The 102598-nt window shown below is 41.0% G+C and overlaps 1 pseudogene; it reads right to left on the bottom strand.

The window, feature by feature from the left end:
• Positions 1-9115: 9115 nt before the first annotated feature.
• On the bottom strand, positions 9116-84093 carry LOC138930709 (actin-related protein 2/3 complex subunit 5 pseudogene; annotated as a pseudogene).
• Positions 84094-102598: the final 18505 nt, after the last annotated feature.

The following is a 102598-nucleotide window of genomic DNA, read 5'->3' as shown; positions in this document are numbered from 1 at the left end:
AGTTTGCAATCTAATCATTAAATTGATATGTGCTTAGTCACTCAGTCACATCAAACTCTTTGCAACCACATAGACTGTAGCCTGCGAGGCTCCTCTGTCCATGAGGATTCTCCAGGCAGGAATACTAGAGTGGATTGCCATGTCCTCCTCTAGGGGATCTTTCCAGCCCAGGGATCAAACTCAGGTCTCCTGCATTGCAGGCAGATTCTTTACCACCTGAGCCACCAAGGAATCACAACAATAATTGAATCTGAGATAAATACTATGAAAGAATAAGGGAGGATTCTGTGATAGTGATACACAAAAGGAATTTCCTAGTCTGGAAGGTTAGAGGGAGTCTTCCAGGGCCAGCACCATCTGAACCTGAAGAAGGAGTGAATCAGATGACATGTAAAGAGGAGAATATGGTAATGATCTTGGATCACTCAAAGATCAGAAAATGGTCAGCATGGCTGGATTGTGGTAAGAAAGGGAATGAGCAACAGGAAGTAGGATTGGAAAGCCTGGAAAAGGCCAGATTATGTAGGGGTTTGTGGACCATGGTAAAAAATTTGTCTTGTGGTCCTCATGTGGTAGGAAAATACTGGAGGCTTTTGAGCAGGGTAAAGACATAATCTATGTTTTACAAATATTCTTCTGGGCTCCTTGTGGAGAATGAGTTGTAGGGGGCAAGGATGGAAACAAGGAGACCTGTTAGGATTCTAGGGCAGCTGTCCAGGTGAGAGGTGATTGGGACTAAGGTCCGACAGTTGGAAGTAAATGAGGAGAGAGATAGATATATTAGGGATATATTCTGACTATAACAAGACTTGCTGATAGACTGGATAATGAGGGGTGATAGAGAAAGAGGAGGCCAAAATAACTTAAGTTTCTGATTTGTCACGTGGGTATATAGTGATGCCATTTTTTGATAGGAACGGGTTTTGAGGTGGAAGGAAGCAGTTCTGGTTCAGTTGTCTTAGGTTTACCAGCAAGACATCCAAATGGAGATATTAAACATGAGCCTGGAGCCCAAGAGAGAGGCTGGACATCTTTTTCTTTTTTGAATTAATTTATCTATTTTAATTGGAGTATAATTACTTTACAATACTGTGATAGTTTCTGCCATACATCAACATGAATCAGCCATAGGTATACATGTGTCCCCCATCCTCCTGAACCCCCTCCCATATCCCTTTCCACCATATCCCTCTAGGTTGTTCCAGAGCACTGGCTTTGAATGCCCTGCTTCATGCATCGAACTTGCACTGGTCATCTATTTTACATATGGTAATGCATTTGTTTCAATGCTACTCTCTCAAATCCTCCCACCCTCACCTTCTCCCACTGAGTCCAAAAATCTATTCTTTAAATCTGTGTCTCCTTTGCTGCCCTTCACGTAGGATCATCGGTATCATCTTTCTAAGTTCCATATATATATGTGTTAATATACAGTATTTGTCTTTCTCTTTCTGACTTACTTCACTCTGTATAATAGGCTTGAGGTTCATCCATCTCATTAGAACTAATTCAAATGCATTCCTCTTTATAGTTGAGTAACATTCCATTGTGTATATGTACTACAACTTCTTTATCCATTCATCTGTCATTGGACATCTAGGTTGCTTCCATGTTCTAGCTATTGTAAATAGTGCTTCAATGAACATTGGGATACATAGGTCTCTTTCACTTCTGGTTTCCTTAAGGTATATGCCCAACAGTGGGCTTGCTGTGTCATATAGTGTTCTATTCCCAGTTTTTTTAAGGAATCTCCACACTGTTCTCCATAATGGCTGTACCAGTTTGCATTCCCGCACCACCCCCCCCCCAAGCAGTGCACCCCTCCAGCATTTATTGTTTGTAGACTTTTGTTTAACTCAACAGTGACAATTTATTTCCTGAAGATTATCACTTTTACAAAACAAAACAAAAAGCAGGTATCAAAAAGAGCAGACATTTCTGTTACATACAGAATCACTGCATCAGTTTTCACACAAGTCAGTACTTATGAAACTGGCATTGAATGTAAATATGAGATATAGTTTGATTTCCTACTTGGTCATAAGCATCCAGTGGTTTGTTTCAGAGCTACTGAATAATAACTTTTCATAAGCACTGGTTATTATTTTTTTTTTTTGAGAAGCCATTTGGTTTGTCCAACAAAGTAAACACTTTTTGATGTGTGGCATTTTCTTTAAAAAACAAACAAATAAACAAAACTCTGAGCTAAAATACAGAATATGTATGTATTTGGATCTGGACCAAATATTTTGAGGTCCCATTTACTCTGAAGAACAATGAAAGCATTTATCAGTTCAGTTCAGTTTGGTCACTCAGTCGTGTCCGACTCTTTGTGACCCCATGAACCTCAGCACAGCAGGCTTCCCTGTCCATCACCAACTCCTGGAGCTCACCAAACCCATGTCTATTGAGTTGGTGATGCCATCCAACCATCTCATCCTCTGTCGCCCCCTTTTCCTCCTGTCTTCAATCTTTCCCAGCATCAGGATCTTTTCAAATGAGTCAGCTCTTCACAGCAGGTGGCCAAAGTATTGGAGTTTTGGCTTCAACATCAGTCCTACAAATGAACACCCAGGACTGATCTCCTTTAGGATGGGCTGGTTGGATCTCCTTGCAGTCCAAGGGACTCTCAAGAGTCTTCTCCAACACATTTCAAAAGCATAAATTCCTCAGCATTCAGTTTTCTTTCTTTTTTTAAAAAATGGCAGTCACATTTTTAAAATTTTTTAATATAAATTTATTCATTTTAATTGGAGGCTAATTACTTTACAATATTTTGTTGGTTTTCCATAGATCAATATGAATCCACCATGGGTGTACACGTGTTTCCCATCCTGAACCCCCCTCCCACCTTCTTCCCCATACCATCCTTCTGGATCATCCCAGTGCTCCAGCCCTGAGCATCCTGTATCATGCATCAAACCTGGACTGGCAATTCATTTCACATATGATAATATACATGTTTCAATGCCATTCTCCCAAATCATCCCACCTTCACCCTCTCCCACAGAGTCCAAAAGACTGTTCTATACATCTGTGTCTCTTTTGTTGTCTTGCATACAGGGTTATCATTACCATCTTTCTAAATTCCATATATATGGATTAGTATACTGTATTGGTGTTTTTCCTTCTGGCTTACTTCACTCTGTATAATCAGCTCCAGTTTCATTCACCTCATTAGAACTGAATCAAAGGTATTCTTTTTAATGGCTGAGTAATACTCCATTGTGTATATGTACCACTGCTTTTTTTATCCATTCGTCTGCTGATGGACATCTAGGTTGCTTCCATGTCCTGGCTATTGTAAACCGTGCTGCAGTGAACATTGGAGTACACGTGTCTCTTTCAACTCTGGTTTCCTCAATGTGTATGCCCAGAAGTGGGATTGCTGGGTTGTATGGCAGTCCTATTTCCAGTTTTTTAAGGAATCTCCACACTGTTCTCCATAGTGGCTGTACTAGTTTGCATTCCCACCAACAGTGTAAGAGGGTTCCCCTTTCTCCACACCCTCTCCAGCATTTATTGCTTGTAGATTTTTGGATAGCAGCCATTCTGACTGGCATGAAATGGTACCTTATGGTGGTTTTGATTTGCATTTCTCTGATAATGAGTGATGTTGAGCATCTTTTCGTGTGTTCGTTAGCCATCTGTATGTCTTCTTTGAAGAAATGTCTCTTTAGTTCTTTGGTCCATTTTTTGATTGAGTCATTTATTTTTCTGAAATTGAGCTGCAGGAGTTGCTTGTATATTTTTGAGATTAATTCCTTGTCAGTTGCTTTGTTTGCTATTGTTTTCTCCCATTCTGAAGGCTGTCTTTTCACCTTGCTTATAGTTTCTTTTGTTGTGCAGAAGCTTTTAATTTAATTTTTTTAAAATATTTTATTTTATTTTATTTTTATTTTATTTAGGTCTATTTTTTTTAAATTTTAAAATCTTTAATTCTTACATGCGTTCCCAAACATGACCCCCCCTCCCACCTCCCTCCCCACAACATCTCTCTGGGTCATCCCCATGCACCAGCCCCAAGCATGCTGCACCCTATGTCAGACATGGACTGGCGATTCAATTCTTACATGATAGTTTACATGTTAGAATTCCCATTATCCCAAATCATCCCACCCTCTCCCTCTCCCTCTGAGTCCAAAAGTCCGTTATACACATCTGTGTCTTTTTTCCTGTCTTGCATACAGGGTAGTCATTGCCATCTTCCTAAATTCCATATATATGTGTTAGTATACTGTATTGGTGTTTTTCTTTCTGGCTTACTTCACTCTGTATAATTGGCTCCAGTTTTATCCATCTCATCAGAACTGATTCAAATGAATTCTTTTTAACAGCTGAGTAATACTCCATTGTGTATATGTACCACAGCTTTCTTATCCATTCTTCTGCTGATGGACATCTAGGTTGTTTCCATGTCCTGGCTATTATAAACAGTGCTGCGATGAACATTGGGGTACATGTGTCTCTTTCAATCCTGGTTTCCTCGGTGTGTATGCCCAGCAGTGGGATTGCTGGGTCATAAGGTAGTTCTATTTGCAATTTTTTAAGGAATCTCCACACTGTTCTCCATAGTGGCTGTACTAGTTTGCATTCCCACCAACAGTGTAGGAGGGTTCCCTTTTCTCCACAGCCTCTCCAGCATTTATTGCTTGCAGATTTTTGGATTGCAGCCATTCTGACTGGTGTGAAGTGGTACCTCATTGTGGTTTTGATTTGCATTTCTCTAATAATGAGTGATGTTGAGCATCTTTTCATGTGTTTGTTAGCCATCCGTATGTCTTCTTTGGAGAAATGTCTATTTAGTTCTTTGGCCCATTTTTTGATTGGGTCGTTTATTTTTCTGGAATTGAGCTGCAGAAGTTGCTTGTATATTTTTGAGATTAGTTGTTTGTCAGTTGCTTCATTTGCTATTATTTTCTCCCATTCAGAAGGCTGTCTTTTCACCTTGCTTATATTTTCCTTTGTTGTGCAGAAGCATTTCCCCTAAAGTCAGGAACAAGACAAGAGTGTCCACTTTCACCGCTACTATTCAACATAGTTCTGGAAGTTTTGGCCACAGCAATCAGAACAGAAAAAGAAATAAAAGGAATCCAAATTGGAAAAGAAGAAGTAAAACTCTCACTGTTTGCAGATGACATGATCCTCTACATGGAAAACCCTAAAGACTCCACCAGAAAATTACTAGAGCTCATCAATGAATATAGTAAAGTTGCAGGATATAAAATCAACACACAGAAATCCCTTGCATTCCTATACACGAATAATGAGAAAGTAGAAAAAGAAATTAAGGAAACAATTCCATTCACCATTGCAACGAAAAGAATAAAATACTTAGGAATATATCTACCTAAAGAAACTAAAGACCTATATATAGAAAACTATAAAACACTGGTGAAAGAAATAAAAGAGGACACTAATAGATGGAGAAATATACCATGTTCATGGATTGGAAGAATCAATATAGTGAAAATGAGTATACTACCCAAAGCAATTTACAAATTCAATGCAATCCCTGTCAAGCTACCAGCCACATTTTTCACAGAACTAGAACAAATAATTTCAAGATTTGTATGGAAATACAAAAAACGTCGAATAGCCAAAGCAATCTTGAGAAAGAAGAATGGAACTGAAGGAATCAACTTGCCTGACTTCAGGCTCTACTACAAAGCCACAGTCATCAAGACAGTATGGTACTGGCACAAACACAGACACATAGATCAATGGAACAAAATAGAAAGCCCAGAGATAAATCCACACACATATGGACACCTTATCTTTGACAAAGGAGGCAAGAATATACAATGGAGTAAAGACAATCTCTTTAACAAGTGGTGCTGGGAAAACTGGTCAACCACTTGTAAAAGAATGAAACTAGATCACTTTCTAACACCGTACACAAAAATAAACTCAAAATGGATTAAAGATCTAAATGTAAGATCAGAAACTATAAAACTCCTAGAGGAGAATATAGGCAAAACACTCTCAGAAATAAATCACAGCAGGATCCTCTATGATCCACCTCCCAGAATTCTGGAAATAAAAGCAAAAATAAACAAATGGGATCTAATTAAAATTAAAAGCTTTTAATTTTAAATAGGTCCTATTTGATTATTTTTGCTTTTATTTCCAATATTCTGGGAGGTGGATCATAGAGGATCCTGCTGTTATTTATGTCGGAGAGTGTTTTGCCTATGTTCTCCTCTAAGAGATTTATAGTTTCTGGTCTTACGTTTAGATCTTTAATTTATTTTGAGTTTATTTTTGTGAATGGTGTTAGAAAGTGTTCTAGTTTCATTCTTTTACAAGTGGTTGACCAGTTTTCCCAGCACCACTTGTTAAAGAGATTGTCTTTTCTCCATTTTATATTCTTGCCTCCTTTATCAAAGATAAGTTGTCCATGGGTGTGTGGATTTATCTCTGGGTTTTTATTTTGTTCCATTGGTCTATATTTCTGTCTTTGTAGCACTCAGTTTATTTGTAGTCCAACTCTCACATCCATACATGGCCAATGGAAAAACCATAGCCTTGACTAGACAGACCTTTGTTGACAAAGTAATGTCTCTGCTTTTGCATATGCTGTCTAGGTTGGTCATAACTTTCCTTACAAGGAGTAAATGTCTTTCAATTTCATGGCTGCAATCACCATCTGCAGTGATTTTGGAGCCCAGAAAAATAAAGTCTGACACTGTCCACTGTTTCCCCATCTATTTCCCATGAAGTGATGGGACTGGATGCCATGATCTTAGTTTTCTGAAGGTTGAGCTTTAAGCCAACTTTTTCACTCTACTCTTTCGCTTTCATCAAGAGGCTCTTTAGTTCTTCTTCACTTTCTTCCATAAGGGTGGTATCATCTGCATATCTGAGGTTATTGATATTTCTCCTGGCAATCTTGATTCCAGCTTATGCTTTATCTAGCCCTGCAGTTCTCATGATTTTAAACATATAAATTAAATAAGCAGGGTGACAATATACAGCCTTGACGTACTCCTTGTCCTATTTGGAGCCAGTCTGTTGTTCCATGTCCAGTTCTAACTGTTGCTTCCTGACCTGCATATATGTTTCTCAAGAGGCAGGTCAGGTGGTCTGGTATCCTCATCTCTTTCAGAATTTTCCACAGTTTATTGTGATCCACACAGTCAAAGGTTTTGGCCTAGTCAATAAAGCAGAAATAGATGTTTTTCTGGAACTCTTTTGCTTTTTCCATGATCCAGTGGATGTTGGCAATTTGATCTCTGGTTCCTCTGCCTTTTCTAAAACCAGCTTGAACATCTGGGAGTTCATGGTTCACATATCGCTGAAGCCTGGCTTGAAGATTTTTAAGCATTACTTTACTAGTGTGTGAGATGAGTGCAATTGTGTGGTAGTTTGAGCATTCTTTGGCATTGCCTTTCTTGGGATTGGAATGAAAACTGATGGTTTTTCAGTCCTGTGGCCACTGCTGAGGTTTCCAAATTTGCTGGCATATTGAGTGCAGCACTTTCACAGCATCATCTTTGAGGATTTAAAGTAGCTCAACTGGAATTGCATCACTTCCACTAGCTTTGTTCATAGTGATGCTTCCTAAGGCCCACTTGACTTCACATTTCAGGATGTCTGGCTATAGGAGAGTGATCACACCATCGTGATATTCTGCATCATGAAGATCTTTTTTGTTCAGTTCTTCTATGTATTCTTGCCACCTCTTCTTAATATCTTCTGCTTCTGTTAGATCCCTACTATTTCTGTCCTTTGTCAAGCTCTATACATTCAGAAAAAAACAAGATCAGGAGCTGACTGTGGCTCAGATAATGAACTCCTTATTGCCAAATTGAGACTGAAATTGAAGAAAGTGGAGAGAACCTCTAGACCATTCAGATATGACCTAAATCAATTCCCTTTTGACTATACAGTGAAAGTGAAAAATAGATTTAAGGGACTAGATCTGATAGACAGAGTGCCTGATGAACTATGGATGGAGGTTCGTGACATTTTACAGGAGACCAGAATCAAGACCATCCTCAAGAAAAAGTAATGGAAAAAAGCAAAATGGCTGTCTGAGGTGGCCTTACAAATAGCTGTGAAAAGAAGGGAAGTTAAACGCAAGGGAGAAAAGGAAAGATATACCCATTTGAATGCAGAGTTCCAAAGAATAGCAAGGAGAGATAAGACAGCCTTCCTCAGTGATCAATGCAAAGCAATAGAGGAAAACAGTAGAATGGGAAAGACTAGAGATCTCTCCAAGAAAATTAGAGATACCAAGGGAAAATGTCATGCAAAGATGGGCTTGATAAAGAAGGCATTTATAGAATATACTAAATACAAGTTATATACCTCATGAAGTCAAAGGCAGCTACTGCAATTCTAAAGAAAATATTTCTTCATTCATAGGCTGTCCAGAGTTTGAACTACATCATAGTTTCTACATCTTTCCTGATTTGGAGTAGTTTCCCAAAATAGGTCATATTATTCAAAAACAAATTTATCCTTATGCAAGACAAGTTCTAGCATTTTATAGATACATTTGTGTACAGCAAGAATCCTTGCTCTGTACCCTAGGTGACCACAGAGAAATCAAGAAGCCATGATTACTGTTGTTGAGAGGAAGAAGCATACTTAAAGCTCACATAATCTGGAGGCAGGCAGAAACAGAGATGGACTTGGTTGTGGTTTTCAGCCACCATTTGTTCCAGAAACACATTTCGTTTAAATAAGGAAAGTTTGGTCCAGTTTTGCAATGTTAATAGCTGCCAGTCTCTCAAACTTTTTTTTTTTTTTGATAAAGATCTTTTCCTGGCTAGCAATGAGTTAAGAAGCTGCCCTCCAATTCTGATCGAATTTCTCACCATTAGTCAAAAACAAACAAACAAACAAAACTCCCCCAAACAAACAACAAACAAAAAAACCCCACGCAGGCCAATAGAAGTTAGCAATTGCACAATTAAAGTTGAATGCAAATTATGCTATTTACAGACTGGTATACCCATCACTGAAATCATTCTGAGATTGTGATTCATTTTTGTTGAAACATTTCCTCTATTTTATACCAATTTTCATTAAAGGAAAACTAATATGTAATTTTCTTCTTTATAGATATGAAAAGGAAGCAGGAAGGCAAAGATGAGAGAAACGGATGCTACTCGAATAGCAGCGGTGCCATTTGCTTGTTTTGGTCTTTCCACCAGCAACTCCCACACCATGGGGGAAATCCAGTTCCCGCCCGAATACACGGTTTCCTTGCAGTCAAGACTCACACAATGTATCCCACTCCTTTTCATGCCACTGCAATAACACAGACTGCTATTGTCAGGGGGGGCTTTCAAAGCCTATATAAATATATTTCATTAGGAGATCCATACCATTCTTATCCAAGGATTGGACTGCCTTTTCAATATCATTAGCTCTAAATGAGAGGAGCACCTTCAAGACAATGTTGCCTGCTGGATCCTTCACTGCCTGACTCTTGGTGTTGATGTGTGTGTGGGGCGGAGGAGGGGGGGGAGGGCGGTGGGTGGGTTTCAGAAATGCCTGTGGGGCTGCTGTCATTTTTCTTTGCTGCAGGAAGGAATCTACCTTGTCCTGATTGGGCTTGGCCTGCCCATTATCCCTGTCTTCCTCATCTTGGAACTTCTTCTCATTGTACTCATCCAAGTCCACCTTCTGGAAGCAGGCTGAAGACACTGTTCTTTGACATCCCCCATCTGGACCGATAGTGAAGGCCTCCTCTCGATTATACCTCTACCTTAGCAAGCCCAGCCCAGCTGGAATCCGCAGATTTGTGCCTCCCTGTTTGTAGACATTTTGATGATGTCCATTCTGACAGGCATGAGATGATTCTTTACTGTGGTTTTGATTTGCATTTCTCTACTAATGAGTGATATTGAGCATCTTTCCATGTGTTTATTAGCCATCTGTATATCTTCTTTGGAGAAAAGTCTGTTTAGGTCTTTTGGCCATTTTTTTATTGGGTTGTTTGTTTTTCTAGTATCAAACTTCATGGGCTGCTGTATATTTTGGAGATTAATCCTTTGTCAGTCGTTTCATTTGCTAGTATTTTCTCCCATTCTGAGGATTGCCTTTTCACCTTCCTTAGAGTTTCCTTCACTGTGCTAAAGCTTTTAAGTTTAATTGGATCCTATTTGTTATTTTTGTTTTTATTTCCATTACTCTGGGAGATGGGTCATAGAGGATCTTGCTGTGATTTATGTCAGAGAGTGTTCTCCTTATGTTTTCCTCTAATAGTTTTATAGTTTCTGGTCTTACATTTAAGTCTTTAATCCATTTTGAGTTTATTTTTGTGTATGGTGTTAGAAAGTGTTCTAATTTCATTCTTTTACATGTAGCTGGCCAGTTTTCCCAGCACCACTTGTTGAAGGGACTATCTTTTACCCATTGTATATTTCTGCCTCCTTTGTCAAAGATGAGGTGTCCATAGGTGTGTGGATTTATCTCTGGACTTTCTATTTTGTTGGGTTGATCTATATTTCTGCCTTTGTGCCGGTACCATACTGCCTTGCTAATTATAGCTTTGTAGTGTAGTCTGAACTCAAGCAGGTTGATTCCTCCAGTTCCATTCTTCTTTCTCAAGATTGCTTTGGCTATTTAGGGTCTTCTGTGTGCTGGGCAACTTTAACAGAATTATAAATCCTGGGTGTGAGTGGGAGCCATGGGGCAGTTGTGAGCAGAGCAGCAATATGAACTAACTTTTGTTTTAACATGACCATTCTGGATCCTCGGTTGAGAACTGATTGTAAGGGCTGACTGTAAGAACCAACTATAAGTAAGACCAAGAAGGAGGCTATTTTAGTCTTATGGGAAAAAAAAAGTAATGGTAGCTTAGACAAGGGAAATGGAGATGAGGGCAAGTGGTCAAGTTCAGAATTTTGGAAAAAGAGCCAACAGACCTTGATAATAGATTGGATATGATAGGTGAGGGAGATGGAAAAGTCAAAGATGACCCCCAGCTTTTTGATTTGCATGATTTGCAAAAAGTTGTGTTCATGATGGAGCCATAGTCTGAGCTAGAGACCACTGGTTAAGCATAGGTTTGGGGGGAAGACATTCATGCTGGGGGAACCCAGAGAAGATTTGCCTCACAGGGGAAAATGTTAAGTTTCTTGTTTCTTTATTTATTTATTTATTTATTTATTTTTGTCTATCTGCAACAAGCTTCAAAAGTTCATACATTCTACATCAAATTCCACTGTCAGGGAATCTCTCCTTCATGTTGATGCATCGTATTTTCTGGCCTTTGTTAATAGTACAAATTATACCTGGGAAATCACATCTACTCCTCTAACTTCAATTACCATTATTATTCTGAAGACTTTCAATGTTCTATCTATAGCTCTGCACACTTCTCTGAGCTCCAGACCCACATGGTCAACCATCTACTGGATATCTTCCCCTGGACATCTTACATGCATCACAACCCTGTTATGAACCAAACCAAAGTCTTCATATTGCACCCTGTACATTTGTTCCTCTGCCCCAGTGTTCCCTAGGTGCATGTGTCCTACTGGATACCCAGAGTTCCCTGACCCCCCAAAAAAAAATGTAATTCATCTTTGATTGAGATGAGTCCTCACATCTCACCCAACACTGAGTCCACAGAAACTATCATCTTCTGCACAATATAGAGTGGTGGCTAAGATCGGGTTCTAACACTGGCTTTTCTTAGCTTATATCCTGGCTCTGTAACTTACTAGTTACTTAAATTTTCTGTTCCTCAGTGCCTTCACCTGAAAAATGTTGATGATAACAGTACTTATATCTACTTTATCAGGTTGTGAACTAATCTACATAGAGCACTTAGAACAGTTCCTTCTCACATAGGAAGTATTTAATGCCTGTTGGCTATCTATGATAATGGCTATTACAATGATTTCTCAAATATCCCTCCTGACTATGACTGCCATAGTATAGACCTCCTTCTTGCCTGAATCACGAGATCCTCCTAACTTCGCTGAATTTGAACTTAATATATGTGCCATGATCCAAGTTTATTAAATATGATTCCTATTCTTCTAGAGTCTGGAGAAGCTACCATGTTCTCTGTCCAACATGGTAGCCACTAGTTTCAAGTGGCTATTAAACTTTAACTTTAGATTTATTAATATAAAGTTAATAAATATTAAAATAAATGTACTTTAATATAACATCAAAAATTTAATTCCTTCTGCTCAATGGTATGTGGCAGCCTGGATGGGAGGGGGGTATGGGGGAGAATGGATATATGTATATGCATGGCTGAGTCCCTTTGCCATTCACTCAAAGCTATTACAACATTGTTTATTGGCTATGTGTGTTAGATGTTCAGATGTATCTGACTCTTTGTGACTCCATGGACTGTACTCCGTTAGGCTCTTCTGTCCATGGAATTCTCCAGGCAAGAATATTTCAGTGAGTTGCCATTCCCTTCTCCAGGGGGTCTTCCTGGCCCAGGGGTTGAATCTGGGTCTCCTGCATTGCAGGCAGATTCTTTACCTCCCGAGCCACCAGAGAAACCTGCTATACACCAATACAAAATAAAAGAAAAATTAAAAAATTAAATTCCTTAGTAAGAGTAACCACATTTTAAGTGCTCATCAACTTGAAGTCAGGTTACTTGAAATCAAGTGCTCATCAACTTGAAGTCACGTAATAGGCTACTATTTACATCCCAGACCTGTCATTTCTAGCACTGTAACCTTGGGCAAATTATACAACCCATCAGAGCCTATCTTTTCATCTATTAAATGGGTCTAATAATATTAGTACCTACCTCAAAGGGTTATTGTAAGGGTGAAATGAGTTGATACTTATAAAGTGTTCATAATAATGCTTGATAAAGTTATTATTGTAGTTTAGCAGTAGTGATACTACACAAACACACACACATTAATACACACATCATCTCAGAGTAAACAAGTATTACAGTTGATTAATCTTAAGGGGTAAGGGTTTAGTCTAGCAGTTGGTGTTGTATAAATTCAGCAAGGTGCGCTGGAACCATTGTTAAGCTAGGATTTTGGAGAATCCAAGTTTTAGTTCTAGTAGTGGTTTTAGCCATGATTATAGAATTTGTTTTCTATATAACCTTGGGCACATTGTTTCCCCCTCACTGGCCTCAGTGGAGTGATTGGACAGCTCTAGGTGGTATTTCTGCTCTACAAGTTGAAACAGGCTTAAAGAGAAAGGATCCTGTTTCAGATGGCATAAAGAAGCTAGATAGATTAAAAGAAAAATTGGTATATCTGTCCATCAGCAGATGATTGGATAAGGAACTCGTGGTACATATGTGCAATGGAATATTACTCAGCTATTAAAATCAACACATTTGAGTCAGTTCTAATGAGGTGAATGAAACTGGAACATATTGTACAGAGTGAAGTAAGTCAGAAAGAGAAACACCAATACAGTATATTAACACATATTTATGGAATTTAGAAAGACAGTAACAATGATCCTATATGCAAGGCAGCAAAAGAGATATAGATGTAAAAAACAGTCTTTTGGACTCTGTGGGAGAAGGTGAGGGTGGGATGATTTGAGAGAATAACATTGAAACATGTATATTACCATGTGTAAAATAGATGACCAGTGCAAGTTCAGTGCATGAAGCTGGACACTCAAAGCCAGTGCTCTGGGACAACCCAGAGGGATAGGGTAGGGAAGGAGTTGGGAGAGGGGTTCAGGATAGGGGGCACATGTGCACTGGTGGCTAATTCGTGTTGATGTATGGCAAAAACCACCACAATATTGTAAAGTAATTATTCTCCGATTAAAATAAATTTTAAAAACTTGGTATATCTGAGAGATAGTAATTAAAATCACCATTTATCAAGTGTTGACTCTGCGCTGGACACCATATAAGCCATACATTACCTCATTTAATTCTCAGAACATCCCTGTGCATTAGTTTTTATCCTCATTCAGCTAATGAAGAAACTGAGGCTAGAGAAGAAAGGGTTTGGAAAAGCAAAGCCACTGTTCACTTTCAAATAGCCAGTGGTGAGTGATAAGGTAGACATTCAAACTCAGGTCTGCCTGGCACCAAGACCACAGAATGGCCCTAGCTATTGCAAACAGTGCTGCAAATGAACATTAGGGTACACACGTCTCTTTCAATTCTGGTTTCCTTGGGGTGTATGCTCAGTAGTGGGATTGCTGGTCCTATGGCAGTTCTATTTCCAGTTTTTTAAGGAATCTCCACACTGTTCTCCATAGTGGGTGTACTAGACAGAAAGAACCACTCTGTCATACTGCCTAGGAGCTTGAAGAAAGTGAGGGGGGCTAGAGAAGTGGGACAGAGTCACTTTAGTATAAGGCATGGGAGGGGAAAAGAAGGGAAATAGAGACCAGTTAAAAGACTGTTGCATTACTGATTGACTCTTCTTTATTTCTTCGCTCAGTCATGTCTGACTCTTTGTGACCCCATGGACTGTATAGACTTTATCCTGCCAGGATTCTCTGTCCATGGAATTCTCCAGGCAAGAATACTGGAGTGGGCTGCCATTTCCTTCTCCAGGGGATCTTCCTGACCCAGGGATCAAACCCAGGTCTCCTGCATTCTAGGCAGATTCTTTACCGTCTGAACCACCAGGGAATTTCTTCTATGTCCTTGTTAAACATTTCTTGCATTTTCTCAGTCCTTGTCTCTAGTCTATTTATCTGTGATTCTATTTTGTTTTCAAGATTTTGGATCATTTTTACTATCATTATTCTGAATTCTTTTTCAGGTAGACTCCCTGTCTCCTCTGGAGAGAGTGTGGAGAAAAGGGAACCCTCTTACACTGTTGGTGGGAATGCAAACTAGTACAGCCACTATGGAGAACAGTGTGGAGATTCCTTAAAAAACTGGAAATAAAACTGCCATAGGACCAGCAATCCCACTACTGAGCATACACCCCAAGGAAACCAGAATTGAAAGAGACACGTGTACCCTAATGTTCATTTGCAGCACTGTTTGCAATAGCTAGGACATGGAAGCAACCTAGATGTCCATCAGCAGATAAATAGATAAAGAAGTCGTGATACATATACACAATGGAATATTACTCAGTTATTTAAAAAAATACATTATAGTCAGTTTTGATGAGGTGGATGAAACTGGAGTGAAGTAACTGAAGTATGTCCACTCCATATACAGAGTGAAATAAGTCAGAGAGAGAAACACCAATACAGTATATTAATGCATATATATGGAATTTAAAAAGACATTAATGATGACCCTATACACAAGACAGCAAAAGGGACACAGATGTAAGGAACAGACTTTTGGATTCTGTGGGAGAAGGCAAGGGTGGGATGATTTGAGAGAATAGCATTGAAACATGTATATTACCATATGTAAAATACATGACCAGTGCAAGATCGATGTATGAAGCAGGGCACTCAAAGCCAGTGCTCTGGGACAACCAGAGGGATGGGGTGGGGATGGAAGTGGGAGGGGGTTCAGAATGGGGGGACACATGTACACCTGTGGCTGATTGATGTCCATGTATGGCAAAACCCACCATAATATTGTAAAGTAATTAGCCTCCAATTATCTAATTAAAATAAATAAATTGATTAAAAAATACTGCTGCATAAAGGTGGAAAGTGATAGGGTCCCTGAGCTGGTGGAAAAACCTGAGGGATGAAAGAACAAAATAGATGGAGGAAATCCCACTGCCACTATATGACTCTATCATCAGTTGTTGAGGGTAAAAACTGTCTTTTCCATCATTATATCCCATATAGACACACACACAGCATAGCACAGCACTTAGCACACAAATTCGCTGTTGATTAAATGGATTCAATTCAGTTGAATTCATAAGACTTGGTGATTGATTTGATCTAAGAAGACCAAGATGGCTTCCAAGTTTATAACTTAAGTCCTAGGAAGAATTCTGAAGTTGTTCTCTGTGGAGTTGCAGAGCACTCAGAGCATATATTCTAACTGCCTTGCTTCCTCTCCTAAGGTCTGTGCTTGGCAGGGCCCCAGCTAGAGTAATTCTTGCCTTCTCTCCCAATCATCTAGCCCTCTGGTCTGGGAAGGAGGCTGTTTCTTCTGAGGTCCTCCCTTCCGCTTTTTCTGGCCTGGTCAGTGAGTCCTTCTTCATAGTATTTGAATCAGAGGAAACAGATAGACTGAGGAAGTGAAGAAAAAACAGGCTGCCTGGGCTCTACAAGCCAATGTAAACACTCAGTGGTTTCCTGTTGTTGCAGCCCAAAGCGTCCTATGACATCATTCCTGTCCTTTCCAGAACACACTGGCTTGGCCCAGTCTGCCAATCTGCCCAGAGCTGAGTGGTAGTTGCCCCCCTCACCCACCAGGATTATATCCTCCGGAACTGGATAACTTCTCTGGTCCAATCATTCCCCACCTTCCCAGCCAGTCATTTACGTCTTTCTAGCCCTATAAGGTTTTGGAGGCTACAGAGGCCCAGTGACTTTTGGGTCAGAGTAAGATTTCCTAAACTGGAAAAGTTATTTCACTTCTTTTAATAGAGACTTGGAGTCAGGAGAAGGGGGAAGGGTATAACACAGAGATACAGGCCCTAATTGCTTCCTCCCTTCTCTACTTCACCAAAGAGCATACAAGTTTCTGTTCTCAGTGTTGGTCACAGATTCTTAGGAACAGAATTGTAAAGGCCCATTTAAGACCTCATAGTCTAATCTTTCCATGGTAAAGATGAGAGCACTAAGGCCCAGAGAAGGAAAAGGAACCGGTCCCAGTCACATCATTGGTCAGTGCAGCATAAGCCATTCACTCTAGAGGTCTGAACCTGAGCTATCCTAATCCTGAGCAGCATAATATGGTTATAAGAGCTCTTAACAGGAAATTCAGAAACCAGGGTTTGAGTTCTCATTCCTTTATGAGAGCTTAGATAAATTTCATTTTTTTTTTCTTTGAGCCTTGGCTTATTTCAACTCAAGGCAACACAAACCTATTGACAACTTACTCGGCTTGGTGGAACTGATGACTCCTGGGGATGAGAACAAAGCATGATGAGAAGACTCCCCATTTCACAGGTTGAAATAAAAAGAGAATGAAGTGGATGATCTAAACTCTAAGTGACCTAAAGCCTGTGGACTCCATGCTTCTGTCTTGAGGCATAATCAAACCATAATCAGGGATCTGGAGTCCTTCAGGGCTGCAGCCCCCTCCTCACTTCATTCAAGGCATCAGAGTGCTCTCATTGAGCTGGAGTTCCATTTGCAAAAAAAAATCTCCCAGATATGGTCTCATTTAGCTGGATACATTTGCATAGATGAGTAGTAAGGCCCTGAATTCTTGCCTGGAAATTAAGCCAAACACATTATGGTAGTTCCTACAGCCAGCAGTAATTTGATTTCAAGTTGTAGCTATGCCATGAAGCTCAGGCAATTTGAAATAGCTGTTTTAATCAATCAAGTTCATTAGAGTCTATATTGACAAGTAGAATACAGAAGCACATATAGGGAAAACGATGACTATTCCTGCACCCCAAATTGCATAAAACATTGTTAAGTCACTCTGTTAGTCAACAATTTAACCACAGCATGGATTAGACAAAACACACAGAAAATATAGACTCACTTAGATGACTGGAGACACACATCCATACACAGATGCAGGAAACTGCACAGGCATATTGGGAAACACAAAGTAACACACATACACACACTCTCAGAGTAATAGACACACACACAAAAGACACACGTATATATGTGCATGTGCAAGCTTGCACTCCAGTGGGAAGCTATGAAAAAAGACATCTGTCTGGAAGTTCTGGGGGGCTACTTCCTGAATCTCTACTCATCTATCTCCTTCCACTCAACAACAATTGTCCTAATTCAAATCCTATAAGAGTATTTTTTTCCAAAGAAGCCTTAAAAGCCATTGTCTCATTACCACATCCATAGCCACTTGCACTCTACTGCATCAGACTCTCATTACTCGTCTATTATTGGACAACAGCAAAGATTTTTTGCCAGGGTTCCCTGAGGCCAGTATCTTTCCACTAATACATCTTCTCCGAGATTGCTTGCCAGAGGGAATCTTACTATAGCTCAGCCCTTTTCTTATCTCTGCTCAAAAATCCTTCCTTTTCTCCGCACTGTCAGCACAAGCCAACCCAGGCACCTGACATTCATGGAGTGAACAAAACCTGGAGCTTCTTTTCTCTGTTCATGCCCTCTGCCCTTCAGAAAGCAGATGGCACCTTGCCCAGCTCCTTACCCATGCCCACAGTAAGCTGTCCTGCCCTTTGTGTTATTCACTTGAACTAGAACCACTCTCTCTGCACTTATTAAAATCTTACTCACATTAGATTTTCCTGGGTTGTTTGAATTTTTCAAAAGGATGAATCCAATTTTGCCATTACATTTTTTTTTATGTTTTCATCCTTAAAGGTCCAACCATCAAGTAACCTTTTTTCATGAAGTCTGCCTTCAAAATCACCCAAAAGCACTGTGTAAGAGAACTTACCCCATTTGGCTTTCACAGGTATGTATGTTTTAGTCCTCAGAGGAAAGTTGATGGGGGAAAAAGACAAAATTCCCTTATGCTTGTGCCTCCTCTGTGGCAAATGATGTGCTGGCACTCTTCTTGTGTTGCTGCATTGCCCATAGTCCAGCAAAGACAGACTGACAAAGCCCAGGCCTCTGGAGTATCATTTCAGTCTCTTTTTGAATAGCTTTAACTCAAAAAGACTCATGGGTTTGCTTCTTGACACTGCCACTAGCTTACTGTGTGACTATATGCCTTGGGCTTAGTCACTCAGTTGTGTCCGACTCTTTGCGACCCCCCATGGACTGTAGCCCACAAGGCTCCTCTGTCCATGGAGATTCTCCAGGCAAGCATACTGGGGCGGGTTGCCATACCCTCCTCCAGGGGATCTTCCCAACCCAGGGATCAAACCTAGGTCTCCTGCATTGCAGGCAGATTCTTTACTGTCTGAGCTGCCAGGGAAGCCCATGAATAATGGAGTGGGTAGCCTACCCTTTTCCATGGGAACTTCTCAACCCAGGAATCGAACCTGGGTCTCCTGTATTGCAGGCAGATTCTTTACCCGCTGAGCTACCAAGGAAGCCCAGTCGCAAGCCCTCTCCAGTCTCATTTACTTCAAGGATACTTCCAGTTTTGGACTCCATTATTGCAAGATGCAGGATTTTATCCAGCTACTCTCATAAAGATATCAGGGACTAAGTATGTACTGTATCATTATCATTCTCTCTTTCTCTGCAACCTCCCTCTATCCCCATTGCTGCCTGTCTCTCTCTCCTCTCTGTTCCCCGTTTCCCTTTCTCCTTTCTGTTCCTCTCTCTTCTCTTTTTGTCTCTTTCTCTTTGGCTTTCTCTCTCCTTCCCTTTCCCTCTCTCTCCCCTTCAATCTTTGTCTCTTTTTATTCTTGTCTTCCTCTCCCCGCCCCCCGTCCTTCTTTCTCCTCCCTCTTTGTTTCTCTTCTTCTCCCTTTCCACCCCTCTTTCTTCTGTCTCTCTGTTTCTGATTCTCTCTCTATCTCTGTCACACCGCTGATCCCAGAGAGTGAATCTGGCTGAATAGCTTCTAACTCAAAACAGCTCTGATACTTCTTGAGTGTTGCTGGTGAGTACAGGTAGAAATGAGATCCCTCCAAGGGCTCAGGATACTCATATCCCTCACCTCTCCCCTCAGAAAGTTCTCACAGAGCTAAGGAGGGCAGCAGGATGAAGGGTCTCGTTGCAAAATCAGCTGACTCCTACCCTCCAACTTTTCACCCAAACAGAGGGCATTGCCCGTGGACCACAAAGGATCCCCATCTCCTAGACAATCTGAGCCAGAGGTTCTTCACACCCAAATTCTCCATATTCCCATTTCCCAGCCCTATCACTTTTAAAAATTTGTTTATTTTTTAATTGAAGGATAATTGCTTTACAGAATTTTGTTGGTTTCTACCAAACAGCAACATGAATCAGCCACAGGTATACATATGTCCTCTCCCTTTAGAACCTTCCTCCCATCTCCCTCTCCATCCCATCCCTCTAGGTTGTTACAGAGCCCCTGTTGGAGTTCCCTGAGTCATACAGCAAATTCTTATTGGAAAAATACTGGAGTGGGTTGTCATGCCCTCCTCCAAGGGATCTTCCAGACCCAGGGATTGAAACTGCATCTCTTATGTCTCCTGCTTTGGCAGGTGGGTTCTTTACCACTAGTGCCACCTGGGAAGCCCCTATCATTTTACAGATGTGAAAATGAAGGCCCACAGAAAACAGGGAAAGAATGGCCCAGCACTCCACAGTAAAGTAATGAAATGACTGACACTAGAATGCTGGTCTCCTGACTCCTAATCAAGTGCCCTGAAAAAATTATAAAATTGATTCAACACCATCAGTTCAAAGGCACGTTTCAGAGCATTTTGCTAGGAAAAGTGAAGGCTGAGGATAATGATGGGTGGACTTGAGACTTGATAGATATTCAGATTGTGAATATTCAAAGACAGGGTCCAGATCTTCTTCATCTCCAATGAAAGTTCAATACAGTGTCTGATACTGATGAATAAGTGAGGAAGGTAACTGCCATCAGGGAAGTTGGGGGCTGCTTCTTCTGGGGCTCTGGGTATTTATGTGGAAAACTCCAGAAACTTGGAAATCAAAGAACCAAAGGATTTAGTCTCAGTCTATTCTAAACATGTTCAATCAAGAGTTCCCCCCACAAAAATCCTCATAAATCAGTTTCTCTTTGTAAAAGGAGTAATGATATCTGCCTCATCTGGCTCCCTGGGGCTTGGAGCAGTTACAGTAAAAGAAAAAAGATAAGAACCTTGACAAAAACAAGACAGCACCGTACAAATGTGATGGCTGGGTGCTATGGTGATATCCTAGCTAGCAATTATGTTCTAAGTGGGGGCAACTGTGGGTGCCAAATGAATCATCCTCTCACTCTTAAAGCCAGAGGGCTTGAAAGGGGAGAAATGAAGTGAGCCTTTCATTAAGGTTTTTTTTTTTCCCCCCAAGAAGAGAAGCTGGAACAAAGATGGACAGAGCCCACACCCCTCCAACACACAAATATACTGTGCCCCAGATTCCAGCCTTCTAGGAACTAAATGTCCAGCTGAAGCAGGTATCTGCTATATAATTCAGAGATACCAAGTCCCCAAGCCACTGGGGCTTCTGAGAGACTACAAGTCAGAATCCTCAAATTCTCTTCAATCTCTATCCTACAGCTAGCCTTGGACTCTAGTTCTGATTGTAATTAATTTATTCTGTGACATTAGGAAGATTGCATTCCCTTTCTGAGCCCTTTTCATCTATAACATACAGGATAATCTAGATGCTTAACATCTTTCAAGGGTCCCAAATTAGAATTTAGAATATCTGCTTTGTAGTCCTCACTCTGTCACAACAACTGTATGACTTTAGACAAGTTCTTTCCTGGACCTCAGTTTCTGCAACTATAAAATGAGGCATTTGGTTTAAAGGCTCAGTTTTGTATTTCAAGAGTTCTGGAAAGAGATTCAGAAAATCTGAGTTCTAATTCTAATTGCCAGACTGGATCATTGTCTGAGTTTAAACTTGTCTCATCCCTTCATTGAAACTGAATTTCCCCTATCTATATCATAAAATGATTCAAATATAAGTTATCTAAACACACTCTGATTTTTTTTTTTATCTTAGTTCCTCCACCAGGGATCAAACCCTTGCCCCCTGCAGTGGTAACACCAAGTCTTAACCACTGAACTACAAGAGAAGTCTCATACACTCTGATTATAATAACCTAACAGTGGTTTTAGAATTTTACAAATGCTAAAAATGAATTGAAGGGAGGAGGAGAAGACCACGCCCTGAATAATTTCTCATAAATTAGTAGTGGCTGCCCTCTACAGGTCAGACTTGAAAGCATAGGCCCAGCCATTTCTTGACCTGCTATGGCTAACTGCCAAAGAGTTGAGGCAGGAGTGGGACACAAAAGAAAACCAGACGCTTCACTAACAAAAGCCAGACACATAAACTAGGGTTGGCCAGCAGACTTTCTAGCCTCACCCTAATGAGAGGGATCCAGACAGAAGTGTGTGCTGGGAGATTGTACCTTCCTTGATAGCTGTACAGAGGCCATGGCCAGTGGGATCTCTGCCATGGATAAAGATTTGAGAGAATGTGGCTCATGTGTTTGGGGGTAGATTGTGACTGTGCAGTAAGGATGAGTAGAAGTTAATTCTGTGACTGAGTCAGCAAAGAACTCTTCTTAACATATGATAGGAGCTGCTGAAATTAAAATGTTTAGCATCCACATCTACTTCTTTCTCTCCTCGGAGTAGAAGCATTTCATACCTTTGAAGAAAACCCAGTATGACCTTAGTACATAAGTGAGACTCTAAATAATAAGAAGGAGAAAAAATACTGGAAAATTCTCAGTATTGAGGGGAAGGCCCTAAGGTTCAAAGAATTTATGGTCTTAGTTTTAGAGTTTCGCTACATTTGGGACAATCTGTGGACTCGTTCTTGCAGGGCATTATGTACTAGAGGCTTAGGATAAATTCAGATATGATTCTGTTACAGAAATAGGCACATGCTAAATCTTTTATTGCTGTCATTCTATGTTCCATTATAGAAGTACTAGGCAAGTCACAAAACCTTATACTCTTTTCCCCCTATCTTGGTTAAAAATTCTGACCATCCAATGTAAATGCAAGAGTGAAAATGAAGCCAGTGTTCGTGAAAGAGGTGATTGCAGCTCTAGTTCTGCTCTTGACTCATGATATAAGTCAGGTCAAGTTCCACTCCCTCTCTCTGGGTCTCAGCTTATCCATCTGAAGCAGGAGGAGGTTGGACTTGATGAGCCCTAGTCTTCTCCCAGCTCTGACATTTTATTTGCTCTTTTTATAATGTTCTGTGACATTTTCTTAGCCAAATAGAATCCAGCCAGTCCCTAAGATCTTCCAAAGTTCTTTATAACATTTTAGAAAGTTGTTAACCCCACCTCAATCCCTTCATCCCATTTCTACCACTGTTGCTGCCTATAACGGGATATAGTCTTCTCTACTTTTAGTTGGAAATTCTAATCATCCACTTCTGATGCTGGTGAGTTAACAAAGATTGATACTGTATTCCTCTAAAGTGACAGAACTCTCAGCTCTGCCACTACTTCTGCATGCCTTTGGGAAAATCCCCTCCCTTTGCTGCACCTCATTTTTCCCATTCTTAACTTAAGGGCAGTGGACTAGAATGGTCTCTGAAAGCAGTTAACTGGTCTAAAAATCTTTCACTTCTAGGTGGTGAGAAGATGGAGATCGTCTTTGATTGTTTTGTCATACTCTTGATCCTTTTTTTAATGCTCATTTTAAAAATTAATTTATTTATTTGAACTGGAGGCTAATTACTTTACAATATTGTAGCGGGTTTTGCCAAACATCGACATGTTAAATAGAAACCTCTCCCCCATCAACTTCATATCTACGATAACAGTTTCCACCACCATGCCCTAAACAGGAAAGTCAGAGTTCCATTGTTATGTTGTGTGTGCGTGCTCAGTCATGTCCGACTATTTGCAACCCCATGGGCTGCAGCACAATAGGCTTCCTTGTCCATCAACAATTCCCAGAGCTTGCTCAAACTCATGTCCGAGTCAGTGATTCCATCCACCATCTTATTTTCTGTCGTCCCCTTCTCCTCTCACCTTCAATCTTTCCCAGCATCAGGGTCTTTTCAAATGAGTCAGTTCTTTGCATCAGGTGGCCAAAGGATTGGAGTTTCAGCTTCAGCATCAGTCCTTCCAATGAATAGTCAGTACTGATTTCCTTTAGGGTGGACTGGTTGGATTGCCTTGCAGTCCAAGGGACTCTCAAGAGTCTTCTCCAACACCACAGTTCAAAAGCATCAATTCTTCGGCGTTCAGTTTTCTTTATAGTCCAACTCTCACATCCATACACGACTATTGGAAAAACCATAGCTTTGACTAGACAGACCTTTGTTGGCAAAGTAATTTCTCTGCTTTTCAATATGCTGCCTAGGTTGTTCATACCTTTTCTTCCAAAGAGCAAGCGACTTTTAATTTCATGGCTACAGTCACCATCTACAGTGATTTTGGAGTCCAAAAAAATATAGTCTTCCACTGTTTCCATTGTTTCCCATCTATTTGCCTTGAAGTGATGGGACCAGATGCCATGATCTTAGTTTTCTGAATGTTGAGTTTTAAGCCACATTTTCACTCTCCTCTTCCACTTTCATCAAGAGGGTCTTTAGTTCTTCTTTTCTTTCTGCCATAAGGGTGGTGTCTTCTGCATATCTGAGGTTATCGATATTTCTCCTGGCAATCTTGATTCCAGCTTGTGCTTCATCCAGTCCCGTATTTCTCATGATGTACTCTTCATATAAGTAAAATAAGCAGCCTTCCATTACACTAACTCAATTCCTGGACCTGTCTCCTTCCCTTCCCAGCCCTGTTCCCACCACAAACAAAAAGTTCTTTCCTAGTCAAGGTGTCTGTAAGTGATAATACTTTATTGTGTGGAACACTGCAATGAAGATACAAAATTAATTTTTATCTTACCAAACGATTTGCCCACACATCTTGTCAATTAGTTTAGTACACCACCCCTATCCCTGTCGATACCCATAATATACTGTCAGAAAAACAGCAGATGGACCCTGGAATGGGGAATTCAAAGGATATTTTATTTAAAAGCTTTGTATAAACAGAATTATGCTCACAGCTTCTGCAACTGTGAAAATTCAATTCAACTTCCCAGCTTAGCCTAGTTGCCTGGGGCACTTCCTTAGACACCTCTGCGGCTTCACTTGAAATCAGACCTAAGGATGTCCCTTCTCTCCTTCCTGGAAGACTGTTCTAACAAAAGTGTGTACTTGTGGGCATCACAGAAAAAGCTAGGAGGGAAGAGCATGCAATAGTAGAAGAAGGAGGGAGGAATGAGAAGGAGAAGAAGAAAAGATAGGAAGGTGGGAATATTCAGTAGTAGCAAGGATTGAAGGCAGACCCATTGTCAGTACTGAAAAGTGTTTGGAAGAAATAAAAACAAAGAGAATTGTAAGTGAGTAAAAATCCAAAAATATGTAAAAACTATTGAAGTGGAAATCACTTGCCTATTCTTATAAACTCCTTCATAGATCACAGTATGCCATGATGAAGGGGTTGCATAACTCAGCAAAGATATGTGCCATGCTGTGCAGGGCCACCAAAGACAGATGGGCCACAGTAAAGAGTTCTGACAAAATATGGTCCACTGGAGAAGGAAATGGCAGAACCCCACAGATAGTATCAAAAGGGAAAAAGATGGTGCCAGAATATGAGCCCTCCAGGTCAGAAGGTATCCAACATGCTGCTGGGGAAGAGTGGAGGGCAATTATTAATAGCTCCAGGAAGAATGAAGCAGTTGGGCCAAAGTAGAAATGACACTCAGCTGTGGATGTGTCTGGTGGTGAAAGTAAAGTTCGATGCTGTAAAAAAGTAATATTGCATAGGAACCTGGAATGTTAGGTCCATAAATCAAGGTAAACAGGACATGGTCAAGCAAGAGATGGCAAGACTGTACATCAACATCTTAGGAATCAGTGAACTAAAATGGATGGGAATGGGAGAATTTAATTCAGATTACCATTATATCTACTACTGTGGGCAAAAATCCCTTAGAAGAAATAGAGAAACCCCTCATAGTCAACAAAGAGTCAGAAATGCAGTACTTGGGTGCAATCTCAAAAACAACAGTATGATCTCCATTCATTTCCAAGGCAAACCATTAAATATCACAATAATCCAACTCTATGCCCCAACCACTGATGCTGAAGAAGTTGAAGGTGAACAATTCTATGAAGACCTACAAGATATTCTAGAACTAGCACCAAAAAAAAAAATGTCTTTTTCATCATAGAGGATTGGAATGAAAAAGTAGGAAGTCAGGAGAATCTAGCATAGGCAAGTTTGGCCTTGGAGTACAAAGTGAAGCAGTGCATGTGCTAAGTCACTTCAGTCATGTCTGATTGCTTGCAACTCTATCAACCATAGCCTGCCAGGCTCCCCTATCCACAGGGATACTCCACACAAGAACACTGGAGTGGGTTGCCATGCCCTCCTCCAGGAGATCTTCCTCACCCAGGGATCAAAACTGACTCTCTTACATCTCTTCCACTGACAGGTGGTTTCTTTGCCACTAGTGACACCTGGGAAGCCCCAAAATGAAGCAGGGCAGAGACTAACAGTTTTATCAGGAGAACATGCTTGTCATAGTAAACACCCTTTTCCAACAACCCAAAAAAATGACTACACATGGACATGGCCAGGTGGTCAATACTGAAATCGGATTGATTATATTCTTTGCAGCAAAAGATGGAAAAGTTCTATATAGTCAGTAAGAATGAAAGTTGGAGCTAACTGTGGTTCAGATCATGAATTTCTTATTGCAAAATTCAGACTTAAATTGAAGAAAGTAGGGAAAACCACTAAGCCATTCAGGTATGACCTAAATAAAATCCCTTCTAATTATACAAGGGAAGTGATGAGTAGATTCAAAGGATTAGATCTGGTACACACAGTGCCTGAAGGACTATGGACCAAGATTCAGGAGGCAGTGACCAAAACTATCCTAAAGAAAAAGAAATGAGAGGCAAAATTGTTCTCTGAGGAAGCTTTACAAATAGTTGAGGAAAGAAGACATGTGAAAGGCAAGGGAGAAAGGGAAAGATATACCCAACTGAATTCAGAGTTCCAGAGAATAGCAAAGGGAGATAAGAAGGCCTTCTTAAGAACAATGAAAACAAATGAAGGAAAACAATAGAATCAGAAAAACTAGAGATCTTTTCAAGAAGATTGGAGATATCAAAGGAATATTTCATACACAGACAGGCAAAAACAGTAAAGACCTAACAGAAGCAGAAGAGATTAAGAAGAGGTGGTAAGAAACAAAGAACTATACAAGTGAAGAGGAGCTAAAAAGCCTCTTGATGAAAGTGAAAGAGGAGAGTGAAAAAGTTGGCTTAAAGCTCAACATTCAGAAAATGAGGATCATGGCATCTGGTCCCATCACTTCATGGGAAATAGATGGGGAAACAGTGGAAACAGTGTCAGACTTTATTTTTGGGGGCTCCAGAATCACCGCAGATGGTGACTGCAGCCATGAAATTAAAAGACGCTTACTCCTTGGGAGAAAAGTTATGACCAACTCAGCATATTCAAAAGCAGAGACATTACTTTGCCGACTAAGGCCCGTCTAGTCAAGGCTATGGTTTTTCCTGTGGTCATGTATGGATGTGAGAGTTGGACTGTGAAGAAGGCTGAGCGCCAAAGAATTGATGCTTTTGAACTGTGGTGCTGGAGAAGACTCTTAAGAGTCCCTTGGACTGCAAGGAGATCCAACCAGTCCATTCTGAAGGAGATCAACCCTGGGATTTCTTTGGAAGGAATGATGCTGAAGCTGAAACTCCAGTACTTTGGCTACCTCATGAGAAGAGTTGACTCATTGGAAAAAACTCTGATGCAGGGAGGGATTGGGGGCAGGAGGAGAAGGGGACGACAGAGGATGAGATGGCTGGATGGCATCACTGACTCAATGGTCGTGAGTCTGAGTGAACTCTGGGAGATGGTGATGAACAGAGAGGCCTGGCGTTCTGTGATTCATGGGGTCACAAAGAGTCGGACATGACTGAGCGATTGAAATGAACTGAACTGATACAAGAAAGGTCTTAATGACCTGGATAACCACGATGGTGTGGTCACTCATCTAGAGCCAGATATCTTGGAGTGCAAAGTCAAGTGAGCCTTAGGAAGCATTACTACCAACAAAGCTAGTGGAGGTGATGGAATTCCAGCTAGTTATTTCAAATCCTAAAGAATGATGTTGTTAAAGTGCTGCACTCAGTATGTTAGCAAATTTGGAAAACTCAACAGTGGCCACAGGACTGGAAAAAGTCAGTTTTCATATCAATCCCAAAGAAAGGCAATGCTAAAGTGTGTTCAAACTATCATACAATTGCACTCATTTCACATGCTTAAGACTTCCCTGGTGGCTCAGACGGTAAAGCGTCTCTCTACAATGCAGGAGACCCGGGTTCGAGCCCTGCATTGGGAAGATCCCCTGGAGAAGGAAATGGCAGTCCACTCCAGCACTATTGCCTCGAAAATCCTATGGACAGAGGAGCCTGGTAGGCTACAGTCTATGGGGTCGCAAAGAGTCAGACCCAACTGAGCAACTTCACTTTCACTTTCACATGGTAACAAGGTTATCCACAGAATCCTTCAAGCTAGGCTTCAACAGTGCAGAAACTGAAAACTTCTAGATGTACAAGCTGGGTTTTGAAGAGGCAGAGGAATCAGAGATCAAATTGCCAACATCCACTGGATCATTGAAAAAGCAAGAGAGTTCCAGAAAAACATCTACTTCTGCTTCATTGACTCTGGTAAAGCCTTTGGCTGTGTGGATCACAACAAACTGTGGAAAATTCTTAAAGTGATGGGAATACCAGACCACCTTATCTCTCTCCTGAGAAACCTTTATGCAGGTCAAGAAGCAACAGTTAAAAACAGACATGGAACAACTGACTGTTTCAATTTGGGGAAGGAATACGAGATGGCTGCATATTGTCACTCTGCTTATTTAAGTTATATGCAGTGTACATTATGAGAAATGCCATGCCAGATGATTCACAAGCTGGAATCAAGGTTGCCAGGAGAAATATCAACAACCTTAGGTGTGCAGATGATACCACTCTAATGGCAGAAAGCAAAGAGGAACCAAAGAGTCTCTCGATGATGGTGAAAGATGAGAGTGAAAAAAAGCCAGCTTAAAACTCAACACTCAAACAACAAATGTTGTGGCATTTGGTCCCATTACATTTTGGTAGTTAGAAGGTGAAAAAGTGGAAGCAGTGAAATATTTTATTTTCTTGGACACAAAAATCACTACAGACAGTGACTGCAGCCATGCAATTAAAAGATGCTTGAAGGGAGGTCCTAAGATGGTGGAGGAATAGGACTGGGAGACCACTTTCTCCCCCACAAATTCATCAAAAGATTTAAACTCTGAGTAAATTCCACAAAACAACTTCTGAATGCCAGCAGAGGACATCAGGCACCTAGAAAAGAAGCCCACTGTCTTCAAAAGGAGGTAGGAAAAAATATAAAAGACAAAAAGAGAGACAAAAGAGGTAGGGACGGAGCTCCATCCTGAGAAGGGAGTCTTAAAAGGAGAGAAGTTTCCAAACACCAGGAAACACTCCCCATGCTGAGTCTGTGGCAAGCTTTGGAACCACAGAGGGCAACATAACTGGGAGGAAAAATAAATAATTAAAACCCACAGATTACGTGCCCAATGGTAACTCCCCTAATGGAGAAGCAGCACAGATGCTTGCACCTGTCACTAGCAAGTGGGGGCTGGGCAGGGAGGTGCGGGCAGCATTGCTTAGAGTAAGGACTGGGCCTGAATGCCCCAAGGGCAATCTGAGGGAACTAACTTGGGCTAGCAAACCAGACTGTGGGATAGCTACCATGTGAAAAGCCCTAACCTAAGACATGGCCAGGCCTACTCACAGAACAAAGGACTGAACAGAGCTAGCTGGCTGCAGACCATTCCCCTCCAGTGACAGGCAGCCAGAGCCAGAAGGGGGCAATCGCAGCCCCAGAGAGGCATTATCTACCAAACTGCAAGCAGGCTTCTTTGCTAACTAAGACTTCTTAGGGTTCTGGATGGTCAACATTCACCTGAGAAGCTGCCCCAAAGCTACACCCAGAAAATCAAGCAGCAGGGATGGGGGAGGTGATAAGTCAGAGCTACTGCACTCGCCAAACACCTCATCACCTGAGCTGCTCAGACCTGGGAAGGGCACAAAACACAAGCCCAATGCAGTCTGCACCTCTGAGGACTACCTGACTGCCTGAACCTGAGCGGCTTAGACCTGGGAGGTGCATGCAGTCCAGGGCAGGCCTCGGATGGTTTCCGGTGGAGCAACCTAGAGCCTGAGCAGTATGAGCAGGGAGGGCACATGCACCGTGAGCAGGGGCAGGCCCAGTGTGGCTGAGACACTGTGAGCACACACCAGTGTTATTTGTTTGCAGCGTCCCTCCCTCCCCACAGCAAGATGGAACAAGTGAGCCTTAAATAGTGTCCACCACCGCCCCCTTGTGTCAGGGTGGAAATCAGGCACTGAAGAGACCAGCAAACAAAAGAAGGTAAAACAGAGGGAACCACCTTGTAAGTGACAGGTGCAATAGATTAAAACCCTGTAGTTAGTATCAACTACATAGGAAGGGGCCTATAGATCTTGAGATATATAAGCCAGACCAAGGAACTATCCGAAAATGAACTGACCTCACACCACCCACGACAACACGAGAGAAAGTCCTAGATATATTTTTACTATCATTTTTAAAAATAGTTTTCAATTTTTAAGGCCTTTATTACCCTTTTAATTTTCATTTTTATAACCTACTATTACTTTGCAAAAAAAAAGAGAGACCCTATATTTTAAAGGAAACTTCATATATATATATATATATATATATATATATATATATATATATATATACACATTATGAAGGGTTAATAGGGTAGCAGAGATGTGCCTGCAAACGGGTCTCTCTGCTCAGGCTGAGCGTTCTTGCATACGAGGCATTCTGCCAAAGAGTCTGGATACAGCCTTGAGTTTAATGGTCCCTTGCAAAAGAGGGAGCATTCCCTTCTTGAGATAAGAGGGAGATGAGGGCTTTGTGCAGACTCTGCAGTAGACAGAGATTTCCCTCACCTTTGCTGTACGATAACATGTATGCACCTGCACTGTACTGAAAAGGCTTATTCTTACAGTCTGGAATTCTGCCTAAGGAGGGCTTTATAATAATAAACGGCAATTAGTTTGCCCAGTTCTGTTCCTCTGGCCAGAGTGGTGTCCTGTCTGTCTCTTGTGTGTCTTGTATGTTCTGTGTCATTTCACTCGTAGTAACCAACACATTATAATTTTTGTGACTTTGTTTTTCTTTTTCTTTAATATTATATTTTTGAAAATCAACCTCTACTCTAGATTTTTAATCTTTGCTTTTTGGTATTTAGTATCAATTTTGTACGATTAAGAACTCAATCTTCAGTGCCCATTTTTACTTGGGAACGAGATTACTGGCTTGACTGCTCTCTCCTCCTTTTCTCCACCAGGTCGCCTCTATGTCCTCCATCCCCCTTCTGTTCTCTACCCAACTCTGTGAATCCCTTTGTGTGTTCCAGATGGTGGAGAACACTTAGGGAACAGATTACTGGCTGGATCTGTCTCTCTCCTTTTGATTCCCCCTTTTATCCTCCTGGCCACCTCTGTCTCCTTCTTCCCTCTTCTCTTCTCTGTATAACTCTGTGAACATCTCTGAGCGGCCCAGACTGTGGAGTGCACATAAGGAAGTGATTACTGGCTAGCTTGCTCTGTCCTCTTTTGATTCCACCTCATCTCATTTGGTTCACCTCTAAATCCCTCCTGCCTCTTCTCTTCTCCATGTAACTCTGTGAACCTCTCTGGGTGTCCCTCACTGTGGAGAAACTTTTCATCTTTAACCTAGATGTTTTATCAATGGTGCTGCATACATGGAGAAGTCTTGAGGCTACTGTAAATGTAAGACTGAAAACCAGAAGCAAGAGGCTTAAGTCCAGATCCTGAGAACACCAGAGAACTCCTGATTCCAGGGAAAATTAATCAATAGGAGCTCATCAAACACCTCCATACCTACACTGAAACCAAGCACCACCCAAGGGCCAACAAGTTCCAGAACAAGACATACCATACAAATTCTCCAGCAACACAGGAACACAGCCCTGAGCTTCAATATACAGGCTGCCCAAAGAGACTCTAAACCCATTGACATCTCATAACTCATTACTGGACATGTCATTGCACTCCAGAGAGAAGAAATCCAGCTCCACACACCAGAACACCGACACAAGCTTACCTAACCAAGAAACCTTGACAAGCCACCCCTACAACCCCACCCAAAGTGAGGAAACTCCACAAAAAAGAGAACTCCACAAACTGCCAGAATACAGAAAGCCCATCCCAAACACAGCAATATAACAAGATGAAGAGACAGAGGAATACACAGCAGGTAAAGGAAAAGGATAAATGCCCACCAAACCAAACAAAAGAGGAAGAGATAGGGAATCTACCTGGTAAAGAATTCCAAATAATGATAGTGAAAATGATGCAAAATCTTGAAGTCAAAATGGAATCACAGATAAATAGCCTGGAGACAAGGATTGAGAAGATGAAAGAAAGGTTTAACAAGGAGCTAGAAGAAATAAAAAAAGAGTCAGTATATAAGGAATAATGCAGTAAATGAGATCAAAAACTCTCTGGAGGGAACAAATAGTAGAATAACCGAGTCAGAAGATAGGATTAGTGAACTGGAAGATAGAATGGTAGAAATAAATGAATCAGAGAGGAAACAAGAAAAATGAATTAAAAGAAATGAGGACAATCTCAGAGACTTCCAGGACAATGTTAAATGCCCCAACATTCGAATCATAGGAGTCCCAGAAGGAGATGACAAAAAGAAAGACCATGAGAAAATACTTGGGGAGATTATAGTTGAAAACGTCTCTAAAATGGGGAAAGAATTAATCACCCAAGTCCAAGAAACCCAGAGAGTCTCAAACAGGATGAACCCAAGGTGAAACACCCCAAGACACATATTAATCAAATTAACAAAGATCAAACACAAAGAACAAATATTAAAAGCAGCAAGGAAAAAAAAAAAAACAATAAATAACAAACAAGGGGATTCCCATAAGGATAACAGCTGGTCTTTCAAAAGAAACTCTTCAGGTCAGGAGGGAATGGGAGGACATACTGAAAGGGATGAAAGAAAATAAACTACAGCCCAGATTACTGTACCCAGCAAGGATTTCATTCAAATATGAAGGAGAAATCAAAAGCTTTACAGACAAGCAAAAGCTGAGAGAATTCAGTACCACCAAACCAGCTCTCCAAAAAATGCTAAAGGATCTTCTCTAGACAAGAAACACAAAAAGCGGGTATAAACTCGAACCCAAAACAATAAAGTAAGTGGCAACGCGATCAAACTTATCAATAATTACCTTAAACGTAAATGGGTTGAATGCCCCAACCAAAAGACAAAGACTGGCTGAATGGATAAAAAAAGCAAGACCCTTATATATGTTGTCTACAAGAGAACCACCTCAAAACAGGGGACACATACAGACTGAAAGTGAAGGGATGGAAAAAGATATTCTACACAAATACAGACCAAAGGAAAGCAGGAGTAGCAATACTCATATCAGATAAATAGACTTTAAAACAAAGGCCGTGAATAGAGACAAAGAAGGACATTACACAATGATCAAAGGGTCAATCCAAGAAGAAGATTGACTGTGTGGATCACAATAAACTGTGGAAAATTCTGAAAGAGATGGGAATACCATACCATCTGACCTGCCTCTTGAGAAATCTGTATGCAGGCCAGGAGGTAACAGTTAGAACTGGACATGGAATAACAGATTGGTTCCAAATAGGAAAAGGAGTACGTCAAGGCTGCATATTGTCACCCTGATTACTTAACTTATATGCAGAGTACATCATGAGAGATGCTGGACTGAAAGAAACACAAGCTGGAATCAAGATTGCCGGGAGAAATATCAGTAACCTCAGATATGCAGATGGCACCACCCTTATGGCAGAAAGTGAAGAGTAACTAAAAAGCCCCTTGATGAAAGTGAAAGAGGAGAGTGAAAAAGTTGGCTTGAAGCTCAACATTCAGAAAATGAAAATCATGGCATCTGGTCCCATCACTTCATGGGAAATAGATAGGGAAACAGTGGAAACAGTGTCAGAATTTATTTTGGGGGGCTCCAAAATCACTGCAGATGGTGACTGCAGCCATGAAATTAAAAGACGTATACTCCTTGGAAGAAAAGTTATAACCTAACTAGATAGCATATTCAAAAGCAGAGACATTACTTTGCCGACTAAGGTCTGTCTAGTCAAGGCTATGGTTTTTCCAGTAGTCCTGTATGGATGTGAGATTTGGACTGTGAAGAAGGCTGAGCGCCAAAGAATTGATGCTTTTGAACTGTGGTGCTGGAGAAGACTCTTGAGAGTCCCTTGGACTGCAAGGAGATCCAACCAGTCCATTCTGAAGGAGATCAACCCTGCAATTTCTTTGGAAGGAATGATGCTGAAGCTGAAACTCCAGTACTTTGGCCACCTCATGAGAAGAGTTGACTCATTGGAAAAGACTCTGAAGCTGGGAGGGATTGGGGGCAGGAGGAGAAGGGGATGACAGAGGATGAGATGGCTGGATGGCATCACTGACTTGATGGATGTAAGTCTGAGTGAACTCTGGGAGTTGGTGATAGACAGGGAGGCCTGGCGTTCTGCAGTTCATGGGGTCGCAAAGAATCAGACACAACTGAGTGACTGAACTAAACTGAAATGAAATATATACGCACCCAACATAGGAGCACCACAATATGTAAGAAAAATGCTAACAAGTATGAAAAGGGAATTAACAATAACAGAATAATAGTGAGAGATTTTAATACCCCACTCACACCTATGGATAGATCAACTAAACAGAAAATTAACAAGAAAACCCAAACTTTAAAGGATGCAATAGACCAGTTAGACCTAATTGATATCTACAGGACATTTCACCCCAAAACAATGAATTTCACCTTTTTCTGAAGTGCACATGGAATCTTCTCCAGGATAGAGCACATCCTACACCATAAAACTAGCCTTGGTGAATTCAAAAAAGTTGAAATCATTCCAAGCATCCTTTCTGACCACAGTGCAGTAAGATTAGACCTCCATTACAGGAGAAAAACTATTAAAAATTGCAACATATGGAGGCTGAAAAACACGCTGCTGAATATCCAACACATCATAGAAGAAATTAAAAAAAAAAAGAAATCAAAATATGCATAGAAACGAATGAAAAGGAAAACACAACAACCCAAAACCTGTGGGACACTGTAAAAGCAGTGCTAAGTGGAAGGTTAAAAGCAATACAGGCATATCTCAAGAAAGAAGAAAAAAGTCAAATAAATAACCTAATTCTACACATAAAGCAACTAGAAAAGGAAGAAATGAAGAACCTCAGGGTTAGTAAAAGGAAAGAAATCTTAAAAATTAGGGCAGAAATAAATAGAAAAGAAACAAAAGAGATCATAGCAAAAAAAAGACAAAGCCAAAAACTGGTTCTTTGAGAGGATTAATAAAATTGAGAAACCGTTAGCTAGACTCATCAAGAAACAAAGGGATAAAAATAAAATCAATAAAATTAGAAATGATAATGGAGAGATCACAACAGACAACACAGAAATACAAAGGATCATAAGAGACCACTATCAGCAATTATATGCCAATAAAATTGACAACTTGGAAGAAATGGACAAATTCTTTGAAAACTACAACTTTCCAAAACTGAACCAGGAAGAAATAAAAAATCATAACAGACCCATCACAAGCACAGAAATTGAAACTGTAATCAGGACTTTTCAGCAAACAAAAGCCCAGGTCCAGATGGCTTCACAGCTGAATTCTACCTAACACTTAGAGAAGAGCTAACACCTATCCTACTCAAATTCTTCCAGAAAATTACAGAGGAAGGTCAATTTCCAAACTCATTCTATGAGGCCACCATCACCCTAATATCAAAACCTGACAAAGATGCCACAAAAAAGGAAAACTACAGGCCAATATCACTGATGAATATAGATGCAAAAATCCTTAACAAAATTCTAGCAAACAGAATCCAACAACACATTAAAAGGATCATACACCATGACCAAGTGAGCTTTATCCCAGGGATGCAAGGATTCTTCAATATCCGCAAATCAATCAATGTAATACACCACATTAACAAATTGAAAAATAAAAGCCATATAATTATCTCAGTAGATGCAGAGAAAGCCTTTGACAAGATTCAACATCCATTTATGATAAAAACTCTCCAGAAAGCAGGAATAGAAGGAACATGCCTCAACATAATAAAAGCTATATATGACAAACCCACAGCAAACATTATCCTCAATGGTGAAAAACTGAAAGCATTTCCCCTAAAGTCAGGAACAAGACAAGGGTGCCCACTTTCACCACTACTATTCAACATAGTTCTGGAAGTTTTGGCCACAGCAGTCAGAGCAGAAAAAGGAATAAGAGGAATGCAAATTGGAAAGAAGAAGTAAAACTCTCACTGTTTGCAGATGACATGATCCTCTACATAGAAAATCCTAAAGACTCCACCAGAAAATTACTAGAACTAATCAATGAATATAGTAAAATTGCAAGATATAAAATCAACACACAGAAATCTCTTGCATTCCTATACACTAATGATGAGAAAATAGAAAGAGAAATTAAGGAAACAATTCCATTCACCATTGCAGCAAAAAAATAAAAGACTTAGGAATATATTTACTTAAAGAAACTAAAGACCTATATATAGAATATAAAACACTGGTGAAAGAAATCGAAGAGGACACTAATAGGTGGAGAAATACACCATGTTCATGAATTGAAAGAATTAATATAGTGAAAATGAATATACTACCCAAAGCAATCTATAGATTCAATGCAACCCCTATCAAGCTACCAACGGTATATTTCACAGAGCTAGAACAAATAATTTCACAATGTGTATGGAAATACAAAAAAAAACTCGAATAGCCAAAGCAATCTTGAGAAAGAAGAATCGGACTGGAGGAACCAACCTGCCTGACTTCAGGCTCTACTACAAAGCCAGTGTCATCAACACAATATGGTACTGGCACAAAGACAGAAATATAGATCAATGAAACAAAATAGAAAGCTCAGAGATAAATCCACACACCTATGGCCACCTTATCTTTGACAAAGAAGGCAAGAATATACAATGGATTAAAGACAATCTCTTTAACAAGTGGTGCTGGGAAAACTGGTCACCCACTTTTAAAAGAATGAAACTAGAACACTTTCTAACACCATACACAAAAATAAACTCAAAATGCATTAAAGATCTAAATGTAAGACCAGAAACTATAAAACTCTTAGAGGAGAACATAGGCAAAACACTCTCTGACATAAATCACAGTAGGATCCTCTGTGACCTACCTCCCAGAATAGCAAAAATAAACAAATTGGACCTAATTAAATTAAAAGCTTCTCCACAACAAAGGAAACTATAGCAAAGTGAAAAGACAGCCTTCAGAATGGGAGAAAATAATATCAAATGAAGCAACTGACAGAGGATTGATCTGCAAAATATGCAAGGAACTCCTGCAGCTCAATTTCAGAAAAATAAATGATTCAATCAAAAAATGGGCCAAAGAACTAAACAGACATTTCTCCAAAGAAGACATACAGATGGCTAACAAACACATGAAAAGATGCTCAACATCACTCATTATCAGAGAAATGCAAATCAAAACCACAGTGAGGTACCATTTCACACCAGTCAGAATGGCTGCTATCCAAAAGTCTACAAGCAGTAAGTGCTGGAGAGGGTGTGGAGAAAAGCGAAGCCTCTTACACTGTTGTTGGGAATGAAAACCAGTACAGCCACTAGGGAGAACAGTGTGGAGATTCCTAAAAAAACTGGAATTAGAACTGCCTTGTGACACAGCAATCCCACAGCTGGGCATACACACCAAGGAAACCAGAATTGAAAGAGACACGTGTACCCCAATGTTCATCGCAACACTGTTTGTAATAGCCAGGACATGGAAGCAACCTAGAGGTCCATCAGCAGACGAATGGATAAGAAAGCTGTGGTACATATACACAGTGGAGTATTACTCAGCCATTGAAAAAAATACATTTGAATCAGTTCTAATGAGGTGGATAAAACTGTAGCCTATTATACAGAGTGAAGTAAGCCAGAAAGAAAAACATCAATACAGTATACTAACGCATATATATGTAATTTAAAAAGATGGTAATGATAACCCTGTATGCAAGACAGCAAAAGAGGAACAGATATATAGAACATTCTGTTGGACTCTGTGGGAGAGGGAGAGGGTGGGATGATTTGGGAGAATGGCATTGAAACTTGTATAATATCATATATGAAACGAATCTCCAGTCCAGGCTTGATGCAGGATACATGATCCTTGGGGCTGGTGCACTGGGATGACCTTGAGGGATGGTACAGGGAGGGAGGTGGAAGGGGGGTTCAGGATGGGAAACACATGTATACCTGTGGCAGATTCATGTTGATCTATGACAAAACCAATAAAACATTGTAAAGTAATTAGCCTCCAATTAAAATAAACAAGTTTATATTAAAAAAAGATGCTTGATCCTTGGAAAGAAAGCTATGACAAACCTAGCCAACATATTAAAAAGCAGAGACATCTATTTGCAGAGAAGAAATGGAGACACAGATGTAGAGAATTCACTTGTGGACACAGTGAGGGAGGGATTTGGATGAATGGAGTAAGTAGCATGAATATGTATACACTGTCATGTGTAAAATAGGTAGCTGGTGAGAAGTTGCTATATGACAGCCTGTGTTGACTTAGAAGGTGGGCTGGGGGGAGGAGAGGGTGGCTCAAGAGGGAAAGGATATATGTATAAACATGACTGATGTGCATTGTTTTTACATTGTTGTAAGGCAGAAAACAACATAACATAAAGCAATTTTACTCCAATTAAAAAATAAATATATAAAAAAATTAAAAATATTAATTTTTTTAAAGTAGTAACATCACTTTGCAGACAAAGGTTCTTATATTCAAACTGTGGTTTTCCAATAGTCATGTATGGATGTGAGAGTTGGACATAAAGAAGGCTTGGCGCCAAGGAATTGATTCTTTTGAATTGTGGTGCTGGAGAAGCCCTCTTTGGGGTTCCTTGGACAGCAAGGAGATCAAGTCAGTCTATCCTTAAGGAACTTAAACCAGAATAGTCATTGGAAGAACTGATGTTAAAGTTGAAGTTCCAATACTTTGGCCATTTGCTGTGAAGAGCTGACTCATTGGAAATGACCCTGTTGCTGCGAAAGATTGAAGGAAAGAGGAGATGGGGGTGACAGAGGGTGAAATGTTTGGATGGCATCACTGACTCAATGGACATGAGTTTGAGCAAACTTCAGGAGATAGTGAAGGACAGGGAAGTTGGTGTGCTGCAGCCCATGGGGTTGCAAAGAATTGGACATGACTTAGCAAATAAACAACAACAACAACCCTTCTAGAGGGGGTTTTAATATCTGAAAAATAGCCTAAATATTCAAAGGCCCCTTTATGATTCTAAGGAGCATTTGTGCCAGGAGCAGTACAGGGAGCAATGGTATAATCTGGCTATGCCTGAGCACTGCTGGTACTGTTCACCCACAAGAAGTTAGAAATCCTTAGCCAATCACCACTGATATCCATAGGTGACTGATACTAATATTCTATTCCCAGCACCACTCCTAATTTCCCCATATAGACCACTGTATAGTTGGAACATTGGGATTAGATGATGGGAATGGAGAATTGTTTAGTGGGGGATATAACACCAATTTAGAAAGAACTATCCTCTATCTTTCCTGGTCACTCTAGAATTAAAAGAAAACCAAAAGCCTAGGGTGGGATGAGGGGAAGCAAAGGCTAGCTGACTTTGTCCCTAAGCTTCCTCTTTCAGGATGCCCCCTCATCCCCAATGATGGAGAGGAGTCTACCCTTCAGGCCATGGTTAGCTGATCCTGATTAGCAAGGATTGCCATGATCTGGGACTACTCTTGAAGGATTCTTTGCCACATCCAAAGCTAGAAACCCTTATCTGTAACCAAAAACTGACAAGAGGAAGGAAAGGAAAGTGGAGTACAACCTTCTAGACCACTGGACTATCACAGGTTCCCACTTGGTCTTGGTTTCTGTCAAGCCAGGGTTACAGCAGAATAGCTCTGAAAGTAAGTGAGGAGCACAGGCACCAGGAAGACACTGGTGCACATGCCAACAATGGCAGTGACAGCAGCACTGAGCTGTCCCAGAGCAAAGAGAGGGTCAACTTCTCCATAGACAACAGTGGTGAGAGTTATGACAGTCCACCAGAGACACAAAGATGTCTCCGAAGTGAGGCTTACACTGATCCAGGGTAGACATACACAAGAGCTCCCCATAGAGGAAAAGTAAGCCAAAGAATAAGATCTCAGCCACCCAAATCAGGAGAAAGGCACACATCTACCTCCAGGAGGAACAGAGCATATGAACCAGGAACCCAATGGCCAGGGATGTGTCAAGGAAGCCCAGGAGACAAACCAGCTTGAGGACATAGACAGAATGCACGGCCTCAAGCATTAGGCGGAGACAGGGTTGCCGTTCGGTTTTGTCATCCAGTATCCATTCCATCAAAACGGAACAGGCAGAAGATGTCAGCTAGATTTAGAAGACTACACAGGAAGCATACCTTATCAGGAGAGGAAATGACATAGGCAAAGAGCTCAGCTCCAAACCAAAGGGCACAGAGGAGTTTCAGGTAGAGCAAGTGGGGGGAATGATGATAAATGAGACCATTTTTCTACTGCTGCTGCTCCCATCCATGTCTCATAGGAGTGAAGTTGCCAGAGAAGTAATCCAGCTGGATCTGGACCCCTGTCTCCTTGAAGAAGATGACCAGAGGACACATGAGAAAGAGTGTGGAGATCATGAAAATGCAATGGGGAAAAACAAGCATGTTAGAAGTACCCCCATATACAAGCCATCCCACCTCTCCATCTAGACCCCCAACCTTCTTCCCTCTCAAATGTTTGTTTTGGGCGTCTTTTCAATTCAGGGCCCGAATACCAATGTGTAGCCTTTGTGGCAACTTGACAGGCTTCTTTAGGGGTACAAGAGTCTAGCATGGCACCACCCACTGAGTTACCTTGGCCCCTAGAGAAGAACGAGGTTGGTCAGGAAGCACCCAGAGCCATGGCTTCCAAACATTCCACAGTCTGGCCTGCAGTGGGGCTCTGCTGAAGGGGCTCATCCTTGTGGACATTCTCATAGGCCTCCCAAGGCAGGAAGTCCTGGTTTTGAGTGTCCTTGCCACTCAGCTTGAGCCAGCAGCAAGCTGCCAGCAGTGCTTCTGCTAGGCCTCAATAAGCCAGATCCTCCTCTGGTATACTCTGACAAATGTTAGCAGGGCAGCACAGCTGCTGAGTACAATAGTAGCCTAGCACATAGCCAAAGAGCTCAGGATTTTGGTCAAAGAGAAACTCTTGGACCAGTGGACCCTGAGTAGCTGAGGTGCCAGGTTGGGGTGGCTCAGTTGACTTGTACAGGCTGGTGCCTGGAAAAGCCTGCACAGTGCTATGTAGGTCTCGTGATGTTTGCCCACCACATTCAGTTTATCATCTGAGCCTTCCATGCAAGCCATGAGCCTCCTTCTTGACTGGCTCATATCTGCTAGCAAGAGGAGAGACGACAGGGATTAGGATGGGGTCCTCCTGCCTTCCTCTCCCCTCCCAGGCTTGGCCAGAGCAGGGAGGGGCCTGAGGGTCACAGGAATGATGTGGTAGCTCAGGCATCCAAGAGAAGCTACCCTAGGCAGGGAGCTGGGAGTGTCTTTTCCTCCTAGGTCTTTAGGAATCAGGAGGACAGCCAGATCTCAGGTGTGGTCACAGTGACTAACTAGAATCTCTCCTGGGCACAGCAATTCCAGGAGAAAAACCAGACTAGCATGGAAATAGATGTCTTTCAGATGCTCTTGGGGGATGCAGGGTAAATCATAGACTGGCAAATGCAGAGAAAATAGCCAAGATGGAGACAAAGATGTCTCTCAATCCTCTGTCCTTCACTTTGAAAACTTGGGACAGGAGTGGAGTGAGGGAGGGAATAAAAAGAGGAGCACTGAGGGAGGTTAAGTGCAGGGAATGTGGAATGAAGATGGGGGTGATAGGGGAAGCTGGAGGATCTTAGAAATCCCTTGACCTCCACAGAGAGTAGAAAGTGCCTGACTTGAGAAACTGGCTGGGGGCTAGGCAGGCTTAACAAGGATGATTTTTGACTCCAACTCCCCTGGTACCCAGTCCTGGGCATTCCTCAGCAGCACTACCAGTAATCACCAACACTAGCAGCAGACGCAGCAGCCTCTTTGGATCTCTACTGGGTGCCATAAAGTTGGTTTGAGGTTAATTAGTTCCTTGTCTGGGAACAGAAAAGAGTAAGAACAGAGTGAGGGGAGATGGGGAGAAGGGGTACAAAAGAGAGGTAGGAGGAGTACAGAAAGGCAAACCAGAGGAGTGAAAATACCTACAGAGATCAACATTACAGTGTTCCCTACCCTCTGACAGCTAGCCTTCTGGGGCCTCCTGTGTTTGTCACTGAGGGCATAAAAAAGGGCAAGGGCAGCCACCTCCAGTTTGGGAACCTCACACCCACTACCCCCTCCTTCCCTCACTCCTTGGTCAGGCTTTTCTCACTCACTTGGTTGTTTTATATGGCCCATGAACACTGGCAGTGAAGGCACTGGCAGCTGACTGGGCACTGGGGCCAGTGGTGCTGAGATGAGTGGTGTAGCCAGCATTGCCATCACCTCTGGAGTTTGTGACAGCTCCTGCATGGAGAGATAACAGGTCCCAGGACCAGAGTGTGCTCATGGAAGAGTTGGAGAGGGGCCTCTTGTTCCTGCTATGGCCAGAGGAGCAAGTACTGAGAGGTAATAATCTGGTTTAAGATTGTATGTATTACTGCCTGCTTGCTTAAGGAGGCTGTCCTGGCCCCCAACCTGCCAGAAAAGAGACAACAGACACAGTCCAACTTCCTGGTCTTCCTTCCCCCCCTAGGCTCAGTTCCAGTCCAGAGCAGAGGGAGGGTAGGAAGCAGTTGGAGGAAAAACGGGACGTTAGGTGGTCAGGCTCTAGCCGAAAGGCCACCTCACAAGACCAGTTAATATTTCAAACACCTCTGTCTCCTAATTCCAACCAACCCAGTCCCGTTTTAAGAGTTTTTACAACTTTGTCTTTTTCTCCTCCTCCCTCCACTTGTATTATAGTTCTCCTGTTCAGTTCAGTTCAGTTCAGTCTCTCAGTCATGTCCGACTCTTTGCAACCCCATGAATCACAGCACGCCAGGCCTCCCTGTCCATCACCAACTACCGGAGTTCACTCAGTCTCACATCCATCGAGTCAGTGATGCCATCCAGCCATTTCATCTTCTGCCGTCCCCTTCTCCTCCTGCCACCAACCCCTCCCAGCATCAGAGTCTTTTCCAATGAGTCCTCTTCTCATGAGGTGGCCAAAGTACTGGAGCTTCAGCTTTAGCATCATTCCTTCCAAAGAAATCCCAGGACTGATCTCCTTCACAATGGACTGGTTGGATCTCCTTGCATTCCAAGGGACTCTCAAGAGTCTTCTCCAACACCATAGTTCAAAAGCATCAATTCTTTGGCGCTCAGCCTTCTTCACAGTCCAACTCTCACACCCATACATGACCACGGGAAAAACCATAACCTCGACTAGACGGACCTTTGTTGGCAAAGTAATGTCTCTGCTTTTCAATATGCTAACTAGGTTGGTCATAACTTTTCTTCCAAGGAGTAAGCGTCTTTTAATTTCATGGCTACAGTCACCATCTGCAATGATTTTGTAGCCCCAAAAGATAAAGTCTGACACTGTTTCCACTGTTTCCCCATCTATTTCTCATGAAGTGATGGAACCGGATGCCATGATCTTCGTTTTCTGAATGTTGAGCTTTAAGCCAACTTTTTCACTCTCCACTTTCACTTTCATCAAGAGGCTTTTTAGTTCCTCTTCACTTTCTACCATAAAGGTGGTGTCATCTGCATATCTGAGGTTATTAATATTTCTCCCAACAATCTTGATTCCAGCGTGTGCTTCATCCAGCCCAGCAGTTCTCATGATTTTAAGCATATAAGTTAAATAAGCAGGGTGACAATATACAGCCTTGATGTACTCCTTGTCCTATTTGGAACGAGTCTCCTGTTCCATGTCCAGTTCTAACTGTTGCTTCCTGACCTGCATACAGATTTCTCAAGAGGCAGGTCAGGTGCTCTGTTATTCCCATCTCTCTCAGAATTTTCCACAGTTTGTTGTGATCCACACAGTCAAAGTCTTTAGCATAGTCAATAAAGCAGAAATAGATGTTTTTTTTCTGGAACTCTCTTGCTTTTTCCATGATCCAGTGGATGTTGGCAATTTGATCTCTGGTTCCTCTGCCTTTTCTAAAACCAGCTTGAACATCAGGAAGTTCACGGTTCACGTATTGCTGAAGCCTGGCTTGGAGAATTTTGAGCATTACTTTACTAGCATATGAGATGAGCTCAATTGTGCGGTAGTTTGAGCATTCTTTGGCATTGCCTTTCTTTGGGGTTGGAATGAAAACTGACCTTTTCCAGTCCTGTGGCCACTGCTGAGTTTTCCAAATTTGTTGGCATATTGAGTGCAGCACTTTCACAGCATCATCTTTCAGGATTTGAAATAGCTCAACTGGAATTCCATCACCTCCACTAGCTTTTAGTGCTAACACCCAAAAAAGATGTTCTTTTCATTATAGGGGACTGGAATGCAAAGGTAGGAAGTCAAGAAACACCTGGAGTAACAGGCAAATTTGGCCTTGGAATGCAGAATGAAGCAGGGCAAAGGCTAATAGAGTTATGCCAAGAAAATGCACTGGTCATAGCAAACACACTCTTCCAACAACACAAGAGAAGACTCTATACATGGACATCACCAGATGGTCAACACTGAAATCAGACTGATTATATTCTTTGCAGCCAAAGATGGAGAAGCTCTATACAGTCAACAAAAACAAGACCAGGAGCTGACTGTGGCTCAGATCATGAACTCCTTATTAGCAAATTCAGACTTAAATTGAAGAAAGTAGGGAAAACCGCTAGACCATTCAGGTATGACCTAAATCAAATTCCTTATAATTATACAGTGGAAGTGAGAAATAGATTTAAGGGCCTAGATCTGATAGAGTGCCTGATGAACTATGGAATGAGGTTTGTGACACTATACAGGAGACAGGGATCAAGACCATCCCCATGCAAAAGAAATGCAAAAACGCAAAATGGCTGTCTGGGGAGGCCTTACAAATAACTGTGAAAAGAAGAGAGGCGAAAGACAAAGGCAAAAAGGAAATATATAAGCATCTGAATGCAGACTTCCAAAGAATAGCAAGAAGAGATAAGAAAGCCTTCTTCAGCGATCAGTGCAAAGAAATAGAGGAAAAGAACAGAATTGGAAAGACTAGAGATTTCTTCAAGAAAATTAGAAATACCAAGGGAACATTTCATGCGAAGATGGGCTCAATAAAGGACAGAAATGGTATGGCCCTAACAGAAGCAGAAGATATTAAGAAGGGGTGGCAAGAATACATAGAAGAACTGTACAAAAAAAGATCTTCACTACCCTGGTAATCACGATGGTGTGATCACTCATCTAGAGCCAGACATCCTGAAATGTGAAGTCAAGTGGGCCTTACAAGGCATCACTATGAACAAAGTTTTCCTGTTAGAAGCTTGCAAAGGAGAAAGGGGTGTTGGAGGAGGGAGAAGTGAGAGCCAGAAGACAGGCTGGGAGGCCAAATGTGTTTCTGGATATATCAGCTGTTTCTGTCCACTCGTCTTTCTTCCCTTTTCTCCAGAGGTCCTGATTCCAAGAATGATGGTAGCAGTGGGAGAAGGGAAAGGGAACAGGAACAAGCCACTTTAGAGAGAAGCTTGATTGCCTCTGGCCTTTAGGATTCACAGAGGCTTCAGCCCCTTGGGACAAGCCCTGTCTCCCTGAATTCTCCCACAACCTCTGCCTCCAGGAACTGTCCCTGAGGATTGAAACAGTCTCCAATTTTGCTGCTTCTGAGTTTGCCAGTGGAGCCCTCAGATGATCCTAAGTTCTGAGATAGCCTTCATCCCCACTTCTTGACCCATCCTCCATGCCTCTCTCCCATCACCAGACCAGAAATTCCCAAGAGAAATGAAGATTCTTACCACAATCCAATACCCTCCTCAACTCTTCCTTTTCAGCCTAAGCCTCAAAAACAGGGTCTTTTTGAATTGAGAATTTCAAGATATGGCTTCTCTCCTCCCTCTTGGTCACTGTCTTGCTGTGGGGCTGCTATGAAGAGGGTCCCCTCAATAGATTTTCTGGTGAGGATGGAGAGAGGAGAGAGTGGTGGTTACAAACACAACTGTGTCAGGCCCTAGTTCTACAAAGCTGAATTCTTACCTCAGCCAAAGAGAGCAGAAAATAATTTGGGCATTTTCCAAGTGGGAAGGGTAGCAGCGGCAGCTTTCTTTCTCACTCTATCCATCTCTGCCCCTTTTCCTTCAAACATCCTGCCCTTCATCCACACTAGCCCATTTGCCTTTTGGTTCCCCAAACCAGCCAGTCCTGGGACTTCCCTGGCAGTCCAGTGACTAAGATTCTGTGCTTCCACTGCACAGGGCATGGGTTCAATCCCTGGTCAGGGAACTAACATCCCGCATGCCACAGGGTAACAACAACAAAAATATCTAAACCATCCAGTCTCTTAATGACTATCTTATCCTCTCCAACTATCTAGGAACAAGACCACTTATTCTTCCATAGTCATTTTCAATGACACTTATTTGGGGGAGCCTTCTGTGAATCATCCCTAACACGATGTCCTGCCCTCTGCATTCTCAAAACCTGCTTTGGGTTTTTTTTTCTAGAGCACTTTTCATACTAGAACATAATTATGTGTGTCTCCATTGCTCCATTGTATTAGTTTTCTAATTGCTGCTGTAACAAATTGCCACATACTTAGTGGTTTAAAACAATGTAAATGTATTATCTTTCAGTTCTATGTCAGAGATCTGACACTAGTCTCAGTGGACTAAAAATGAAGTGTTGGCAAGACTTCATTCTTTTCTGGAGGTTATAACAGAATCTGTTTCCTTGACTTTTCCAGTTTCTAGAGGCCACTTACATTTCTTGGCTCTTAGTCCCATTACTCTATATCTTCAAAGCCAACAACAGCAAATGGAGTCCTCAGACCTCATAATTCTGATCTCCTTTTCGGCTTCCTTTCTCCACTTACAAAGACCTTGTGATGACACTGGGCCCATGGGGATAATCCAGGAAAAGTCTTCCTATTGTAGGATCATCTGATTAGCAAACAATTTCATCTGCAACTTTAATTTCCCCTCGCCATGCAATATAACATATTCACAAGTTCAGGGATTAGGACATGAAAGTCTCTGGGGATCCTTTGTTCTACCTACCTTATCCATCTCAACTATGAATTTGCCAAGGGGTAAGCCATGTTTGATTTATCTTTGGAATCCCTGACCCTGCACTCCTCCCTACAGCCATGTCTCTTGCCCAAAGTGGGCACTCATCAGTAATTGAGCAAACATCTTTACCTGTCATGTTTACCAGATCTTTCATTTCTCAGAGACTAGAACCTTCTATAAGTCTAACCTAAATTTTACCTGCTTTACTATAATTGGACTAATGCTAAGTCTTGTGGTGCCTCAATCCTTTTGCCATTTGCCCATTTAGTGAGATCTAACTGGAAAAACAAACAAACAAACAAACAAACAACAACAACAAAAAACTGGCAACTAGCTCTGCCAATGTATCCAGAGCAGAGAACGGTAGCCAGGTTTCCTAGGATGGTTGTCCCATTCTTGAGACAAGGTTTTTTCCTGTTCCTCATAGGTTAGGTCTTTAGAGCCTCTGCCATCTGTGTTGCAGGGGAAAGTAGGAGAGTGAATATTCCCCACAGAAACACCATCCTCCTTGAGGGGCCCTCCCAGGCACCCCCTCCTTTGAGGCCTGCCTGCCTTTCACCCATCAGTTCCTTGGTAGCCTTCTATATGTGTGAGGGAGTAGGCCTTGTCTTTTCCAAACTAGAGAACTAGTACCATACCCACGTCTTGGGAGTCTGTCCCTTACACACTGTACAGAACTGGACATGTGAAAAATGCTCTATAAACCCAAAATCTGGCCCCAAACTAGTTTTTCAAATTCTATTTCTCCTATCACCTGAGACTACCCTCTATTTGCTTAAAATGGCATAAATGAACTCATCACCTTGTCTTTCCTTAAGCTATTTCTTCTGCTAAGAATGCCTGCCTTTCCCTCCCCATACTGCCCTCCCTTCCTCAAACTACATACACACCACCAACAACACATCTATTTATCTTTCAAAGCTCAGTCAAAATGGTTCCTTCTCTGTGTGATATTCCTTACCATTATGTTGAAATTTACCCCTCCTTCTTTTACATCCTCTCAGCAGTTCATATTTCTATTTACCATGGACTCCATTCTCCCTTGGTGCTAGTTGTTTGCTTACTCATCTACTTTCCTACTGGTTGGTGAATACTTTGGGGGTTTATTTACTTCAGTGTCCTGCCCACCACCCCAGCATTCCCTTCATCACATAGAGCCTGACACCAAATTTGTGGTCAGTCAGTGTTTACTCAGCAAATGAATGTCTGTCTCATCTTTTCCTTGGTACTATGGAAAGCTCAGGACAAGTGTTGGTCCATGTGTTGCAAAGTCCTCCTGCTTTCGTGGCCCCTGTCCTTCTCACTCCCAATTCCACACACATACTTTGGCCCTTGTGTTCTTTTCTATACTCATCTTCTGTTTGGTCCAAAATTACACCACTGAGATGACTATTGGAGATTACTCATATATGCCAAGTAATGAAGTTGGAAGAGACTTTAGGGAACCCCCCTTCTGCTTCCCAGTTCATAAAAGAAACTAAGAAAGTTAAACTCACAGAGAGCAAGGGATTTGCCTAAGCACCTTCATTGTATTAGTAACCAAGTTAGAAATAAATCCCTGAAAAGTTTTCAAATTTTTAAATTCAGTTTGCTTTGCACACAGCTGCTATCCCTTAGCCTTGCATGGAAAAGTGGGTAAATAGTGCCTCACAGTGGCTGAGAGGCTTTGCTTCATCTATCAGCCTTGTTCCTCAAAAGTGAAACTCTCAGCCACATTCTGCTCTTCTTTTCTCTCCTGAAGGATGAGAGGACAGAGAGGTCACCTTCCAGGGATAATTCACAGTATATCCACATAGCCTTACTTTCTTCAGGCAAGGGATAGGATCCAAACATAATTCCATATCTTTACCATGAAAGGTGGGGAAGTGGAGAAAGCAAGTAGCTTGGAAACTAGAAATAGGTCTTCCTGGAGGGGTTTGGAAGAGGGAATTCAGACCTTCCTTCCCTGGACCAGCTCTGAAAACTTATCCCAGAGCTTGTGCTGCTGGTCTGGTTGTTAACCAAATGTTTCTTTGCTACATGGCCTGCTAAAGATTGGCTTCATATTTTGGCACAGGACTCCCTATCCAGAATTCCAGAATTTGCAGATTTGAAGATTCAGGGCTGGAGAGGCGGACATTCCCAAATTGATCCTTTCTTTCTTTCTCTTTTCTTCTTCCTTTCTCTCTTTCTTTCATTGAAGTATAATTGACTTAAAATTTATATTACTTTCACGTGTACAACATAGTGACTTGATACTTTTATACTTTACAAAATGATCATCACAATAATCACAGTTATCATCTGTCAGCATACAAAGTTGTTATAATATTATTGACTATATTCCCAATCTTGATTTATGTATTTTATAAGTGAAAGTTTGTACCTGTTAATCTCCCCCATCTAGTTCACTTATATGCCCACACCCCTCCCCTCTGGCAACCATCAGCCTTTTCTGTATCTCTAAGTCTAGTTTATGATGTTTATTCATTTTTTTTGTATTTGAGATTTCCCCTATAAGTGAAATCATGTGGTATTTGCCTTTCTCTGACTTATTTCACTTAGCATTATACCCTTAACATATATTAATGTTGTCACAAATGGCAATGTTACATTTTCTTAATGACTAATAGTCCATCACACACACACACACACACACACACACACACACACACCCCACATCTTCTTTATCCATTTACCTATTGTTGGACACTTAGGTTGCTTCCATATCTTGGCTATTATAAATAATGCTGCTATCAATATAAGAGTAAATATATATATATATATATATATATATATATATATATCTTTTGGAATAAGTGAATACCCAGAGGTGAAATTGCTGGATTACATGGTAGTTCTATTTTTATTTTATGGAGGAAACTCCATGCTATTTTCCACAGTGGCTATACCAATCCATAACTCTTGAAACAGTGCACAAGGGCTCCCTTTTTCCCACATCCAGTACTTTTTGTTTGTGGTCTTTTTGAGGATAGTCATTCTGACAGGTGTGAGGTTGCATTTCACTGTGCATTTTACTTGTACTTACCTGATGTTTAGTGATGTTGAGCATTTTTTTTTTTTGTATGTTAGCCATCTGTATGTCTTTTTTTTGGGGGGAAATGTCTATTCAAGTCCTCTATTTTTTAATTAGGTTGTTCATTTTTCTGATGTTGAGTTACATGAGATTTTGTATATTTTGGATATTAACTTGTTTTCAGATATATTATTTATAAATATCTTTGCTTATTCATCAGGCTTCCCTGGTGGCTGAGGCAGTAAGGAATCAGTCTGGAATTCAGGAGACCCAGGTTCAATCCCCTGGAGAAGGGAATGGCTACCCACTCCAGTAATCTTGCCTGGAGAATTCCATGGACAGAAAAGACTGGCAGGCTACAGTCCACGGGGTTGCAAAAAGACAACTGAATGACTTTTACTTTCACTTTTTCCTATCCATTAAACTGCCTTTTTGTTTTGCTGATTATTTCCTTCACTGTGCAAAAGCTTTCTAACTTGATATAGTCCCACTAGTTTATTTTTGCTTTTGTTTCCCTTGCTTGAGGACACATAGGCAAAAAAAAATTCCTAAGACCAAAGTCTCCTTCTAGGACTTTTAAGGTTTCAGGTCTTACATTTAAGTCTAATTCATTTTGAGTTTCTGCTTGTATATGGTGTGAGAAAGTAGTCCCAGATTCTTTCAATAAGTTTTTTTTTTTTTTTTAAGCATTTATTTATTTTTGGCTGCACTAAGTCTTCATTGCTGTGTACAGGCTTTCTCTGGTTGTTGTGAGTGGGGGCCACTCTCTAGTTGTGGTACATGGGCTTCTCATTGTTGTGGCTTCTCTTGCTGTAGAGCACAGGCTCTAGGGCATGGGGGCTTCAGTAGTTGTGTCACACGGGCTCAGTAGTTGTGGTACACAGGATTAGTTGCCCTGTGGCATGTGGAATCTTCCTGTACCAAGAATCAAACCCATGCCCTCTGCATTGGCAGGCGGATTCTTAACCACTGGACAGCCAGGGAAGTACTCAGTAAGGGTCTAAACAAACTAGCTTAGAGGTTAAAAAAAAAAAGTCCTTTCTTCTTTTGGACACAGAACTATATCTTAGTTAACCTCCCAAATCTTTCTTGGTCCAGTTCCTAGCACAAATCTTCTACATTATAGGTCAAAAGAAAGGGAAGTTTAGTTTCAGGCAGAAGAGTGGAGGGGGGGTGGGGGAGGACAGGTTTTGTGTCATCCTGCAAAGAACTAACAACATGCCTCATCTGGGAATGATGATTCTAGGAAGTTTCAGAAACAAGGAGCTTCTTGGGATTGAACTTAGGCCAGTGCCACCTACTTGGCCCCTCCAATGAACCATCATCCTTGACCCTCAGCTGGCCTATGACTGGATGCTTGGGTGGAAGGAAAGTCGGGGGCAGTTGAACTGCTAAGAAAATGAGGTTTGGCCTAGCCTAGCTCCAGAATGAAATTAGGGAAAGATACCTATAAATCAGGCAGGAGCTCAGGGATAAATGAATCTTTCTTCATTTCTCTGTCTTCTGAGTTTCAAGTTCCAGAAACCTGTCCAAAGTATAGGATCCTGAGTGAGCTGATTGTTGGCAGTCTAGGGAAAAGAAGGGGTGCTGAGAAAGATGAGTTAGGGCACAAACAATAATATTTGGATGGAAAATGGAGAGCACTTGGCTGTGACAGGGGCTTAATCATGGGGTAAAACATATTCCATGGGCTGGGGTGAAAGATATGCAGCCAAATGATGTTTAAATGAAATGGAAATTGATTTCTTGAAACTCATAGGAATGGAAAATTCTAGGAAAAGAGCAGGACCATTCTCCAAGCCAAGGAATCATACCACAATTTCCTCTTCCATCTATTGCCTCAGGTCTAGAGCACAAGATGTCATTTTCCCCTGGAGTTGTCCTTTCATCCCAGAGAAGTACTGATTCTGGAGGTGGGATGATTCTAATAACTTATCTAAGCCTTTTACACCCATGGAGTATTCCATGTATTTTAACTACCTTTCAACATCTGACAGTCACTTAGAACACAAGAGTAATTTGATCATGACAAGTTACCACCCGAATGGTCATCCAATTAGCAACCCATAGTTCTGTGATGTTGGCAAGACAGGGAAAGTTATCTCCATTTTACAGATGAGGAAATTGAGATTCAAAGAGATGAAGCTAACTGACTCAGAATCTTAGTGCTGGAGGGACCTAACATTACTCTACTCAAAGTCACCTTTTGATGCTCAAGACCCAACTCCACCCTCCACACCCTACTCCCAGCCAATGCCCATGTCCAATAACTTGGTAGCAGTACTTGACTCCAGGACCATGCAGATGCTGCAGTTCTGGGACATAAACACCTGTATCAACTTGTAAATAACTCTTATCTGAGTTGAGACAGGTTTTGTCCAAAGGCCACAGCCTATTAATGTGGGGTCTGAAGTAGAAACCCAGAGTTTAGGCTGAGTTTAGAGAAGAGTTTGCAGACATTTGCTTTTTCCCAAGTTGGGGATCTCTTATGCAGATTTAGCTGATTTCCATCAGGTATCCTCTTATGTTGTAGTGAAATTAAGACTGAAGCAGAGAGAGGGGCAAACCCACCTGAGCATAGAGAAGAAATAACAAACCATGGAGTACTGAAAATAAGCTTTATTCTGAGCCAGGATAAGGATGGGAGGTGCCAGGTGAGGCTGGTATGGGGTGGGGGAAAGGAAGTCTAGCCAACTCCATGGAACTTATATAGTCTGAGACTAGAAGTTTGAGTGCTGTGGCAGCGTGGGGGGGGGGGGTCTGATTCCAATTTGATGTGCTAAACTAGTGCTCTACTTTGTGAAGACCATCTCAGTTAGCAACTGCCATGTTGCAGATAAATATCTCCTTATTCTTTGTTAGAATGTTAAAGATTGAAATACAAATAAAGATCCTAGCTCCTTTCTAGCATCAAACTAACTTTGGAGTTGGAGGTAGGAATGGGGTCATCCAGAACCAGAGAGGCTAAGCCTTAGAAATGATTCCACTAGTGTTGTTATTATATAACATTATATATGCTGTTATATAAGTAATAGTTACCATTCATAGAACTACTATTAATAGGAAAACTTGGGCCTAGAGAGAAGTTATTATCTATGTTAACATTACAACTAAGCACAGTATTTGGTTCAGTTTGAGTCAGTTTGGTTTACCTGATTAACTCAGTGGAAAACAGTTAGCTAGTAGAGCTTCTTGGCATGAAGCTGACCAAATAAACCATTTTTCTGACTGAAGTTTTTGTTTTCCTACCCTTTATTTTGGATTTATGAAGACGCTATGTCTGGGCTTCTCTTAGTTTTCAGTCTTCTCACCTCACCTGCATGCTCAACGCACAGAGAAAAGAAGTACTCTTGTGTCTATCACATGACCATAGTTATTCTTCTGCCCATCCTACCTTTGCCAGGCCTGGACCACCTCCAAGCAAGAAAAAGACCCTATGGAAAATAGCTTGGAGCCTCTCTCTCAACTCCTCTTCTTCCTTCCCTTCTTAACCTCTCTACTATGGGCCTATGAAAGTTTCTGTACTCCTAACCTAGGGACCAGCCGTCTATACACTGCTTCCCCTCTGCTAGCAGGGGTTCTATCTTTTCCAGCCATTTTATCCACTCATCACCTACTCACTGGTTTTGACAGTAATTATCTCTCCCTGAGGAGACCCAAGGAAGAAGAGGGAATGGAAATGATTTTCCTTTCCTTCTATCCTTTAAAAAATAATTTTATCTGTTTATTTTTGGCTATGTTGGGTCTTTGTTGCTGCTCAGGCTTTCTCTAGTTTTGGTGAGTGGGAGCTACTCTCTAGTTGCAGTGCGCAGGTTTCTTTCTCATCATGGTGGCTTCTTGTTGCAGAGCACAGGCTCTAGGCACACAGGCTTCAGTAGTGGCAGCATGTGGCCTCAGTATTTGTGGCTCCTGGGCTCTAGAGCACAGGATCAGTAGTTGCTCCACGGCATGTGGGGTCTTCCCAGATCAGGGATCGAACCTGTGTCACCTGCATTGGAAAGGGTAACCTTTACCACTGAGCCACGAGGAAACCCCTCCTTTCCTTCTCTTGACTTAAGGAAACATTCGGGGAAAGGAGAACCATTTACATGCTGTAGAAAGCACCTCTCTAGTTTTTCATACTGCTTCCTTCTTGGAAGGCACCTTCTGGTGAAGAAGTTTTTGTTGAAGTTGAAGGAAAACAAAGGATTTTCTAAGGAACAAGAACAGAAAAATGAAAAGAAAGAGAAAAGAAAGGGAGTGAGGCTAGTCAGCTTGATCCCTAGATTTTCATTGGGACCTTGGTGGAGTCTGGGGACTCTGGGAACAGTGAATTACTCTACACCTGCATTCTCTCCTCCTTGCTTAGTTCCCCACCCCCCTCCCCCCTGGAGATAGAGAGCCATCTTTTGTACAGCTGATGTAATTGAATATACTTGTGAGTGCTTATTTTGGGTGCTTAGGGTCAGGGAGTGACAGGCAGGAAGCTAAACAATGAAAGAATGGTGGGAAAAGTCATTGGGGAAGGAAAGGGGTAACAGTAAAGGAACAAAAGAAGCTAAGGGAGGGAAAGGGGAGGAGCTGTGCAGAGGAAGCTAAAAGGAAAGCATGGAGTTGGGCTTCCCCCATGGCTCAGTGGTAAAGAATCTGCCTGACAAAGCAAGAGACACCCGTTAGATTGATCCCTGATCGGGGAAGATCCCACAGGCTGTGGAGTAACTAAGCTTGTGCCCATATGCTACAACTATTGAGCCTGTGTTCTAGAGTCTGGAAGATGCACCTACTGAAGCCTGCACACCTTAGAGCCCATGCTCTACAACAAGAACAGTGATCACAGTGAAAAGCCTGTGAACTGAAACGAGAGAGTAGCCCCCACTGTCAGCAACCAGAGAAAAACCTGTCCAGCAACAAAGACCCAGCACAGCCAAAAATAAATAACATTTTTTTTAAATGTAAAAAGAAAAGAAAGAAAACAAAAGCATGGGGTTGAACCTGCAGCAAGCCATCTCCCATCTCTTGTGGGCTGAATCTAGTCTAACTAGATGGCACCTCAACAACTAGATTGATAGTTCTTACCTCCTCAGTGAGTAAAGGGCCAAAATGTGAAGATCCTTTTCTAATTTCCATGAAAACTCCATCCCAATAGAATGTCTAATAAATACAGTCCTGTTAAAAAATATGAATTTACCAAATGTAAAATTATGACCTGTGCAAGTTAGATGCATGAAGCAGGGCACTCAAAGCTGGTGCTCTGGGACAACCCAGAGGGATGGGGTGGGGAGGAAGATGGAGGGGAGGAAGATGGGTAGGGGGTTCAAGATGGTAAGACACGTGTACACCCATGGCTGATTCATGTAGATGTATGGCAAAAATTACCACAATATTGTAAGATAATTAACCTCCAATGAGAATAAATAAATAAATTTAAAAATATGAATTAGTAACATAGACTCTTATTACTGGAAAAGGGACCTTAGTAATCCTTTAACCCATCACCCTTCTCTCCACCACTGCCAGCACAGAGCTAAAGAAACCTAAAGAGAAGGTACATCAAGTTAGCCATAGCTATATTCCCATAACTTTGGGGAAAAGGGGAGAAAAAGGCTATCAGGGGCTTTCTGTAACCATGAGTCCTTAACACAAAGGAACACTTCCTGAGAGTGGATTTTCAGGCACTCCTCTATTAGGTTAGTAGGGGGTAGATTGGGGATAAAGGGCCCCTTCAGTACCCCTCTAGTCCCTTCAGAAGATGCTGGAGTAGACTGTTTTAAGGATCAGAACCACAATTTTCAAGGTAGCCTTAAAAAACAAGCCCTCTTGCCCCCATCCCAGTAATCCAGATTACCCACTGCTCAGGGATTAACTCCAAACAAGAGGCCATACCTTTTTTATCCAGAACCCTGGGAACAGCACAGGACAGCAAGTTGACAGTATGTTCTGAGAAAATAAATACATAAAAATAAGAAAGGAAAAGGCTTAGTCAAACCTCAAGCTGGAGATTATCAGATGTTGCTTGAGCAATCAGAGCCAGCTTCAAAAGCCCAAAGGATGCAGTAAAAATTAGAGAACATGCTTAGAATTTGAACTAGAGATTTCCCTGAAAAGGTAATGTGCTGTGAGCAGAGCTGTATGGAATATTTTTAAAAAATTAACTCTGTGGCCAGCTCAAGACCAAAGCAGTCATTTGCATATTGTTCTGCAAGTACATCCACCGTCCAAAAGCATCATTCAGGGGTCTGATTTCTACCCATTTTTCCAGGAATTCAGGCCTATAGGTCATCTAGCTTATTTTGCATATAGACATGCCTATACAAAACCCTGAAAGACCCTCTCCTTTCAACTTCCTTGGAAAGAGGACAGGACAAGTTACAATAAATCAATTTTACCGCTGGAGGAATTGGGCCACAGTGGCAAAGAGATTTAAGGTGGCAGAATTGGGGAGTACTTAAATGCTTTAAACTTCCAAGTCAGTGCTCTATCCCCTATATTTTCACTCCTATCATAGAGGCCAAGGAATATGAAACCACTCAGAACTTGGACCCAACCCAAAGAATAGGAGAAGGAGGATTTTGGGTATCAGGGCCTGAAACGTGGAAGTAGTGTCAAGAAGGAAAACCTTGGCCTTATCTGTGTATGTATATATAATACTGTAGCTCTGTGTAAAATCAGCTGCCTGAAATGGATTTAGTTGATGGCTCGGGAAAGGAAAATACCCACTTTTCAGAACATGTTCTCCATCTACAGGAAGGAAACAAGATAAGCTTGAAATCACAGTTAAAGCCCAGCTACCTTTGAACCAATCTATGGTGTCAGCTGCCATGCCATGGGTCTCTGTCCATGTGAAATAATTCAAAGTTCTAGTTCTTACCAAAAGTCTTGTCTCAACCATTAAATTCACCTTTACAAAGTACCAGCAGACATTTAACAAAGACCACAGACCCATATACCAGGCCATCTGGTGAAGAAGCTTCTGGAGGTCCGATCACTAAAGGAAAATGGCAAGTGGAAGCAAGTGAGTTTGGTATTTGTACAGCAAGTAAAAGGGGCCAAAGTAAGGAAGGTGGACCATTGCTGTGGCTCCAGGCTACAAGACTCCTCAAACAGTCTCTCCCTAGATACACACAAACCTCCTCCCCCATTTTCTGGGGGTGAGGGGTAAGGTGTGTGTCTAGCCCAGGCTTAACCAGGGGAAATGAAAAGGGGAGAGAAGAAAAGGAGTGGTGTGGGACAGGAGGTTTTTGCATCCTGGAGAAGAGTGAGATTCAGTTAGGTGGACCTCAGACAACTTAGGTGTTTCATCGAGGAATTTATCTAACTGACTGAGCCCCAGAAGGAGGGATGAGCTCTTCTTGGGCTTCTTCCCAACCCTACACTAGCCTTCCCAGATTGAAGAAACAGACTGCAGGCCACCATGGGAAACAAAGCACCCAGTGACTCTAGAGGCCAACTTGAAGTTTGCTACTAATATACACTTGGGATGTTGCTAGGAGGGGAAAAGATTGGGAAGAACAAAGCATAAGGAAGGCTGTGAGCTCACTGTTGCTGCTGCTGCTGCTGCTGCTGCTGCTGCTGCTGCTGCTAAGTCGCTTCAGTCATGTCTGACTCTGTGCGACCCCACAGACGGCAACCCACCAGGCTCCCCCATCCCTGGATTCTCCAGGCAAGAACACTGGAGTGGGTTGCCATTTCCTTCTCCAATGCATGAAAGTGAAAAGTGAAAATGAAGTCGCTCAGTAGTGTCCAATTCTTAGCGATCCCACGGACTGCAGCCCGCCAGGCTCCTCCGTCCATGGGACCCTCCAGGCAAGAGCACTGAAGTGGGCTCCATTGCCTTCTCTGAGCTCACCTTTACCACCTCCTTATTTTTATCCATGAGATTGAAGAGCAAGGGAATGAGGCTGCAGCAAACCTGTTTGTGGAGGAAAGCAATGTTCTTTTTGTCCTCCTGACTACCAGAAAGTTCTAAACATAGTGATAGTTTACACAGACACAGCTTCACTCCCATGAGAAATAAGGGATGTGTGTCCAGGAGCTTTGACTGCCTCAACTCCTGCACAGCCATGCTAGCTCACCTCCATAGCACTCAACCTCTGCCCACCAGTACAGAGGAACAAGACATAGTATCCTTAGGCTCACTGCCCTGAGTGAAATTTTCCTGGCATGCACACCCATTGAGTCATCCAAATTCACCATCACATACTGATATATAACCTGCTTCTTGATCACACACATGCACCTCTCAGATGTGTGTGTATATGTGTGTGCAATATGTATGTCCATATATAGAATCATAAAGTATCCACAATTACACATTCCTAAATATACAAATTCTTACACAACTCTATATGTATATACTTGACTTCCCTGGTGGCTCAGATGGTGAGGTATCTGCCTACAATGCAGGAAACCTGGGTTCAATCCCTCCTAAAGCTATACATGCACATCGACCTCTCACAGAACTTACATTCCTCCCCTTTAGGCATAAACATGACCAAAATCTGTCACCTCCTTTGCATACACACACAACCATAACACTCTATACACCCACAGGTTGATCTGCATATGCAAAGACACACAACTCCCATTCACACAGACTGTGCTTACCTACACACATCCAACAATACCTTTACATATACTCAACATACTGGTTTGCAGATACTAGTGTTTTATATTGTTTTCTAAGCACTTCTAGGTCTTTTGCATGAAATTTTAGTTTCCTATTTCCTGCTGCTTGTCTTGGATATTTTTTCTTATTCTTTTTGAAAACTTTTGTATGTGGGAGGGGCGGTCCTAAGATGTCAAAAGAATAGGACAGGGAGACCACTTTTTCCCTCTCAAATTCATTAAAAGATCATTTGAATGCTGAGCAACTTCCGCAAAACAATTTCTAAGTGCTGGCGGTGGACACCAGGCACCCAGAAAGGCAGTCCATTCTCTTTGAAAGGAGGTAGGACAAAATATGAAAGACAAAAAGAGAGAAAAAAGAGTTAGGGATGGAGACCCCTCCTGGGGAGGGAGTTGTGAAGGAGGAGAAGTTTCCAAACACCAGGAAACCATCCCACCAGCAGGTCTATGGAGAGTTTTGGAATCTCAAAAGGCAACATAACCAGGAGGGGAAAACACACACACACACACACACACACATAATACCTGCCTAACCGCAACTCCCAGTGAAGTAGCCCAGATGCTCCGCTCGCATCCACATCCGCCACCAGTGAGTAGGGGCTGAACAGGGAGGCGTGGGTTGCATGCTTAGGGTCAGGACTAGGCCTGAATGCCCTGAGGACAATCCGAAGAAGCTAACATAAGATAGCAACCCAAACTGTGGGATAGCCAGAGAGAGAGAAAGAAAAAAGAGAGAGAGAGAGAGAAGTTTCCTGCAAAAAGCTCTAACCTAAGGCACAGCCTGGCCTGCTCATAGAACAAAGGATTGATTGAATACCAAGGGAGAGCTAACTGACTGCAGACTGGGCAGAGAGGCAGGTGGGCAACAGCCAGAGCTGGAAGGCAAGGGGCAGTCTTGGCCCCAGAGACAGCATCCTCCACCAAACTGTCAGCAGGCTCCCAGTTGCTAACCAAGTCTTCCTGGGATCCTGGATGGTTGACATCTGCCAGTAGGGTCGCAGTCAGAGATCAGCTCCCCGGAGTAGACACAGCCCACCTGAGACGGCGCTCTTGAGGCACACACAGGAAACTGAGTGACTGGGACCCAGGAGGTGATTAAGATGCACAGCCCACCTGGAACAGTGCGTTCACCAAGCCCCTGTCTTCTGAGATGCTCAGACCTGGGAAGGGCACAAAACGCCCAACTGAGTTTGTGCCTTTGTGGAGTACTCGAGAACCTGAACCTGAGCAGCTAAGACCTGCAAAGTGCACAAAACCCAGGGCCTGCTTTGGACAGTTCCCCTGCACAGCAACCTGGAGCCTGAGCAGTGTAGACTGGGAAAGTGCATGAGCCGTGTGCTGGGGCAAACCCAGTGTAGTCCATACACTGGGAGCACTCCCCCCATACACCAGTGATATTTGTTTGCAGTGTTCCTCTCTCCTCACAGCACAACTGAACAAGTAAGCCTAAATAAGTGACCACCTTTGCCCCCTTGTGTCAGGGCAGAAATTAGACACTGAAAAGACTTGCAAACAGAAGAAGCCAAAATAAACAAAGACGAGGGAACAGCTTTGGAAGTGACAGGTGCAACATATTAAAACCCTGTAGTTAGCACTGACTACATTGGAAAAGGTCAATAGACCTTGAGAAGAAGTATAAGCTGAAACAAGGAACTATCTGAAACTGAACAGACCCCACACTGCCACCAACAGCTACAGATAAATATCTTACTAGATATATTTTACTATTATCATTGTCTTATTTTTATTTTTTATTTAAATTCTTTATTACTCTTTTAACTTTCATTTTTATAACCTATTACCTCACAAAAAAGACCCTATTTTTAAAGCAAATTTCATATATATATTATAATTTTTGTGATTGATTTTGTTTTGTATTTTTAATATTGTATTTTTGAGAGTTTAACCTCTAATCTAGATTTTTAGTCTTTGCTTTTTGGTATTTGTTATCAATTTTGTACTTTTAAGAATCTAATCTTCAGTACCCAATTTTACTTAAGGGTGTGATTACTGGCTTGATTTCTCTCTCCACTTTTGACTCTCCCTTTTCTCCCCCCAGGTCACCTCTATCTCTCCCCCCCACCCCCACCCCGCCACCCGCTTCTCTTCTTTACTTAACTCTGTGAGTATCTCTGAGTGTTTTGGACTGCAGAGAACACGTAGGGAACTGATTACTGCCTAAATTTGTCTCTCCCCTTTTGACTCCTCCTCTTCTGCTTCTGATCACCTCTAGCTCCCTCCTCCCTCTTCTCTTCTGTATGTAACTCTGTGAAACTCTTTGAATGTTCCAGACTGTGGAGAGCACATAAGGAATTGATTACTGAATAGATTGCTCTCACCCTTTTGATTACCCTTCTTCTCCTCCTAGTCACCTCTATCTCCCTCCTCCGTTTTCTCTTCTCCATGAAACTCTGAACCTCTCTGGGTGTCCCACACTGTGGAGAACCTTTTCACCATTAACCTAGATGTTTTATTATCTGTGCTGTAGGGATGGAGAGTCTTGAGGCTACTGTAAGAATAAGACTGAAAGCCAGAGGTAGGAGGCTTAAATCCAAAACTTGAGAACACCAGGAAACTTCTGACTTCAGGGAACATTAATCAAAAAAAGCTCATCCAAAAACCTTCATAACTACACCAAAACCAAGCTCCACCCAAGAGCCAGCAAGGTCCAGAGCAAGACATACCATGCTAATTCTCCAGCAATGCCAGAACATAGGCCCTGAGCATTAAAATACAGGCTGTCCAAAATCGCACCAAACCCACAGACACTTCAAAACTCACTATTGGACACTTCATTGCACTCCATAGAGAAGAGATTCAGCTCCACCCACCAGAATACTGATGCAAGCTTCCCTAACCAGGAAACCTTGACAAGCCACTAGTCCAACCCCACCCACAGGAAGCAACCTCCACAGTAAAGAGGAACCACAAACTTCCAGCATACAGAAAGGCCACCCAAACACAGCAATCTAAACAAAATGAAGAGGCAGAGAAATATTCAGTGGGTAAAGGAACATGATAAATACCCACAAAACCAAACAAAAGAGGATGAGATAGGGAGTCTACATTAAAAAGAATTCAGAATAATGATACTAAAGATGATCCAAAATCTTGAAAACAAAATGGAGTTACAGATAAACAGACTAGAGACAAGGGTTGAGAAGATGCAAGAAATGTTTAACAAGGACCTAGAAGAAATAAAAAAGAGTCAATCAATAATGAATAATGCAAAAACTGAGATCAAAAGCACTCTGGAGAGAACCAACAGTAGAATAACTGAGGCAGAAGATGGGTTAAGTGGAAGATAGAATGGTGGGAATAAATGAAGCAGAGAGGAAAAAGGAAAAAAAAAAGAATTAAAAGAAATGAGGACAACCTTAGAGACCTCTGGGACAATGTTAAACACTCAATATTCGAATCATAGGAGTCCTAGAAGAAGACAAAAAGAAAGGCCATGAGAAAATGCTTGAGGAGATAATAGTTGAAAACTTCCCTTAAATGGGAACGGAAATAGTCACCCAAGTCAAAGAAGCCTAGAAAGTCCTAAACAGGATAAACCCAAGGTGAAACACCCCAAGACACATATTAAACAAATTAATGAAGATTAAACACAAAGGACAAATATTAAAAGCAGCAAGGGAAAAACATTAAATAACACAAAAGGGGATCTCCATAAGGATAACAGATGATCTTTCTATAGAAACTCTTCAGACCAGAAAGGAATGGCAGGACATACTTAAAATGATGAAAGAGAAACACCTACAATCCAGATTACTATACCCAGCCAGGACCTCATTCAAATATGAAAGGGAATTCAAAAGCTTTGCAGACAAGCAAAAGCTGAGAGAATTCAGCATCAACAAACCAGCTCTTCAACAAATGCTAAAGGATCTTCTCTAGACAGGAAACACAGAAAAAGTGTATAAACTTGAACACAAAACAACAAAGTAAATGGCAATGGGATCATACTTATCAATAATTAACTTAAATGTAAATGAGTTGAATGCCCCAACCAAAAGACAAAGACTGGCTGAATGAATATAAAAACAAGACGCCTATATATGCTGTCTAGAAGAGACTCACCTCAAAACAAGGTACACACATAGACTGAAAGTGAAGGGCTGGAAAAAGATATTTCATGCAAATGGAGTCAAAAAAAAAGTAGGAGTAGCAATATGCATATCAGATAAAATAGACTTTGAAATAAAAGCTGTGAAAAGAGACAAAGAAAGACACTACATAATGATCAAAGGATCAATCCAAGAAGATATAGCAATTATCAATATATTTGCACCCAACTTATGAGCATCACAATACATAAGGCAAATGCTAACAAGTATGAAAAGGCAAATTAGCAGTAACACAATTGTAGTGGGAGATTTTAATACCCTATTCATACTTATGGGTAGATAAACTAAACAAAAAATTAGCAAGGAAACACAAACTTTAAATGATGCAATGGACCAGTTAGACCTAATTGATATCTATAGGACATTTCACCCCAAAACCATGAATTTCAACTTTTTCTCAAGTGCATACGGAATCTTCTCCAGGATAGATCACATCCTGGGCCATAAATCTAGCCTTGGTAAATTAAAAAAAGTTGAAATCATTCCAAGCATCTTTTCTGATCTCAATGCAATAAGATTTGATGTCAACTACAGGAAAAAAAAAAAAAAACTACTAAAAATACAGACATATGGGTGTTAAAAAACATGTTTCTGAATAACCAACAAATCACAGAAGAAATCAATAAAGAAATCAAAATATGCATAGAAATGTGTGAAAATGAAAACACAAAACCCCAAAACCTATGGGATTCAGTAAAAGCAGTGCTAATGTGAAGGATCATAGCACTACGAGCTTACCTCAAGAAACAAGAGAAAAATCAAATAAATAACCTAACTCTATACCTAAAGCAACTAGAAAAAGAAGAAATGAAGAACCCCAGGATTAGTAGAAGGAAAGAAATCATAAGATTTAGGGCAGAAATAAATGAAAAAGAAACAAAGGAGATAATAGCAAAAATCAAAAAAGATAAAAGCTGGTTCTTTGAGAAGATAAATAAAATAGACAAGCCATTAGCCAGACTCATCAAGAATAAAGGGAGAAGAATCAAAGCAACAAAATTAGAAATGAAAATGGAGAAATCACAAAAGACAATACAGAAATACAAAAGATACTAAGAGACTACTGTCAGCAACTGTCTGCCAATAAAATGGACAACTTGGAAAAAATGGACAAATTCTTAGAAAAGTATAACTTTCAAAAACTGAACCAGGAAGAAATAGAAAATCTTAACAGACCCATCAGAAGCATAAAGAACAAAACTGTAATAAAAAATCATCTAACAAACAAAAGCCCAGGACCAGATGGCTTCACATGTGAACTCAACTAAAAATTTAGAGAAAAACTAACACCTATCCTACTCAAACTCTTCCAGAAAATTGCAGAGGAAGGTAAACTTCCAAATGTGTTCTGTGAGGCCACCATCACTCTTTTACCAAAACCAGACAAAGATGCCACAAAAATAATAATAAATAAAATAAAATACAGGCCAATATACTGATGAATATAGATGCAAAAATTCTCAAAAAAATTCTAGAAAGCAGAATCCAACAGCATATTAAAAATTTCATACATCATGACCAAGTGGGCTTTATCCCAGGGATGCAAGGATTCATCAATATTTGCAAATCAATCAATGTCATACAACACATTAACAAATTGAAAGGTAAAACCATATGATTATCTCAATAGATGCAAATAAAGCCTTTGATAAAATTCAACATCCATTTATGATAAGAAACCTCCAGAAAACAGGCATAGAAGGAACATACCTCAACATAATAAAAGCCATATATGATAAACTCAGAGCAGACATTATCCTCAATGGTGAAAAATTGAATGCATTTTCCCCAAAGTCAGGAATGAGACAAGGGTGCCCAATTTCACCACTACTATTCAACTTAGTTTTGGAAGTTTTAGCCAAACAATCAGAGGAGAAAAATATATAAAAGGAATCCAGATTGGAAAAGAAGTAAAACTCTCACTGTTTGCAGATGACATGATCCTTTACATAGAAAACCCTAAAGACACCTGCAGAAAAATACTAGAGCTAATCAATGAATATAGTAAAGTTGCAGGATATATAATCAACACACAAAAATCCCTTGCATTCCTATACACTAATAATGAGAAAACATAAAGAGAAATTAAGGAAACAATACAATTCACCATTGCAATGAAAAGAATAAAATATTTAGGAATAAACCTACCTAAAGAAACAAAAGAGCTATACATAGAAAACTATAAAACACTGATGAAAGAAATCAAAGATGATACAGATGGAGAAATAGACCATGTTCATGGGTCAGAAGAATCAATATAGTGAAAATGAGTATACTACCCAAAGGAATCTACAGATTCAATGCAATCCCTATCAAGTTTCAGAGAACTAGAATTAATAATTTCACAATTTGCGTGGAAATACAAAAAACCTCGAATAGCCAAAGCAATCTTGAGAAAGAAGAATGGAACTGGAGGAATCAACCTGCCTGACTTCAGGCTCTACTATAAAGCCACTGTCATCAAGACAGTATGGTACTGGCACAAAGATAGAAATATAGATCAATGGAACAAGATAGAAAGCCCAGCGATAAATCCATGCACCTATGAACACCTTATCTTTGACAAAGCAGGCAAGAATATACAATGGATAAGACAATCTCTTTAACAATTGGTTCTGGGAAAACTGGTCAACTGCTTGTAAGAGAATGAAACTAGAACATTTTCTAAGGCCATGCACAAGAATAAACTCAAAATGCATTAAAGATCTAAATGTAAGGCCAGAGACTAGAAAACTCCTAGAGGAAAACAGGCAAAACACTCTTTGACATAAATCACAGCAGGATCTTCTATGACCTAAGTCCCAAAGTAATGGAAATAAAAGCAAAAATAAACAAATGGGACCCAATTAAACTGAAAAGCTTTTGCACAACGAAGGAAACTATAAACAGGGTGAAAATACAGCCTACAGAGTTGGACAAAAATAATAGCAAATGAAGCAACTGACAAAGAATTAATCTCAAAAACATACAAGCAGCTTCTGCAGCCCAATTCCAGAAAAATAAACGACCCAATCAAAAAATGGGCCAAAGAACTAAACAGACATTTCTCCAAAGAAGACATGCAGATGGCTAACAGACACACGAAAAGATGCTCAACATCACTCATTATCAGAGAAATGCAAATCAAAACCACAGTGAGGTATCATCTCACGCCGGTCAGAATGGCTGCCATTAAAAAATCTACAAACAGTTAATGCTGGAGAGGCTGCAGAGAAAAGGGAACACTCTTACACTGTTGGTGGGATTGCAAACTAGTACAGTCACTATGGAGAACAGTGTGGAGATTCCTTAAAAAACTGGAAATAGAGCTGCAATACGAACCAGCAATCCCAGTGCTTGGCATACACACCATGGAAACCAGAATTGAAAGAGACATGTGTACCTCAATGTTCACTGCTGCACTGTTTAGAATAGCCAGGACTTGGACGCAACCTAGATGTCCATTGGCAGATGAATGGATAAGAAAACTGTACTACATATTCATAAAGGAATATTACTTAGCTACTAGAAAGAATGCATTTGAATCAGTTCTAATGAGGTGGATGAAACTGGAGCCTATTACACAGAGTGAAGTAAGTCAGAAAGAAAAACATGAATACAGTATATTAACACATATATAAGGAATTTAGAAGATGATAATGATGACCCTATATGCGAGACAGCAAAAAAGACACAGATGTAAAGAACAGACTTTTGGACTCTATGGGAGAAGGCGAGGGTGGGATGATTTAAGAGGTAGCATTGAAACATGTATGTTACCATATGTGAAACAGATCACCAGTCCAGGTTCGATAATTGAGACAGGGTGCTCAGGATCAGTGCACTGGGTTAACTCTGAGGGATGGGATGGGGAAGGAGGTGGGAGGGGGGTTCAGAATGGGGAACACATGTACACCCATGACTGATTCATGTCAATGTGTGGCAAAAACCACTAGAATAGTATAAAATAATTAGCCTCTGATTAAAATAAATTCATTAATTAAAAGAACTTTTGTATGTAGAAAATTTCAAAAGTACAAAAATAAGGAAGTAAAATGAGCCTTGTGAATTCATCACCCAGCTTTAACAATTACTTATATTTGCTTTTAAGTTCAACAGACATTTGCATGCCAGTACCTTGCATGTATCTGTTGTTCGGATATAGTAGGGGGCTAAAGACATAGATGGTCAACACCAAAATCAGATTGATTATATTCGTTGCAGCCAAAGATGGAGAAGCTATATACAGTCAACAAAAACAAGACCAGGAGCTGACTGTGGCTCAGATCATGAACTCTTTATTGCCAAATTCAGACTTAAATTGAAGAAAGTAGGGAAAACCACGAGACCATTCAGGTATGACCTAAATAAAATCCCTTATGATTATACAGTGGAAGTGAGAAATAGATTTAAGGGCCTAGATCTGATAGATAGGGTGCCTGATGAACTATGGACTGAGGTTCGTGACAATGTACAGGAGACAGGGATCAAGATCATCCCCATGGAAAAGAAATGCAAAAAAGCAAAATGGCTGTCTGGGGAGGCCTTACAAATAGCTGTGAAAAGAAGAGAGGCAAAAAGCAAAGGAGAAAAGGAAAGATATAAGCATCTGAATGCAGACTTCCAAAGAATGGCAAGAAGAGATAAGAAAGCCTTCTTCAGCGATCAATGCAAAGAAATAGAGGAAAAGAACAGAATGGGAAAGACTAGAGATCTCTTCAAGAAAATTAGAGATATCAAGGGAACATTTCATGCAAAGATGGGCTCGATAAAGGACAGAAATGGTATGGCCCTAACAGAAGCAGAAGATATTAAGAAGAGGTGGCAAAAATACACAGAAGAACTGTACAAAAAAGATCTTCACTACCCTGGTAATCACGATGGTGTGATCACTCATCTAGAGCCAGACATCCTGGAATGTGAAGTCAAGTGGACCTTAGAAAGCATCACTATGAACAAAGCTAGTGGAGGTGATGGAATTCCAGTGGAGCTGTTTCAAATCCTGAAAGATGATGCTGTGAAAGTGCTGCTCCTAATATGCCAGCAAATTTGGAAAACTCAGCAGTGGCCACAGGACTAAAAAAAGGTCAGTTTTTCATTCCAACCCCAAAGAAAGGCAATGCCAAACAATGCTCAAAGTACCGCACAATTGCACTCATCTCACACGCTAGTAAAGTAATGCTCAAAATTCTCCAAGCCAGGCTTCAGCAATACATGAACCGTGAACTTCCTGATGTTCAGGCTGGTTTTAGAAAAGGCAGAGGAACCAGAGATCAAATTGCCAACATCCGCTGGATCATGGAAAAAGCAAAAGAGTTCCAGAAAATCGTCTATTTCTGCTTTATTGACTATGCCAAAGCCTTTGACTGTGTGGATCACAACAAACTGTGGAAAATTCTGAAAGAGATGGGAATACCAGATCACCTGACCTGCCTCTTGAGAAATCTGTATGCAGGTCAGGAAGCAACAGTTAGAACTGGACATGGAAGAACAGATTGGTTCTAAATAGGAAAAGGAGTAGGTCAAGGCTGTATATTGCCACCCTGCTTATTTAACTTCTATGCAGAGTACATCATGAGAAACGCTGGACTGGAAGAAACACAAGCTGGAATCAAGATTGCTGGGAGAAATATCAATAACCTCAGATATGCAGATGACCACCACCCTTATGGAAGAAAGTGAAGAGGAACTAAAAAGCCTCTTGATGAAAGTGAAAGCGGAGAGTGAAAACGTTGGCTTTAAGCTCAACATTCAGAAAACGAAGATCATGGCATCCAGTCCCATCACTTCATGGGAAATAGATGTGGAAACAGTGTCAGACTTTATTTTTTGGGACTCCAAAATCACTGCAGATGGTGACTGCAGCCATGAAATTAAAAGATGGTTACTCCTTGGAAAAAAAGTTATGACCAACCTAGATAGCATATTCAAAAGTAGAGACATTACTTTGCCAACAAAGGTCTGTCTAGTCAAGGTTATGGTTTTTCCTGTGGTCATGTATGGATGTGAGAGTTGGACTGTGAAGAAGGCTGAGCACTGAAGAATTGATGCTTTTGAACTGTGGTGTTGGAGAAGACTCTTGAGAGTCCCTTGGACTGCATAGAGATCCAACCAGTCCATTGTGAAGATCAACCCTGGGATTTCTTTGGAAGGAATGATGCTAAAGCTGAAACTCCAGTACTTTGGCCACCTCATGCGAAGAGTTGACTCATTGGAAAAGACTCTGATGCTGGGAGGGATTGGGGGCCGGAGGAGAAGGGGAAGACAGAGGATGAGATGGCTGGATGGCATCACTGACTCGATGGACGTGAGTCTGAGTGAACTCTGGGAGTTGGTGATGAACAGGGTGGCCTGGTGTGCTGTGGTTCATGGGGCCGCAAAGAGTCGGACACGACTGAGCGACTGAACTGATCTGAACTGAACTGAAAGACATAGAATGTGTTTAATAGATATCTGTTAATTTGACAATTTTCACGCACTGGGCTGGTCTTTAGGATTAAAGAAATCATGAACAAGTCACTATCCCTGCGCTTGATCTGGTAGAAATGACAAATGTGAGTACAAAATGCCTGTAATTCATATGGCTCAGTGTTATACTAGAACAGAAGCTGGAAAATTATAAACCAAGTACAAAGTTCATCTGGTCACCAGTTTGTGGAATTAAAGTTTTATTGGCACACAGCCATGCCCATTTATTTACATATTGTCTGTGGCTGCTTTTGCTCTGTAACAGCAGAGTTGAGCAGCTGCAGTAGAGATCGTATAGCCCACAAAGAGTAAACTATTTACTACCTGGCCTTTTTCAGAAAATGTTTGCCTATCTGTACACTAGAAGACTGGGGAAATGGACTGTGGGAGTTAAATTAACTCAGCCTGGGGAGGGGGTGATAATGGAGACAGATGAAGTTACCTAAAGGGGCAAAAGGACCTGCATCTCAGAGGCAGAATGTGAGTCTCTGTCTCTACTGTGGCCACGTTCTTCACATTTGGGCCTTTTAGCAAGTGCCAGTTCACTCATCTACAACCTCCACAGAACATACTCAGAGAGCTCCCTGAACCTCCATGTACACACATAGTCACTATTTTTCCACATTTTTTTGTTCATATCAAAGAGAGACCTCACAGAGAGAGGGATGTCAAGGACCAGATGCCCATTCTATATTCACCCAATTGATAGAGTATGTCTGACAAGGCACTCATACTGACCCCAAATCACCTTTTTATTGGTCTCAAAGAATGCATTCAGGAGAGCTGGCAGCAAGGCATGACGGAGATCACACTGGGTTACCACACACAGATGCATTACATCAGAAAGGCCCCTCAGAGATCCATGGATGTAAATGCATCCCTCTGCATTTACATATGGGAAAACTGAAGCCAAAAGAGAGAGAGAGATTCTCAAGTTCACACAATAAACTGATGGCTGAGTATGGACCATATCCTAGGTGTCTTTGTTCTTGAAACAAAGTGCCAGGTATCTAGTACAAACCTTTTACAGATAGGGTAAATAAGTTCCAGGAAGGGGAAGAGACTTGTTCACTCTCACACTGCGAGTTAGGGACAGATTTGGGACAAGAATTCAGGATGACTAAATCCTAGACCAGTGTTCTTTTGAGACAGTGTTAGGCATCTAAGCCAGTGCCCAGAGAGAAGTCTGTCTAAGGTCTCCCAAGTCTTAATGAAAAAGCCAAAGGTCTTTCCATTAAGCCATACTGCCTATCATGAATCACTCTAGTGTACCCCTGCCCAACAAGGAGAGGGGAATGATAAGGAACCTGCTTATCTCAACCTCCCCAGTCCCAGAGAATGGCCTGTTCCAAGAGAGGACAGGGGTTGTTTTGCTAGAACAACCCTCCCTTCCCTCTGTCTGCTTTGCTCCCCACTCTACATTTGGGACCTCTGCACTCACATTCTCCATGATATAAGATGTTGCTGAAGCCATGCAAGCTCACCACCTTTACCATCAGGCTAGAGTTAAATATGACTTTACACAAGTAGCACAACACCAGATCTGGAGATAAAAGCTTGGACATCAGAGAGCTTTCAAAAAAAGCTGGAAGAATCAATGCCTGAGGTCTTTGGCCTCACTGCCACCTTTGTCAGGTTCCTTCACTCAGACCTCTGTTTCTGCCTTGATTTTTAAATTTTTGCCCAGGAGACATAGATTATAAAAAATAAGGTAGTACAGTGTAGGAGTATGCAGATCTCCTCTGAATAGAGAACCTTGGGAAAAGGAGAGAGAACTGGTTCTAGAGTCAGGGGACTTGAGTTCTAGTCCGGACTCTGCCACTGAGTCCCTCAGTGATCTGAGCAAGTCACTTTCTCTCTCAGGGGTTTTACCCTAACCTATACAAGACATCTCCCTCCCTTTATCCTTCATCCTTCTGTGGTACCCATTGACCAGTCAGTTGGCCACCAAGTATCTTATCCTACTTATCAGTCCAGGCATACAATTCTGGGACTTGATTAAGTCCCTCAGAGGCAGGAAACCATCTAGAACATTAAGCTCAAAGATACAATGAATATGGTGTGTGTCTGGGGCGGGGGTGGTGGTGGTGGTGTCAGAGTAAGGATGTTGCAGAAGTACATACTTTTCATGGCTTCTTGGTACTCTGGGACAAAGATAACCTCAAACATGGTGTTCATGGCCATGAGACAGATAATCAGAAGAATGAGGCAGTCTCCCTGAGCTGGCTGAGTGAGGGCTTCCTGGGCTGGGAAGGAGAAAAGTAGGTGGTATCTTTGTGGGTTAATGTTTTGAGCAAAACACCTAATTTCTCTTATCTTCTTTGTATCCAGGAAGAGTAGTTGCTGACTACTGTGTCCTAGCTTTTCAGATTCTTACACAGAGTGGGAAAATGACATCAATGAAGAGTTTGGAGCTCAGACAAGGGATAGTCTTGTTGGAATAAGAGGAGCTGGCCCAGATACAGTATCTGATAAATAATTCCAAATAATGATAGTGAAAATGATCCAAAATCTCGAAATCAAAATGGAATCACAGATAAACAGCCTGGAGACAAGGATTGAGAAGATGCAAGAAAGGTTTAACAAGGACCTAGAAGAAGTATAAAAGAGTCAGTATATAAGGAATAATGCAATAAATGAGATCAAAAACACTCTGGAGGGAACAAATAGTAGAATAATGGAGGCAGAAGATATGATTAGTGAAGTAGAAGATAGAATGGTAGAAATAAATGAATCAGAAAGGAAAAAAGAAAAACGAATTAAAAGAAATGAGGACAATCTCAGAGACCTCCAGGACAATGTTAAACACCCAACATTCGAATCATAGGAGTCCCAAAAGAAGAAGACAAAAAGAAAGACCATGAGAAAATACTTGGGGAGATAATAGTTGAAAACTTCCCTAAAATGGGAAAGGAAATAATCACCCAAGTTCAAGAAATCCAGAGAGTCCTAAACAGGATGAACCCAAGGTGAAACACCCCAAGACACATATTAATCAAATTAACAAAGACCAAACACAAAGAACAAATATTAAAACAGCAAGGGAAAAACAACAAATAACACACAAGGGGGATTCCCATAAGGATAACAGCTGATCTTTCAATAGAAACTCTTCAGGCCAGGAGGGAATGGCAGGACATACTTAAAGTGATGAAAGAAAATAACCTATAGCCCAGATTACTGTACGGAGCAAGGATCTCATTCAAATATGAAGGAGAAATCAAAAGCTTTACAGACAAGCAAAAGCTGAGAGAATTCAGCACCACCAAACCAGCTCTCCAACAAATGCTAAAGGATCTTCTCTAGACAAGAAACACAACAAGGGTGTACAAACTCGAACCCAAAACAATAAAGTAAGTGGCAGCGGGATCAAACTTATCAATAATTACCTTAAACGTAAATGGGTTGAATGCCCCAACCAAAAGACAAAGACTGGCTAAATGGATACAAAAACAAGACCCCTATATATGTTATCTACAAGAGAACCACTTCAAAACAGGGGACACATACAGACTGAAAATGCCGGGCTGGAAAAAGATATTCATGCAAATACAGACCAAAAGAAAACAGGAGCAGCAATACTCATATCAGATAAAATAGACTTTAAAACAAAGGCTGTGAAAAGAGACAAAGAAGGACATTACATAATGATCAAATTATCAATCCAAGAAGAAGATACAACAGTTATAAATATATATGCACCCAACATAGGAGCACCACAATATGTAAGACAAATGCTAACAAGTATGAAAGGGGAATTAACAATAACAGAATAATACTGGGATACTTTAATACCCCACTCACACCTATGGATAAATCAACTAAACAGAAAATTAACAAAGAAACCCAAACTTTAAAGGATACAATAGACCAGTTAGACCTAATTAATATCTATAGGACATTTCACCCCAAAATAATGAATTTCATCTTTTTCTGAAGTGCACATGGAACCTTCTCCAAGATAAAGCACATACTGCACCATAAATCTAGCCTTGGTAAATTCAAAAAATTTGAAATCATTCCAAGCATCGTTTCTGACCACAATGCAGTAAGATTAGACCTCAATTAGGGAGAAAAAACTATTAAAAATTCCAACATATGGAGGCTGAAAAACACGCTGCTGAATAACCAACACATCACAGAAGAAATGAAAAAGAAATCAAAATATGCATAGAAATGAATGAAAATGAAAACACAACAACTCAAAACCTGTGGGACACTGTAAAAGCAGTGCTAACGGGAAGGTTCATAGCAATACAGGCATATCTCAAGAAACAAGAAAAAAGTCAAATAAATAACCTAACTCTACACCTAAAGCAATAGAAAAGGAAGAAATGAAGAATCCCAGGGTTAGTAGAAAGAAAGAAATCTTAAAAATTAGGGCAGAAATAAATGCAAAAGAAACAAAAGAGACCATAGCAATAATCAACAAAGCCAAAAGTTGGTTCTTTGAGAGGATAAATAAAATTGACAAACCTTTAGCCAGACTCATCAAGAAACAAAGGGAGAAAAATAAAATCAATGAAATTAGAAATGAAAATGGAAAGATTATAACAGACAACACAGAAATACAAAGATTATCAGAGACTACTATCAGCAAGTATATGCCAATAAAATGGACAACTTGGAAGAAATGGACAAATTCTTTGAAAACTACAACTATCCAAAACTGAACCAGGAAGAAATAGAAAACCTTAACAGACCCATCACAAGCACAGAAATTGAAACTGTAATCAGAAATCTTCCAGCAAACAAAAGCCCAGGTCCAGTCGGCTTCACAGCTGAATTCTACCAAAAATTTAGAGATGAGCTAACACCTATCCTAGTCAAACTCTTCCAGAAAATTGCAGAGGAAGGTAAACTTTCAAACTCATTCTATGAGGCTACCATCACCCTAACACCGAAACCTGACAAAGAAGCCAGAAAAAAGGAAAACTACAGGTCAATATCATTGATGAACATAGATGCAAAAACGGCTTTCCTTCCAAGGAGTAAGCGTCTTTTGGTTTCATGGCTGCAATCACCAACTGCAGTGATTTTGGAGCCCCCGAAACTAAGGTCGGCCACTGTTTCCACTGTTTCCCCATCTGTCTGCCATGAAGTGATGGGGCCAGATGCCATGATCTTAGTCTTCTGAATGTTGAGCTTTGAACCAACTTTTTCACTCTCCTCTTTCGCTTTCATCAAGAGGCTCTTTAGTTCTTCTTCACTTTCTGCCATAAGGGTGGTGTCATCTGCATGTCTGAGGTTGTTGATATTTCTCCCGGCAATCTTGACTCCAGCTTGTGCTTCTTCCAGCCCAGCATTTCTCATGATGTACTCTGCATATAGGTTAAATGAGCAGGGTGACAATGTACAGCCTTGACGTACTCCTTTTCCTGTTTGGGCCAGTCTGTTGTTCCATGTCCAGTTCTGGCTGTTGCTTCCTGACCTGCATGCAGGTTTCTCAAGGGGGAGGTCGGGTGGTCTGGTATTCCCATCTCTTGAAGAGTTTTCCATGGTTTATTGTGATCCACATAGTCGAGGGCTTTGGCATAGTCAGTGGAGCGGAGACAGGTGTTTTTCTGGAACTCTCTTGCTTTTTCAATGATCCATCAGATATTGGCAATATGATAAATGTAATTAACACTACTGTATGTTATAAGTGAAAGTTATTAACAAAGCAAATCCTGAGTTCTCATCACAAGGAAACAAGTTCTCTATCTCTTTCATTTTGTATCTATATATGAAATGATGAATATGCCCTAAACTTGTTGTGATAATCACTTCATGATATATATAAGTCAAATCATTTTGGGGAGAATGAATACATGTATATGTATGATTGAGTCCCTTTGTTCACCTGAAACTATCAAACACTGTTAACTGATTATGCTCCAATAGAAAATATAAAAGTTCTTTTCAAAAACCATCATGCTATATACTTTAAACTTATGTGGTGCTGTATGTCAATTATATCTTAATAAAACTGCAAGAAAACAAAACAACAACAACAACAACAAAAATTCTGGCAATCAATCCAACAACACATTAAAAAGATCATACACCATGACCAAGTGGGCTTTATTCCCAACGATGCAAAGAGTCTTCAATATCCGCAAATCAATCAATGTAATACACCACATTAACAAATTGAAAAATAAAAGCCATATGATTATCTCAATAGATGCAGAGAAAGCCTTTGACAAAATTCAACATTAGCTTATGATAAAAACTCTCCAGAAAGCAGGAATAGAAGAAACATACCTCAACTTAATAAAAGCTATATATGACAAACCCACAGCAAACGTTATCCTCAATGATGAAAACTTGAAAGCATTTCCCCTAAAGTCAGGAACAACACAAGGTTGCCCACTTCCACCACTAGTATTCAACATAGTTTTGGAAGCTTTGGCCACAGCAATCAGAGCAGAAAAAGAAGTAAAAGGAATCCAAATTGGAAAAGAAGTAAAACTCTCACTGTTTGCAGATGACATGATCCTCTACACAGAAAACCCTAAAGACTACACCAGAAAATTACTAGAGCTAATTAATGAATATAGTAAAGTTGCAGGATGTAAAATCAACACACAGAAATCCCTTGCATTCCTATATACTAAAAATGAGAAAATAGACAGAGAAATTAAGGAAACAATTCCATTCATCACTGCAATGAAAACAATACAATACTTAGGAATATATCTACCTAAAGAAATTAAACTATATATAGAAAAGTATAAAACACTGGTGAAAGAAATGAAAGAGGACACTAATAGATGGAGAAATATACCATGTTCATGAATCAGAAGAATTAATATAGTGAAAATGAATATACTACCCAGAGCAATCTATAGATTCAATGCAATCCCTATCAAGTTACCAACAGTATTTTTCACAGAGCTAGAACAAATAATTTCACAATTTGTATGGAACTACAAAAAAAACTTGAACAGCCAAAGCAATCTTGAGAAAGAACGGAACTGGAGAAATCAACCTGCCTAACTTCAGGCCCTACTACAAAGCCACAGTCATCAAGAAAATATGGTACTGGCACAAAGACAGAAATATAGATCAATGGAACAAAAGAGAAAGCCCAGAGATAAATCCACACACCTATGGACACCTTATCTTTGACAAAGGAGGTAAGAATATACAATGGAGAAAAGACAATCTCTTTAACAAGTGGTGCTGGGAAAACTGGTCAACCACTTGTAAAAGAATGAAACTAGAACACTTTCTAACACCATACACAAAAATGAACTTAAGATAAATTAAAGATCTAAACGTAAGACCAGAAAGTATAAAACTCCTAGAGGAGAACATAGGCAAAACACCCTCCAACATAAATCACAGCAGGATACTCTATGACCCACCTCCCAGAATATTGGAAATAAAAGCAAACATAATCAAAATAGGACCTAATTAAAATTAAAAGCTTCTGCACAACAAAAGAAACTATAAGCAAGGTGAAAAGACAGCCTTCAGAATGGGAGAAAATAATAGCAAATGAAGCAACTGACGAATAACTAATCTCAAAAATATACAAGCAACTCTTGCAGCTCAATTCCAGAAAAATAAACGACCCAATCAAAAAAATGGGCCAAAGAACTAAATAGACATTTCTCCAAAGAAGACATACAGATGGCTAACAAACACATGAAAAGAGGTTTAACATCCCTCATTATCAGAGGAATGCAAATCAAAACCACAGTGAGGTGCCATTTCACACCAGTCAGAAGGGCTGCTATCCTAAAGTCTAGAAGCAATAAGTGCTGGAGAGGGTGTGGAGAAAAGGGAAGCCTCTTACACTGTTGTTGGGAATGCAAACTAGTGGAGCCACTGTAGAGGACAGTGTGGAGATTCCTTAAAAAACTGGAAATAGAATGGCCTTATGACCCAGCAATCCCACTGCTGGGCATACACACCGAGGAAGCCAGAATTGAAAGAGAGACGTGTACCTCAATGTTCATCGCAGCACTGTTTATAATAGCCAGGACATGGAAGGAACCTAGATGTGTATTAGCAGATGAATGGATAAGAAAGCTGTGGTATATATACACAGTGGAGTATTACTCAGCCATTGAAAAGAATACATTTCAATCAGTTCTAATGAGGTGGATGAAACTGGAGCCTATTATACAGAGTGAAGTAAGCCAGAAAGAAAAACATCAATACAGTATACTAACGCATATATATGTAATTTAAAAAGATGGTAACGATAACCCTGTATGCAAGACAGCAAAAGAGGCACATATGTATAGAACAGTCTGTTGGACTCTGTGGGAGAGGGAGAGGGTGGGATGATATGGGAGAATGGCATTGAAACATGTATAATATCATGCATGAAACGAATCGCCAGTCCAGGCTCAATGCAGGATACATGATCCTTGGGGCTGGTGCACTGGGATGACCCTGAGGGATGGTACAGGGAGGGAGGTGGGAGGGGGGGTTCAGGATGGGAAACACATGTACACCCGTGGCGGATTCATGTTGATGTATGGCAAAACCAATACAAAGTCAACAAGAAGGAAACATTCTTGGGATGCCAGATCAGTATCCAAAAAAATATCTAGCAGCCCCCTGATGACCCAGCTCTCTGAATAACAGTCATTCTTGAGTACTGATACCAGCCACCTTGCTCACTACTACCACTTAAGCCACTTATCACCCTCACCTCAGAACCCAGCTTCTGTGAGGCACACTCATCTACTGCAAGAAAGGGCATTTGGAAGAAAGCATGACCTCTGCAGAGCACTTCTGGCTGAAGCCCACTTACTCCAGGTGAGCTGGACCAAGAGCAGGCAAGAAAATTCTCAAGCAGGAGTTTGGAACTGAAGCATCACATAAGAATTGGAAAGTAGGAATAAAAAGCCACACTATGGGACTTTCCTGGGTGGCTAAGACTCCGTGCTCCCAGTGTAAGGGGCCTGGGTTCAAACCCTGATCAAGGGATTAGATCCCACATACTGAAAAGAGCTCAGTTTCACTTATTTCATTAAATAAATGGAAATAAATGTTTTTTAAAAAGAAAGAAAGAAAAGCCACACTATGTAATTCAAAAATAAAAAGGATTTTTTTGGGGGAAATTTTCATTGATCACTCACCTTAGGTGTTGAGACCATTCCAGACTCATATGAAAAGAAATCCCCATTTGGGGAGGAAATCTGAGTCTGTGTTTTATGATACTGGATAGCTGGACGCTGATATGATTTTATGGGATTTTCAGTTTTGGAGGCCAAACTTGATGACTTTACATGGGGGAATCCCATCTTTGACTCAAGAGGTTTGGAATATCAGAGCAGAGCTGCCATCTGTGATGCTCAGAACCAAGGGTCACTTGTCCCAGAGACTGTGGAGTCAGCCATCCATGTATACAAAACATTTACCCAAAAGGTACTTTTCAGTAAAACCTTAGATAAGATTTTCTGTTTTCATTGTGATTCTTCCAAGGAAACAAGAAAGACTGAGTTAATAATGCCTTTACTCACTTAAGCACTTTTTCAAAATAATAAAGTACATCTTTAAATTTGGGGAGGCATCTCTAATAGAAAGGCTTCCTTAAAACCTTAAGACAAATATTATTTAAAGATGCTCCTGCCCATGATGGCTACAGAGTAATAGTGAACCCTCAGTTGGGTGGCTTCCAAATCAGAATTGCACTTTAACTGACTAATTATTGATTCTTGCACCCTTACAGGATAGCAGGTCTGGGAAACCATCTTTTTGTTACCTGCCAAGGAATTAAAAAGAAGCACATCAAATGCCAACACTCCACCTACACAGTGAGGGTGAAGCAATTTTGTTCCCTCAAACATATTTCTTATAGTGTCTACTACACCATTTGGAAATGTCTTATTTTAACCTCAGAATTTAAACAAGCACTATGACAATGAAAAAATTGAAAAATAAGACAGCTCTTTCTGTGAAAACGTGAGTTTTTCTTGTTTTTCCTCCTGGATAAATTTATTAAGAATTCTTAGCATAAACTGAGATTGGCAAGATTCTATGCTTATTGTCAGAAGCAACTTTTGAGAGTGGCTAGTTCCAAAGAGAATTAATCAGGAAGACTTCATTTCTTACAAGATCTAGCTAAGGAAGTAAAAGAGAAACAGTCTGACTCAAAGATAAGGTTTCAGGGAGAGGTTGAAAGAATCCTTAAGTTCAGGGGCTAATAGTTAAAAGATTTGTGAGGAAGGTACTAGGGCTTGGTACTTTCTGTACACATTCTTAATATGTTCCTTACAAATTACTGATGTTAGTGTAAATATCAACTCATTAAATTGTCTTAAATTACTGATGTTAGTGCAAATATCAACTCATTAAACTGTCTTAAATTAATCTTTTAGAAAATTAGAGATGCCAAGGGAACATTTCATACAAAGATGGGCACAATAAAGGAGAGAAAAAGTTTGGACCTAACAGAAGAAAAAGATGTTAAGAAGAGACAGCAAGAATACACCTAAAAACTATACAAAAAATATCTTCATGACCTAGATAACCACGATGGTGTGATCATTCACCTAGAGGCAGACATTGTGGAAGGTGATGTCAAGTGGGCCTTAGGAAGCATCACTACGAACAAAGCTAGTGGAGATGATGAAATTCCAGTTGAGCTATTTCAAATCCTGAAAGATGATTCTGTGAAAGTGTTGCACTCAATATGTCAGCAAATTTGGAAAACTCAGCAGTGGCCACAGGACAGGAAAAGATCAGTTTTCATTCAAATCCCAAAGAAAGGGAATGCCAAAGAATGTTCACACTACCACACAATTGGACTCATCTCATATGCTAGCAAAGTAATGCTCAAAATCCTCCAAGCCAGGTTTCAATAGTATGTGAACTGTGAAATTCCAGATGTTCAAACTGGATTTAGAAAATGCAGAGGAACCGGAGATCAAATTGCCAACATCTGTTGGATCATTGAAAAATCAACAGAGTTCCAGAAAAACATCTACTTCTGCTTTATTGACTATGCAAAAGCCTTTGACTATGTAGATCGCAAAAAACTGTGGAAAATTGTTCAAGAAATGGGAATACCAGACCACCTGACCTGCCTCATGAGAAATCTGTATGCAGGTCAAGAAGCAACAGTTAGAACTGAACATGGAACAACAGACTGGTTCCAAATTGGGAAAGGAGTATGTCCAGGATGTATATTGTCACCCTGCTTATTTAACTTATATGCAGAGTGCATCATGTGAAATGCCTGGTTGCATGAAAGACAAGCTGGAATCAAGATGGCTGGGAGAAATATCAATAACTTCAGATGTGCAGATGACACCACCCTTATGGCAGGAAGTGAAGAGGAACTAAAGAGCCTCTTGATGAAGGTGAAAAAGCTGGCTTAAAACTCAACATTCAGAAAACAATAATCGTGGCATCCAGTCCCATCATTTCATGGAAAATAGATGGGGAAACAATGGAAATAGTGACAGACTTTATTTTGGAGGGCTCCCAAATCACTGCAGATGGTGACTGCAACCATGAAATTAAAAGACGTTTCCTCCTTGGAAGAAAAGCTATGACCAACCTAGACAGCATATTTGAAACATGCATAATATCACATAAGAAAAGAATCACCAGTCCAGGTTCGATGCAGGATACAGGATGCTTGGGGCTGGTGCACTGGGATGACCCAGAGGGATGGTACGGGGAGGGAGTTGGGAGGGGGTTCAGGATGAGGAACACATGTACACCGGTGGTAGATTCATGTTGATGTATGGCAAAACCAATACAATATTGTAAAGTAATTAGCCTCCAATTAAAATAAACGAATCGCCAGTCTAGGTTCAATGCAGGGTGCAGGATGCTTGGGGCTGATACACTGGGATGACCCGGAGGGATGGCGTGTGTGTGGGGGGGGGAGGTGGGAGGGGGTTCAAGATTGGGAACACGTGTACACCCGTGGCAGATTCATGTTGATGTGTGGCAAAACCAATACAGTATTGTAAAGTAAAAAAAAAAATAATAATAAATAAAAATAAATAAATTTAAAAATAAAAAAAAATAGACAGCATATTTAAAAATCATAGACATTAGTTTGCCAACTAAGGTCCATCTAGTCAAAGCTATGGTTTTTCCAGTAGTCATGTATGGATGTGAGGGTTGGACCATAAAGAAAGCTGAGTGCTGAAGAATTGATGCTTTTGAACTATGGTGTTGGAAGACTCTTGAGAGTCCCTTGGAAAGCAAGGAGATCCAACCAGTCAATCCTAAAGGAAATCAGTCCTGAATGTTCATTGGAAGGACTGATGCTGAAGCTGAAGCTCCAATACTTTGGCCCCCTGATGCGAAGAACTGACTCATTGGAAAAGATCCTGATGTTGGGAAAGACTGAAGATAGGAGGAGAAGGGGATTACCAAGGATGAGATGGTTGGATGGCATCACAAACTCAATGGACATGAGTTTGAGCAAGCTCTGTGTGTTGGTGATGGACAGGGAAACCTGATGTGCTGCACTCCATGAAGTCGCAGAGTGAGACATGACTATGCGACTGAACAACAACAATACCTTCATTAAAAAGAATGAAGTAAATATATTTGTACAGATACGGAAAGCTGTCCGAATACAGTTAAGTAAATAAAGCAAGGTATTATGAGTCCATTTGTGTAAAAAAAATGTTCTCTATAAGCCATTAATATTTTCTAGAAGAAACACATGATAAACTGTTACCACTGGGTAACCCTAGGGAGTGAACTTGGCAATCTGGCTGCTTTCACTGTTTAAATACTTTGCTTTGTGCACATACTGCTTTAAAAAAAAAAAAGCTAGGTAATTTTAAAATAACTTTTGCCTACTGCAAGAAAGATTTATAGTGAGTACTGTCATGCCAAAGTGTTTCAGTGATTGTTTTTTCCACTTCTACTCAGAGATGGATCAGCCTAAAGTCTAGGTGTGAATGTATCTTGATCAAACCCAAACCATACCTTGGTCAAATTTTCTTGCCAGTGTCCACCAGTATAATTTAGCAGGGGCTGGAGGCAAAGTGCTGCACTTAATATCCTTGTGAATACATTCTAAAAGTCATGAAAATCTTGTTTTTCTGGATCTCACTCATGGTGGCACAGATGCACAACGCTGCCACTGAACTCCTTGCCCTATGTGACTCTACCCTTAGTGAAGGGATCTCTAAAGACAATATCTCACCCCATCCAGTAGCCCCAAAATACCTCAAATATGTTGCCTAGCATCTCAGCATCTCTGTGTGTACAGAAGTTCAAGCTGCCCAGATTATCAAACAAGGTTTTCATGAAGCTCCTCAGTTTTATCTAGATGAAGTGTTCTCCTAAAGCCTGGGACAGACAGGAATGTTGGTTATATGTGAGACAGCAGGACTAGCTGAGGTCTAGGGAGAATCGAGATCAGTAAGCTATCCCTTGGGAAGAAAAAGTGAAGGAAGTAATCTCTCAGGTTTAACTGGCCCTAACTCTAAGAAGTAAGGTTGCAGGCAGGATGAAGGTTGGAAGGCAGATACTGGCCTGTTTCCCTACACTCCCTCATCCCAACTGACAGAGAGACTCAGAATGTCAGAGGCAAGGACCATGGAGTCCGCATTCTCATGTTTTAGAGGACAGATAAAGGAAGAAATTTGCCCATGTCACAAAGTGCGTTAGTGGCAGATCTGGAGCTAGAGTCCAGAACTTCTGGCTCCAAGTGTAGTGTTCTCTCCATATTATGAAGCTGCACTAGCAGCTCAAAAGAAGACAGAGAGAGTGTTCCATTAGCTTTCAAGGGAGTCTGGCTGAGATCCCATGGCTCCATCAGAAGAAGGAAGATAAAACTGGATCACTCCAGCATCCCCAAACTCTCATCCTAGCAAGTTTTGCTTATAATCACTAACTTCACAGTCTGGGTACTATTTGTAAATAACTTTCTAGAACATTTTGTGATCTCCTGCTTTTCTTCTTCTTCTTCTTCTTCTTCTTCTCCTTCTTCTTCTTCTTCTTCTTCTTCTTCTTCTTCTTCTTCTTTTTGATCTGTTTCTTTCACTCTAAACGTTTTTTTCAATAATTTATTTATTTTAATTGGAAGCTAATTACTTTACAATATTGTGGTGATTTTTGCCATACATTGACATGAATCAGCCACAGGTGTGCCACCTCTGACTGTCTACAACTATGATAAGGTTTTTTTCTCTGTCTCTCTCTCTCATTTTGAGCTCAGCTTTCCAGAAAACCCCTGCTAAATAGCCCCGAGTGCTGAAATTCTGATGCTGACTTCACCCTTCACTCAGGTCCTGCTAAACCCTGAGGGTTGGTATAGATAGCCTGCCTTGAAATCTCCCATTATTTCTCTTAGCCCAAGTTCCCATTAAGGAGCCCCCACCACAAGAAAGGCTCTGCCCTTTTCTCTCCTTGATCATACCACCTAATCAGAGATGAGGGGAGACAAGGGTCTGGAGATAAGGAGCTGTGGACAGGGCTGTGGCCCTCAATCAAGAAACAAGAAGCAGCCTACTCCGGCTTCCTTGCCCAAAGATGACTCACATCTGAACCCTGAGAAAGAAAAGGAGGTGGGATAGAACAGATTCTAGGGTCAAGAGAGACTCCTGTGTGGGAGATGGATGTGTCTCCTAACTTAACAACTACTGTTCAAGTTCCTTTCTGCTTCCCAGGAAAGATTTTCTCAGAACATTGAACTATCCAACTCCTTGTATGAAAGAGAGATGAGTGAAGCTTACGAAGGGTGAGTAGGTAGCTAAGCCCAGATTGAAATATGATCTCTATGTTATACTATAATGGTGTAAACATAAAACAGTCCTTCCAAGGCATATATAGATGAGTGTCTTCCTCGGGATCCTGAGGGAGTATGCCTCAAGCAGCCACCAGGTACCTTATCTTGATGAACACCATAGTATACTAAAGAGGAGGGAGGAGCTCTTCAATTTCAGGGTGGCAGGGTTTTTGAGACCCTATAGTTGAACACTGGAATTTGCTTAGAGAAACCAAGTTGGGCATTTAGGGAGGAGATCAGCACATCCCTACATGTGTAGAATTAGACTATGGATGCAGGCATTATATACTGGGGACTAATATTTGGGTGGCATGCACAGGGAGAGCTGTATAGGTTGTCAAAATACTGAAAAAACATCTGTACTGTCTGGTATCACCCTTCACTCTCACTACACCATCATGAACCCTCCCTTGGGAGAACAACTCCCTCAGACCTCCTAATAAAATTCAGCAACCAAAAGGTACATTCTTGGCCTACAAAGGGCCTCTGAGAGTACTGTAGTACTAAGGCTACTAAAGTTTGAATCTGGTCAGAGTCCCTGCCAGCTGTTAATTATTTTAAATATGATCTCTAATTATCTCCATTTACTCTGGAGAGAAACAGAGATTCAGAGGGTGAAATGACTTGGCCAAGGTCACACAGCTAGTGTTATGGGCTGAGTTGCATTCCCTCAAAATTCATATCTGAAACCTTAACCCCTAGTACCTCAGAATGTGAGAGTATTTGAAGAAGTGATTAAGTTAAAATAAGGCCTTTAGGGTGGGTCCTAGTCTGATCTGATTGCTGTCCTTATAAGAGGAGATTTGGACACAGAGACACCTGGAGTGCATGTGCACAAAGACCATGTGAGGACACAAAAAGAATGTGGCCATCTGCAAGCCAAAGAAAGAGATCTCAGAAGAAACTAAACCTTTCAACACCTCAATATTGGACTTGTGGCCTCCAGAACTATGAGAAAACAAATGTCTATTGTTTAAGCCACCTAGCCTGCGGTGTTTTGTTAATGGCTACCCTAGAAAACTAATACAACTAGGATAGAGCAGAGCCAGGAATTCACCATTCACTCCCTTGCTCAGGCTATTTGCTTCTAAAACCCCAGTTATGAGCAGCTCTTGCTTCCTCTGCTCACATAATGAACTCTTAAGAGAATGCAATGAGAGAAAGGAATTTGGGACAATGTCAAGAGATATGACTCCTCAGAAGTCATTGTTCTGACAGGAGCAATTTAAGAACCATGCCTTGTATCACAGTAAGTATTCATGGAATGTTTGTGGAACTAAATGAGTGTGTCCTTTGGCACAGGGCCTGAGAAAAGAAATAACAGTTTTCTTAAACCTAGAGTGCTCAAATCCCAGAGAATGGTTCTGCAAGGAATTCAAAGGAAGGTTTTCACTGAGCAGTATAAAATAAGGGGTATAACTGGGGCTGCCCAAGTAACCTTCCATTAATTCACTCTCCATACCCACACAACTCACATAAAGTTCAGTTTCTCTGTACACCAGTACCAAATAGAATCTCACAGACAGAGTTTTGGGTGAAGTAGAAAAAGATAGCTTTATTACTTTGCCAGGCAAAAGGGGTCACAGCAGGCTAATGCCTTCAAAGCAATGTGTCCCAATTTTGGGAAGATAGTGAAAAGTTTTACAGAAACTGTTCAAATGGGTGAGATAATCTTGTGGATATTCTTCTGTTGGGTTGATGGTGAAAAGTAGGAATCAGCATCATCAAGTTTCAGGTCCAGCTAGTCTGGGGTCTACATGCTTGTAGGCAGCACACCATCATTAATCTTTGTTAACTTCTCCCAACTGGAAAACTCTAGGAAAAGGCAAAAAGATATGACATCAGATAATGAGCCCTCCAGGTAGGAGAGTGTTCAATATGCTACTTGGAAAGAGTGGAGAGATAGCTCCAGAAAGAATGAAAAGCCTGGGCCAAAGTAGAAACTGCACTCAGTTGTGGATGTGTTTGGTGGTGAAAGTAAAGTCCAATGCTATAAAGAACAATACTGTATATGAACCTGAATGCTAGGCCCATGAATCGAGGTAAATTGGACATTGTCAAGCAGGAGATGGCAAGAGTAAACACTGACATCTTAGGAATCAGTGAACTAAAATCGATGGGGATGGGCAAATTTAATTCAAATGACCATTATATCTACTACTGTGGGCAAGAATTCCTTAGAACAAATGGAGTAACTTTTTATAGTTAAAAAAAAAAAAAAAAGAGTACAAAATGCAGTACTTGGGTGCAATCTTAGAAACAACAGAATGATTTTCATTCTTTTCCAAGGAAAGCCATTCAAAATCGCAGTAATCCAAGTCTATGCCCCAACCAACAATGCCAAAGAAGCTAAAGTTGAATGGTTCTACAAAGACCTACAAGACCTGCCAGAACTACCACCAAAAAAAAAAAAGAAAAAAAAAAAGATGTCTATTTCATCATAGGGGACTGGAATGCAAAAGTAGGAAGTCAAACAATTTGACCTTGGAGTACAAAATGAATCAGGGCAAAGGTTAACAGAGTTTTGCCAAGAGAATACACTGGTCATAGCAAACACCCTCTTCCAACAACACAAAAGACAACTCTACACATCATCACCAGATGGTCAATGCCAAAATCAGATTGCTTATATTCTTTGCAGTCAAAGATGGAGAAGCTCTATACAGTCAGCAAACAAGACCAGGAGTTGACTGTGGCTCAGATCATCAGCTCCTTATTGCAAAATTCAGGCTTAAATTGAAGAAAGTAGAGAAAACCACTAGGCCGTTCAGGTATGACTATGGAGATGATGAATAAATTCAAGGAATTAGATCTGGTAGACAGAGTACCTAAAGAACTATAGACGGAGGGTGCAACATTGTACAAGAGGTGGTGACCAAACCCATCTAAAAGAAAAAGAAATGCAAGAAAGCAAAGTGGTTCTCTGAGGTCTTACAAATAGCTGAGAAAAGAAGAGACTCAAAAGGCAAAGAAGAAAGGGAAAGATATATCCAACTGAATACAGTTGGATAGAGTTTGCCTAGAGTTTGGATACAGTTTTCCTAGAGTTCCAAAGAATAGCAAAGAGAGATAAAGCCTTCTTAAGTGAACAATACAAAGAAATAGAGGGAAACAATAGAATGGGAAAGACTAGAGATCTCTTCAAGAAAATTGGAGATACAAAGGGAACATTTCATGCAAAAATGGGTACAATAAAGGACAAAAATGGCAAGGACCTAACAGAAGCAGAAGAGATTAAGAAGAGGTGGCAAGAATACACATAACATGATGGTGTGGTCACTCACCTAGAGCCAGAAATCCTGGAGTGTAAAGTCAACTGGGCCTTAGTAAGCATTTCTGCAGGCAAGGCTAGTGGAGGTGATAGAATTCCAGCTGAGCTATTTCAAGTCCTAAAAGATGATGCTGTTAAACTGCTGCACTCAATATGTCAGCAAATGTGAAAAACTCAGCAGTGGCCAAAGGACTGGAAAAGGTCAGTTTTCATTCCAGTCCCAAAGAAAGGCAGTGCCAAAGAATGCTCAAGGTACTGTACAATTATGCTCATTTCACAAGTTAGCAAAGCAATGCTCAAAATCCTTCAAGCTAGGTTTCAACATTATGTGAACTGAGAACCTCCAGATGTACAAGCTGGGTTTAGAAAAGGCAGAGAAACCAGAGATCAAATTGCCAACATCTGTGTTGTATCATAGAAAAAATTAAGGGTGTTCCAGAAAAGCATCTACTTCTGCTTCATTGATTAGCTAAAGCCAAGAGATGGAAGTACAAGATCACCTTATCTGTCTCCTGGAAAACCTGTATGCATGTCAAGAAGGAACAGTTAGAACTGGACATGGAACAATGGACTGGTTCCAAATTATGAAAGGAGTACATCAAGGCTGTATATTATCACCCTGCTTATTTAGATTTTATGCAAAGTACATCATGAGAAAAGCTGGGATAGATGAAGTACAAGCTGGAATCAAGATTGCTGGGAGAAACATGAACAACCTCAGATATACAGACTTTACCTTCCTAATGGCAGAAAGTAAGGCAAAACTAAAGATCCTCTTGATGAAGGTGAGAGAGGAAAGTGAAAATGTTGACTTATAACTCAACATTCAAAAAACTAAGATCATGGAATCAGGTCCCATCACTTCTAGGCAAGTAGATGGGTGGAAAGTGGAAACAGTGACAGATTTTTTTTTTTTTTACTTAGGCCCCCAAATCACTGCAGACGGTGACATCTGATCCTTGGAAGAAAATCTATGATAAACCTAGAAAGCATATTAAAAAACAGAGAGAGCTCTTTGTCAACAAATGTCCATAAAGTCAATACTATGGTTTTTCCAGTAGTCATATGAGAGTTGGATCACATACAAGGCTGAGTGCTGAAGAATTAATTGTGGTGCTGGAGAAGAATCATGAGAGTCCCTTGGATAGCAAGGAGATCAAACCAGTCAATTCTAAAGGGAATCAATCCTGAATATACATTAGAAGAACTGATGCTGAAGCTGAAGCTCCAATACTTTGGCCCCCTGATAGGAAGAGCAGATTAATTGGAAAAGACCTTGATGCTGGGAAAGACTGAGGGCAGGTGAAGGGGGTGATAGAAGATGAGATAGCTGGATGGCATCACTGACTCAATGGACATGAGTTTGAGCAAACTCTGGGAGATAGTGATGGACAGGGAAGCCTGCTATGCTACAGCCCACAAGGTCACAAACAGTTGGACAGGACTTATCGACTAAACAACAGCAACTCCCCTGGAGGGTATCTGCAAAATAGCTTAAATATATTGTTGTGTGTATCTGTTGGTGGGGAATAGGACCTTGTCCCAAGGCTGCTCTTGACTGTTTCTCCTTTTACATACCCTCCCTTCCATAATTAACAGCTGCTTGAATCTGCCCATTGGAATTCAGGGGAGGTCATGGAGGCTTAATGAAGGCTATTTTTTATAATCAAAGAAATGGGGGTTACAGAAAGATTTTATGTTCAGGAGTCCCACGGGGCCCTCCACAGTATCAACATGTTTTCTCCTTCACTGCATCCCTGCACATACTCACCTCAAACTCTTACATGCACTCTCGCTCACATACTGATATACTCAAAGCATACATGATCTCCCATAGCCACATCTAGTCCACTCTTCAACACATATTCCTCCAAGGCTTGCTCCCAACACTTTGATACAAACACTTTCTCTCAGACACCACAATCTCCATCCATTCACATATATTCCACATACAAACATATCCACTACTGCTGCTGCTGCTTCTAAGTTGCTTCAGTTGTGCCTGACTCTGTGCGACCCCATGGACTGCAGCCTACCAGGTTCCTCCATCCACGGGATTTTCCAGGCAAGAGTACTGGGTTGGGGTGCCATTGCCTTTTCTGATATCCACTACAGACTCCTATAATTTCACTAGCGCATGAAAAGTGGGTGAATGTTCTATATTGACTTCAATCTTTTCCTTATCATTTGATTATTTTCCTAGTGAACATGTATTTCTTCTATAATTAAAAATACGTGGCATAGTAAAAGTAGTTCAAAATAATTTAAACTCCTAGAGTAGCATTTCAGGACCTGTAAGATATGGCACCCACTTAGATTTTAAAATTTGTATACAAAAAACTCCAAGTCTATATCCCTCATATATATATATATATATATATATATATATATATATATATATATATATATATATATATATATAATCTTACTTGATCCTAACAACAACCCCTGGATACAGGCAGAGCAGAAATCATTTTCCCCAAGATCAGTCTCAAACTCCCTGATCCTGGAGCTTCTCTGATGGCTCAGTGGAAAGGAGACACAGTTTCAATCCCTTATCTGGTAGGATCCCACGTGCCATGGAACAACTAAGCCCCTGTGTTACAACTATTGATCCTGTGCTCTAGAGCTGAGAAGCTGCAACTACTGAGCCCATGTACTGCAACTATTGAAGCCTGTGTGCCCTAGAGCTCGTGCTCCACAACAAGAGAAGCCACTGCAATGAGAAACCCATGCACCGCTAATGGTTAGTAGCTCCTACTCATGGCAACTAGAGAAAAAGCCCTTGCAAAAATGAAGACCTAATGCAACCAAAAATAAATAAATAAATAAATAATCAAACTCCCTGATCATATTGAAACAGGAGGGAAGCAGGCAGGGCACAACATTTAAAAGAATGATAATAGCCTTTGGACATGACAAAGATTTCTTAGAACCAACTGGGCCCAAGATGGCAGAAGATATGACTTCCAGAAGACTTTGAGCCTCATTATATGCTCAGTGTAATACATTAATGGGCTTCCCTGGTGGCTCAGACAGTAAAGAATCCACCGGCAATGCGGAAGACCTGGGTCAGATCCTTAGATTGGGAAGATCTCCTGGAGGAGAGCATGGCAACCCTCTCCAGTATTCTTACCTGGAGAATCCCCATGGACAGAGGAGCCTGGTGGGCTACAGTCCATGGGGTCACAAAAGGTCGGACATGATTGAGCAACTAAGCACAGCACAATACATTAGTACACTAAATGACACCCAGCAGAACCTTGACAGCTCTGACGCCAACCATAAAAAGCCAAAAAGTGGATGGTGGCACAATTCCTGGAAATTTTCACCACTTTCCCCAAAATAATTAGGGTAAAACTAATAATTCTGCTCATTAGCCTATGAAATTCAGTTCAGTTGCTCAGTCGTGTCCGACTTTTTGTGACCCCATGAATCACAGCACGCCAGGCCTCCCTGTCCATCACCAACTCCCGGAGTTCAAGCAGACTCATGTCCATCAAGTCAGTGATGCCATCCAGCCATCTCATCCTCTGTCGTCCCCTTCTCCTCCTGCCCCCAATCCCTCCCAGCATCAGAGTCTTTTCCAATGAGTCAACTCTTCGCATGAGGTGGTCAAAGTACTGGAGTTTCAGCTTTAGCATCATTCCTTCCAAAGAAATTCCAGGGCTGATCTCCTTCAGAATGGACTGGTTGGATCTCCGTGCAGTCCAAGGGACTCTCAAGAGTCTTCTCCAGCACCACAGTTCAAAAGCATCAATTCTTTGGCGCTCAGCCTTCTTCACAGTCCAACTCTCACATCCATATATGACCAGAGGAAAAACCATAGCCTTGACTAGATGAACCTTAGTCGGCAAAGTAATGTCTATGAAATTACTCAGCCCATAAACACTAACCATACCATAATGAGAAGCTCTCTCTTTCTCTTTCTTTCTCTGTCATGTGCTCATGCACACATACCCCTTCAGAGATACCCCATGCTCTGTCTGTGGAGTGTGTTTCTCTTAAGCTCTCTCTTGCCTTCTGAGAAGGCCCACACTCTCCTTGTGAAGTGTGCTGTTTTCTAAATAACTCTACTTCTTACCTATCACTTCATCTCCAAATTATTTCCAAATGAAGCAAGTACCTTAAATTCACCTACAGCACTATGATTCCAATTCTCTATCCATTTCTCCTCCTTTGCCATGCTTTCCCACTACTTATTCTTTAATTTGTGGAATTTAATTCTCAATTTTACCCATTATTTAAGGTCTGCTTAAGATACCACTTCTTTCATGAAACCTCTGATTTTCAGACACAGAACTGATCTTTCTGGGTTTTTGTTTTGTTCTGTTTTTTGGCATTCCTTTGGCCTCTCTTATGGCACTTATATTCTATCTTAAATTCTAGTTATGTAGGAAGCAAGGTCCAGAAAGGTTAAATGACTTCCCAAGAACACATTGTTAATAAGAGGCAAAGGCTTAGGTGGAAAGGGTACTTATCTCATTGAAGACAGGGATTCCATCTGATCCTTTTATTTTCTTAGTGCTCAGCTCAAAATCTGGCACATATAATGGGCTCAGCATATGCTTTTTGACTGAATGAAAAAGAAAGAGAGAAAGGTTTAAAAGGATAGGAAAACTTATTTCTGGACTGAGCTTGACATTAGGCCTTCTGCCTGTTTGTCTAGCATTATGTCAGGCTCCAGGGAGAGAACTGGCAAACAGAAGAACATTTGGCAAAGGATCATGAACCACACCAAGGCATCCCCATTATAATAAAATTCAGCAAGTCAAGGAGAAGGAGGTAGAGAAGCAAAGTGGAGGAGATTCTGAAAGAAGTGGAAGGGCCCAGAAGGGCCTGAGAATGATGAAAAAAGATAAAGAAATCTGAAGTGCAAAGACAGCCAAGAAACAGGCCAGGATAGGGAAAGGGGGATCAAAAGTAGGGAAGGGCAAAGGCTCAGTTAGATTCACATTATAGCTTAAGTGTTCCATGACAGGCTTGAAAAGGAGGGCATCAGCCAAGGCACGCTGTGGCACTCAAGGGAGTGCAGATCACAACGTTTTCAGTCGCTCAAAGTGAGGGGAAAGAGAATCAGGGCGAGGACAAATGAGTGAACTTCCCAGTGTCTTAGGCCCTGGCTAGGTCAATGCAAACAACTCAGGCCTATCTGGTACCATGCAGCAGCTGGAGCCAAGAGGTAACTAGCAAGGGCACAGAAGACATTTAACCCAAATAATGAAAGGCTTGAGACAGGCTCGGAGGACATGGTCAACTCTCAATTATTCTTGTTCTAACAATCAGTGGATTATTCCAGAAAGTTTTTGTTGTTTGTTTTTAACTCAAACTTAGTTTTAATCATTCTATACCCCATCTCCTTCCTCCTCCTATCATCTCTGCTAGGTAGCCAATATCCCTGGAGAGTCTAATTGTGACTCCTTTTAGGTCAGGGAGCCCTTGTCAGGTCTGAATAGGCACCAGCATTCTCAGAGAAGAAGCCTTGGAGCACCTGACCCAAGGCCTGCATATCTACTTATCAAGAATCTGACAGGGAAATAATATGAAGGAGCCAGGTAATGGCTGGGACCTAAGGCTCTGAGTAGAGTAACCCTAGGTATGGGGTGGGATAAGAGAACAGAAAGAAAAGGGAAGGGAATGCTAAGTTATTGAGTTCCTGTCAGATGCCACACATACATTTTCTATTTTCAAGTTTTCCTCACAAACCACCCTAAAAGTCAGTGTGTATTAACCCCATTTTACAGACAAAGTAATTGAGACTTAGAAGAGGAAGTAATTTCAGCCAAGGTAATATAGCATTTAAATGGGAACTGAATTCTAAACCCAAGTTTCTCTGAGTTTCAAGTTAATGTTCTTGTCAGTATATTTGCTGTCTCTGAAAGGACTTTGAAAATAAAGAGAAATCTCTCTTCAATCAATTCACCAGCCAATTTCTACTATTTCCTTTTTTTCTGCCATTTTCTTTTTTTTTCTCCTTACTTTCCCAACCTTTAAATTTTTCCATCTACTTTTTTTCCCTTTCTTGCCTGCCTTCCATCTGTCTTCTTTCCTCTCTTAATTTTACATGTATATTCACATTCATTTCTTACCAAGAAATTCTTACCAAGAAATTTCATAGCCAAGACCGCTATAAGAACTCTGGAGATCAAGCAGCTCATATACCCTGTTCTCCAGAAGTTCCTAGTGTAGTGCCCACAGACATATTTCCATATGTTCAAAGAATCACATGAGATAGAAATATATATCAGCATAGCATAGTGAAAAGAGAATGTGAGATGGAAATCTGTAAACTGGGGTCTCTGTCCCTGCTTTATTACTTACATTATGACTTTGGAAAAATCATATAACTCTCTTCAACTTATCTAGAAATCCTTATCTAGAAAATAAAACAGTCTTTATGATTCAGAAGGGGGCTGTAAAATAACAGATGTCAAAGTCCTTTGTAATACATGTAGTTCTATCAAGTTATAAGGCCTGGCTTTATATATATATGAAAATATTTCTTTCCTGCTCTTCCTTTCTTCCTAACCTCCGTCGATACAAAAAAGACAGGACAGCCATTCACACAACACATTAAGTGGCCTTACTCAACATACAATACATATATAGAAATAAACACATGAAGACATTGTGCACACAGCATTTATACACAAGTGTTAATACTCATATAAACATACATACCTATTTATATACTCACCACTCCTGCTTATGTGTTCCACCTCTCACAATGTTAATAGATATTTGCATTTATTCTACACATTTATTGCTATCCTGCACTCTGCTTGACAAGTCACCTCCTGCCAAGCAGAGAACATGATAATTGAATCATTCTACCTCAGTTTTTAATGAGCTGTCTCCACTAAGTTTTAAAATGTTTGTTAATTAATTTATTTTAATTGGAAAATAATTACTTGACAATACTGTGATGTATTTTTGCCATGCATCAACATGAATCAGCCACATATGTGTCCCCGCATCCTGAAACCCCTCCCACACCCCTCCCTACCCCACCCCTCTGGGTTGTCCCAGAACATCAGTTTTTAGTGTCCCGTTTCATGCATTGAACTCACGCTGGTCATCTATTTTACATATGGTAATGTACATGTTTCAGTGCTCTTCTCTCAAACTGTCCCACTCTCACTTTCTCCCATTGAGTACAACTAAGTGTTAAATTAAGGCTACACGTTTCCCTGAATTTCTTAATAGAATCCTAACACCAGATACTCCCCATTATCCTCTTATTTCTCCCTACTCCAGGCACAAAGGAGAAAAGCACCACCTAGGGTTCATTAAGCCTATACTTGAGCATAGGACTGAAATGTGAAAGAATTTCATTCTAAAATGGAACCAGAGCATATGAAATGGAGAATCTCATGCATGTGTCCTGAAAAGAATAGATTTAATAATGAGGAGACCAATTCCCTACAAATGCATGATTTACAGAAAACTGATTCTAGTCTCCTGACCAGTGAACACCTATCAAGAATCTCTCACCATCCTCAAGCCAATGAATTTAACTGCTTCAACTCTGGCTGGACTTCTCTCTCTTTGCACTTCTTGCCCATAAATGCAGCCCAGCCCAAACCCTCAATGGTCTCATGTAGCTTGCTACAGCATGCATTTATCAAATTGATTTCTTTGCTATTCCCGAGTAAATTCTATTTTATGTAATTCAAGCTTGCCTCAATTTACCTCTTTATTTGGGTTGACAGAAGCAACTTCTAAAATCTTTTCCATTTCTTTTTCTACCTCACTTACCATCAGAAAAGGCCTCAGAAACTTTCATAGTTGCATTTCCATGAAACTGGGCCTTGCAGAGCCTCAGTCATGGGAAACAGGATAATCTGTTGCTAACTCTGTGAGTGTATTCCACAGACCCCCAGAGCAAAACCCAAAATCTACAGGGCTCTGAATCTTAGAAAAAAATTGGTCAGTCATTCACCCAATCAACCATTCTGAACCATGCCTCATTTCTTAAATAATGTAGCAAGTTTTAACCAGTCATTCCTACCCAAGGTCAGGTCAGTTAGCTAATTAGAGAGTTATTTTATTTGGAGAGATTGTTAGGTGGTTAGTCAACTAGCCAACATTGATTGCTTGGTTTATGGGTGAATTAGTTAGGCTAATGAATCAGATGTTAGCACCAGTCAGTTAACTGAACATTAGATTCCAACTCATTGAAGGGTAGCACTTTCAATACACCATCCCAAACTATGCCTCTTTGGCAATAAGAATTATCTTGAGAGGAGGTGGTCACAAGATGACAGAGAAATAGGATAAGGAGACCACTTTCTCCCCCAAAAATTCATCAAAAGATTATTTGGATGCTGAGCAACTTCCACAAAATAACTTCTGAATGCTGGCAGAGGACACAAGGCACCCAAAAAGGTAGCCGAATCTCTTCAAAAGGAGGTAGGACAAAATATAAAAAAGAAAAACGGTGATAAAAGATTTAGAGATGAAGACCTGTCCTGGGGAGGGAGTTGGGAAGGAGAAGTTTCCACACGGTAGAAAACCCTCTCATAGGTGTACCTGTGGTGAGTTTTGGAATCAGAGTGGGAAACATAGCCAGGAGGGAAAAAAAAACCCCACAGAATATGTGTCTAACAACAAATACAAGCAGAGATAGAGAAATGGCCCAGATGCTGGCATCCACCACCAGGGAGTGGGGGCTGGGCAGGGTGGTAAGGACTGCATCATCAGTCCTTAGGCTAAGGATCAAGCCTGAATGCCCTGAGGACAATATGAGGGAGCTAATCTGAGACAGCAACACAAACTGTGGCATTGCCAGAGAGACAAAGAGGGAAAAAAAAAATCCTTTCCTGCAAAAGACTCCAAAGCCACACAGTGACCTCTGGTGCAACTACAGAACAAAGAATTGAGGGAATACCAAAGGAGAGCAAGCCGGCTGCCATATGGGCCCTCCCTTCCCAGAGGCAGAAAGGCGGGTGTGCGACAGCCAGAGCTGGAAGGCAAGGGGCTGTTGCAATCTCAGCCCCAGAGATTGCATCTTCCACCAAACTGTGAGCAGGTTTCCAGTTGCTAACCAGGTCTTCCTGGGATTCTGGATGGTTGACATCTGCCAGGAGTCTCACAGCCTGAGATTAGCTCCCCAGAGGAGACACATAGCATACCTGGGACTGTGCTCTCACAGCGCATCCATGAAACCAAGTGACCTGGACCGGGGAGGCTATTAAGATGCATGACCCACCTTGGACGGTGCACTCGCCAAGCACCCGGTTGCCTGAGCTGCTCTGAACTGGAAAGGACACAAATTGCACAGCCCATTTGAGTCTGTGCCCTTGTGTTGCACCTGAGAACCTGAGTGGCTTAGACTTGGGAAGTGCGCAAAAGGTAAGGTGCACTTGGAACAGTGCCCTTGCAGAGTAGCCTGTAGCCCGAGCAGTGTAGACCCTGGAAGGAAACATCGCCTTGGGCTGTGGCAAACCCAGTGTGGCCCATCCACTGTGAGTACTCCCCACACACTCCAGAGGTATTTGTTTGCAGTGTCCATCCCCCTCCACAACACAAATGAACAAGTGAGCCCAAATAAGTGGCCACATCGCCCCCTTATGTCAGGGCAGCAATTAGACACTGAAGAGACTTGCAAACAGAGGAAGCCAAAATAAACAAGTAAGGGGGAACTGTTCTGGAAGTTAAAGGGGCAACAGATTAAAACCCTGCATTTAATACTGGAGATTGTATTTGAGGGACAACTATAGACCTTGAGTAGAGAAGGCAATGGCACCCCACTCCAGTCCTCTTGCCTGGAAAATCCCATGGACGGAGGAGCCTAGTAGCCTGCAGTCCATGGGGTCGCTAAGAGTAGGACACAACTGAGTGACTTCACTTTCACTTTTCACTTTCATGCACTGGAGAAGGAAATGGCAACCCACTCCAGTGTTCTTGCCTGGAGAATCCCAGGGATGGGGGAGCCTGGTGGGCTGCCATCTGTGAGGTTACACAGAGTCAAACAAGACTGAAGCAACTTAGCAGCAGTAGCAGCAGTATAGACCTTGAGAACAAGTACTGACACAGAACTGATCCCACACTGCCCACAACAGCTTCAGAGAAATTCCTAGATATATTTTTACTATTATCACTTTCTACTTTTTTAAATAGTTCTTTATTACTACTTTAACTTTCTTTTTTAAATTTATTTTTTATTGAAGGATAATTGCTTTACAGAATTTTCTGTCAAATTTCAACATGAATCAGCCATGGGTATACATATATCCCCTCCCTTTTGAAACTCCCTCCAATCTCCCTCCCCATCCCATCCCTCTAGGTTGATACAGAGCCCCTGTTTGAGTTTTCTGAACCATACAGCAAATTCCTAATGGCTATCTATTTTACATAGGGTAATGTAAGTTTCCATGTTACTCTGTCCATACATCACCCTCTCCGCCCCTCTCCCCGTATCCATAAGTATATTCTCTATGTCTGTTTCTCCACTGTTGCCCTGTAACTAAATTCTTCAGTACCAGTTTGCGAGATTCCGTATATATGTGTTCAGCTCAGTTCAATATAGTTCAGTCACTCATTCGTGTCTGACTCTTTGTGACCCCATGAATTGCAGCACGCCAGGCCTCCCTGTCCATCACCAACTTCCAGAGTTCACTCAAACTCACATCCATTGAGTCGGTGATGCCATCCAGCCATCTCATCCTCTGTCTCATCCTCTCCTTCTGCCCCCAATTCCTCCCAGCATCAGAGTCTTTTCCAATGAGCCAACACTTTGCATCAGGTGGCCAAAGTATTGGAGTTTCAGCTTTAGCATCAGTCCTTCCAAAGAACACCCAGGACCGATCTCCTCTAGAATGGACTGGTTGGATTTCCTTGCAGTCCAAGGAACTCTCAAGAGTCTTCTTCAACATCATACTTCAAAATCAGCAATTCTTCAGTGCTCAGCTTTCTTCACAGTCCAAGTCTCACATCCATACATGACCACAGGAAAAACCATAGCCTTGACTAGATGGACCTTTGTTGGCAATGTCTCTGCTTTTGAATATGCCATCTATGTTGGTCATAACTTTCCTTCCAAGGAGTAAGCGTCTTTTAATTTCATGGCTGCAGTCACCATCTGCAGTGATTTTGGAGCCCAAAAAATAAAGTCTGACACTGTTTCCACTGTTTCCCCATCTATTTCCCATGAAGTATGGAACCAGATGCCATGATCTTCGTTTTCTGAATGTTGAGCTTTAAGCCAACTTTTTAACTTGCTTCTTTTACTTTCATCAAGAGGCTTTTTAGTTCCTCTTCACTTTCTGCCATAAGGGTGGTGTCATCTGCATATCTGAGATTATTAATATTTCTCGTGGCGATCTTTATTATTATTATTAGTTGCATAGTTAGCAGCATTTTATTATGGTGATCATTGATATAATATTTTTTTAATTTTTACTTTACAATATTGTATTGGTTTTGCCATACATCAACATAAATCCACCACAGGTGTACACGTATTTCCCATCCTGAACCCCCCTCCCAGCTCCCTCCCTGTACCATCCAGTGCACTAGTCCCAAGCATCCTGTATCCTGCATCAAACATGGACTGGCAATTTGTTTCATATATGATATTATACATGTTTCAATGCCATTCTCCCAAATCATCCCACCCTCTCTGTCTCCCACAGAGTCCAAAAGACTGTTCTATACATCTGGGTCTCTTTTGCTGTCTTGATTCCTGCTTGTGCTTCTTCCAGCCAGTGTTTCTCATGATGTACTCTGCATATAAGTTCAATAAGCAGGGTGACAATATACAGCCTTGACATAACCCTATTCCTATTTGGAACCAGTCTGTTGTTCCATGTCCAGTTCTAATTGTTGTTTCCTGACCTGCATACAGGTTTCTCAAGAGGCAAGTCAAGTGGTCTGGCATTCCCATCTCTTTCAGAATTTTCCACAGTTATTGTGATCCACACAGTCAAAGGCTTTGGCATAGTCAATAAAGCAGAAATAGATGTTTTTCTGGAATTCTCTTCCTTTTTCCATGATCCAGTGGATGTTGGCAATTTGATCTCTTGTTCCTGTGCCTTTTCTAAACCCAGCTTGAAAATCTGGAAGTTCATGGTTCACGTATTGCTGAAGCCTGGCTTGGAGAATTTTGAGCACTTCTTTACTAGCATGTGAGATGAGTGCAATTGTGTGGTAGTCTGAGCATTCTTTGGCATTGCCTTTCTTTGGGATTGGAATGAAAACTGAACTTTTCCAGTCCTGTGGCCACTACTGAATTTTCCAAATTTGCTGGTATATAGAGTGCAGCCCTTTCACAGCATCATCTTTCAAGATTTGAAATAGCTCACATGGAATTCCATCACCTCCACTAGCTTTCTTCATAGAGATGCTTTTTAAGGCCCACTTGACTTCACATTCCAGGATGTCTGGCTCTAGATGAGTGATCACACCATCGTAATTATCTTGGTCATGAAGATCTTTTTTGCACAGTTCTTCAGTGTATTCTTGCCACTTTTTCTTAATATTTTCTGCTTCTGTTAGGTCCATACCATTTCTGTCCTTTATCAAGCCCATCTTTTCATGAAATGTTCCCTTGGTATCTCTAATTTTCTTGAAGAGATTTCTAGTCTTTAGAATATGGTATTTATCTATCTCTTTGTGACTCACTTCACTTTGTATAATAGGTTCTAGGTTCATCCACCTCATTAGAACTGACTCAAATGCATACCTTTTTATGGCTGAGTAATACTCCATTGCATATAAATACCACAACTTCTTTATCCATTCAGCTGTCGACGGACATCTAAGTTGATTCCACGTTCTAGCTATTGTAAATAGTGCTGCAGTGAACAATGGGATACATGTGTCTCTTTCCGTTTTGGTTTCCTCAGCATATATGCCTAGTTGTGGGATTGCTGGGTCATATGGTCGCTTTATTCCTAGTTTTTTAAGGAATCTCTATGCCATCTTCCATAATGGCTGTATCAATTTACATTCCCACCAACAGTGTAAGAGTGTCCCCTTTTCTCCAAACCCTTTCCAGCATTTATTGTGTGTAGACATTTTGATGAGGGCCATTCTGATTGGTGTGAGGTGATATCTCATTGTAGGTTTGATTTACATTTCTCTAATAATGAGTGATGTTGAGCATCTTTTCATGTATTTGTTAGCCATCTGTATGTCTTCTTTGGAGAAACATGTGCTTAGGTCTTTTTTCCCACTTTTTGTTTGGGTTGTTTGTTTTCCTGGTATTGAGTTGTATGAGCTGCTTGTATATTTTGGATATTAACCCTTTGTCAGTTGTTCCCATTGCTATTATTTTCTCCCATTCTGAGGGCTGTATTTTCACCTTACTTATGGTTTCCTTTACTGTGAAAAAGCTTTTAAGTTTACTCAGACCCCACTTATTTACTTTTTTAAAATTTCCATTACTCTAGGAGGTGGGCCATTGAGAATCTTGCTTTGATTTATGTCATTAAGTGTTCTGCCTATGTTTTCCTCTAAGAGTTTTAAAGTTTCTGGTCTTACATTTAGGTATTTAGTCCATTTTGAGCTTATCTTTGTGTATGGCATTAGGAAGTTTTCTAATTTCATTCTTTTATATGTAGCTGTCCAGTTTTCCCAGCACCATTTACTGAAGAAGTTCTGTTTGCCCCGTTGTATATTGTTGCTCCTTTGTCAAAAATAAAGTACCCATAGGTGCATGGGTTTATTTCTGGGCTTTCTATATTGTTCCATTTGTCTATATTTCTGTTTTTGTGCCACTACCATACTGTCTTGATGACTGTAGCTTTGTAGTATAACTTGAATTCGGGAAGCTTGATTCCTCCAGCTCCATTCTTCTTTTTCAATACTGCTTTGGATATTTGGGGTCTTTTGTGTTTCCACATGAATTGCAAAATTTTTTTGTTCTAGGTCTGTGAAAAATGCCATTGGTAATTAGATAGGGATTGCATTAAATCTGTGGATTGCATTTGGTAGTTTAGTCATTTTCACAATATTAATTCTTCCTACCCAGTAACATGGAATATCTCTCCATCTATTTATCTCCTCTTTGATTTCCTTCATTAGTGTCTTATAATTTTCTGTGTACAGTTCTTTGTCTCCTTCAGTTCAGTTCATTCACTCAGTTGCGTCCAACTCTTTGCAACCCCATGAACTGCAGCACACCAGGCCTCACAGTCCATCACAAGTCCCAGAGTTTATTCAAAGTCATTTCCATTGAGTCTGTGATGCTATGCAACCATGTCATCTTCTGTCGTCCCCTTCTCCTCCCACCTTCAATCTTCCCAGTATCAGGATCTTTTCAAATGAGCCAGCTCTTCACATCAGGTAGCCAAAGTATCATAGTTTCAGCTTCAACATCAGTCCTTCCAATGAACATCCAGGACTGATATCCTTTAGGATGGACTGGTTGGATCTCCTTGTAGTCGAAGGGACTCTCAAGAGTCTTCTCCAACACCACAGCTCAAAAGCATCAATTCTTTGGCGCTCAGCCCTCTTCACAGTCCAACTCTCACATCCATACATGACTACTGGAAAGACCATAGCCTTGACTAGACAGATTTTTGTTGGCAAAGTAATGTCTCTGTTTTTAATATGCTGTCTTGGTTGGTCATAATTTTCTTTCCAAGGACAAGCATCTTTTAATTTCATGTCTGCAGTCACCATCTACCGTGATTATGGAGCCCCCCAAAATAAAGTCTGCCACTGTTTCCACTGTTTCCCCATCTATTTGCCATGAAGTGATGGGATCTGATCCCATGATCTTAGTTTTCTGAATGTTCAGTTTTAAGCCAACTTTTCCACTCTTTTCTTTCATTTTCATCAAGAGGATCTTTAGTTCTTCTTCACTTTGTGCCATAAGGGTGGTGTCATCTGCATATCTGAGGTTATTGATATTTCTCCCAGCAATCTTGTTTCCAGCTTGTGTTTCTTCCAGTCCAGCGTTTCTCATGATGTATTGTGAATATAAGTTCAATAAGCAGGGTGACAATATACAGCCTTGACATACTCCTTTTCCTATTTGGAACCAGTCTGTTGTTCCATGTCTAGTTCTAACTGCTTCCTGACCTGCATACAGATTCCTCAAGAGGCAGGTCAGGTGGTCTGGTATTTCCATCTCTCTCAGAATTTTCCACAGTTTATTATGATCCACACAGTCAAAGGCTTTTGCATAGCCAATTAAGCATAAATATATGTTTTTTCTGGAACTCTCTTGCTTTTTCAATGATCCAGTTGAAGTTGGCAATTTGATCTCTGGTTCCTCTGCCTTTTCTAAAATCAGTTTGAACATTGGAACATTCGTCTCCTTAGGTAAGTTTTGGTTGCAATGGTGAATGGGATTGATTCCTTAATTTCTCTTTCTGATTTTTCATGGTTAGTATACATAAATG

Source organism: Ovis canadensis, chromosome X, assembly GCF_042477335.2.
Source record: "Ovis canadensis isolate MfBH-ARS-UI-01 breed Bighorn chromosome X, ARS-UI_OviCan_v2, whole genome shotgun sequence".
NCBI classification, from domain to species: Eukaryota; Metazoa; Chordata; class Mammalia; order Artiodactyla; family Bovidae; genus Ovis; species Ovis canadensis.
Note: the sequence above shows the minus strand (reverse complement) of the source record. Positions and strands in the feature narration are given on the sequence as shown.